This window comes from Symphalangus syndactylus, chromosome 11 (genome assembly GCF_028878055.3).
Source record: "Symphalangus syndactylus isolate Jambi chromosome 11, NHGRI_mSymSyn1-v2.1_pri, whole genome shotgun sequence".
Classification (NCBI taxonomy): Eukaryota; Metazoa; Chordata; class Mammalia; order Primates; family Hylobatidae; genus Symphalangus; species Symphalangus syndactylus.
The window spans coordinates 24,843,650-24,948,613 of NC_072433.2; the positions used below are offsets into that span (position 1 = coordinate 24,843,650).

Genomic DNA, 104,964 nt, shown 5'->3' on the forward strand with positions numbered 1-104,964 from the left:
CTCTACTAAAAAATACAAAAAAATTAGCCGGGCGTGGTGGCGGGCGCCTGTAGTCCCAGCTACTCAGAGAGGCTGAGGCAGGAGAATGGCGTGAACCCGGGAGGCGGAGCTTGCAGTGAGCCGAGATTGCGCCACTGCACTCCAGCCTGGGCGACAGAGCGAGACTCCGTCTCAAAAAAAAAAAAAAAAAAAAAAAAAAAAAAAAAAAAAAATCTATATTTCAATATGAAAATACTCAGGTACTCAACGCTGGCAGACATAATGAAGCAGACAGATGCTTCCATCTGCTTACAGTGAAGTATGGCTAAGAAAAACAATATTCAGGCTGGGCGCAGTGGCTCACACCTGTAATCCCAGGACTTTGGGAGGCCGAGGCGGGCAGATCACAAGGTCAGGAGTTTGAGACCAACCTGTCCGATATGGTGAAGCCCCGTCTCTACTAAACATACAAAAATTAGCCAGGCGTGGTGGCAGATGCCTGTAGCCTGTAGTCCCAGCTACCCGGGAGGCTAAGGCAGGAGAATCGCTCGAAGCTGGGAGGCGGAGGTTGCAGTGAGCCGAGATCACACCACTGCACTCCAGCCTGGGCGACAGAGCGAGACTCCATCGCAAAACAAACAAACAAAACCGAAGTACAGACGTATACACGCATATATATCCATTGTGAATGTAAAGCTACAATGTTGCTATGGGTAATATGATTTTTTTTTTTTTTTTTTAGTGAACTTAGTAAAGTTCCCAGTAAAAGTTGGATCTTTGTTGTTTTCATGGTTGATGCATTCCTTGAAAATTCAGGGTCTATCAAAACCATGCCCTCCGCCAAACTGTTTTTATATGTAAAACAGAAGGGATTTGAGATTCAGATAATCGGAAACAGGTTTTCACCTACATAAATCTGCTGGGACATTGAAAAACCATGTTGTCTGAAAGTCATGCTGCAGACACAGGACAATGTTTTTGAGGGCAGGACCTTTATTTTTATCTTTTGAGATGGGGTCTCGCTCTGTCGCCTAGGCTGGAGTTCAACGGCGTGATCTCGGCTCACTGCAACCTCTGCCTCCCAGGCTCAAACAAGTATCTGGCCTCAGCCCCCCGAGTAGCTGGGATTACTGGAGTGCCCCAGCATGCCCGGCTAATTTTTGTATTTTTTGTGGAGACAGGGTTTCGCTCTCTTGGCTAGGCTGGTCTTGAGCTCCTCACCTCAAGTGACCTGCCCACCTGGGCCTCCCAGAGTGCTGGGATTACAGGCGTGAGCCACCGCGCTCGGCCCAAAGGACAAACTTCTTAATGGTCCGGTCCTTGGGGGGGGAATAAGCTGCGCATAGCTATTACCCTTTTTGGCATGACTCTTGTTTCTTCTTTTCTTTGTCATTTTGGAATGCAGGACCTAAGAGGGAAAAACGCTAAAAAATTTTTTTTCGAGATGGAGTCTCTATGTTGCCCAGACTTGTCTCAAACTCCTGGCCTCAAGTGATCCTCCTGCCTCAGCCCTCCGAATAAAATCTTGTGCGTGTGTGTGTGTGAGACAGAATCTCACTGTCACCCGGGCTGAAGTGCAGTGGTGTGATCTTGGCTCACTCCAACTTCTGCCTCCCCTGCTCAAGTGATCCTCCCGCCTCAGCCTCCCAAGTAGCTGAGACTACAGATGCATGCCACCACACCCGGCTAATTTTTGTAGAAATGGCACTTCACCACGTCACCCAGACTAGTCTCAAACTCCTGGGCTCAAGCAATTTGCCACTTCGACCTTCCAAAATACTGAAATTACAGGCGTGAGCCATGGAGTCTGGCCTTAAAAATATTTTTGAATGGGAAATAAATGACCTACAAAATTGCCACCGTGCTCTTTTTATTTTGTGTATTCCTTTCCAGGCTTTGTCATTAGACAATGTTTTCTCCATTGTGTATGGGCACAGGTTCATTTGGGAAATAAAAAATTTTAAAAGTATTTTGAGATGTTAAACATTTAGTGAGAATTGCTTGAACCCGGGAAGTGGAGGTTGCAGTGAGCCAAGATCGTGCCACTGCACTTTAGCCTGGGTAACAGAGCAGAACCTTGTCTCAAAAAATAAAATAAAATAAAAAATAAGGCCGGGTGAGGTGGCTCACGCCTGTAATCCCAGCACTTTGGGAGGCCGAGGCAGGCGGATCACGAGCTCAGGAGATGGAGACCATCCTGGCTAATACGGTGAAACCCGTCTCTACTAAAAATACCATAAATAAATAAATAAATAAATAAATAAGCTGGGTGTGGTGGCGGGTGCCTATAGTCCCAGCTACTTGGGAGGCTGAGGCAGGAGAATGGCGTGAACCCAGGAGGCGGAGCTCGCAGGGAGCAGCGATCACACCACTGCACTCCAGCCTGGGCAACAGAGCTAGACTCCGTCTCAAAAAAAAAAAAAAAAAAAAGGCAGATGCAAAAGGATGATTAAAGGAGTCTACATACATGGAAAGTAGAACAGAGATTAGGAGGGGATGGGGAGAGGCAGGAATGGAGAGTTATTGCCCAATAGATACAAAATTTATTTGGAATGATGAAAAAGTTCTAACACCGGAGCTGATGGTTATACAATATTTTGAATGCACTTAATACCACTGAATTGTACACTTAAAAACAGTTGAAATAAACGGGTACAGAGTTTGTCTGGGATGATGAAAAAGTTCTGAAGATAGTGGTGATGGTTGCAACACAATTTGAATATACTTAATGTCATTGAACTGTATACTTAAAAATGGCTACAATGAGGCCAACATGGTGGCTCACTCCTGTAATCTCAGTACTTTAGGAGGCCAAGGAGGGCAGATCACTTGAGCCCAGGAGTTCAAGACCAGCCTGTGCATCATAGCGAGATCCCCGTCTCTACAAAACAATTTAAAAAATTAGCTGGGTGTAGCGGTGCAACACCTGTAGTCCCAGCTACTAGGGAGGCTGAGAGGGGAGGATCATTTGTGACTGGGAGATTGAGGCTGCAGTGAGCCGTCATTGTGCCACTGCACTCCAGCCTGGGTGACAGAATAAGACCCTGTCTCAAAATTTAACAAAAGGGCTAAAATCATAAATTTTATGTTGTATTTTACCACAATAAAAAGTTACCCAAAGAAAAAAGTCATACCCCTTCAACAGAGAAAAGTTTTAGGCTTACACCAGGGTTTCTTAACAGTGGCTGACATTTTATGCTGGCTAATTCTTTGTTGTGAGGAACTGTCCTGTGCAGGGATGTTTAGCAGCATCCCTGGCCTTGATGTGATGACAGGACCACCTCCCCAGGTACTCCAGAAATTGCAAAATGTCACATGGAGGAGGGGGCCACATTCTTCCCCAGCAGAGAACCACTGGCCTGTACTCTCTTGCTGGCCCGAAGAACATCATTTGAAGCTTTGCTCTGTCCCGTCCTTCAGCTCAGCCCACACAGTCTCCCGTGAACATAGGAATTTTATTGGTTTCATCACATGCCACATGGATGGATACTGTTCAAATAAAGTTACCGTGTGAATGTAGTTTCTCCCATGTTGCGTCCAGTAGAATAATAGAAACTTCTGGAGAAGTCACTTCAGCATGAAGTTTTTAAAAATTTTTTTTATTTTTTTGAGATGGAGTCTCCTCCGTCACCTAGGCTGAAGTGCAGTGGTGCAATCTCGGCTCACTGCAACCTCTGCCTCCTGAGTTCAAGTGATTCTCATGCCTCAGCCTCCCAAGTAGCTGGGACTACAGGTGCGCGCCACCATGCCCAGCTAATTTTTGTGTTTTTGTGGAGACGGGGTTTCACTATGTTGCCCAAGCTGGTCTCAAACTCCTGAGCTCAAGTGATCTACCCGCCTCAGCCTCTCGAAGTGCTGAGATTACAGGCGTGAGCCACCACACCCGGACTCTTTCTCCATGTTTTGACTGAGGCCATCTCCATGCATCTTTTCTCTTGCCTGGAAATGTGGTGGAATCAAATAAAACAAATTCGACAATGGTTTAACAAAATTCTTTAATAAAATTTATAAAAATGCATCTTTGAGAATACTCTTCTCAGCTTGAATTGTTTTCCTTTTCCACCCCCAAAGAAAATACACAATTATCAGCACCCACACACGTATACACTCAAAACTACAGTGACATTCTCTATACAGAACTATATTCGATATAGCTTGAACTGCCGAAAAATCAAGACAATTCCAAAAAGTGATTGCAGGGTTGATTTTTTTCTCCAAAACACTTGAGAAACAGCGAAGCTATTTCAACAAAAGTCTTTTCTTTGATTGTCAAAAGTTGAAATTCACATTTAAATAAAAAGAGATCCAAATCAAGATCCTCTCTACCCCCTACCCTTCAACTAACCCCCTTTAGGGCCACATTTTCTTCTTGCTCCTAAGAAAAAAATTTGGAATTTTGAATATTCCCAGTTTTCTATGCACATCTGCAATTGGGCAAATATGTTCAGCTCAGCCAGCATTTTCTGTAGACATCATCAAAAGCAGGCACTTGGGGATTCTGGGCTTTGGGTACAAACCACGGATCCTGTGTCAGAAACACATGTTGAGACTCCTCCATTCCTTCCAGAATTTTCAGAGATGAGGTAGACCCACCTCAATCATCCTCAGCATCAGTTTGCTAAATTGCCAGGCTCAATGATAAGCTCTCCTGCCATCTCCAAGCCCACTTTTCATAGTTCGCTCTGTCTTTGGCTGCAGCACTTTAGGCACTATTCTAAGTCCTGGAGTATATCACTCTTGCTTCAGAGCTAAATAAACATTAACGAACACACTTACTCAGAACAAGTCACTGGATAGATGCCCATTGCAAGTTACGTACTCAGGAGATGAAAGAGGGAAGCCATTAAAGGTCTTCAGAGTAGACAATACCTAGTCAAGATGTGGCCAGACGAAGACACGAGCTTCTTACCCTAAAAGGGCCCAATAATTTCTGCATCAGAGAACTCCTGTCTTGGGAAAAGCAACTGAATTCAGGAGTGAGAGTAGATATTAAAACATGGAGGCTGGGCACAGCAGCTCATGCCCGCAATCCCAGCACTTTAGGGGACCAAGGCAGGAGGATTGCTTGAGGCCAGGAGTTTAAGACCCGCATGGGCAACATAGCAAGACCCCATCTGTACAAAAAAATAAAAAGGAGGCTGGTGGGAGAATTGCTTGAGCCCCAGAGTTTGAGGTTACAGTGAGCTATGATCACATCACTGCATCCCAGGCCTGGGTGATGGAGCGAAACTGTCTCCTAAAAAATGGCAGGGAGTTAGGGAGCTGGGCAGGTGCAGTGGCTCATGCCTGTAATCCCAATACTCTGGGAGGCCAAGATGGGAGGATCACTTGAGCCCAGGAGTTTAAGACCAGCCTGGGTCACATAGGGAGACCCCGTCTCAAATATTTAAAAAATTAGTCATGCATAGTGGTGCATGCCTGTGGTCCCAGCTACTTGGGAGGCTGAGGTGCAAGGATTGCTTGAGCCTGGGAGGACAAGGCTGCAGTGAGCTGTGATTGCACCACTGCACTCCAGCCTGGCCGATAGAGTGAGACCCTGTCTTAAAAAAAAAAAAAAAAAAAAAGGCAGAGGTACACACCAGTGTAGCGATGACCATGAGCACACAAATCTTTTTTTAAAAATTATATACACAAAACAACAGAACTAGAGTATAGCTGACTTCTCCCCTTCTTTTTAAAAGTGAGACAAAATTCCTTAAGACAATCTGCAAGGTGCTGGGTGAACCTTCTGATGCTGAAGTTGTTCTTCTGGAATATTAAAATTTGGATATCTTTTGGACATCACCACCATGTAAAGAGTGATGGGAAAAAAAAAAAAAAACTTCAAGAAGTAAGTCAAAACTTTTCTAACACACACTGATTAGAGCTATAAAGTGGAAAGAATATAAAGCTATACTAACTGCATCACTGACCAGTCTCTTTTTTTCCCAGAACTCATCTCAAGGGAAGGGAGCTGAAAAACTACCAGCAACATGATTTCTGCATTTCCCAGCACACGAGTCTAGGGCCCGCCTCTCTCAAGTCCCCTAGTCGTCCTCGCCGCCTCCGTACATGTCGGCCAGCTTCTTGAAGCGATTGCCCCATTCGTTCAAGTAGTCATAGTCCTGGTCTTTGTCTGACTCTGAGGAGTTCAAGGAGCTCAGACTAGCAGCTTCGGAACCACTTCCTTCATAGTCAAACACGAGCAGAGAATCATAAGGTGGGGCTGTGGGGTCAGTATCAGCCGCCTTCAGATTCTAAAGAAGAAAGGGGACAGAAGGATCTTTTAGTGAAAGGAAGGGCACACCTGTCATCTGGGACAAGAACTCCAGCAATATGTAAGGTATGACAATGCACCCAGACTGTGGCACACCACGGAGCAGTGAACACCAACAACATACATTTATACACACTGTCATGGAAAGATGCAGACGCACAGGATATGTTGTTGATGGAAAGAGAAAGTAAAATGGTAAGTTATATGTAGGCAGGAGAGATGCAAGCACCAACCAGTCAGGATGGAGTCCCCACAAATCAGAGTGGGGCTGCCACACCACCAGCTGGGATGGGCAGAGCTGGAAACTCTGCATACTGGTGCACGCAGGCTGCATTTCCACCCAAAAAGGCCTGGAAGGATGAAAGCCAAATGCTTAACAGTCAAATCTGGGGAGTAGGGGTGTGGGAACTAAGGAAGGACTTGTATTTTTTTTCTTTTTCTTTTTTTTGGAGACAGAGTTTCACTCTTGTCACCCAGGCTGGAGTGCAATGGCATGATTTTGGCTCACTGCAACATCTGCCTCCCAGGTTCAAGCGATTCTCCTGCCTGAGCCTCCCAAGTAGCTGGGTCTACAGGCATGTGCCACCATGCCTGGCTAATTTTTGTATTTTTAGTAAAAACGGGGTTTCACCATGTTGGCCAGGCTGGTCTCCAACTCCTGACCTCAGGTGATCCACCCGCCTCGGCCTCCCAAAGTGCTGGGATTACAGGCGTGAGCCACTGCGCCCGGCCTTTTCTTTATATATTTTCATTTTATGAAATAAATAAAGTATATTTATTTTAAGATGGAGTCTCAGAGTCTTGCTCTGTCACCAAGGCTAGAGTGCAATGGCATGATCTCGGCTCACTGCAACCTCCACCTCCCGGGTTCAAGTGATTCTCCTGCCTCAGCCTCCTGAGTAGCTGGGATTACAGGTGTGTACCTCCACACCATAATTTATATTTTTAAAATAGCAAGCACACTTAAAAAAAAACTTTTAGGTTTGGGAGTACATGTGAAGGTTTGTTATATAGGTAACAAATGGTAAACTCATGTCATGGGGGTTTGTCGTACAGATTATTTCACCACCCAGGTATTTAGCCCAGTAACCAATAGTTATCTTTTCTGCTCCTCTCCCTCCTCCCTTCCTCCTCCCTCAAGCAGACCCCAGTGTCTGTTGTTCTCTTCTTTGTGTCCATGAGTTCTCATCATTCAGCTCCCACATATGAGAACACGTGGTATTTGGTTTTCTGTTCCTGCATTAGTTTGCTAAGGATAATGAACTCCAGCTCCACCCATGATCTTGCTCCTGCAAAAGACATGATCTTGTTCTTTTTTAGCATACTATTTTTATAGTTTAAATAAAAACTGCAAATACAAGTGATGACTTGCAAATGAGCGTGAATGGAGGAAAGGCCTGAATCCAGATGTATCTAAAAGGGGTCTGTAGCCAGGAGCGGTGGCTCACACCCATAATCCCAGTACTTTGGTAGGCCAAGGCAGGCAGATTACCTGAGGTCAGGAGTTTCAGACCAGACTGGCCAATATGATGAAACCCCATCTGTACTAAAAATACAAAAATTAGCTGGGCGTGGTAGTGGCACCTGTAATCCCAGCTACTTGGGAGGCTGAGGCAGGAGAATCGCTTGAATCTGGGAGGCAGAGGTTGCAGTGAGCCAAGATCATGCCACTGCACTCCAGCCTGGGCGACAAGAGTGAAACTGTCTCAAAAAATGAAAATAAAAATAAATAAATAAAAGGCGTGGTTAAACTGGTTTCTTCCTGTTTCTTGTTTTTTCCAGTGGCTAAAATGAATGTGGCTTGGTCACTTCTAACACTGCAGTGCCTCACAGTCCTCAGTGACAGCTCCCATAGAAAGCTAAAGCAGGCCAGGCACGGTGGCTCATGCCTGTAATCCCAGCACTTTGGGAGGCCAAGGCAGGCAGATCACCTGAAGTCAGGAGATCGAGGCCATCTGGTTGACATGGTGAAACCCTGTCTCTACTAAAAATACAAAAAAAAAAAAAATAGCCGGGCTTGGTGGCAGGCGCCTGTAGTTCCAGCTACTTGGGAGGCTGAGGCAGGAGAATGGTGTGAACCCAGGAGGCGGAGCTTGCAGTGAGCCGAGATTGCGCCACTGCACTCCAGCCTGGGCGAGAGAGCGAGACTCTGTCTCAAAAAAAGAGAAAGCTAAAGCAAACACACCTCACTGTGAAGACTCACTGAGGGCCACTGGACCATCAGACAAGCCCAGAAAATCATTCCAGTAACCAAGCAAGTTACTAGAGAACATAACTTAAGGAAACAGATCGTGCCAGACTATTTCTTTATTGGATTCTTTTTCATCTTATCCTAAGCTAATTAATTTAATGCCTTGTTATTCTCCCTTGCAGACAAGCACAACCTTCTGATAGTTCTGGCCAATAACTGGTTGGACAACTCCCTTGTTGAATAAGAAGACAGTTTGCTAGAAGAAAGACTTTTGCCCTCTGCTTTGTTCTTCATACTTTTTCCTGACTGGAATACAGACTTAAGATCTGGAAGTGTGGCAGCCATCTTGTGATCATGAGACAACAAGCCTGAGAAGAAGGGTCTACATGCTAAGATGATGGAGTAGAAACATGGAACAGCCTCATGCACCAGTCTAGACTGCTCACCCCAACTTTCTATTTGTACAAGGTAAATCTACTCCCATCTGTTTCAGCATCTTGTATTTAGAGCTGAATGCATTTCTGACATATACAATACAGATTCTATTTTTCTAATCCTCAGGTAGGCTTGTCATGTACATTTATCATTATATCCCAACCAGCAGTGGGAGGCAGGGAAGTAAATTCCATTAGTGAAACTAAAATGAAATTTACTTAGAATCTTCCTAGTTTCATTTCTAGATCTACTAAATCCTTTCAGGCAATTCTTGGTTTTTGCCACATGGACTTTGCAATTTGAAGCATGATTAGATCCAAAATTCAGATGAGACACAGATTAAGAAAAACAGGCTGCCAGGTGCAGTGGCTCACACCTGTAATCCCAGCACTTTGGGAGGCTGAGGCGGGTGGATCACCTGAGGTCAAGAGTTAGAGACCAGCCCAACCAACATGGAGAAATCCTGTCTCTACTAAAAATACAAAATTAGCCGAGTGTGGTGGCGCATGCCTGTAATCCCAGCTACTTGGGAGGCTGAGGCAGGAGAATCGCTTGAACCCAGGCAGGGGGTGTGGTGAGCAAAGATTGCGCCATTGCACTCCAGCCTGGGCAACAAGAGTGAAACTTCATCTCAAAAAAAAAAAAAAGGAAAACAGGGCTCAGGGCTCAGCCAAGCTGAAAACATAGTAAAGGAAAGAATCTAAAGATTCTCTTTCTCATTTTTGACACAACTCCTCCTGAGCTTAGAGATGAGCCATGGTTTGGCTTTCCACATGGATTACTTACTTCATCAATAAAATTTCCAATTTCATCGGGATTGGCAGGGCGGGGAAGGTACCGGGGGACACTCATGAGGGTTGGTGCAACATCGTTACGAGTCACTTCAGGCCGAGCGTCCAGGCCCCTGTGCAACTGGCTCAAGTCAAAGTCCTTTGGAGAAAAAGGTTGAAGTATAATGAAGAGTAAGAAAGAAACAGTCATATATACAGGGCTATGTTCAGTTTATAGATTACGGTTGGATGATGCCTTCACTGCCAACTGTATGATCTTTACCAGTTTAATGCAAAATGACAGTTTTCAAGCTAAAAGTCTCCCAAATAGTACTGGAAAAAAACATAGCCCAAAGGATCGTGTGTAGCATGTGTGGATCCAGATATAGGCTGTGTGCCTTATTAATTTTCATAGGACATGATGATTAGATCACTGTTTGGCAAATATTCACTCCCTCCCAACCCCAGCTTGTGAGAAGAGTATACATCCATCGATTTGGGGCTTTGTTTTGTGACTTGCTTAGCCAATGGGACAGTAACATGTGACACAGGCAAAGGTCTGAAAGGCACCAGCTTCTAGTACAAAGATGAGACTTGCATGGAACAGACCTGGACACAATTTGCAGGTTAGAGCCATTCAGCTAAACTCTGCCTAAATCTGCTGAGCCCCAGCCATCCTACAGATTCTCATGAGCTTAGATGAGACCAGCAGTTGCCCCAGCTACCCCACAGTACATGAGAAAGACACGCATGTTGTGTGCCGCTGAGATTCTGGGATTGGTTGCTCTATTGCTCACTGATACAATACATCTGGTATCCCCCAACTAGACTTACAAGTCCCTGAAATCTAGGACAATATTTTTCTCTGTACACCCACCTCCCTATGTTGTATGGAGCTCGGTAAACTGTGCCTCACTCTGTGGCCTCAGTCAAAAGCAGTACTCTGTAATAGACCCCCATGGTTCCCTTACTATAATAAGTAGACTCTCCAAGACACTGAACAGTTCCCTGGACAACTCCAGGGTAAGATGTTAAGATCATCTCCAAAATCAGGAAATACAGAGGGACTAAAGGTATAACAATGACAAAAAGGAGTTTGGTCTAGCTAAAAACTCAAGAGAAACAAAGGAGACCAGTTGTTCTCTGTCAAAGAGAATCTGGCTGAAGTTCATGTCCAGAGAATGGCAATGAGGAGTGCAGGCTCTGAGACAGACCATTTGGCTCTATCGCTTCCTAGCTGTGTGACCTTAGCCAAGTTACTGAGCTTCTCTGTGCCTCAGCTCGCTCATTGAGGTGCAGAACAATATGCGATCAATAAATGTTAGCTGTGTTGGTGATGATGTGATGATGATGATGATGGTCAATGACAATGTCTACTTTCTTGGGTAAGGCCTTAAAAAGATAATATCCAAAGTGATTCAGAGCTGTTTCAAATGCCTACCTCTTACTAATCATTGCTTCTTCCAAATAAGGAGATCACCATGAGCTACCAAGGTTTTAAAAACCCACCTGGTCCTCTTCTCCGCCTCCTTCTTCATCATAGTAATAAACGTTGTCCCGGGTGTCATCCTCTGGGGGCAGTAAGGGCTCTTTGACCACCGCTCTCCTCCGAAGAAACAGCAAGAGCAGCAGAATCAGAACTGGGGTGGTGGGGGAGAGAGAGCAAGTGTTGAGATAAAGATAAAGAAGGCCAGAAGCAGCAGCTATCACAGAGCACCCCTCATACCAGACAGAGGACAGTTAGACAGCCACTAGCTGCCTTCAATACACTTATGTCAATCCATGTGACACTCACATCTCTGAAGTTGGTGTGTACAGTACAACATAGTAGACAGTGATATGTGAATTCAAGCATGGTCCTTAACTTTCAGATGGGTTTTAAACTCAATCACTGTCATTTTCCCAAATCTGGGGGAAAATGTTCCAGGCAGAGGAAACAGTAAGGGCAGAGGTCCTGAGGCAAGAGCATGTTTGGTGTGACAGAGGGAAGGTGAGGAGGCCAGCATGGCTGCAGCGGAGTGCATGAGGGGAAGAGGCATGCAGAAGAGCTCAGAGGAGCAAGCAGGGCGGGAGGGACATATGGGCCACTGCAAGGACTTTGGCTTTGATTCTGAGTTGGAGCCATTGAAGGTTTGTGAGCAGGGCTCCTAGGTTAGCCCAAATGTGACTGATACATAATCAGCTATGGGGAGTGGGACAGAGACTATAAAATTGCCTGGTATGTTCTTATTTTCTCTTAAGATAGAATCATGTAAGCAAACTTTAAAATCTAACTTCCAATGCTTAACACAAGGGTTACATTTGATCTTGGGATTATTTCTAGGATATATACAATTAACATCTAACTTAAAAAAAATTCTCTAAAGCAGCCAGAAAGAAGCCACTTAACTTAAAATATATGTGTATTATTCACTATGAATGAAAAAAAAGATTCCATGTGTTTTCTATCTATGGGTGCCCAAGTACCTATATACTGTACCCTATGAAGCATAATCTTTATTTATTTATTATTATCATTATTTTGAGACAGAGTCTCACTCTGTTGCTCAGGCTGGAGTGTAGTGGCGCAATCTCAGCTCACTGCAACCACCACCTCCTGGGTTCAAGTGATTCTCCTGCCTCAGCCTTCCAAGTAGGCGGGAGTACAAGCGCCTGCCACCATGCCCAGCTAATTTTTGTATTCTTAGTAGAGACAGGGTTTCACTGTGTTGCCCAGGCTGGTCTCAAACTCCTGACCTCAAGTGATCCACCCACCTGGGCCTCCCAAAGTGCTGAGATTACAGGCGTGAGCCACCATGCCCGGCCGAAGCATAATCTTTAAACAGGAGGTTGCATAAACTTAGGGAAAAGATTTCTCAGATGTACCTCAACTACCTATTTCTGAAATCAGAAAAATGCCAGAAACCTTATCAAGATAAACAACATAACTTCCTTGTCCATGATTCATCAACAAGAACACTGAATTGGCTGCACAGGGAGACAGCACTGAACAAGACTATAGGAGCTACACAGTCCCCATCCGTGCAGAGCAAGAGGCAGTTTACCGTTTCCAAAAAGACGCCTCTTATCAGCTGTGCCAGAAGCCCAGTATCTGCAGGCTCTGAGAAAAAGCCTGGCACAGAGCAAGCAATCAAAGATTGGCGGAAAACATGAAAAGCTTCAGATCTCCTGGTGTCTCTCTAAGTAACTTTTTTTAATAGAGATGGAGTCTTGCTATGTTGCCCAGGCTGATCTTGAAACCTAGGCTCAAGCAATCCTGCCACCTCAGCCTCCCAAAGTGTTGGGATTATAGACATGAGCCACCGCGCCCAGTCTCTAGCACATTTTTGCCCTTAAGAAACAAGAAATTGGCTGGTGGAGTGGCTCACACCTGTAATCCCAGCACTTTGGGAGGCCAAGGTGGGAGGATCACTTGAGCTCAAGAGTTTGAGACCAGTGTGAGTAACATAGTGAGAACCCATCTCTAATAAAGAAAGAAAAAATAATCATAGAAGTTAAAAATACAAGAAATTGAACATCTGAATTCTGGCATTGCCTGTTTTAAATGTTGTTCTACGTGGGAATCCCCACCCCCAGTGTCTAAAAAAATACATACCCATAGCAAATTTAGATAATCCTATTTTTAAAAAATATTTCGAGTATAACTACAATCTTTAAGATTCCCTGGCTAGGCGCAGTGGCTCATGCCTATAATCCCAACACTTTGGGAGGCCAAGGCGGGAGGACTGGTTGAGACCAGAAGTTTGAGACCAGCCTGGGCAACATGAGGAAACACTGTTTCTACAAAAAAATATTAAAAAATTAGCTGGGTGTGGTGGCTCATGCCTGTGGTCCCAGCCACCCAGGGGGCTGAGGTGGGAGGATCACCTGAGCCCCTGAAGTTAAGGCTGCAGTGAGCTGAGATCACTCCACTGCACTCCAGCCGGGCCCACAGAACGAGACCTTGCCTCAAAAAAAAAAAAAAAAAAAAGAAAAAGAGAAAAGAGAAAAGAAAAAAAAAAGATTTCTTTAGAATGAAAGTACCAGTCAGTAACCACTATACCAAAAGCAGGCCAGGCCACTGAAATGTAATTTGACTAGCAAGTGGGCAGGCAGGGCTTGTGTTACCCTGCCCAAGGCAATGATGAATTAACCTAATCTCATGGCTCAATAAAGCCATGTAAAGGCTGGCAGGATGAAAGTCCGGAAGGCTTGCCCAGTTCTCATTAGCACTATCCTTTTCTTCAACTTTAGGAGGACACCAGGAAGGGGCAGAAGCAAATGGGATGCCCAGCAGACATTTCTGGAAGGTTGAAAGGAACCCTCTCCTGGAGTCCACTGAGGCAGCAGCAGCAGGATCAATGGCACCCATGCTCAATCTAAATTGAAAACCCTAGATTTGGTCCCACTGCTCCCTCCAAAATTCTTTTTCCATTCCCACCAGCTTGGCCTGGTCTCTGCCCTCCTAGGAGTCTCCTCAAGCCTCTGCTGTGCTTTGCTAGGAGGGGAACCTTCCTGAATACCCATCTGCCTGTTGGAATTCTACCAGCCCCTGTGGCCTAACCACTTACATCTTCCACAAAACTGTCCTTGAGATTCAATTAACGGCCTTTTCTGACTACACTGACTACAAAGGCATTCATGAGCTGGACCACCCCTTGCAGTCACTAATTATATATGATCTTTAAACATTTCTTTAAAAAAATTTTTTTAATAAAAAATATATTTTTTATTTTTATTTTGTAGAGACAGAGTCTTGCTTTGTTGCCCAGGCTGGTGTCAAACTCCTGACTTCAAGCAATCCTCCCACCCTGGTCTCCCAAAGAGTGAGCCACCATACCAGGACAAAGGTTTCTAATTGACTTGCTCTCATTTGCTTTGAGAATCATTCGCTTGCTCTTCTATCATTCATATATTTAAAGCCCTACCAGAGTTCTGATGTAGTGCACTCCTCCATATGGATACTTTGTCTTTTGATGCACATAGTCTGTTTTCATAGCTAATTTATTCCTTTAATAGATTCAGTATTTTCTCCCTGTGTGTAAATGATAAAAGTATTTACCTTGACCATAACAGCACCTGTGTCACCCCTAGGGCTCACTCCAGGTGGGCTCCAATGGAAACAGGTTTAAGGACTCTGGCAGAAACTGCCAATTTTCCTCAGCATCCTTTTTCTCCTTTATCCTTTTAGTCATTGACACTCACTGCTCACCCTACACTCCACCCCTACCCCATGCCAATTTTCAATTGTAAGTAGAAGCTTCCAGGCTCCCTTGCAGCTAGATGTGGCTGTGTTTGGGCCAATGGTATATAAGTGGAGGTGATATATGCAACTTCCAGTCGTTTGGCCTCCACTTCCTCTCTTATCCCCTTCCCCCATCTAGGATGGAATGTAGAGGTTGTGGTGAGCTGGCTAGCTTAGACCACGCTGATGAGGGCAGCCCCCAAGGTCTTGCTACTCTGCCTATGGTCTAAGGAACTGCAACATCAGTACCCCCTGGGAGCTGGTTAGAAATGTAGAATCTGGCCGGGTGCGGTGGCTCAAGCCTGTAATCCCAGCACTTTGGGAGGCTGAGGCGGGTGGATCACCTGAGGTCAGGAGTGCAAGACCAGCCTCACCAACATGGAGAAACCCTGTCTCTACTAAAAATACAAAATTAGCTGGGTGTGGTGGCACATGCCCATAGTCCCAGCTACTCAAGAGGCTGAGGCGGGAGAATCGCTTGAACCCGTTAGGTGGAGGTTGCAGTGAGCTGAGATCACACCATTGCACTCCAGCCTCAGCAACAAGAGCGAAACTCCGTCTCAAAAAAAAAAAAAAAAAAAAAAAAAAGAAATGCAGAATCTGTGGCCCTATGCCAGACCTCCTGGATCAGATTTCCCAGTTTAAAAAGAGGCCCAGATGATTTGTATGCACTCAAGCTTGGGATGCACTGTCTTGAAGGATGAAAAGAAACAAGGCAGAAGAAACCTGGGTCCCCTGTTGACTTCGTGGCCTTCCCACCTTAGACCATTTACCTCTGAAATGTTGAGTAAGAGACAAACTTCTATTTTATGGAGGCCAGCATAACTTGGGAGTCTCTTTCCTGTATCAGCTAACCTATATCCTTACTAAGAACAAAAATCATTTCCAGGAAATAAACCTCCTCCATTTTTTTAAGTCAAAGGCTGAGTCATTTGCCAGCTGGACTTACTTAGCAAAGCAAGAATTCCTCCAAGAATCCCCAGAATGGCAGGAATTTGCAATCCTGCTTCGATAGGCTGTGCCTTTCTACAGACGCCGGCAGCCCCTTCACAGTCACACACGCTGACCTCTAAGGTGGTCACTTGGTCTTTATTCTGGTTATCCATGAGCTTGAGGTTGATTTTGTAGTCACCCACCTCTAAGGCCACCTTTGGCTTCAAAATGATAGATTCTTGGGCTGGAGAAAGCAATAAAAAGAAATGATGAGACCAGGGGAGGAAAATAAAAAGCGCATTCCAGAATAAAATTGCTAGTGAACTAAAGACACTTGCAAGCCGAGTGAAGAGAGCAGAGCTGCTTGGGTTTTATTTAGGTATGTACTTTTTTTTTTTTCTTTAAAAAGCTTTATTTCCAGCCGGGCGCGGTGGCTCATGCTTGTAATCCCAGCACTTTGGGAGGCCGAGGCGGGTGGATCACGAGGTCAGGAGATCGAGACCACGATGAAACCCCGTCCCTACTAAAAATACAAAAAATTAGCCGGGCGTGGTGGTGGGCGCCTGTAGTCCCAGCTACTCGGAGAGGCTGAGGCAGGAGAATGGCGTGAACCCGGGAGGTGGAGCTTGCAGTGAGCCGAGATTGCGCCACTGCACTCCAGCCTGGGCGACAGAGCGAGACTCCGTCTCAAAAAATAAAAAATAAAAAAAAATAAATAAATAAATAAATAAATAAAATAAAAAGCTTTATTTCCATTTGGTCTAAGCATTTGGTCTAAGGCTCAGGAGAGGGCTCTAGAGTTGGTTAAAAAAAGCTGCCTAGTGCCCAGAGGGAGAGGCTCAGGCAGAGCAGGGCTCTTCAGATGTCACTGGGTTTGGTAGGCTCCTGTGTGCCTGAGGGTGAACCTTTTTGCCCAGCCCGGCCTGGAGGCCGGCCAGCCTGTGAAGGTTGGTCAGGTGGTCACCTATCTTCTTGATGAGTTTCACTTTTTCATCTAGGAAGCGGCTCTCCAGGAAGTCACAGATATGGGGGTCTGTGCAGGTGGAACCCAAGGCATGAAGATCCAAAAGGGCCTGGTTCAGGTCCTTCTCCAGGGCCAGAGTGACTTCCATCGCACCCAGGGTTTTACCCCATTCATCTTGACACGGCTTCTGGATGTCCTGGAAGACAGTGCGGCCGCCACACTGGTTTTGCATTTTCAAGGGACAGTCAGTGCACTTGTGCTTCTCCTTGGCCAATTTGTGGAAGAAGTGGTGCACACCTTCCAGATCCACATCATCACGGTGGAAATAGAAGCCCAGAGAGAAGTAGGTGTAGGAAGCCCATAGATGCAAACTGACTAGGCAGTTGACAGCTGCCTCCACCTGAGTAGAATAGTTCTGATGAATCTGGGAGCTCACGATTGGTTGGCAAGAAGGAGCTAACCACAAAAATGGTGTTGTTTGGTCCCAGGAGCAGGAGGTAGCAGAGAAGATGGTCCTGGAGGTTGCAAGTGGAGAGGGGAGTGGAGGGTGGCTAGAGGCTGGGAGAGGGAACCCTGCTTGGGTTTTAGATTACTGGGTAGCATGCTACAAAGTTAGATACCAGGAAAGGAAAAAGACCTTTGGAGCAAGGCCTCAAAGACAGAAGGGACAGGAAGCAAGTATCAATGGAAAGGATGACATCTAGAAGTTGAGAAGGGAAATTGAAAGGTGGGGATCTGGGGGAAGAGAAGCATGGCAGTTGGAGCAAAGTTGCCAAAATAAAACTCAGGTACCCACTTGGGTCGTTGTACTGAATGGTCCAGTTGGCACTCGCCCCATGTGTTAGTTCTGCTGTGAAGGGAGATGTATTGGGAGGAAGGTCTGCATCAATGATGTTTATGACCTGAGGCTTTGGATTCCTCTCACAGAAGAATATAGTTCGAGGTTCTGGTATGGGGGCATTGTCATTCACATCAGACAGGATCAGCAGAAGTGTCCCTGTTCCAGTAGCAACTGGAGAACCTAAGAGAAAATACACAGGAAATACAGCAGCTTGGCAACAGTAATGAATCCCCATTGCCTTCCACCAGACCAAGTCTAGATCTTGTCCTGGCTCTTCAGTGGTCCCTCACCAGGCCCCACTCCACCTGCAGAACCTCCTGTCCCACCAATCCCAAAGGACCTCCACTCCCAGGTGGGCAGGTCTCTGGCCATTTTACACAGACAGCTTATTCCCACCTTGCTAACAATTATTCAAGTTATTCCTCACACCAAGAACACGCTCCTCCTTCTTCACAGATCGTCATTCATTCACTGAATTTTAACTACTCCAAGAAGTCCTGTTGCCTGCCTGTTGCTTCCCTAGTTCTCCTTTTTCTGCACTTTCTGCCATTTGAGGTCATTAACAAAGCATTGAGTCTTTTTATTTATTTTAATTTTAAGCCTGACTAGAAGCTTCAAATCAAAGGGGATGAGTTGGCTCTTTTGAAGTCTCTGCAAATTGGTTTTCAAAATAGATTGGGGACTTCATATACACTTTTTTTTTTTTTTTTGAGGCAGGGTCTCACTCTGTCACCCAGACTGGAATTCACTGGAATTCAGTGGCATGAACACAGTTCACTGCAGCCTCTACCTCCCGGGCTTAATCTCCCACCTCTGCCTCCCTAGTAGCTGAGACTACAGGCGCATGCCACCATGCTTGGCTAGTTTTAAAATTTTTTTTGTAGAGAGGGGGTCTTATCATGTTGCCCAGGCTGGTCTTGAACTCTTGGGCTCAAGTGATCCTCCCATCTTAGCCTCTGAAAGTGTTGAGATTATAGGTGTGAGCCACTGCTCCCAGCCCATCCACACTTCTGTTTGCATTTCTTTTACATCTTGACACAACACCAAGCATATGGTGGTAGGAAAAATTGGTACCCAGGGAACCATCGTCAATATTAGTATACGATACGGATACAAAACAACAGAGGAATCCATCTCAAACCCATAAATAGATACGTCTAGATGGCATGACTGTAAATTTTTAAAACTTTTTTTCTCATGTAAATTTTCTTTTTTAACAATGAGCACATGTCATTTAAAATTAACTTAAGGAGGCCAAGCATGGTAACTCATGCCTGTAATCCCAGCATTTTGAGATTATGGGCAGTATGTTGCCCAGGCTAGTCTTGAACTCCTGGCCTCAATCCATCTCCTACCTCAGACCCCCAAAGTGTTGGGATTACAGGTGTGAGCCTAGCACCCAGCCTATAAATGTATTTAAATACACAGAAACAGTCTGGAAGGACCCACACCTAACTGATTTAACACCTAACTAATTTCACCCACATGGGTATTAACATTTTTCAGATAAAGGAATTGAGGGACATAAAAATTAAACAGCAGGCAAGGCGCGGTGGCTCATGCCTGTAATCCCAGCACTTTGGGAGGCCAAGGTGGGCAGATCACAAGGTCAGGAGTTCAAGGCCAGCTTGGCCAATATGGTGAAACCCCACCTCTACTAAAAATACAAAAAATTAGCTGGGCATGGTGGCGCACACCTGTAATACCAGCTACTTGGGAGGCTGAGGCAGGAGAATTGCTTGAACATGGGAGGCGGAAGTTGCAGTGAGCCAAGATTGCGCCACTGCACTCCAGCCTGGGTGACAGAGCAAGACTCTGTCTCAAAAAAAAAAAAAAAAAAAAAAAAATTAAACAGCAAATCCAAGGTCACATCACACATCAGTATTAAGCTTTGGAACTGGATTGTAAACCATCATTATCTGGTTTCCTTAGGGAAGGCATAAAGAGTGAGTAGTGAAAAGTAAGTTCTGTTTGACCAAAATTACTTGAAAAAAAATTTTTTTTGGAGACAGAGTCTTGCTCTGTTGCCCAGGATGGAGAGCAGTGGAGCAATCTTGGCTCACTACAGCCTTCACCTCTCAGACTCAAGCAATCCTACCACCTCAGCCTTCTGAGTAGCTGGGACTACAGGTGCTCACCAACACACCCAGCTAATTTATGTACTTTTTGTAGAGACAGGGTTTTGCAATGTTGCCCAGGCTGGTCTCGAACTCCTGGGCTCAAGTGATCCTCCCACCTCAGCCTCTTAAAGTGCTGGGATTATAGGTGTGAGTCACCGTGCCCAGCCCACTTGAATTTTTGATAATAAGAATGCCTTTGTTTAGAATAAAACAGAAATCTTTTGCAGCAACATGGATGAAACTGGAGGCCATTGTCTCAAGTGAAACAAATCAGACATATAAGGAGAAATACTGCATGTTCTCACTTAGAAGTCAGAGTTCAATAATGTGTACACATGGATGTAGATTGTGGAATGATAGACGATGGCAGCTGGGAAGGGTCCGAGAGGTGGGAGGGGGTAGATGATGAACAATTACTTAATGGATACAATGCATGGTATTTGGGTGATGGATACCCTAAAAGCCCTGACTTTACCACGACACATCTATGCATGTAACAAACTTACCCTTGTACTCCATACATTTATACAAATCAATCCAACAAACAAAAAGGATAAAAGAAAAAGAATGAACTCTTGCCTCCAAAAGAAGGGAGGGGCAAGGAAGTGAACTAGCTAGGAGGTCGAGGCAGCAAAGGCCCAGATGAGGCCCCCTTACCGTTGTCTGTAGCTATGATGAGGGCTGTGTACGTGCTGTTCTTCACGTGCTCAAAATTCTCCCTGTCCAGCTCAGCCCGAGTGGAAATGGCACCAGTGTCCGGATTAATCTCCAGCCAGTTGGCAGTGTCTCTCCAAATCCGATACCTAAACAGGCACAAGCTCTGGCTTTTAGAATAGGACCAGCAAAAAACATGTAGCTGAAAACGGCTTAAGTGCTTCTTCAGTTATATCGTTACTTCCAATGTTTTTATTTTGAAAACCAACGACAGGCCAGTCGTGGTGGCTCACGCCTGTAATCCCAACACTTTGGGAGGCCGAGGTGGGCAGATCACCTGACATCAGGAGTTCGAGACCAGCCTGGTCAACATGGCGAAACCCTGTCTCTACTAAAAATACAAAAATTAGCTGGGTGTGGTGGCACATGCCTGTAATCCCAGCTACTGGGGAGGCTGAGGCAGGAGAATCATCTGAACCCAGGAGGTGGAGGTTGCAGTGAGCCGAGATTGCACCATTACACTCCAGCCTGGGCAACAAAAGTGAAACTCTGTCTTAAAAAAAAAAAAAAAAAGAAAACCAATGATACAACAGACAAGTTACTAAAATAGTATGATGACCATCCATGGACTCTTCACCTCGGTTTACTCATTGTTAATACTTTGCTATATCTGCTCTGTCTATATCAACACACACCTACATAATTTCCTGTTCTGCTGAACCATTTGCAAATAAATTGCAGAAGTCATTCATGTTCCTTTACTTATAAATATGTCAATGTGTTATCTCCTAAGAACAAAGGCATTCTGTTATATAACCCCAATTTGATTTTTTTTTTTTTTTTTTTTGAGATGGAGTCTCGCTCTGTCGCCCAGGCTGGAGTGCAGTGACTCGATCTCAGCGCACCGCAACCTCAGCTTTTTGTGTTCAAGTGATTCTCGTGCCACAGCCTCCCAAGTAGCTGGGATTACAGGTGTGCACCACCATGCCCGGCTAATTTCTTGTGTTTTTAGTGGAGGCAGGGGTTTCACCATGTTGGCCAGATTGGTCTCGAACACCTGGCCTCAAAGTGATCCACCTGCCTAGGCCTCCCAAAGTTTTGGGATTACAGGCATAAGTCACTGTGCCCAGCCCAAAATGAGAGTATTTTAAAGCAAGTGTTGTAGTTGGTTGGCATGTGAGTTTTCAGCATCTGTGTGATTTACATTATAGAGGTACCTTCAAGTTTGAAAGGAGAATACTGATGGTAAGCTACTTAGAACACAATGCTACGGGATGGGTGTGGTGGCTCATGCCTGTAATCTCGGCACTTTGGGAGGCAGGCAGATCACTGGAGGTCAGAAGTTCGAGACCAGCCTGGTCAACATGGTGAAGCCTCGTCTCTACTAAAAATACAAAAATTAGCCGGGCGTGGTGGCAGGCACCTGTAATCCTGGCTACATGGAAGGCTGAGGCATGAAAATTGCTGGAACGGAGACAGAGGCTGCAGTAGGCAGAGATCACGCCACTGCACGCTAGCCTGGGCAACAAAGTGATACTCCAAACTCAAAAAAACACAATATTATGTATGCAAAGTAAAATTGCATTTCTACCATACTACAAGAGCTCAAAGAGAGGCAGCACATCAGACCAAGAATGGCTGTCTGTAAAGGGAAGGGAACAGGTGAAAGGAGCACAGATAAAGGGAATAAAAAGTAAATTAAGAGAATGGTCTTGTACAGACAAATGACAAAATGCCATGAAGTACATATTACTGATTTATATATAAAACGATATAAAATAACCAGTTGCTGCAAGTCAGTTGAAAAATCCTCACACTTACGTTATTTTCTGTTCCATAAATGTGTCTGGCTCCCGGGCAGTGTAGGATGTGATTTCCTGGCCCACGCCAAAGTCCTCGGACACTTCCACTCTCTTTTCAGGAGGCACAAAGATGGGGGCTTCATTCACATCCAGCACATCCACGGTGACGGTGGCTGTGGAGGTGGTGAGAGAGACCTCAAAAGGCACCACATTCGTCACTGCTACGTGTAGAATGTACTGCTGCTTGGCCTCAAAATCCAAGCCCTAGAGAGCAGAAACAATGAAGTTAAAAACAAAACGAAACATTTTATGTTAGTAAAAATAAAATTAAATCCTTAACTTGCTTTTGGTAATATATTAGGTTGGTGCAAAAGTAACTGTGGTTTCTGCCATGACTTTCAATGGCAGAAACCACAATTACTTACCATGGCTTCTCAAATCTGCTCACCTACTCAAGAGGAAGTCAAAGGTCTGGGGCTATTCTAGGGATCCAGTCACTTCAACAAGCAATTCACTCAAATTCTTAGTTTTCAAGTTTCTTTCCTTACTTTATTTTTTTCTGAGACAGCATTTTTGCTCTTGTCACCCAGGCTGGAGTACAATGGTTCACTGCAACCTCCGCCTCCCAGGTTCAAGCAATTCTCCTGCCTCAGCCTCCCTAGTAGCTGGGATTACAGGAGCCCACCATCACACCTGGCTAATTTTTTGTATTTTTAGTAGAGACGATGTTCACCATGTTGGCCAGGCTGGTCTCAAACTCCTGACCTCAGGTGATCCACCCGCCTTGGCCTCCCAAAGTGTTGGGATTACAGGCGTGAGCCACTGCACCTGGCCGCTTTTTTTTTTTTTTTTTTTTTAAAGAGATGGAGTCTCGTTCTATTGCCCAGGTTGGAGTACAGTGGCATGATCATAGCTGAGTGCAGCTTCAACCCCCTGGGCTCAAGTGATTCTCCCACCTCAGCCACCCAAGTAGTTGGGCCCACCGCCATGCACTACTGCGCTTGGCTAGTTTCCAAGTTTCTAGGACATTTTTCAAAAACAACCATATCTGCCCCACTTCTAAAATAAACCAGCACAAGAGCAGAGACCAGTAAATCATTTTCCCTCTCATTGCAAAATGGAAAGAGCTAAGGGAAGGAGAATGTTTCTGGGAAAGAGCCTATTAAAGCAGATAGTACTTCTTTTTCAATTTCAGGATCCTGTGTAAGAGCTTCTTGATTTCTTTCTTTTTTTTTTTTCTTTTTCAGACAGAGTCTCACTCTGTTGCCAGGGCCAGAGTGCAGTGGCGCGATCTTGGCTCACTACAACCTCTGTCTTCCGGGCTCAAGTGATTCTCCTGCTTCAGCCTCCCAAGCAGCCGGGATTACAAGTGTGCACCACCATGCCTGGTTAATTTTTGTATTTTTGGTAGAGACAGGGTTTCACCATGTTGGCCAGGCTGATCCCAAACTCCTGACCTCAGGTGATCTGCCCGCCTCGGCCTCCCAAAGTGCTGGGATTACAGGCATGAGCCACCATGAGCCATCAAGAAGCCTTAGCTTCTTGATTTCTTTTTTTTGAGACGAAGTCTCACTCTGTTGCCAGGCTGGAGTGCAGTGGCATGATCACGGCTCACTGCAACCTCCGTCTCCCAGGTTCAAGCGATTCTTCTGCCTCAGCCTCCCTAGTAGCTGGGACTATAGGTGCGTGCCACCATGCCCAGCTAATTTTTGTATTTTTAGTAGAGATGGGGTTTCACCATGTTGGTCAGGATGGTCTTCATCTTTTGACCTTGTGATCTGCCCACCTTGGCCTCCCAAAGTGCTAGGATTACAGGCGTGAGCCACCGCGCCCGGCCTCCTTTTCCCCGCCCATCCCCCGAGACTGAGTCTTGCTCTGTCACCCAGAGCTGGAGTGCAGTGGCACGATCTTGGCTCACTGCAACCTCCACCTCCCAGGTTCAAGCAATTCTCCTGCCTCAGTCTCCCTAGTAGCTGAGATTACAGGCACATGCCACCATGCCCGGCTAATTTTTGTATTTTTAGCAGAGACTCAAACTCCTGACCTCATGATCCGCCTGCCTGGGCGTCCCAAAGTGCTGGGATTACAGGCGTGAGCCACCACACCCAGCCCAGTTTCTTGATTTCTTACATGAGCAGGAAGAGCCACTGCAAACCCCACATGGTCCACTAGAATCTGGGAAAGTCACCCTGTCCCCTTGCCAAAGCCAATTTACTTCTAAGAAGGTACCAGGGGACAAGGGCATGAACAGCTGCGAGGATGCCAGTTTCTGCATCTTGCCAGGTACCATACAAACCTTTGCTGTTTTCAAAATGCCATCGTTGTTCGCTGGATTTGTGGTGACGACAAATTGTCCATCATTATCATTCAATATGGTGTATACAGCCTCCCACGCTGGGGTATTGGGGGCATCAGCATCAGTCACTTTCAGTGTGGTGATTACGACATTAGCCTCGTTCTCAGGCACCTGACCCTTGTACTGCAGAGCAAAGAGACATGTCATTTACAAAGTACCAAGACTGCTAGCAAAGCTGAGTCTCAGGGCGCTAAATGAATCCTCTTTTTTTGTTGTTTTTTTTGAGACAGGATCTCACTGTCACCAGGCTGGAGTGTATTGGAGCGATCATGGCTCACTGTAGCCTCAACCTCCTGGGCTCAAGCAATCCTCCCACCTCAGCCTCCAGAGTAGCTGGGACCACAGGCATGTGCCACCACACCTGGCTAACTGAAAGCAAGCTTCAAGGAGAAGATGTGACAAGGAGAGGCCAGGCAATGGGCACACTGGGGTGCAATGCTACAATCTCAGCTCACTGCAGCCTCCGCCTCCTGGGTTCAAGCAACTCTCATGCCTCAGACGCCCGAGTAGCTGGGATTACAAGCATGCACCACCATGCCCGGCTAATTTTTGTATTTTTAGTGGAGACAGGGTTTCGCCACATTGGCCAGGCTGGTCTCAAACTCCATTCTCAAGGGATCCACCAGCCTTGGCCTCCCAACTTGCTAGATTACAGCTGTGAGCCACCACGCCTGGCCATTATACAGGATGATTTAAACTTCCCCTACTTGGTTCTCAATACCTTCCCCTTGAACGCATGTAACATCCTTGGCGTTCGATAATTCTCATAAGATGTCTTCCTAGCTATACTAGAAACACCATGAGAATGGAATCTCTTTGTGTGTGATGGTCTCTCCAGTGTCTAACACAGTGCCTAATATAAACTTAGAAAATATTTGTTCAATAAAGAAATGAAACCCGGTAATATTTGCTATAAAAATGTACCATATAAGGCTACTATGAAATCAGTAGGTGCTTTTTGCAACTTCGCAATCTTGCGCCAATTGGCCCTAGGCCAAGGGTGGAAAAAAGATGCCAAAAGACAACTGCCATCTCAAGATGCTTGCTTTTAAGTTTAAAGTTAACATTCGCTAGTCTGGAGAGAGTTTTCAAAGACTTCGCCCATGAGCAGTGGTGAAATTTAGTTCATGAACAACAAAAGACCTTTCTTTGGAAACCCTCTAAGGAGTTATAGAATTACCGTGGTGGGATTGAAGATGGGAGGGTTATCGTTGGTGTCAGTGACTGTGATCACAGCTGTTGCTGTTGTGCTTAACCCATCACCTTGAAGGTCAGCAGCTTGAACCACCAGGGTATACGTAGGGAAACTCTGCAGAGAGATCGACACAACCAAGTCAGGACCAGGAACACTAGCCACCTTTGGCCTAGCCCAGCCCAACACATGGAACCAGAATATTTAACCATCTGCTTCATGCCAGCCTGCCTGTCTTCTACACATGGAACCTCTGGGCAGAAGCTTAGATGCAAAGCTCAGACCATCACTGTATTAACTGACAACTGGCCTAGCAGGATTTTGCTTTGTCCACGGGATTGGGCTAATACACATTTGTCCTCCACACCCTCTGGATCCTCCTGACCCCTGACCTCTCGGTCCAGCCCAGTGGTGACCACACTGATGACTCCTGTGTTCTTGTTAATGGTGAACATATTTTTGTCAGGCAGCTCAGGATCTTGGCTGAGGATGGTGTAAGCGATGGCGGCATTGTAAGTGTTCACATCATCGTCTGCGTCTGTGGCTGTGACCTCCATCACAGAGGTCCCTGGAAGAGTTCAAGGAGAGGACGGTTTAGACAAGCTGTACTTTGGGACCGGGTCAATACTGCTTAATCCAATTCTGCCCTGAGGGATAAAGGAGGGGACATGGGGGTGGTACCATGTCAGAGTTCCCTAATTCCTAGAATTCTTACCAAAGTGCTAGGGGAGGAAGAAAGCTCAAACTTTCTAAGTTTGAACAAACTATCAACTTATTATCCAGGTATAAATACACAAATGGTAATAAAGAAAAGAAAGGGAACGATTACCACAAAAGTCAGGGTGTGGTTATCTTTTTTTTTTTTTTTTTTTTGAGATGAGAGTTTTGCTCCTGTTGCCCAGGCTGAAATGCAATGGCGCAAACTCAGCTCACCGCAATCTCTGCCTCCCAGGTTCAAGCGATTCTCCTGCCTCAGCCTCCCAAGTATCTGGGATTATAGGCATGCATCGCCACGCCCAGCTAATTTTGTATTTTTAGTAGAGACAGGGTTTCTCCATGTTGGTCAGGCTGGTCTCGAACTCTTGACCTCAAGTGATTTGCCCACCTTGGCCTCCCCAAGTGCTGGGATTACAGGTGTGAGCCACCGCGCCCAGCCTAGGATGTGGTTATCTTTATGGAGGAGAGAAAAGAATGTGACCAAGAGGGATTGTTTAGGGCTTTAAGGTACTGGCAAAGATCTGTTCCTTAATTAGGAAGGTTGTTCTTAGCCACGTATAGTAGCTCATGCCTATAATCTTAGCAGCTTGTGAGGCTGAGGTGGGAGGATTGCTTGGGGCCAGGAGTTTGAAAGTAGCCTGGACAACAAAGCAAGACCCGGTCCCTAAAAAAAAAAAAAATTTTTTTTTTTTTTTTTTGAGACAGAGTCTGGATCTGTCACCCAGGCTGGAGTGCAGTGGTGTGATCTCAGCTCACTGCAACCTCTGCCTCCCGGGTTCAAGCAATTCTCCTGCCTCAGCCTACCAAGTAGCTGGGATTACAGGCACCCACCACCACGCCCGGCTAATTTTTTTGTATTTTTAGTAGAGACGAGGTTTCACCATGTTGGTCAGGCTGGTCTTGAACTCCTGACCACAGGTGACCCACCCGCCTTGGCCTCCCAAAGTGCTGGGATTATAGGCATGAGCCACCATGCCCAGCCTAAAAAAAAAATTTTAATAATAAAAAAGGGAAGATTGTTCTTAAACTCTCCCTATTTTATATGTTTCCACAGGTAGACTGTTATACACAAGCATATAACACAACAATGGCTTGCCAAGAAGTTCTGTCCATAGGAAGGATCAGCTTTAGTTACACAACCTTTGGGGTTGGACAACACTTTGGGGTCCAAAGAACCTAAGAGTCTCTCTGGGTATTCAGATTCTCATTAGTGGATATACCTGGAAGAGCACCTTCCATGACAGACCCCTTAAAGACCTCCTGGGTGAATTCGGGCTTGTTGTCATTCTGATCGGTCACCGTGATCACAATCTCCATTGGGTCCTCAACTGCATTCCCGTTGGATGACACAGCATGAGAGAAGAGCTGAAACAACCAAGTGAGGGTGACCTGAGTTCTGATGAGGAAGAAAATGTGGGAGAAGGGGCCCGGCCAGAGCACAGTGCTCTCCCCCGGCTGCCACACCTTCCCACGCTCTGAGACCCCCAGTGGGTGACTTTTCTCACACATGTGCTGCTGCTGCTTTAGTGAGATCATAACAAGGTAAGACCCATGGGCTGGAGAACACCCCCACTGGCTCAGACCTCCCATTTCCCACATGAGGACCAGGGCATCAGACCTAGAGACACAGGTGGGGGCCTGAAAAACTCTTATTCCATGCCGGGTGAAACTTGCTCTGGTCCTTCTAGTCTAGCATTTCCCCCAGATATTTCTGAATTTGGTATCAATATATGACTTCCTGGCCAGGCATGGTGATTCACGTAATCTCAGCACTTTGGGAGGCCAAGGTGGGCAGATTGCTTGAGCTCAAGATTTCAAGACCAACCTGGGCAACATTAGCAAGATCTTGTTTCTACAAAAAATACAAAAATTAGCTGGGTGTGGTGGCCTGAGCCTTTAGTCTCAGCTACTCAGGCAGATGAGGTGGGAGTGTCGCTTGGGCCCAGAAGGTCCAGGCTGCAGTGAGCTATGATTGTACCACTACACTCCAGCCTGAGTGACACAGGTAGACCCTGTCTCAAAAAAACAAATATCCAAAACAAAAAAACAAAAAAAATGACCTCTTGGAGGCCGGGCGCGGTGGCTTACTCCTGTAATCTCAGCACTTTGGGAGGCCAAGTAGTGTGAATCGCTTGAGTTCAGGAGTTTGAGACCACTCTGGTCAACATGGTAAAACCCCATGTCTACTAAAAACACAAAAAAATTAGCTGGGCGTGATGGCAGCTGCCTATAATCCAGCTACTCGGGAGGCTGAAGCAGGAGAATCACTTGAACCCGGGAAGTGGAGGTTGTGGTAAGCTGAGATCACATCATTGCATTCCAGCCTGGGTGACAGAGCGAAACTCTATCTCAAAAAAAAAAAAAAAAGACCTCTTGGTTTTCCTAAGCTTGCTGCTCCCAAGCCCAAGAAATGAGTTTTGCTCCCTTATATCATCACTGTCCTATTCCTTTAGGTCAGGGACTTCCAGCCCCAAGAACAGGTTGACATCTTGGGTCTAAATTTGTCCTGGTTGTATGAGGATGCATGGGGATTCTCCTTCCTTTCTTCCTGACAAGGAGAAAAATTAACAACCCCAAACTGTCCCACCGTCTCCCGTCATTTCTCCTTAGCAACAGGTCAAGAGGTGTCAAGTTAAGCTCCTCATGTGTTCAGAGCCTCTGATCTGGGGATCCAGTATGGGTTGACCAAAAAATCCCAGGTGGATGTTACCCCAGTGTCAACAAGCTTCTAAGAGATACTTACAGTGTATGTGGCAATGTGTTCTCTATCCAGAGGCTCTGTCACCTTCAGCCATCCTGTTTCTCTTTCAATAATAAAGACACCAACAGGGGGTGTGTCAGCTCCTTGGCCAGTGATGCTGTAGAAAACCTTGCCTTCTTTGTCTTTGTTGGATTTGATCTGAAGACAAAATGAAAGAAAAAGAATTAGTAAAGAAGGATCCCAACATTGGGTCTTTTCCCTTTCACTCCTTGGTACTTCTCTGCCAAATCCCTCCCAGAAAAATAGAGAACTTCTTTCTCTACCTGAACCAGGTTTTTAGGAAATGGGCCTTTTTCATTTTCTGGGCAGCTGATGGGAGGAATAACCCAGTCTCTCTTCTGTCTTCTGAGGCCAGGAGAGGAGTTGGGAAATGTGAGCAATTCTGCTTGGATTCCAGAAACAGAGGCCTAAAAGGAAAGAAGATGAGGAACAAGATGAGACAATTCAGGATGGATACTACGGGTCTAACAGTCCAACCTAGCCAGACAGTGTCCCCAGCCTTCCGTGGGCAGTGTACAGTTTGAATTTAATGACACATTCTCTTATCAATGACAAATTATATATATCCACCAAAATGACCAGTCAAAACAAAAACCAATGAGCCCCTTCGCTATATCGTAAAGACTGCATTCTCTTTTTATCTTTCTTAGTGTCCAGAGCTCAAATAATCATCATGCATACACAAGTATTGGTTTCAGGGTTTGATATTATAATTTACAAGTTGTTTCAAGCCTTCATAATCTCATTTTATTTTTATTTTTTTGAGACAAGATCTGGCTCTATCACTGAGGCTGGGGTACAGTGGCAAGATCTTGTCTCACTGCAACCTCTGCCTCCCAGGCTCAAGCCATCCCTTCCATCTCAGCCTCCTGAGTAGCTGGGGACTACAGGTGTGCACCACCATGCCTTACTAATTTTTGTATCTTTAGTAGACGTAGGGTTTTGCCATGTTACCCAGGCTGGTCTCGAACTTGTGAGCTTAAGCAATTTGGCCTCCCAAAATGCTGGGATTACAGGTATGAGCCACCACACCCAGCCCACAATGTAATTTTTAATAGCAACATTATACTCTGATGATTTAATATCAGAGCTTACTCAACAACTGAATATTTGGGTTTTCGATTTCTTTTCTTTTTTCAAATAGAGACAGGGTCTTGCTCTGTCACCCAGGCTGGAGTGCAGTGAAGTGATCAAAGCTCACTGCAGCCTTGAACTCCTGAGCTCAGGTGAGCCTCTGACCTCAGCCTACCAAGTAGCTGGAACTACAGGCATGCACCACCACGTGCACCTAATTTTTTAAATTTTTTTAATTTTTGTAGAGGCAGGGTCTTGCCATCTTGCCCAGACTAGTGTTGAACTCCTGGGCTCAAGTGATTCTCCTGCTTTGGCTTCCCTATTTGCTGGGATTACAGATGTGAGTCACTGCACCAAGCCTCTTTTATGTTTTTCTTGGGGACATAGGTCCTCAAAGTGGAGTTATCCCAAAACAAGTAGATTTTGAGAACTGGTACTAAGAACTACTTTGTGATCAATATAAATCTCTTCATCTCACTGTATCATTATATCTATATGGTTTCCATTTGTTCTAATAGAAGCTGTTGGGATAGAAGCCAAAAACACCCTTTGAGACTTGTATTGAACAGTTTTCATATGCAATAAAGATAACTTTATGCACATGCAGGGAAATAAGAGAGTTGAAAATGGAAGGAAAATATTTGCCAAATTGTTTAAGTGTTTTAAAGTGATTACTGGTAACACAGCAAAGTTTCCAAGGGAAAATTCTATCTCTCACCCTCCACATAAAAACTCACAGTCACTGATCATTGCTTGCCAAGTTTGAGTTCAGCTCTATTTTCTGGCTTTAAGATTGAAGATGCACCAGATACATGTGAGACATGACCAGGTATCATCACAGAACCCTTCCTCAAAGCTGCACACTGGCCACATGTGCACACATGCGTACATACCTACGCTCTCTGCCCTCTACATCCGGTGTTTGTCTCCTAGAGAGGCAGCCCAGCCTGCGCCAAGGGCAGGCTCTGGAGCTAGACTGCCTGGCTTTGAATCCTTATGATGGTACCTCCTTGCCCCAGGAAGATATTACTTAATTTCTCTGTACTACAGCTTCCTAATGTCTGAAATGGGGATAATATTAGAACCTATCTCATATAATTCTTGGAAGGATTAAATGAGATGCTGGTATTGCACATTTAAAGTACTGTGAACAGTGCCTGAAACATAGTAAGTGCTCAATAAAGGTAATGATGGAGATGATGGTTGGACTGGTTGGAAAACACTGAGTTATGGTTTTATTGAGATTTGACCCCAGCACACGAACAAAATAAAAAACTGACCATCAACACTGTATCCTGGGCCAGGCATGGTGGCTCACACCTGCAATCCCAGCACTTTGGGAGGCTAAGGCGGGCAGATCACTTGAGGTCAGGAGTTTGGGATCAGCTTGGCCAGCGTACCAAAACCCCACCTCTACTAAAAGTACAAAAATTAGCCAGGCATGGTGGCGCACATGAGGTCCCAACTACTTGGGAGGCTGAGGCATGAGAACCACTTGAACCCGGGAGGCAGAGGTTGCAGTGAGCTGAGATCATGCCACTGCACTCCAGCCTGGATGACAGAGAGAGATTCTGCCTCAAAAATAAATAAATAAATACACAAAAATTAGCCAGGCATGGTGGCATGTGCCTGTAATTCAAGCTACTCAGGAGGCTGAGGCAAGAAAATAGCTTGAATCTGGGAAGCGGAAGTTGTAGTGAGCTGAGATTGTGTCACTGCACTCCAACCTGGGAAACAGAGCGAGACTCTGTCTCAAAAACAAAAACAAAAACCAATTCCAGAAAAACCACTGTATCCTAAGGCTTACAACAGCCATCTTGGCCAGGCGTGGTGGCTCATGCCTGTAATCCCAGCAGGCTTTTTCCTTTGGGAGGCCGAGGCAGGTGGATCACCTGAGGTGAGCTCGAGACCAGCCTGGCCGACATGGTGAAATCCCGTCTCTACTAATATTACAAAAATTAGCCGGGTGTGGTGGCGCACACCTGTAATCCCAGCTACTGGAGGGGCTGAGGCAGAAGAATTGCTTGAACCCAGGAGGTGGAGGTTGCAGTGACCTGAGATTGTGCCATTGCACTCTAGCCTGGGTGACAAGAGTGAAACTCTGTTTCAAAAAAAAAAAAACAAACAAACAAAACAACAACAAAAACTGGCCACCTTGCACAGCCATGGTGAGCACATGGGCACTGATGGATGAATGCAAACCCAGTTATCATCACATTGAAAGGAAAGGAACATGCATGCCTTGCTGACATCAGGACTATGGAATATTTTCAGAGAATGAATAAAGATGAACACTGTGCTGGCAAAACATCACACTAACATTTTCATGCGTGAAATGAAAGAGAGTCATGCCTGAAAACACTGCACATGGAACTGATCCCTCAGAAAAATAGGATACCGGGGGGGGGGGTGCGGTGGCTCACGCCTGTAATCCCAGCACTTTGGGAGGCCGAGGCAGGTGGATTGCTTGAGGTCAGGAGTTCGAGACCAGCCTGGCCAACATGGTAAAACCCTGTCTCTACTAAAATCACAAACGGAAGGGAAGGGGAAGGGGAAGAAAAGAAAAGTAAAAATAAAAAAGAAAAGAAAGGAAAGATGCCAGACTGAGAAAACTCACCCAAATAACATAAAAGAACTAGAGACTAAGATCTATTCTTATACAAATTGAGAGATTTTGAGCCTGTGCAACAAGGTGAGACCCTATCTCTACAAAAAAAAAAAAAAAAAAATTAGCCGGGCATCATGGTGCACCCTGTGTCCCAGCTACATGGAAGATTGAGGCAGGAGGATTACTTGAGCCTGGGAGGTCAAGGCTGCAGTGAGTTGTGTTCCCGCCACTGCACTCCAGCCTGGGTGACAGAGCAAACTCTGTCTCCAAAAAAAAAAAAAGATTTTGTTACCTGGATATGTTGTTTCTTAAAAAAGTTAAAAATTAATAAATATATAATGAAAGCGAGGTAAGACTGCCATCTAATTACAGTACCACCTGGTTCCAGAAGGATCCTTTGAACTATAGAGACAAACCAAGGTGAATCTCAAACCAGCTGAGGCATAATCTGCTACCTACCACCCAATATCCACTCTTTGTTTCTGATTGAAAACAAAATAAAAACCTATCTCTCCAATATATATCTCAATTTTGTAATTCTGGAATATACATTCCAGAAATGTATTCATATAAAAGACTACATTCCCTACATTGCACGTGCAGCCTGATGTGCTCATGAGGCTAAGTTGTGGCCAGTGTTTCTCAAGTGTTGCTTGTGGAGAATTCCACAAAGGTTGGGCTGGGCGCGGTGGCTCACGCCTGTAATCCCAGCGCTTTGGGAGGCTGAGGCGGGTGGATCACAAGGTCAGGAGTTCAAGACCAGCCTGGCCAAGATGGTGAAACCTCGTCTCTACTAAAAATACAAAAAAATAAGCTGGGCTTGGTGGTGGGCACCTGTAATCCCAGCCACTCAGGAGGCTGAGGCAGAGAATTGCTTGAACCCGGGAGGCGGAGGTTGCAGTGAGCCAAGATCGCGCCACTGCACTCCAGCCTGGGTGACAGAGCGAGACTTGTCTCAAAAAAAAAAAAAAAAAAAGAATTCCACAAAGGTTTCTTAAAAGGCAGACAAGGCCGGGCGCGGTGGCTCACACCTGTAATCCCAGCACTTCGGGAGGCCGAGGCAGGCAGATCACGAGGTCAGGAGATCGAGATCATCCTGGCCAACACGGTGAAACCCTGTTTCTACTAAAAATACAAAAAATAAGCCGGGCATGGCGGCGGGTGCCTGTAGTCCCAGCTACTCAGGAGGCTGAGGCAGGAGAATAGCGTGAACCTGGGAGGTGGAGCTTGCAGTGAGCTGAAATCGCGCTACTGCACTCCAGCCTGGGTGACAGAGCGAGACTCCATCTCAAAAAAAAAAAAAAAAAAAAAGGCAGACAGATAACTAAGTAATGAATTTTTATGCTACTCCTTTCTCCTTCTTATTGCTTAGAATAAAGACATGATTAAAAAAATAAAAAAAGACATGATGACAAGCTCCAGCCACCATCTGGGATCATGAGGTCTCCTTGAGGATGAAGTCATGTGCTGAGGATGACAGAGCAAAAAGGAAAGGGGGAACCTGGGCTCTTGATGACTATCAAGTCTCCATACTGGGCACAGCTTACCCTAGGGCTTCCTTAACTTGAAGAATAAACCACGACATAAACCACGACAACTGGGAGATTTATATAACATGTACTTGAACCTAATCCTGATACAGCAGACATGGAGGCAGAGACAAAGTTCAAGAGATGTGAAAGAAAAGTTGAAGACCCAAGCTCAAAACTGTCCCTGCAGCCAGGCGCAGTGGCTCAAACCTATAATCCCAGCACTTTGGGAGGCTGAGGTGGGCAGATCACTTGAGGTCAGGAGTTCGAGACCAGCCTGGCCAACATGGTGAAACCCATCTCTACTAAAAATACAAAAATTAGCCAGGCATGGTGGCGGGTGCCTGTAATCCCAGCTACTTGAGAGACTGAGGCAGAAGAATTGTTTGAACCCGGGAGGCAGAAGTTGCCATGAGCCAAAATTGCACCACTGCCCTCCAGCCTGGGAGACAGAGCAAGACTCTGTCTCTAAAAAAATAAAACTGTCTCTGGATCATAAGAGGCTTCCACACACAGCTGCCTGGCAAGGATTCACTGTGCTGAATTTTTTTCACATGAATGATGGCATCCCTTGGAGACTGAGTCAAGGAGCTATGTTAATATAGTCCTATAGTATTAGATTCCTCATTTTTCTGGTCTAATTACACCAGGGAGAAAAATCAGATCAGGAAGACCATTAAGTTCCAAGAGTATCAAGAGTCTTCAGGGAGAAAAGAAGATGTTACTGGCCCTGGCACTTACAACACATTCCACACTTCCAAAGCAGTAAGCAGGACACAACCAGAATATCCCCCAGAGAGACATTTCGGTAGGAAGCACCACGGGAGCACTTGAGAAACTGGCTTCGAGTAACAACCCCTAGAAACATTCCTGCTAAGAACCTAGGCAGACATCCATCCATCCTTCCATTCATGGCCAATTCATCTGTTTGTCTGTTCCTGGTATGGGCCGGACCTAAGGCCAGGCACTGCAAATACAATGGGAAAGGGTCTTGTGGAGGTTATAGTCTAATGGGGTAAGAGCTGCCCACTGGTTCTTCTCCTTCTTTGCCAAGACTCTTCTTACTGGAAGCACAAAAAGCAAAATGATCAGAGAACCCACACTCGGCCAGGCATGGTGGCTCACTCCTGTAATCCCAGCACTTTGGGAGGCCAAGGCAGACAGATCAATTGAGGTCAGGAATTCGAGACCAGCCTTGCCAACATGGTGAAACCCTGCCTCTACTAAAAATACAAAAATTAGCCGGGTGTGGTGGTGGATGCCTGTAATCCCAGCTACTCAGGAAGTTGAGGCAGGAGAATCACTTGAACTGGGAAGGTGGAGGTTGCTGTTGGTCACGCCACTGCACTCCAGCCTGGGCCATGGAGTGAGACTATGTCTTAAAAAAAAAAAAAGAGAGAGAGAGAGAGAAGAAGAATCCAGTTTTCATTCAGTCTTCTTCCCCCAGGAGGGGAGTGGTAAAGACAGCTAACAATGACTAAATATGCCTTGAGTATTTTTAGCATTTCACACGTATTAATTCCATCCTCACTATTGTCTCCATTTTACAGATGAGGAAGCTCAAGCATAGAGAGGTGGTGTAACTCCTCCAACATTAACCAAGTAGCAAATGGCACAGCTGAGACTCAGTCCCAGACGGTGTCCAGGCCTTTACCACTCTTGCACACTACCTGATCCCCACACCCCAAAAACTCCAGCAAGAATCATTCAGTTAGACCAAGAGCCCTCAACTCAGGCTGATTTGTCCCCCCAGAGGCCATGGGCAACATGTGGAGATACTTTGGGTTGTCACAACTGGTGGAAGTGCTACTGGTGTCTAACCAGTTAAGGCCAGGGATACTTGCTAAACATCCTACATAGTGCACAGGACAACCCCTACAACTCAAAATCATCCAGCCCAAAATGTCAATGGTACCAAGGCTGAGAAACCTGGATTAGACAGTGCACTAAAACAACAGCGAACTTCTCAGAAAAATGCCAACATACCTGATGGGGCGGGGGGCGATGGTGGTGCCCCACTGTATTCAGCGTGACTTTGGTGGAAAACTTTCTGTAGGTGGAGTCCCAGGCGTAGACCAAGAAATGGATCTGTGGGTTATGAAACTGTAAAGGCCTTTTGACTGTAATCACACCATCTGTGCCCACTTTGAATCGGGTGTCGAGGGAAAAATAGGCTGTCCTTTGTCGACCGGTGCAATCTTCAAAACTCACTGCAGGGCAGAAATCACAGAGATTAGGAAATTGGACAGATGAAAGACAAGAGCATTCCTTCTCCAAAGAGCGAACTTGTGGGAAGCCTCCCGCAAAACCAAACACAACCAAAACAAACCACAATCCGGTGACAGAACAACAAAGCCATCACCATAACGTTAGTTTTTCACAATTACAGGATGACTTCCTTGTGCTCTGATTTCTTTCTCATCTTCTTGTCAATTGAAAATATTATCTTGTCTAGAAAGTAACTTCTCGGCTGGGTGTGGGGGCTCATGTCTGTAATCCCAGCACTTTGGGAGGCTGAGGTGGGTGGGTCACTTGAGGTCAGGAGCTTGAGACCAGCCTGGTCCAGCATGGTGAAACCCCATCTCTACTAAAAATACAAAAATTAGCCAGGCGTGATGGTAGGTGCCTGTAATCGCAGCTACTCGGGAGGCTGAGGCAGGAGAATCGCTTGAACCTGGGAGGCGAAGGTTGCAGTGAGCCAAGGTCGCACCACTGCACTCCTGCCTGGGCAACAGAGGGAGACTCAAAAAAGATGAAAGTAATTTCTCTTTTTCAATAACAACAAAAAAAGGAGGCTGCTCTGTCCATTGGCCCTTGCCAGTCAGCAGGAGAACAGATCACTAAAATAACTGGGACTGAAGACCTATGTTCCCAGAAGTTAGTGCCTAAGGTACAGCGAGAAGCCATTTACATTTAAATAAGCCATTTACATTTAGAACAACAGTGGCAGATAATGAGAGAGCCAGCAAGCAGTAATGGTTAAGAGTAGACTCTGGACCAAACTGCCTGGTTTAAGTCCCAGCTCTGCCACTTATGAGCTCTGTGACTTCAGGCAAGTTACTTAACCTCTCTGTGCCTCAGTCTACCTATCTGCAGAATGGTGGCAACAATAGTAACTATCTACTACGATTGTTTTAAGGTACATAGACAGCACCTTGCACATAACAAGCATTATATTAGTTTGTTAAATACAAATTTTAAAACAAATATGGCTTTGATTAATCATTGATTCAGCCCCCATGAGTATTCCACAAAAGTCACTGATAAGTCAATAGTTACTGACTGCTGATTACATGAATATCTTCTGAGGAACCAAGAGGTGTTACCTACTTGCAGCCTAGGGCACAGAGGAGAAACTGATCAATTGATCACTGTCAGAGAGATGGTGAAGGTTTCACAGGAAAGTCTTTAACCTGACCATGCAGGGTAGCAAGACAAATGCAAAAGACAGAAAAGGACTACTTGGGTGGAGAATGTTATGACCAGTGGCTTAGAGACAAAACTACTTAAAGCTCTATAGCTATTAAAGTATTAAAACTTTAAAAAGTATTAATATCGTTCAGGCACAGTGGCTTATGCCTGTAATTCCAGCACTTTGGGAGGTTGAGGCAGGTGGATTATTTGAGCCTAAGAACTTGAGACCAGCCTGAGCTACATAAGGAGACCCCATCTCTACAAAAAAAAAATAAAATAAAATTAGCTGGTCGTGGTGGTGCACACCTGTGGTTCCAGCTACTTGAGAAGATGAGATGGGAGGATCACTTGAGCCCAGGAAATTGAGGCTGCAGTGAGCCATGATTACACCACTGCGCTCCAGCCTGGGCAACAGAGTGAGACCCTGTCTCAAAAAAAAAAAAAAAAGTCTGGGCACAGTGGCTCATGCCTGTAACCCCAGCATTTTGAGAGGCCAAGGTGGGCAGATCACTTGAGGTCAGGAGTTTGAGACCAGCCTGGCCAACATGACGAAACCCTGTCTCTACTAAAAATACAAAAAAAATTAGCCAGGCGTAGTGGCGGGCGCCTGTAATTCCAGCCACTTGGGAGGCTGAGGCAGGAGAATCTCTTGAACCTGGAAGGTGGAGGTTGCAGTGAGCTGAGATTGCGCCACTGCACTGCAGCCTGGGCAACAGAGCGACACTCCATCTCAAAAAATAAATAAAAGTAATCAAAACTTTAAAAAGTATTAATACCCTAAAACTGGAGAAGCTGTGGTTGAAGCATCTACACTATACATTAGAATCTCAAAGGACTCATTCAAATAGGTAACCATCAAGCTATATGCCAGACACTGTTGGACTGTGAGGACAAAATCGTGATGAAGATAGTTAAGGTTTCTGCTCTCATTGAGCTTACACTACTGAGGAAGAGATGGACAAAGACAGAAACTTAAAATTTCAGGCAGTGGTAAGTAATAGGTAGAAAGAAATTAAAATAAAAGAGGGTGATATAAGAGTGGCAGAGGAGAAGGGAGTTTGCTGAAGATGTAACATCTATTGCATGGTGAGGGCAGGCCTTTCTGAGGTAGGACCATCTGAGCTGGGACCTGAAGGAGCCAGCCTTGCAGAAGCCTGGCTCAAAGAAGCTTCCAGGCAGAGGGGAACAGCCGATAAGACCATTCATTCTAGGAAACTCTCAGCTTGGCCTGTTTTCCTCCCTTTCAAATAATTGTCCGATGGAATTTCTATTTCATCCAAGTGCTCTTTTATAAAAATTCCTGCCGTCCTATCTTACAAGGCTAGACATGAGGATCAGGTTTCTGCCAGAAAGCCCTGAAGCCATCCCTGACGCCTGGGCAGCAGTTCTCATTTCTTCCACCAGGGGCCACCCTTGCAAACATTTCTGAAGCCAACAGCCCTGCCCTTGCCAGAGAAAAATAAGACCACGTTTGGGGGTGAGAGGGGAAGTACCAGATTTTCTCCATTTTGAAGATGACACTGAGGCTCACAGAGGTTAAGAAATTTACCTGACATCCTGTAACTATTAAATGGCAGAGCTGAGACAGGCCCTTAACATGGGTTAGTCTCATGGTTGGCTCTTCCTCTCTCTGGAGAGACCCTATTAAGGCCTTGGTTGTTTTTTTTTAAATAATATTTTTCGTAGAGATGGGGTCTTGTTATGTTGCCCAGGCTGGTCTTGAACTCCTGGACTCAACCAGTCTTCCTGCCTCGGCCTCCCAAAGTGCTAGGATGACAGGCGTTGAGCCAGTGTGCCCGGCCAACCTTTTTTTTTTTTTTTAATTATTATTATTATTTTTTGAGACAGAGTATCGCTCTGTTGCCAGGCTGGAGTGCAGTGGCACGATCTTGGCTCACTGAAACCTCCGCCTCCTGGGTTCAAGCAATTCTCCTGCCTCAGCCTCCCGAGTAGCTGGGATTACAGGCATGTGCCACAACACCTGGCTAATTTTTGTAGTTTTTGTAGAAACAGGGTTTCACCATGTTGTCCAGGCTGGTCTCAAACTCCTGACCTCAGGTGATCCACCCACTTCGGCCTCCCAAAGTGCTGGGATTACATGAATGAGCCACCACACCCGGCCCCAACCTTGGTTATTTTTAAAAGGAAGATTATGCCTCCAAGCTAGGATCCCAAGACTGAGATCAGAGGCTACCCCATGCAATAGCTGGGAGTCTGCTACCTGGCAAATAAACTGAGCAACCAAACCAGGAAGAGTTCATTCATAGGAAGGGAGCTGTGTCATTCAAAGAGTCGCCCACCTGACCCTCCCTCCCAGTTTGTTAAAAAAAAAAAAAAAAAATCACCACCATGCCCCAACCCCTACCTTCTCAGCCCTTAGACTGGGTCTACAACTCACTTCCGCAACTTGAAGGGAAGGATGTGGTGAGCAGGGGGAGCCGTAATAAATGACGGGAAGACACAGACAAGGAAAAGGGGCTGGACCCAGGGTCTGCGACTGGATTATAAACCCAGATTCTGCCATGTTCTGGCTGGGTGGCTTTAGCAAATTGCTAAACCTCTATGGGCCTTGGCCTTCTCTACTATAACATAAAGGTTATCACCACTGTTTGAGCCTACCTCTAGGGTTTTGTGAAGACCAAGACAGTGAATGAGATGACATTTTTTAAGTTAAAAAGCAATGAAAGTAGAAGAGATGACTATTATTTCTGTGTATTTGGGTAGACAAGTGTTTGTTAACTGAACAGCTGAGCCATAAGATGATGAAAGAATCAAGAAGGAATGCCAAGTCCTTAAAGGATGGGCAGATACCATCCTTTTAAGTCTAAAATAGGAATTTCTTTTCAAACTAGCAAAACCAGATGCTCTTCAAAAAGTCCTCCCCCACCCCCAGCAGAAGTAATGGGGCAACTAGGTCATCTTTAGGGGCTTGTCATGTAAACAGGGAATGAGGGCTGCACTGAATTCCTTTCTCCAGCCTTCCCAAATTTAGGCAGTGAAAGTTGAGACAAGCATGATTGGACTTGCCAAGGGTGGCAGCCTGAAAAAATGAAAATGGTTTTGCAAATAACTTGATCCAAGGCACTTAACCTGCTTTGGGGCACCTCATCTTAATGGTGGTTAAGCCCTACCCTTTGAGAAGTGAGAGTATGACGGGGAGCCCCAACCTGAATTCCAGGTGCTCATAAGACTCATTATCTCCCCATGCAACCTGATCCCCTGGGCTGATTATAGGAAATTATAGGAAAGATTGAAAGGTTCTCCAGCTCCAGGAAGGCTCTGGGAAGCTCATTGTCACGCTGGCAAGGGCTGGGTTGTCTCTGAGCCTGGCAAGTGGGAGGAAAGAAGAATGGCAAAATGTTGAAACTAGAGGATCAGTATACGGGGACTGGGTATATTTCGACATGCCCATAATAAAAAGCTAACAAAAATAAAGCTAACAAGGGTCTAAGTGTTCTTTAACCCAGCATGCCCACCTTTCATAAACTTATTTGGTCACTTGTTGTAAAACTAAATCCCAACAAAAGAAGCTAAGACCCCATTCCCCACTACTGGCCATCTCTATGTGGGAAAATCTTTTTTTTTTTTTTTTTTTGAGACGGAGTATCACTCTGTTACGCAGGCTGGAGTGCAATGGTGTAATCTCAGCTCACTGCAACCTCTGCCTCCCAGATTCAAGTAATTCTGCTTCAGCCTCCTGAGTAGCCGGGATTACAGGTGCCCACCACCACGCCCAGCTAATTTTTGTATTTTTAGTACAGACAAGGTTTCACCATGTTGGCCAGGCTGGTCTCGAACTCCTGACCTCAAGTGATCCGCCTGCCTCTGCCTCCCAAAGTGCTGGGATTATAGGTGTGAGCCACTGTGCCCAGCTGGGAAAGTCTTTTCACTACAACAATATCATCACCATCATCAAAAACTGCAGCCTCAACTAAGCTTCAACTAGCTTTTGTGAACTATTTTATTCACATTTTATTTAATTTTATTTGTGTGCTTTTGAGACAGGTCTCTGTCACCTAGGGTGGAATGCAGTGGTGCAAACATTGCTCACTGCAGCCTTGGCTTTCTGGGCTCAAGCAATCCTCCTGCTTCAGCCTCCTGAGTAGCTGGGGCTACAGGTACATGCCACCATGCCTGGCTAATTTTATTTTTTGTAGAGATGGGGTCTGACTATGTTGCCCAGGCCGGTCTCAAACTCCTGGGCTCAAGCAATCTTCCCACTTTGGCCTCCCAAAGTGCTGGGATTACAGAAGTGAATCACTGCGCCCAGCCTCATTTTAATTTTTTGAGAAAAGGTTTTACTCTGTCACCCAGGCTAAAGTGCAGTGGCACAAACGCTAGCTCACCGCAGCCTCAGCTTCCTGGGCTCAAACCATCCTCCCACCTCATCCTCCAGACTAGCTGAGACTACAGGTGTACTCCACCGCAGCTAATTTTTAATGATTGTTTGTAGGGACAGGGTCTCGCTATCATGCCCAGCCTGGCCTTGAACATCTGGCCTCGAACTTCTGGCCTCAGGTGATCCACCTGCCTCAGCCTCCCAAAGTTCTGGGATTACAGGCATGAGCCACCATGCTTGGCCTATTTTATTAGTATTTTAAACGTGTAGAATATTAATGTGCCATGCTCTATTTTAAGCATGTGCTGCCACACCCAGCTAATTTTTGTATTTTTTGTATTTCAGCAAAAAATGTAATTTTATGTTTACAAGACTAGATGGGGTTTTGCCATGTTGCCCAGGCTGGTCTTGAATTCCTGGCCCCAAGCAATCCACCGATCTCAGCCTCCCAAAGTGCTGGGATTACAGATACAAGTATTGTGCCTGGCCAGGAGGCAGTTTGAAAACAACAACAACATATTTTCTTTACATATCCTTGTATTACTTTGCCTGTTACAATTAGAATGAATTCCTCTTTTTTTTAATGACAAAAACTAGTAAGAATGACTTTTAAAAAGTGTTTTTAACACCCTGTGACCACTGCATGCTGTTATTAAACCTACCGTGCCCCACTTTCTAGCCTACTGGGCAAAAGTAGCTTTCAAGAGAGGACCCCAAGAGAGATGACTGATGTTCAAATACAAATGAAACCCAAGTTCATGATAAGCTTTTGGTCCCGGGCAGGCTCTGAGCACTCAGCAACATTCCTTGCTTGAAATTGCCATCATGCCACACGGAACAGTCCCACTTTGACGATCCCGTTTCTTCTCCCACGCCCGCCTGGTCCCATAACTGGAATGTGAGTGGGTAGAAACAAGACAGTCTCAAAAGCCTCTATATTATTTTCAGAAGATGTTGGGATTTAAGGACAGGGGCCAGCTATGAAAGGCAGCAAACCATAGTTGAGTTATTTGGTAACCAGTGGGATAACCTAGTGTCTTAGACGCAACTAGTTGGAAGCAGTGTTTTGTCCACACTGCACACAAAGGGGCACATTGTGGATTGCCTCCCTCTCATCAGAACACATTTCCCACAGCAAACACCAAAGAATACCGCATTTAGCAATTTTTTTTTTTTAAGACAGAGTCTCGCACTGTCACCTGGGCTGGAGTGCAATGGCAGGATCTCAACTCACTGCAACCTCTGCCTCCCGGGTTCAAGCCATTCTCCTGCCTCAGCCTCCTGAGTAGCTGGGATTACAGGTGCCTGCCACCATGCCCAGCTAATTTTTTGTATTTTTAGTAGAGACGGGGTTTCACTATGTTGGCCAGGATAACCTCGAACTCCTGACCTAGTGATCCGCCTTCCTCAGCCTCCCAAAGTGCTGGGATTAGCCACCGCACCCGGCCTGCATTTAGCTTTATTCAAAGACCATTTGAATTTGAGAGCTCAGTCTCAGTTATGCATAAAAACTGGAGGACAAGATCAGAGAACTGGCTGGGCATGGTGGCTCATGCCTGTAATCCCAGCACTTTGGGAGGCCGAGGCAGGTGGATCACCTGAGGTCAGGAGTTCAAGACCAGCCTGGTCAACATGGTGAAACCCCGTCTCTACTAAAAATACAAAAAATTAGCCAGCGTGGTGGTGGGCGCCTGTAATCCCAGCTACTCGGGAGGCCGGGACAGGAGAATTGCTCGAACACAGGAGGCAGAAGTTGCAGTGAGCAGAGATTGCACCATTGCACTCCAGTGTAGGTGACAGAGCAAAAAAGACTCCATCTCAAAAAAAAAAAAAAGGCTGGGTGCGGTGGCTCACGCCTGTAATCCCAGCACTTTGGGAGGCCAAGGCAGGTGGATCACGAGGTCAGGAGATGGAGACCATCATGGCTAACATGGTAAAACCCCGTCTCTACTAAAAAATACAAAAAAAATTAGCCGGGCATGGTGGCACGTGCCTGTAGTCCCAGCTACTCGGGAGGCTGAGGCAGGAGAATGGTGTGAACCCGGGAGGCGGAGCTTGCAGTGAGCCAAGATCGCGCCACTGCACTCCAGCCTGGGCGACTGAGCGAGACTCTGTCTCAAAAAAAAAAAAAAAAAAAAAAAAAAAGCCCGGCATGTTGGTGCACCTGTAGTTCTAGATATTAGGGAGGCTGAGGCAGAAGGGTTGCTTGAGCCCAGGAGTTGGAGGCTGCAGTCTGCTATGATTGTACCACCACACTCCACCCTAGGTGACAAAGCAAGACCCCATCTCTAAAATTATAGTAATAAAAATTTAAATAACAAATTTTTAAAAATAAAAATGCAAAGGAAAGAACAATCAGGCCTCCAGTTTGTCCATACTTAGGGCATGTTGAAAAGGACATTCAAGTTCCACCAAGAACACTGACTCTCACTTGATAAGTCTCTAATGTTGTGTGTCCCTTTGCTACTAAGAACTATGGACAAGGCCAGGTATGGTGGCTCATGCCTATAACCCAACACTTTGGGAGGCAGAGGCAAGAGGACTGCTTGTGTCCAGGAGTTTGAGACCACCCTCGGCAATATAGCAAGACCGTGTCTCTACAAAAAACTCAAAAAGTTGGGCCGGGCGCGGTGGCTCAAGCCTGTAATCCCAGCACTTTGGGAGGCCGAGGCGGGTGGATCACGAGGTCAGGAGATCGAGACCATCCTGGCTAACACAGTGAAACTCCGTCTCTACTAAAAAATACAAAAAATTAGCCGGGCGTGTTGGCGGGCGCCTGTGGTCCCAGCTACTCGGGAGGCTGAGGCAGGAGAATGGCGTGAACCCAGGAGGTGGAGGTTGTGGTGAGCCGAGATCGCGCCACTGCACTCCAGCCTGGGGGACAGAGAAAGACTCCGTCTCAAAAAAAAAAAAAAAAAAAAAAAACTCAAAAAGTCAAAAATTAGCTAGGAGCCGTGGTGTGTGTCTGTAGTCCCAGCTACTTGGGAGGCTGAGACAAGAGGCTTGCTTGAGCCCAGGAGGTCGAGGCTGCAGTGAGCTGTGATGGTACCACTACACTCAGCCTGGGCAACAGAGTGAGACCTTGTATCAAAAAACAAAAACAAAACTATGGACAACAACAACAATCTATATCCTTATTAGATAAAGCAGTCCTGTGTGGTAGGGATTTTAGCACCCCCCCCCTTTTTTTTTTTTTTTTTTGAGACAGAGTCTTGCTCTGTTGCCCACACTGGAGTGCAATTGTGCAATCTCAGTTCACTGCAACTTCTGCCTCCCAGGTTCAAGGGATTCTGCTGCCTCAGCCTCCTGCCTCCCGGGTTCAAGGGATTCTCCTGCCTCAGGCTCCCAAGTAGCTGGGATTACAGGCGTGTGCCACCACGCCCAGCTAATTTTGTATTTTTTCACTTGAGATGAGGTTTCACCATCTTGGTCAGGTGGGTCCTAAACTCCTGGCCTCAAGTGATCCATCCACCTTGGCCTCCCCAAGTGCTGGGATTACAGGTGTGAGCCACTGTGCCTGGCCAGCATCCCTTTCTTATAAATGGGGAAACAGAGAAAGAACTTAACCAAGTTCCATACTATGAAGTGATGGAAGCTGTGGTCTGATGCTACTTAGCTGCCAGGACTCACCAGGCAGCCTGTCTGTTAGTACTAATGAGCCATTCACAAGCCTGCTAGCTGAATGGATACTGAGGAGTTAGTTCTCACAAAAGAATAGGACAGTTGGAGAGTAACTTGAATAACGGCAAAAGCATCATTATACACACTCCCTCTCTTCTTGGATGAAAACTGAGCCTTGGAAATCCAGTTCCAGGCCTCAGAGAAAGCTAAGGATATTCCAACAGCCACACAGAGGAGGAAGTGTTATACTTCAGTTTCAAAAAGGTCTCGCTGTATGTTACCACTTTGCATAAGCTGAAATAAGTCAAAGTTCCTCTAAACTGCCAACGTCAACCGCAACATTTTTCCAGGGAAGATAAGCAGGTTGGAGTATCACGTTGCACAAGCATGACTCTTAACGTGCCCACAACATCCATGCAATGTGCTCTCAGGGCGGCAGCTGAGGCTTCCCCACCCCTGTTGACAGGCGACCTCCATGGGTTCCCAGGGACTGGAAGTGTATTTGCATGAAGCTTATCAAGTTCCTTCTAACGTCCCCCAAACATATGTGCCCAGAACAAATTATATATCGTCTCTGCCTTCACTGAGCTACAATGTCAACAATGAACGCTGCCTGGATGGCAAGCAGGGAGCAAAGTCCCCTTGGCTTCTGTCCCCATCAAAGCAGACGGGGGTGAATAGAGAAAACAGTGACATTGAAGATTAAGGAAAAGTTAGCCCAGGACCCTTTACCCTTTACTTTCTGAAGTGGGAGAAACAAGGCTAAAGGTGTAAGCCATCACCCTTGACCTTTTCCCTTTGTTTAAGATTACTCAAGTGACTTGGTCACACTGGCAACGGGTGTCTTTTTGCTTTCCCAACCATGGTTGTGCTTGGACAAATGCTGTTTCCTTCTCTGACAGCAAACACCATGGGTGTTGATCAGAACCAGCCCGGGGGGAAGGGTCATGAATGGTGCTTCTGGAATTGATTAAAAGTCAGTGTCGCAGGGCGTGCTGGCTCACGCCTATAATCTCAGCACTTTGGGAGGCTGAGGTGGGTGGAACACTTGAGGTCAGGAGTTCAAGACCAGCCTGGTCCACATGGTGAACTGTCTCTACTAAAAATACAAAAATTAGCCAGGCATGGTGGCACATGCCTGTAATCCCAGCTACTCGGGAGGCTGAGGCAGGAGAATTGCTTGAACCCGGGAGGTGGAGGTTACAGTGAGTCGCGATTGCGCCACTGCCCTCCAGCCTGGGCGACAGAGCAAGACTCCGTCCCCCAAAAAAAAAAGTCAGTGTTTAGGCCGGGTGTGGTGGCTCATGCCTGTAATCACAGCACTATGGGAGGCCGAGGCAGGTGGATCACCTGAGGTCAGGAATTTGAGACCAGCCTGACCAACATGGTGAAACCCAATCTCTACAAAAATTCAAAACTTAGCTGGGCATGGTGGTGGGTGCCTGTAATCCCAGCTGCTCGGGAGACTGAGGCAGGAGAATTGCTTCAACATGGGAGATGGAGGTTGCAGTGAGCTGAGATCACGCCACTGCACTCCAGCCTGGGCAACAGAGAGAGACTCCATCTCAAAAAAATAAGCAAACAAAATACAAAAGGTAGACGTCCCCACCTCCTTTGAGGGATTGCTTCAAAGATTCTTCCTCCAGTAAATCTTTAGCGAGCCCTTACTCTCTTTGTCAAGCATCATCCTAAGGCCTGAGAAATACAGCAATGGACAAAGCAAAGTCCCTGACCTCATGGGGCTTTCATTTCAATGTCAAAGAGATAATTAACAAGTAAATCAATAAGTAATCATGGTGGCTCATGCCTGTAACCCCAGCACTTTAGGAGGCTGAGGTGAGAGGATCACTTGAGGCCAGGAATTCAAGACTAGCCTGAACAACATGGCAAGACCCCATCTCTACAAAAAAATTAAAGACTAGCTGGGTGTGGTGGTGCGTGTCTGTAGTCCCAGCTACTTAGGAGGCTGAGGTAGGAGGATCACCTGAGCCCAGGAGGTCGAGGCTGCAGTGAGCTGTGACTGTGCCACTGGACTCCAGCCTGGGCGACAGATTGAGAAGCTATAAAAAAAAAAAAAGAAAAAGAAAGAAAGAAAGAAAGAGAGAGAGAGAGAGAGAGAGAAAGAAAGAAAGAAAGAAAGAAAGAAAGAAAGAAAGAAAGAAAGAAAGAAAGAAAGAAAACGAAAAAAAGTATCAGGAATGAAAAGTGTAATAGAGAAATATAAGCAGGTAAGGAATTTCCAAGGGCTTTATGCGAGAGGCAGGACAACTCACTAAATAAAAGACATTAGGGAATATTAGGGCATATTAGGGAATAAAGGGAAGTGAAAGAGACTGCCCCACCTTTGAGCTGTGTGCTGAAGTAAGGGAGAGAGCAGGCGGCAGTGCGGGGGAACAGTTCCGAGGTCTACTCAAAGCCTGCACACCTACTGTGTACATGCCTCCTGCATGGGAGGCAGCCTGTTCTAGTACTGAAGATCCAGCCACAATCACAACAGATAACCACTCCTGCCCACCCGGGGCCAACATTCAAGTGGAATTAACATGATTTTAGCACAGGCCTGTGAGAAAGGTTAGCTCTTGCTCCTGACGGCCAGATTGCCTCCCCATACCCCATACCCTTCTTGACAACAAGGCCAGAAGAGAACTTAGTTTTAAATCACTTTTCTTTCCAGGCCTCTCCCAGAGAGGACAGAAACAGCCAGTGTGCCCATTAACAGCCTCACCCAGTTTCATCTCAATATTCCTGCCTGGATTGGGATCTGCTGCCTTGACTGGAGAAGCTGGGGTTGCTTCTCTGCTCAAGTCAAAACCGACTGCTTGGTTGCAGTTTTCCAGAGTCAACACCAACTGGCAAGGAATCTCATCTCAATTTGTTTTAAAGAAGAGGGGAGAGAAACAACTCATCTCCATTCTAGCAAGGAGTTGACAGTGACATTAGGCCTCCTGCAGAGGCGGAGGCTGGAGGGGGACTGCTTCCCCACCTGTCTTAGGGAGGGAAATGCGTTTGATTTTCTCAAAAAAAAAAATAAGGAGAATGGGGAGGCCCTCTTGGTTCCACAGCAAATTGGAGGGGATTTCTTGTCCCAGCTGTGGCTGCATGCGTAACACACAGCCTGTCTGCCGAAACAGAGGCCATAACTTATCATTTTCGTGGACTGCAACCCAGGAAACATTCCTGTGGTCAGGTTGGGCAACTCTAGGAACTGTTTGCTTACTGATTAAAAAAATCATCACATTTTCTTTTTTTTTTTTTTTTTTTTTTTTTTTTTTTTTTTTTTGAGACGGAGTCTGGCTCTGTCGCCCAGGCTGGAGTGCAGTGGCGCAATCTAGGCTCACTGCAAGCTCCGCCTCCCGGGTTCACGCCATTCTCCTGCCTCAGCCTCTCCGAGTAGCTGGGACTACAGGCATGTGCCACCACGCCCGGCTAATTTTTTTTGTGTATTTTTAGTAGAGACGGGGTTTCACCGTGGTCTCGATCTCCGGACCTCGTGATCCGCCCGCCTCGGCCTCCCAAAGTGCTGGGATTACAAGCATGAGCCACCGCGCCCGGCTAATCATCACATTTTCTTCCTCCTTTTTCTTTCTGTTGGATTCCCTGAGGTTAGGGAGACCCCAAGTACTGAATTCCAAAGCTACTAAATCCCTCCTCCCTTCTCCCCCTGATGCCCCATGCAGGAAAGGGCAGCTAATAGGCCTGAGATGGTGGGAGAACAAGTCCTGGGCCTCATAGACAGTGGTAAGGCTTAGATTCCCACTGGTGAAATAAAGCATGCACCAAAATGCCTCCTAACATCATTTCCATCCAGGGTCTAACGTGCTGCAAAAGAGACTTTCCTGGGTTGTTTTTTTTTTTTTTTTGAGATGGAGTTTTGCTCTTGTTGCCCAGGCTGGAGTGCAATGGCGTGATCTCGGCTCACGGCAACCTCTGCCTCCCGGGTTCAAGTGATTCTCCTGCCTCAGCCTCCCGAGTAGATGGGATTACAGGTATGTACCACCATGCCCGGCTAATTTTGTATTTTTAGAGACGGGGTTTCTCCATGTTGGTCAGGCTGGTCTCAAACTCCCAACATAATGTGATCCGCCCGCCTCAGCCTCCCAAAGTGCTGGGATTACAAACCTGAGCCACCGGGCCCAGCCTCCTGGGGCACTTTTTAAAAATACTCAGCCAGGGCCCCTGCCTCAGACTAACTGAATCCAGATGTCCAGGGCTGGAGCAGTAGCAACTAAGGAGTGAGGGATTTCTTCTGGAAGTGATGAAAATGTTGTGAAATTGATTGTGGTGACGCTTGCTTAAGTCTGTGACTATAAGGGAAACTGTTAAATTCTACACTTTAAAGGGTATAATATATGCTATGGGGATTATGTTTCGATAAAGCTGTTACAAAAAAAAAAAAGATGAGCCAATCGCACAAGTATTCATAAGCCCATCTGTGCAGAGAGACCACTGCTAACATCTGATATGTGTCCTTCAGATCCTGGTCTACATCCCTTTCCTAATTCATTTACTCCCTTGTCCTGCGTCCCTTTACATCCTGTTCTCCAAAATTAGGTTCTGGACATTATTCTATTTTTAAACACCTGGCCAGGTGCAGTGGCTCACACCTATAATCCCAGCACTTTGGGGAGGCTGAAGTGGGTGGATCGCTTGAGTCCAAGTCCAGTCAAGACCAGCCTGGGCAACACGGGGAAAGCCTGTCTCTACAAAAAATACAAAAAAATTAGCTGGGCATGGTGGCATGCACCTGGAGTCCCCATTACTTGGGAGGGCTGAGGTAGGAGGATCACTTGAGCTGGTGACATTGAGGCTGCAGAGAATCATGTTTGGGCCACTGCACTCCAGCTTGGGTGACAAAGTGAGAATGGATCTTTCTGTCCAACTTTCATTCATTCATTCATTGATTCATTCATTCATTTTTTGAGACAGTCTTGCTCTGTCACCCAGGCTGGAGTGCAGTGGCATGACCTCATCTCACTACAACCTCCGCCTCCTGGGTTCAAGTGATTCTCCTGCCTCAGCCTCCCGAATAGCTGGGATTACAGGTGCCCGCCACCATACCCGGCTAATTTTGTTTTGTTTTGTTTCGTTTTTAGTAGAGACAGGGTTTCTCCATTTTGGTCAGGCTGGTCTTGAACTCCTGACCTTGTGATCCACCCGTCTCGGCCTCCAAAAGTGTTGAGATTACAGGCGTGAGCCACCATACCCAGCCCCAACTTTCTTATTATTTCGCATTTACCCATTTAAAAAAAGACTTATATATAGTCAATCTATAAAGTAATTAGGATGGGTAAAATATGGTATAGCTACTCAGCAACAAAAAGGATCAAACATCACAAAACGCAGTAGCATAGATGAACCTTAAAAGCATTACACTGAGTGAAAGAAGCTATTCACCAAAGTACACAGCTCATATGAAAAATCTAGAAAACTAGAGACAAAAAGCAGATCAAGGGTTGTCTGGAGCTGAGTTAGGCTTGACTACCAATAGGCCCAAGGGAACTTGGGAGGTGGTGGAAGTATTCTAAAACTGGGTTGTGATGACAGCTGAACAGCTGTGTACCTTTATAAAAATTATCTAACTGTACACTTACAGTGGGTAGATTATGTGGTATGTAAATTAAATCTCAGTGAACCAGTAAGAAATATATAGCTATTAGGGTCTCTTGAGGAATACCCCATGAGTCAAAGTCCTATGGTTCAAAAATGAAAGAATCCAGGCACCCAAAAATGCCAAAGTTATGAAAAAGTGCAGAGAAGAGAAGCCATAAACAATTCTTAATTAACAGTAGGCTGGGTGCAGTGGCTCACACCTGTAATCCCAGCACTTTGGGAGGCCAAGGTGAGCGAATCACTTGAGGTCAGGAGTTTAAGATAGGCCTGGCCAACATGGTGAAACCTCATCTCTACTAAAAATACAAAAAATTAGCTGGGCATGGTGGCACACGCCTATAATCCCAGCTATTCAAGAGGCTGAGGCAGGAGAATTGCTTGAACCCAGGAGGCGGAGGTTGCGGTGAGCCAAGATCGCACCATTGTACTCCAGCCTGGGCAATAAGAGTGAAACTCCGTCTCAAAAAAAAAAAAAAAAAAAAAATTAGCCAGGCGTGGTGGTGGGTGCATATAATCCCAGCTACTTGGGAGGCTGAAGTGGAAGAATTGCTTGAACCCGGGAGGCAGAGGTTGCAATGAGCTGAGATCGCACCATTGCACTCCAGCCTGGATGACAAAGCAAGACTCTGTCTCCAAAAAAAAAACAAAAAACCAAAAAACCAAAAAAAAACATAGGCTGGGCATGGTGGTTCATACCTGTAATCCCAATACTTTGGGAGGCCAAGGTGGGAATATCCTGAGGCCAGGAGTTTGAGACCAGCCTGGGCAACATAATAGGATCCCATCTCTATTAAAAAAAAAAAAAAAAAAAATCAACAACTAAAAAACAAAAAATCTTTCTGAGAGTAAATATTCACTATGACAGTCATTACGTGTGGGCACTGTGAACTTCACATTGACTCCTATGTTGCTGTGAGGCAGGTAGGGGTTTTTAACCCCCTTAATGCTGAAGAGCAACTGAGGCAAAAAGCTTAAGTCATTTGCTCAAGGTCAGGGCCTTGTCAAGGTCACAGAGCAGGTCAGCCTCTGAAGGAACATTCGCCCCAGAACCAGCCAGCACCAAAGCTTCTGTTCTTCAGCACTAGGCTTGCGGAGGGAGAGAAATTCCAGGGTAGTTAACAGCAATGTGGGATGGGTAAAAGTAACCACAGATTTATTCTCTATAAAAAACACAACCCAGATATAAACATGCATCAATCTAGGGCCACATTTTCCAAGCACTGGCCGACACCAAAATGTGCTGAATCTGGCTGTGAAAACACAGGAAAGCCGTTGTGGAATTCAGAACCTTTGAATCATTCAATAAGTCAAGAACAAGATCTAGAAACCTTCTACAAAGAATGAATATGAGGCTTGCACTACTTTCAAATGTGGGCTGTGCTGGAAAAGCTTGGACCCTCTGCGTCTGACCTTTGGAACAAAACTCATACAGCCCAAGAGAACAGCTGGGAGCCAACGCTGCGAAGTGAGGCATTTCCCACAGTCTCCAGGTCACATGCGCTTGCAGATGACTGTACAACAAGTGCTCACTTGTCCAATAGAGCTCACAAGAGGGTGCCTTTTCTCTTTTAATGGATGCTAACATCATTTTTCATTATCAAGAACAAATAAGCATTGATGGGAAAGGCAGCTGCTTCCAAGAGCATTTGCTGAATCTACTCTGACTGCCTGGAAAGGTAACTGCTCAGACTATGTGTGTGCCTTGGCTCAGGCTCCTGAGAAATGAAGCCTACAACCCATGCTGCATCCTTCTGAATACCAAAAAAAAAAAAAAAAAGAAAGCAGAAAGATCTCAGACTGGGAGGCTCACTTCAAGAATCCCAAGTAGGGTCAGGTGCAGCGGCTCACCCCTGTAATCCCTGCACTTTGGGAGGCCAAGGCATGTGGATCGCCAGAGGTCAGGGGTTCAAGACCATCCTGGCCATCATGGTGAAACCCCATCTCTAATAAAAATGCAAAAATAAGCCAGGCATGGTGGTGGGTGCCTGTAATCCCAGCTACTTGGGAGGCTGAGGCAGGAGAATCGCTTGAACTCAGGACGCAGAGGTTGCAGTGAGCCGATATCACATCACTGCACTCCAGCCTGGGTGACAAAGCAAGACTCTGTATCAAATTTGAAAAAAAAAAAAAAAAAAAAAAAGAATTCCAAGTAGGCAAAAATAATAAGAAAAGAGCATGAAGAAGAGTGACCCACAGGTGCCAGAATCCGACTCCGGCATACACTGGAGAACAGCCACAGGTCACTCACAAGATGCTATGATACTGTTGCTACCACCACAAGGAGGTGGGGCACCTGTTCCAGCAGTGGTTCTCCAGCCTTTTATTTTCCTGGTTGCTGCTCTTGCAGAGAGGCTCCGTGGGCCGTTTACCTGGACTGTTTCCATTTTCCAATGTGAAACTGGAAAGCTTGCACACAAAAATGAGGTATGTAAAAGGTTATTCACTAAGGCATTGTTTGTGCTAGCAAAACATGGGCGACAGCCCAAATAGCTATCAATAGAGGATTAGTTAAATAAATTATGGAATTTCCTTATAGTGAAATACTATGAACCTATTAAAAAAAAAAATAAAGCTCTTTATGCTCTGCAGGGGAATGATCATCAAGACACATTATTGTTTGTTGATAAAAGCAAGTGCAAAGCAGCACTATCTTTTGTGTAACTAAAAAGAAGGGGATAAGAAATAAGTTTATGCCTGTAATCCCAACATTTTGGAAGGCTGAGGCAGGAGGATCACTTGAACCCAGGAGTTTGAGTCTGCAGTGAGCCATGACTGCACAACAGCACTCCAGCCTCGGCCACAGAACAAGACTCTGTCTTGGTCAGGCATGGTGGCTCACGCCTATAATCCCAGCACTTTGGGAAGCTGAGGTGGGTGGATCACTTGAGGTCAGGAGTTGGAGACCAGCCTGGCCAACATGGTAAAACTGCGTCTCTACTAAAAATACAAAACTTAGCTGGGCATAGTAGTGCGTGCCCGTAGTCTCAGCTTCTTGGGAGGCTGAGGCAGGAGAATTGCTTAATTCTGGGAGGCAGAGGTTACAGTGAGCTGAGATCACGCCACTGTACTCCAGCCTGGGCAACAGAGCAAGACTCCATCTCAAAGAAAAAAAAGAACAAGACTCTGTCTCAAAGAATATATGTTCATATTTGTTTATAGTTATATATAGAACTTTAAAAGACACTAACAAGTGAGATTTTAGGTATGGGGGAGGCACCTTATTAGACCAAAGGGGGATAGGGTGGGAGTAGAACTTTTCATTGTATACTTTTTAGATTATTTGATTTTTTTTAATGGTGTCCATGTGAACATATGACCTATTCATAAAGTTAAAAATAATCCCTTCTTGCAATCACAGTGCAACAGGCATGAGGGTGAAAGTCATCTGCTAAAATGACAGAACAGGAGGGTAGGAGGGGCCCACTCCCGCCTCACCCTCCTGAGTAACTGGGATTAGAGACAGGAAGCACTGGACCTGGGAACTTAAGCTGTTAAAAAAAAAAAAGAATGGAATTGGAGATTAGTATTCTAAGTAAAGTAACTCAGGAATGGAAAACCAAATATTATATGTTCTCACTCATAAGTGGGAGCTAAGCTATGAGGATGCAAAGGCATAAAAAGATACAATGGACTTTGGGGACTTTGGGGGAAAGGGTGAGAAGGCGGTGAGGGATAAAAGACTACACAGTGTACACAGGTACAGTGTACACTGCTCCGATCATGGGTGCACCAAAATCTCAGAAATCACCACTAAAGAACTTGCTCACATAACCAACACCACCTGCCCCCCAAAAACCTATTTAAATAATTAAAAAGTTAAAAAAAGCACACACACACACACACATGCAAAAGATCAAGAAAAAAAGTAGGGGACCACATGTAAACTGCTTACAATTTACTCTACAGAAGGAAAAGTTACATTTTTACAAACACTCAGAGGACTTAGGGAGTAAGTTGTTGGCCTGTCAGAAGGCTCCTTGCACCCACTCCCAGGGGACCGCCACCCCTCTGAGAATCTTAGCAACGTAGGATGCAGGAGACAAGAGGGAGGGGTCCATGTAGGCGGTGGAAAGGAGGATGACCCACACATGATGGGAGAGGGAAGGGGGTGCTGCCGGCGGATGCTGGTCAGCTGGTCTAGCAAAAAAAATGCTGATGTCAGTTGACCAGAGTCAGACGACCAGATTATCTCTGGAGAGTGTCAGGCAAGCCCCTTGCATTTTTTCTGGGTTCGTTTTATCATCTGTAATGCACAGAGGTGGAAGTGTATCAGCAAAGATGTGGGGCTCAAAGGTCTTGGACATCATGGCAAGTAGGAACCAGTATGGCTTTTTAAGAGAACATTCTGATCATGTTCATAGATTTTACATGCATAACTCCTTTCTTTCAGCAAAGCCCATTTTTAGGACTTCATCTCACAGAGGGACTCACACATTGCATGAAGGCAGATATACAGAGGGCCAATGCAAGCTTGTTTATGGTGGCAAAAGATAGACACATCATTGACAGAGGGCTGGATAAATCAATGATGAGCATCCACTCAATGGAAAATGATGCAAAAATTAAAAACCATGAGGGGCCGGGCACGGTGGCTCACGCCTAAATCCCAGCACTTTGGGAGGCCGAGGTGGGTAGATCGCTTGAGGTCAGGAGTTCAGGACCAGCCTGGCCAACATGATGAAACCCTATCTCTACTAAAAATACAAAAATTAGCCAGGCATGGTGGTAGGTGCCTGTAGTCCCAGCTACAAGGGAGGCTGAGGCATGAGAATTGCTTGAACCCGGGAGGTGGGGGTTGCAGTGAGTCCAGATCATGCCACTACACTCCAGCCTGGGTGACAGAGTGAGACTCTGTCTCAAAAAAAATAAATAAAATAAAAAGAATGAGGGAACTGTTTTAAAAAGTATCAAGTAAGTGTATATGTAATAATATGGGAAGAATCTGTCTTTAAAGAGCACAGAACTAAATGGGATAGGGAATAGGCTTAAAATATCTTCAGAAGGAAACAAGAAATCGGCAACACTGCTTGTCTTAGATGAACTGCTGACAGGCAGATGCTTTTAGGCTCTTAGGTATCATTTAAATTGGCTTGTGTTTGTTTTCCTATGTTCACATATACAAACTTTTTTTTTCTTTTGAGATACTCTGTCGCCCAGGCTGGAGTGCAGTGGCGCAATCTCAGCTCACTGCAACCTCCACCTCCTGGGTTCAAGCGATTCTCGTGCCTCAGCCTCCCAAGTAGCTGGGATTACAGGCGTGAGCCACCATGCCTGGCTAATTTTTGTATTTTTAGTAGAGACGGGGTTTCGCCATGTTACCCAGGCTGGTCTCAAACTCCTGAGCTCAGGATATCTGTCTGCCTCAGCCTCCCAAAGTGCTGGGATTACAGGCGTGAGCCACTGCTCCTGGCCCATTTTCTTTTCTTTAATGAAAGGATTGAACCAAAGGAGGGATGGGTGTTCAGTTGACCGTAATGTCAATAGGCAACATGTGATGTGGCTTCCAAAACCAGATTTCAGTTGCGTTTTCAGAAATTAGACACTCAGGATATGGGAGACTATATAGTCCTTCTCTGATTCTATTTGTGGTTTGATAAGTACATTCTCAGGGTTGCAATCTAATGATTTCAATGATAAGTGTTTTTTTTTCCAAGAGTCATGCTCTAAGAGGGACACTGACCCATGGAGCTGGTCCAGGGGCAGAGGGGCAAGGATGGGAAGGAGCCCTGTGTGGGGTGAGGGGCAGGAAACAGACTCATTGTCAACATTTCTAGGGCTGATTCCTTTGTGAAGGATCGGTCACAGTGGCACCAGAGGGTAAGATGTGGGCCAGCAGAGAGAAGAAAGAACAAGATAATCTGACCCTACAAAGAACTAGGCTGTAGCCTCCTGAACACCCCTCTCAAAGGGCTTTACCAGGTGCTGCCTCATAGAGCACTAACGGTCAGTGCTTAGGCCTGGAGTCTAGATAGATGTGGACTTGAATGCAAACTGTGCCTCTGACTAGCTGTGTTAACTTCAGGAAAGTTCATTAACGCTTGAGTCTTAGTTTCCTCTTCAACTACAGAGTGGCCCCCACCTGTCACAGTTGGTGGGAACATTTGAAGAATTTGTGGTAAGCTGCTGCTCCTGTTCTGCCACAGATGGCTTTTGCAGAACTGGAAACTTCTGCAACTGCCTCTGAGGTCACCCTAAGGAGAGGCAGTGCCCCCAAGGTGGGTGTGCAGGTTCCAGGACAGGGCAACATCCCCAGGGCCTTCCCTGTAGGGTCAAATCCTGAGAGTGTGGACTGCCTCCCTGTGGCCCCCATCCATGCCCTCAGGATTGGCCACTCCTGCCTTTGGGTGTGGTGGTCCCTTGCCTGTGGGGGGTGCCTGGGGAGCCAGAAGGAAGCCCTGAACCTGAGAAAGTCAATCTTTCTCCACCCCTGTTGATCAAAGGTTTGATACCATGGGGAACAGCAGCTGCCCACACCAATCACTCCCTTCTCAGGCCATCTGGAAACATCTCTGTGGCCATGAAAGGAGTTTCCTGGGCTGCTGTTTTGCTTTTCTGACCCCCTCCTTGAGGCCTTAGCAGTGAGTGCCTAGGACTTGAGCCAAGGTTTGGGCTAGTGAAAGGCGTCAAGGAAGGCGTGGGCCCCCTGGAACTGTGGGTTAAGATATAGGCACCTGTGGGAGGCTCTGTGGCCTTCAACAGTCTCTCAAAGGGTCTCAGATCCCAAAAGGATTAAAGATCTACTGAGGGGGCCAGGCATGATTGCTCAGGCCTGTAATCCCAGCAGTTTGGGAGGCTAAGGCAGGAAGATCACCTGAGTCCAGGAGTTTGAGATCAGCCTGGGCAACATAGTGAGACCCCGTCTCTACAAAAAATTAAAAAATTGGCCGGGCATGGTGGTGCCTGCCTGTTATCCCCACACTTTGGGAGGCCAAGGCAGATGGATTGCTTGAGCTCAGGAGTTCTACACCAACCTGGGCAACATGGAAAGACCCCATCTCTAAAAAAAGAAAAAATTAGCCAGGTGTGGTGGCATGCTCCTGTAGTCCCAATTACTGGGCAGGCTGAGGTGGGGTTAACTGCTTGAGCCCAGGAGGTCAAGGCTGCAACTAGCCGTGATCACATCATTGCACTCCAGCCCGGATGACAGAGTGAGACCCTGACTCTAAAAAAGAAGGAAAAAGTAAAAGACATACTGAGGGGTTAAAATGAGTGCTGTGGGTGTGTGGAGGAGGGTGGAGAAGGAAGCGGAGGCAACTGAGGCCGCAATGCCTAACTGTTTCCAATACCCCCATCCCCAACTCAAACCCTCTGACCTGTAGATAAATAATGTCAGGCCTCCTGTGTGAGTGCTTTGAGTGCTGCGAATTACAAAATACAAAGCACAGCTGAGGAGTGGGGACAGGGTGGTCAAAAGGTGAGAGGAGAACGTGGAGACAGAACGGCTTTGTCAGCCGACGCTTTTTTCCCCACAGACCCAATTCATCTCTGGACTCCTGGACCATTGCAGTAGCTCCTTAATCTTCCCAATTCTGGCCCAGGTTGCTATGGCCTCTTCTCTACACAGTAGCCCCAGTGAGCTTGCTACAACCTCGGTCAGGCCATGACAAGCCTCTGCTCTATGCAGAGCCCTTCAGAGACTCACTTCTCCCAGAATAAAAGCCCAGCTCTCTATAGTGAGGCCTCAGCTACTTCTGACTTTGTCACCAACTACCCTCATGTCACTTGCTCTGCTCAGCCAACACCCTGGAAGTAACTGTGGGCATGAAATCACGAGAATGAGGTGCAGTCCTAGCCAGCTTTGAAGATGCATGAAGTTATGGAGTGCCACTCCTGGTTCATCAGCACTGTTCTCCTGGGGTTGACTCCAAGGTCCTTTTGCCAAAAACATACAACAAGGTAGTAAACGCTGTAGAGAAAACAATAAAACAAGCGCTGGGCATGGTGGCTCATGCCTGTAATCCCAAGCACTTTGAGAGTTCGACATGGGTAGATCACTTGAAGTCAGCCCGGCCAACATGGCGAAACCCTATCTCTACTAAAAATACAAAAATTAGCCAGGCGTGGTGGTGCACACCTGTAATCCCAGCTACTTGAGAGGCTGAGGCAGGAGAATCACTTGAACCCAGGAGGTGGAGGTTGCAGAGAGCCGAAATCACACCATTGCACTCCAGCCTGGGTGACAAAGGGAGACTCTGTCTCAAAATAAATAAATAAATAATAATAAAATAAAATAAACAGGGAGGATAAGGAGGGAGTGCTGGAGGCAGTGGGGTGCCATGTCAAAGGCAATGAAGGTGACTTACAGCAAAGGCAGTTTTAGCTGAGACCTAAGACTTGCTGGAAGGGAGGGAAGGAGGGAGGAAGGGAGCCACTCGGTCCCCTTTGGAAGGACATTTCAGGCAGAGGGAAAAGCAAACACAACTTGGTTGGAAGCCAGTCCAGGGTGGTGGCTGAGTACAGCGAGTGACACAAGGGTAGTCAGTGGCAAAGTCAGACGTAGCTGGAGCCTCAGTGTAGAGAGCCGGGCTTTTATTCTGGGAGAAGCAAGGAGTGTCTTGGAGTTTTTTATCTGTAGATCAGAGGGTTTGAGTTGGGGGTGGGGGGATTGGAAACAGCAGACATTGTGGCCTCAGCTGCCTCCCTTTCATTCTCCAGCCTCTCTCCAACACCCCCAGCACTCGTCTGTTGCCAGGCTGGAGTGCAGTGGTGCGATCTTGGCTCACTGCAACCTCCGCCTCCCAGGTTCAAGCAATTCTCCTCAGCCTCCCGAGTAGCTGGGACTACCTACAGGCACGTGCCACCATGCCCAACTAAGTTTTGTATTTTTAGTAGAGACGAGGTTTCGCCATGTTGGCCAGGACAGTCTCGATCTCTTGACCTTGTGATCTGCCTGCCTTGGCCTCCCAAAGTGCTGGGATTACAGGTGTGAGCCATCATGCCCGGCCAACCCCTCAGTTATTGACCTTATCAGAAGCACCATGCAGAATTCCAGTTAATCTTCATGACAGCCTAGAAGGTGGGTACTGTGTTACTCCCATTTCATAGGTGAATAAAGCAATACTCACAGTGGTAAGGGATTTGCCCAAGGCCACGTAACTATAACAGCACACAGCAGAGCTGGGAATTGAACTCAGGCCTGCCGGACCCCAAAGCCCATCACCTTAACTTTCACCTAGCCCTGCCTCCCTGGAGGATGTGCCTCTTTGCCCCTCTGTGCAGGGAGTAAAGAGGTAGAAAGAGGCAAAGTCACCAAAGGAGGGCGGCGGCTTACAGATGGGAGCAGTTTTCCCAGGACAAGCCACTGGGGCATCTCAGTCAAGCCCGCACTGCAGGTGGAAGGCTAAAAGTGCTGATGAGGCACGTGGTGTTGATGTCTGACCAGGCCCATTTAAAGCAGGCCTTCGGGGATTTCAGCAGCACAACTGGCTCTGCGCGCTGTAAATAAGTTGACTCAACACCTTGGCAGGTGATAGGGCTGTTTGGCCCCGGCAAAACCTGAAAGGCCACCTGGCTGTTCCCAAAGGCCTTAATTTGCTTAAATAATGGCAAAACCTCTGGTGTGAATTCCCAGAGAACTTCCTGCCTTCTGACATGAGAGGGCACACACCAAGGGAGCCAGGAAGAGAAAAACCTCTTTCCCCCTTAATCAATTCCATAGGAAAACTGCTTATTAACTAAATCAGGAGGCAGAGGCTTGCCGTTCATACCAGCGTTAAATACTCTTTCCCTTCTCATTGTGAATGCACCATTTCTGCTGACAGGGCAGGAGTTCAGACCAGTCAGGCTACTGCTTTCTCTTTTAAACACCCTTTTAAGCCATTAGCTTAGGCTCATCTGGAAAACCTGCCTGCCTGCCTGCCTTTTGATTACACACACAATATATTCAGCTTATCTCAGGTGTCCATTTCCTTCAGCAGGTAGGGAGCTGTGGTTTCCCAGAAGCATTTCTGTTTCTGGGAAGGCTGCAAACCAGCACTGCACTCCAGCTTGGGTGACAGAGTCAGACCCCCCATCTCAAAAAAAAAAAAAAAGAAAAAAAAGAAACGTTACCTTTTCTAGAACACTACCACCCCACAAACACTGCTTTTGAAGGCAGTCTTGGCTAAAGCCTTCGGTGGCAGAGATAATATCAGCAGCTAACGCTCTATAGCACAGTGTGCCAGGCTTATATTAGTCATTTATTTTCATAATAATAGTATGAATTAGGTACTATTATTGCCTCCATTTGACAGATGAGAAAACTGAGGCATATGGGGGTCGAGTAACTTGCCCAAGGTCACATAACTTACAAGTTACTGGTGTGAACCTGGAATTCGAGCGAGCACAGGCCATCTGGCCCCAGAGCCCGTGGCTCTTGACCACTATGCTTTCATGAAGGGTTTTCTGCCTATGAGGCTTGAGAAAGACTGGAAGAAGCACGATGCCAACACACCTGAACACAATGAACCCGGGGGGGACTGTGGCTTTCTCTATCTGAACCAGTTCATGATATGAGGCTTAGAGGCACCAATGTTGCATTTGGAACAGCAACAAACAAGCTTGGGACTGCACGGTGGTTACAAGTAACAAGTCTAAAGTCAGCCACACCAAGATTGAGGTTTCAGCTCCACCACTCAGACATACTTGAGGTTAAGTCACTTACCCTCTCTAAGCCTTAGTTTCCTCTCTGTAAGATGGGCCGAATGGCAATCTCTAAATAGCAGGACTATTGTGAGAACTACATGAGAAGGTATATAATGTAAAGTGACCAGCCTAATCTGACAAGCCTGTTGGATTTTACGCATGGGCAGTTTTGCTGAAAACTGTGCATAACTCAAAACATGCTCAGCTTTCCTTTAAAAGTAGATGTGATGCACTCCCATTCTTTAAAAGCTGCAATATAAAATGGGACTTTATGCCAGGTGCAGGAACTCATGCCTATAATCCCAGCACTTTGAAAGCCAAGGTGGGAGGATTGCTTGAGCCCAGGAACTCAAGACCAGCCTGGGCAATACAGTGAGGCCCCTGTCTCTACAAAACATACTATTTAAAAAAAATTTTTTAATGGGATTTTACTAAGTAAAATATTATAATGCAGTTTCAAGTCTGAATGATTCAAATCTGCTGAATGTCAGGTACTGTCCATAGCTAATATTGGACTCCTGCTGTGCACCAGGCATGCCACTCAGCACTTTAATCCACTGTTCATGTTCAGGAAATGTTGGTCATTATTAAAAATAGTAAAAGTATATGGACTATGTTTGTTACCTGCTACTACATTAAAAGAAATCTAAAATAGGCCTGGTGCAGTGGCTCACACCTGTAATCCCAACACTTTGGGAGGCCAAGGTGGGTGGATCACTTGAAGTCAGGAGTTTGAGACCAGCCTGGTCAAGATGGCGAAACCCCATCTCTACTAAAAATACAAAACTTAGTCAGGCATGGTGGTGCGTGCCTACAGTCCCAGCTAGCTACTTGGGAGGCTGAGGCACAAGAGTCGCCTAAACCCGGGGGTGGGAGGTGGAGGGTGCAGTAAGCCAAGATTGCACCACTGCACTCCAGTCTGGGTGATAAAGCGAGACTCTGTCTCACCAAAATAAAAATAAAAAAAAAGAAATCTAAAATAGCCATATTTGAGGACTTTTGACAATCTTCCCTCCTAACTTTCCTCCTTTTGGGTGGATGGGGGAGACCTGTGGAAGACAGGGGAAACGTAAACGGGGACATTTTGCTAAACATCTGAGTGACAGCTTTGGAAAACGATCACACCTAAGTTTACACTGTCTTGACCTTGATGTCTAATTCCAGGGTCTATCAAATCATAACCTGTTGTTTCTTTGGAAAGCAACATGCTGATACCATCAGCTTTATCTTAGACGCTTCAGATGTAGAAATGCCAGCTATGCTTTATTATAGGGGAAGAAAATGTCTTTTTAAATTACAAACTTGAGTCCCATGTGTGGCTAGTGTGTGCATGCATATAGCTTACATGAAACCTATATGCTTTTAAACACAAAAACAGAAATACGTAACTGCTCCTGGAATCCAACTGATGCTTCAAATTCTATCTCCAAAGTGGGAGAACAAAAAGGGGGCCTTAGACACATCAAAGGCAAGAACACCACCTTCTCTTCTCATGTTCCCTTCTGGGTACACAAGGACCTTGGGAGGTGATGTTTGAAATGACTTGCATGTGAGAGTTTGTAATAAATACAAGACATTCTTGGGATGGTTGGGGATATTTGCCATCAGAGTGAATGTTAGATGATACTATACGTTTTCTTAGTTGTGATAATGGCATTGTGGTTCAGGAGATGCAGACTAGAGTATTTAGGGGTGAAACATGCCTGCAGCATACTTTCAAATGGCTCATAAAGTGCGTGCTCGGACGCACACGCTTAAGAGGCACACACAGAGAAGGCAAATATGACAATGTTAATTGTAAAATGAGGGTGTTTTTTTTTTGTTTGTTTGTTTTTTTGAGACAGGGCCTTGCCCTATCACCCAGGCTGGAGTGCAATGGTAATCATAGCTCATTGCACCCTGGACCTCCCAGGCTCAAGCAATCCTCCCACCTCAGCCTTCTGAGTAGCTGGGACCACAGGTGCCCACCACCATGCTTGGCTTCATTGTACTATTTCTCAACTTTTATGTACTTAAGTTTCCATAATTAGAAGTTTTGGGGATGGGGAGGGGCTTCTATAATGAGAACTAACCAAACTAACCGTGTGGATTTACTGCAGATAAAATTAAGACTGAGATTCACCCAGTATGGACTGACACAACCACACCAATGGTTGAAATATTGAAAAGTCCCATCAGTTGGTGAGTAGCCTTTGCTCTGAGCCTCCTGGGGTCCATCCCAGTGCCCACCCTCCAGCTGCTGCCCAGGGCCCCAGCACTTCTTGAGCACTGAACACCAGGCATCCACTTTCATTGCAAAGGGTCCAGGCTGTACTGGTCATCAAACTTTACTTATTTATTTATTTATGACAGGGTATTGCTCTGCACCCAGGATGGAGTGCACCATGTTGAATGCAAACGGTCCAGGCTGTACTGGTCATCATCAAGCTTATTTATTTATTTGAGACAGGGTCTTGCTGTGTCGCCCAGGCTGGAATGCAGTGGTGCGATCTTGGCTCACTGCAAGCTCTGCCTCCCGGGTTCAAGCAATTATCCTATCTCGGCCTCCTGAGCAGCTGGGATTAAAGGCGCCCACCGCCACGCCCAGCTAATTTTTGTATTATTGATAGAGATGGGGTTTCACCATGTTGGCCAGGCTCAAACTCCTGACCTCAAGTAGTCTGCCCAACTCGGCCTCCCAAAGTGCTAGGATTACAGGCATGAGCGACCGCACCCAGCCATCATCAAACATTTTAAAACTGTGCTTCTGTCCATTCACGGTGGCTAATGCCTGTAATTCCAGCACTTTAGGAGGCTGACGCAGGAGGATTGCTTGAGGCCAGGAATTCAAGACCAGCCTGGGCAACATAGCAAGACCCTGTCTCTACAAAAAATTTAAAATTAGCCGGATGTGGTGGCATGTGCCTGTAGTGTCAGCTACTTGGGAGGCTGAGGTGGGAAGATCGCTTGAGGCTGGGAAGTTGAGCTGCAGTGAGCTATGACTGCACCACTGCACTCTAGCCTAGGTGACAGAACATGGCCCTGTCTTAAAAATAAATAAATCATTATTCTTGCATATTCTTAACTACTGGCCATACTCCACCAATCTCTCCTCTTGGTCATATTTGTCCACATAACTTGTTTCTCATGGATATAAACAGGAAGAGACCTGTGGCACACAGGTTAAGTGCTCAGGCTGAACTGAGTTTAAATCTTGGCTCTGCCACCTCCCATCTGTGGGACCCTGGACTAGTCACTTTACCTCTCAGAGCCTCAGTTTACTTTACTGCAAATTGGAGATAATACAGTCAGTTCTTCAATAATCCTTGTTTTGAAAATGCAAATGTGTTTCAATCTGAATGATGTATTAGGAAATAACTTGAGCAGGCTGGGTGCACTGGCTCATGCCTGTAATCCCAGAACTTTGGGAGGCCAGGGCGGGCAGATCACCTGAGGTCAGGAGTTCAAGACCAGCCTGACCAACATGGCAAAACCCCGTCTCTACTAAAAATACAAAAAAATTAGCTGGGAGTGGTGGTGCACACCTGTAATCCCAGCTACTGGGGAGGCTGAGGCAGGAGAATCACTTGAACCCGGGAGGCAGAAGTTGCAGTGAGCCAAGATTGTGCCACTGCATTCCAGCCTGGGTGACAGAGCAAGACTCCATCTCAACAAAAAAAAAAAAAAAAAAAAAGGAAAATAACTTGAGCATAACTCAATGTCAAGGTTGCTCACATGTGCAATTTTGTCTCCAACCAACACTAGGTGAATGCAGAAGACTCTATCCAGCTGAAGCACAGGAACGCACAAAACACCCACCTTCTCCAGCTGCCACAGTTCACGTGTTACAAACCTTACCCATCCACACCTGGTGTTACAACTTCCATCTCATTTCAGACAATTCTCCTTCCACCACTTATAATAACAAGCCACAACCCTTTAGAGACCCATTTCCACAAGCAAAATTCTTTTTGTCTAATGTATTATGATGAAGTTCCTGAGTGCTGAGCTCCTAAACCCATTTTCCCATAAGCCTGGTGGTTTTTGTTTTTGTTTTTTGAGACTGGGTCTCACTCTGTTGCCCAGGCTGGAATCCAGTGGCACAATCATGGCTCACTGCAGCATTGACCTCCCAGGCTCAAGCGATCCTCCCACCTCAGCCTTCCAGGTAGCTGGGACTACCAGGTAATTTTTTTGTACTTTTTGTATTTTTTGTTAGGATGGGGTCTCACTCTGTTGCCCAGGCTGGTCCTGAACACCTGGGCACAAGCAATCCACCTGCCTCGGCCTCCCAAAGTACTGGGATTACAGGCTTGAGCCACCGTGCCCAGCCTGTCTAGTGTGTTTAATGGGCGATTTGACATAGTGTGGTGATTTTTAGGAAGACCTACGTCACAGGGTATGGAGTGAAGTATATATAAGATCGGCATACAGTGGGGGTTAGCCCAGAGCCAGGCCAGTTGTAAGTGGTCCATAGATGTCAGCTGTGACTGTTCTCGCTCTGAATGTAGACAAGCCCGGTGCATAAAAGATGCCCAGTGAACATTTATTGAATTTTCCTTGACGGGTCTATGGCTTATTAATCTTAGTGAACTAATTAAAGAGACATCTATCTCTCCCATATGTTGGAGAGGGACAAACCATAAATTAGAGAGGAAGCTTCCAAGTTCTAACGAAGCCCCGCCCTTCCATGCATGGCATGAAGAAGATAAGAAAGGCAGTGTCCCTGTCTGCTAGGCCTGCCCGATTAGGTGGTAAGCAAGGCAAGGACATAAGCGTTGGCCATTGTGTGGCAACATGGGGCCAATTTTGAGATAAGGAGCCTAGACCCTGAGTCCTTAAGTCAGGGTCCCAGTATAGCATTAAGTGGTTGAGAGCCCCAGGTCAGAGGTCAGACGACCCAAGTTCAAGCCCCAGATCCACTTATCAACTAAGCCACCTCGGGCACGTGATTTCACCTCTCCTGCCTCAATTTCCTCGTATGCAAAACAGAAATAGTGATGGTCTGTATTTCCTAAGGGGATAGGATGATTCAACAAGTTAATCCATGTAAAGCCCTTTAGCACTGTCAGACACAGAATAAAAGCTCAATGGGCCAGGCACGGTGGCCCATGCCTGTAATCCCAGCACTTTAGGAGGCAGAGGCAAGAGGCCAGGAATTTGAGATCAGGCTGGGCAACATAGTGAGATCTCTTTACAAAAAAAACATTTTTTTTTTTTTTTTTTTTGAGATGGAGTCTCGCTCTGTTGCCAGGCTGGAGTGCAGTGGCGTGATCTCGGCTCACTGCAACCTCCACCTCCTGGGTTCAAGAGATTCTCCTGCCTTAGTCTCCAGAGTAGCTGGGACTACAGGTGCGTGCTACCACACCTAGCTAATTTTTGTATTTTTAGTAGAGACGGGGTTTCACCATGTTGGCCAGGATGGTCTCGATCTCTTGACCTTGTGATCCACCCGCCTCCACCTCCCAAAGTGCTGGGATTACAGGTGTGAGCCACTGCGCCCGGCTACAAAAAAACTTTTTTAAATTAACCAGGTGTGGTGGCACATGCCTATGGTCCCAGCTACTCGGAAGGCTCAGGTGGGAGGATTGCTTGAGCCTAGGAGTTCCAGGCTACAGCGAGCTGTGATCTGCACTGCACTCCAGCTTGGGTGACAAAGTGAGACTCTGTCTTAAAAAGAAAAAAAAAAGGGCTCAATACACATTAGCTGCTATTCTGGGATTCTGGGGCTGAAAAAGAAGATCAGAGCCTGTGCAGGAAAGTGTAGGTGTGAGTAGCAGCCAGGGAAGGTCTGAGTTGCCTGGGACTACAAGGCAGAACAGCTAGGAGCTAACTTCCACCAACCACCCGCCCAGAACCCTTTCTCCTACACCAGCCCGCGCTTAGCCGTGTCCATGGAAGAAATGAGAATCAGCTCTGTCTCCTGCACATCATTTCCAAAAGATGGGAGAGCCTCCTCCGCTGGCAGGGAAAGGAATTCACCTGACGCAGGAGTTGGCTGCACAGTCTGGTTTGCATCACTTCGTCTCGGTGGAAGCTGATGGAGGCAGAGGCACTTATCTGTCCTCCAGAAGATAAGGTCTAAAAAAACTAGAGACCAGCTCTAGCCTCTGCCTTCCCCTCCCAGCTTATCTCCCGCCTGTGAGCCCATCTATCCACCAGGCCCTGCCACACTAGGCCTCTTGCCCACTCCACACACCGCGCTCCTTCCTGTCTCAGGCTGTCAGCCCTTGCTATTCCTCTCCTTGGAATTCTCTTCCTACTGCTCTCTTCATGGTGTCCTCCTTTCTACCACTAGGTACCACACAAACATCCTCCTGCCTGACCCACTCCTCAGCTAAAGGGACCCTGCACCACTACCCCAGGCACTCCCTACCCCGTTTCACTGCTTTACATCCTTCTAGAATGTGCTGCCCTCTGAAATCCTTATTTATTGCCACGTTCCCTGAAGGCGCAAGGCTGGTGCCTGGCCCACAGCAGACTCTGAATGAATCTGGATGTCAACTGGCTGGTACCCACCTGAAGGCAGAGGCGGAGTCATTCATCTGTCCATGAACATCCCCTAAGGGCCCTCTATGTGCTGGGGACTGAGCTTTGGGCTCCGGGAGTGGGGATGGGACACAAGAGACCCAAATCTTTACCTCTGAGGTCCTTCCAGGCACAGGAAAAGATGTAGTCAGAGGGGGGACTAGCCAGGCGGTGTCTTGTGGAAGACAGGCCCAGTCAGGAAGGTGATAGTTTTAGGACCGGAGGCAGAGCTCCCCGGAGCACACACCTGGTGGTGGCAGAGAGGGCTAGGCCAGGTGGCCCCAAAAGCCCTTCCAACTTTATGATTCTGAGGCAAAGGTGAAGAAAGCAACATAATAGTAGCCAAGAAAAGACCCGTAATTGACAGGGAGGAAAGGTCTCCAGATAGACTCGGGCCTGAAAACAACCAGGGGCATGACAGCAACCATCAGAGGCTACCATTTTCTTTAAAAAAAAAAAAAAGACCAGCTGCAGTGGCTCACGCCTGTAATCCCAACACTTTGGGAGGCCGAGGTGGGTGGATAATGACGAGGTCAGGAGATCAAGACCATCCTGGCTAACACGGTGAAACCCCATCTCTACTAAGAATACAAAAAAAATTAGCCAGGCGTGGTGGCACGCACCTGTAGTCCCCAGCATGAGCCACCACGCCCAGCCCCAGCTAATGTTTTTATCTTTTGTAGAGATGGGGTCTCCCTATGTTGCCGGGGCTGGTCTTGAACTCCTGGACTCCAGCGATACTCCCACCTTGGCCTCCCAAACTGCTGGGATTATAGGTGTGAACCACCACTACCAGCCATGGATAAAATGTCTTAATTATGAAATTACATTTGCAGGTTGGGCACAGTGGCTCATGCCTATAATCCCTGCACTGTGGGAGACTGAAGCGGGAGGATCTCTTGATCCCAGGAGCTCAACACCAGCCTGGGCAACATAGTGAGACCCTGTCTCAATTAAAAAAAGAAAAAAAAAAAAAAAAGAAATTGCATTTGCAGAAGGTTTTCTATGAACACCTGATAGGCCATGGTGCAATTTAGAGGCATCTTACCATGTGCTGCCTCGAAGGAATCAGAAAGCAGCCAATAGACATTGAAGTAGGAAGAGCAAGAGCATGATTTTGAAAAAACGTATGTACATAAATCTAACTGTATGAAACATTTCCATAGGCATATTTTAGTAGTTATTGATATAGATGTATTTGTAATAAGAGAAATAGCTGTGTGGAGTCATTCATTCATTTAAATATCTGAGGACCTCCTCTATGCTGGGCAGAATTCTGAGCCCAAGCCCTAGAAGTACAGCAATGAACAAAACAGACCCACCCTCAAGGAGCTCATATTCAAAGAGAGGGAGACAAGCAGACCATGAAATTGAATACTAATTAGTGCCATGGAAAAAAGGCAGGGTAGGCGGTACAGTGACAAGGGTATAGATGTGAGCTATTATCCAAGACACACTCTGCTGAGAACTGGGGCAGTTTGAGCAGAGACTGGAAAGAGATAAAGCAAGAGTGGCATGAGGATGCCTGGGGGAAGGGTGCTTTGGGCACAGGGAACAGCAGGCACAATGGCCCTGAGGCAGGAGAGTGTTGGATAACAATTTACTTTAGTAAAATGCCATTACTGATTCTTGCGTTTATATTACAACATATAAGATAATAATAGAGACCTTACTTCTAGGAGGATGTATACAAAAATGTTCCCCGGTGGTGATATCTAGATAGTGACTTTACACACAATTTAAATATTTTTGTTCCTTTTATTAAGGGATGGTATCTCCCTATGGAGGCTGGACTTCAACACTTGGGCTCAACTGATCCTCTCACCTCAGCCTCCAGAACACCTGGGACTATAGGCATGTACCACTGCACCCGGCTTTTTTCTTTTAGCTATCTATATTTTCCAATGTTTTTCCCACAACAAACATGTATTAGCTGCAAAATAATGACAAATACCAATGGAAAGTCCAAGGTAGTAAGAGCTGTTGCCAAAATCACATGAAGGTAAGAGCCCTGTGGAGAAGCTGGATCCTCTCTAAGGCACAGGTTTATGCTTAACTCATAGAAACCTAATTATGCAACTGATCTTATTTTCCTCTTTGCTTTGACTGGTAGGAAGCTCACAGTCAAATTTGTGGTCTGCTTTTAGCAGGGATCTAGGTCTGTGGCAAACACATCACTATCCAACCTTCTTCCTATACTCATCTTTTTTTAAAAATTGTAAGCCGGGCACAGTGGCTCACGCCTGTAATCCCAGCACTTCGGGAGGCCGAGGCGGGCAGATCACCTGAGATCAGGAGTTCGAGACCAGCCTGATCAACATGGAGAAACCAGCCGGGCGCGGTGGCTCAAGCTTGTAATCCCAGCACTTTGGGAGGCCAAGGCGGGCGGATCACGAGGTCAGGAGATCGAGACCATGGTGAAACCCCGTCTCTACTAAAAAAATACAAAAAAATTAGCCGGGCGTGGTGGCAGGCGCCTGTAGTCCCAGCTACTCGGAGAGGCTGAGGCAGGAGAATGGCGTGAACCCGGGAGGCGGAGTTTGCAGTGAGCCGAGATTGCGCCACTGCACTCCAGCCTGGGCGACCGGGCAAGACTCCGTCTCAAAAAACAAACAAACAAACAAACAAAAAAACCATGGAGAAACCTCATCTCTACTAAAAATACAAAATTAGCTGGGTGTGGTGACGCATGCCTGTAATCCCAGCTACTTGGGAGGCTGGGGCACTTGAACCCAGGAGGCGGAGGTTGCAGTGAGCCAAAATCACGCCATTGCACTCCAGCCTGGGCAACAACAGCGAAACTCCATCTCAAAAAAAAAAAAAAAAAAAAAAATGTAATTAAAATATTTTATAACATATTTTTAGAGATGGGGGTCTCTCTATGTTGCCCCAGCTGGTGTGGAATACTTAGGCTCAAGTGATCCTCCTGCTCTCCTGCTTCAGCCTCCCAAGTAACTGGCAATACAAGTGCACACTACCACACATGGCTCTCCTCTTATCTTTTATTCTTATTTCTCCTTTGCCCATTTCCTTAACCCTATCTGAGAAATACATATAGCTATTATGTGATTATGCATCTGGGTGCCCCAAACCTCAAAATTCTTTGTTGGAGAGGTAGGAATGAACAAAGCAAATACAAAAACAAACGAACAACAATAACAACAAAAGACCGAGATATAGACAAGAGATTCTTAATGAAGTCTTGAAAAAGAAATGTTATTTTGGGAAGTCTTGTTACTATAAGAAAGAGAATCCCCATCTCTGGGGAATCCCAACTTTCTCATTATTGAAACTTAATGGTCTAGGCCGGGCACGGTGGCTCAGGCCTATAATCCCAGCACTTTGGGAGGCCGAGGCGGGTGGATTACCTGAGGTCAGGAGTTCAAGACCAGCCTGGCCAACATGGTGAAACCCCGTCTCTACTAAAATTACAAAAAAAAGTAGCCGGGCATGGTGGCACACCCCTGTAATCCCAGCTAGTCGGGAGGCTGAGGCAGCAGAATTGCTTGAGCCCGGGAGGCAGAGGTTGCAGTGAGTCGAGATCGTGCCACTGCACTCTAGCCTGGCCGACACAGCGAGACTCTGTCTCAAAAAAAAAAAAAAAAAAAAAGGAAACTTAATGGTCTAAAATGGAGTAGGGATGGTCTGGTTTATCGTGTTCTATTATGAAAATAAAATGATCCTAAAACTTTCTAAGTGGCAGATCTCCCTGTCACAGTAGACCACAGCTAAATGAACCTCTCTGGGTCTCAGCTCCCTTATCCAAAAACGGGGTCTAGGCCGGGTGCAGTGGCTCACACCTGTAATCCCAGCAATTTGGGAGGCTGAGACAGGCGGATCACTTGAGGTCAGGAGTTCGAGACTAGCCTGGCCAATGTGGTGAAACCCCATCTCTACTAAAAATACAAAAATTAGCCGGGCATGATGGTGGGCACCTGTAACCCCAGCTACTTGGGAGGCTAAGGCAGGAGGATTGCTTGAACCCAGGAGGCAGAGGTTGTAGTGAGCCGAGATCACACCACCGCACTCCAGCCTGGACAACAGAGTGAGACTGTCTCAAAAAAAAAAAAAAAAAGGAAAAACAAAAATGGGGTCTAGAACTTACTACTCCCACAGAATAACTGGGAGAATTATATGTTACTATACAAATGCTCAGGGCAATGCCCCACATATAGTAAGGCTATGTCAGTGTTAACAATAATAGCAATTATGTTTACCCATTATCAGTAATAACTAATAGTATTTCTGAGTGCATACATGACATTCTATATTGTTCATCTCATTTAATCTCCCCCAAAACCTTATGAAGTAGGTTCTACTAATGCCATTTTACAGAGGGAAAACATTGACCGGAAGACAAGATGCCCTTGAAAGAAATCCTGCTACTGGTCCCCTGGATTTTGGGAGAGCCTGGGCCAGTTTTCTCAAGAAAGGGAAGCAGTGCATCCAGCAGTTAGGGACAAGTTGTGAATCTTTGCCCTGCCAATAAATAGTCAAGGGGATGTCTCAGAGCCGCAGTGTCTTCATCCATAAAATGGGATAATATAAATTTTTTTTTTTTTTTTTTTGTAAACAGAATCTCGCTCTGTCGCCCAGGCTGGAGCACAGTGGCGTGATCTCAGCTCACTGCAACCTCTGCCTCCCGGGTTCAAGCAATTCTCCTGCTTCAGCCTCCCAAGTAGCTAGGACTACAGGCGCGCACCACCACACTCGGCTAATTTTCTGTATTTTTAGTAGAGAAGGGGTTTCACCATGTTGGCCAGGCTGGTCTCAAACTCCTGACCTCATGATTCACCTGCCTCGGCCTCCCAAAGTGCTGGGATTACAGACGTGAGCCACTGTGCCTGGCTGATATAAAAGTATAGTAGGGTTGGTGTGAAACACTAAACGATCTCACATATGTAAAACTAAATGCATACCAGTAAGTGAAGGGTTCTCAATCAATAAATAACTGAAGGGTCTTCAATTATTTGACACATAGGAGAAGATTAACTAAAAACAAGGCACAAGATAGAAAGAGAAACTAGATCCAACTGTGACAGAGAAATTTCCCATGAGAGGAAAACAAAGCTTTTAAAAAGTGTTAAATATCTGAAAGTCATGACATGTCTAGAAATACTTAAAGAAAAAAAAAAAGGAGACAGGTCACCTGTCTTGAGGCAAACAAGCAAAGACAACTCAGACGCCCTCAGGTTCATGATTAATTGCCCTACGATTTGGGGATTTCATTTAGAATCAAATAACTAAAATCCCTTACATACCTGCTGGATCTGTTACCAAACTCCAGATGGATTAATCATAGACCAAATCCCCTCCACCTTTCCAAAAAAATTAAAAAGCAGCCAGGCTCAGTGGCTCACGCCTGTAATCCCAGCACTTTGGGAGGCCGAGGCGGGCGGATCACGAGGTCAGGAGATCGAGACCATCCTGGCCAACATGGAGAAACCCCGTCTCTACTAAAAATACAAAAATTAGCCGGGTGTGGTGGCAGTTGCCTGTAGTCCCAGCTACTCAGGAGGCAGGCAAATCGCTTGAGCCCAGGAGGCAGAGGTTGCAGTGAGCCGAGATCACGCCACTCTACCTGGCGACAGAGCGAGACTCCATCTCGAAAAATAAAAAATAAAAAAAAAAAAGCAATTTAATTCCCCATTCACAGCAAGGAAAGTCCCCAAAATTCTTAGTTGGCCCAACCTAAAAGTGAAACTGCAGCTGCCTTATCTCCATGCTAGATCTGTTTTCTGCTCAGCTTGAGTTTCATGCTGTCTTCTCTGAGACAGCAGGAGGGTTTGGTGATGCATTTTAATATTGGGCTGGGCAAGTCAGAAATAAGGGAGATGGGTTTGCAGACTCATAAAAGTGATGCCTCTTTCCAAAACCATGTAAATTAACTTGTCAAATCATCCACTAGTCTGTATTATCCAGTCTACCCTCCCTGCACTAGGAGCCTAGATGGCTGAGATCTTGGATACAGCAGGTGCCCAATGACTACCTGAATAGAAGAGTGAATGATGGTTGAACAGATGAACAGACAGACAGAAGGAAGGGGCCCCCTGGCCACCTAAGGTCTCCTCTCCAAATACACTGGAATCCCTCCGCCACCAATGAGTTGCTGGTGCTTGTTACACACCTTGCATATTTTGCTTGCTTTGCTTCTCCAAGAACACACAGGGAGTTTGCAGGCCTCAACTTCATTTCCCTTCACCTCTGTCTTCACAGACCCTGAGATTGACTCTATGTTATTTTGTTTTATTTTGAGATGGAGTCTCACTCTATCGCCCAGGCTGGAGTGCAGTGGCACGATCTCAGTTCGCTGCAGCCTCTGCCTCCCAGTTCACGCGATTCTCCTGTCTCAGCCTCCAAAGCAGCTTGGACTACAGGCGCACAGCACCACACCTGGCTAATTTTTGTATTTTTAGTAGAGACAGGGTTTCGCCATGTAGGCCAGGCTAGTCTCAAACTCCTGACTTCAGGTGATCCACCTGCCTTGGCCTCCCAAAGTGCTGGGATTACAGGCGTGAGCCACCACGCCTGGCCGGCTCCCGTTTTAGACTGGTAATTCCACTCAGAGTTAGCCTTAAATGTCATCTGGGATGACTCCTAAGAGAAATCTGATGAAAGATGTGGACATGATCCACATCTGTGAACTGATCACACACACATACCTTTGTCTACAACTTCGGGTGGCTTCATAGCCCATCCCCCACCAAACCCAACCAATAATCATCTTTTTTAACAAGTAAACAAAAAAAGCATCAAATCTCGAATCTCTTGACTCGAAACCTCTGGGAGGGAAAGCCCCTCACAGTCTCCACTTTTAAGCTCTCCATGTGACTGCCACCACCCCCCAAGCTCTGGCCCAGGTTTGGAAACCTGCTCTCGCCCAGCTTGTCCTTGTAGTGGGATCCAGGGACCACGAGTTCCAGCACAGAATGGGCTTATTTTAAAATGCAGATTCCTGGACTCACCCCAGACTTAAACATCAGAATCTCTAGGGGTGCAGTCTGCACTTGTAGTTAGTTTTGCAGGCGGTTTTGAAGCACATTAAAGACAGAACTGTTTCCTCAGACTTCACAGGGTTAAAATGTCAGACAGGCCAAAGGCCTGTAAACAACTGCTAATGAATTAATCAGCATTTCAAATGATGGAACTGATAACGATAACCACTTACCCAGAAGTGGGGGAGGAGGGCCGAGGGAAGGAGAGCCCTCCGCAAATTTCTTCTTCCCTCCCCGACTTCCAGGTCCCATAGTCGACTTCCAGTTCCCTTGCCCCTCTCACTCTGGGAGGTCCTCACCTTTCCTCAACTGCCTCAGCAGTTGCCTCTGCCAAGCTGGCTGTTCCTCTCTCTAAACCTCAGTCTCTTCATCTGTAAAGTGGGGAGGAGGCTAGGGGCCAATGGGCTGTGGCCATAAGGGAATTTGAGGTGTAAACCCACTCCCAAGACTCCTGTCCCATTTTCCCAGCTGAAATTGGACTTCTTCCCCCAGCACCCCCACCAGGCATTCTCCGGGATCTGCAGGCTGTGTTCGTTTCTCCCCTCCTGTCTCCAACTATAATGTGAATTCCACACATTGTAGGGAGTGGGGATTTTCTTCTGGCACAGGGTTGGCTCAAGAGCCAAGAGTGAGTTGGAGTTTTGGGCTCAGTGCCTGGCTGGTACTAAGCACGCAAAACAGGAATAGCTGCCACCATAATTTCTCCTCAATATAAAAAGCAGGGGAATTGAACGCTTTAAATTAATCTACTTTTTACAATTGATTTATCTTCAGGAAGCAAATAGCCTTGCTGAGGGGAAGAGAGGAATCAAACTTTTTAAAGGTCCCTTATTGTTTAAAAAGATGGCCAGAGACATCCATCTAAGCTCAGCTGGTTTGGGGCTTTTTTTTTTTTTTTTGAGACGGAGTCTTGCTCTGTCGCCGAGGCTGGAGTGTAGTGGTGCTCACTCTTGGCTCACTCCAACCTCCGCCTCCCGGGTTCAAGCGATTCTCCTGCCTCAGCCTCCCGAGTAGCTGGGATTATAGGTGCCCACCACCACGCCTGGCTAATTTTTACATTTTTAGTAGAGACTGCGTTTCTACTGGCCTGTTGGCCAGGCTGGTCTCAAACTCCTGACCTCAGGTGATCCTCCGGCCTTGGCATCCCAAAGTGCTGAGAATACAAGCATGATCCACCATGCCCGGCCTGTGTTTTTGTTTTGTTTTTGAGAGGAGCAAAATGTGATTGAAAGTTTTAGGAATCTGGCTTCCTTCTCTCCATTATAATGCACTCCCGCACTGCAAAAGTCCCCAAAAGATGGAGATAAGTCACCTCCATTGGGGGTTGGGGGGTAACCCTGCAGCCTAATCCTCCCACAGCAAAGAGCCCCTCATCAAACTACTCACTGAGTGGCAACTACATGCCAGGCTTAATGCTGGGGGCTGTGAATACTTCCCAAGTACCCAGCCTGGTGGGGGAGCATAAAAGAACCCAGGGGATCCCAATTGGCAAAGGGAAGGGGTGGGACGTATCCTGACACAGGCCTTGGGGATGAGGATCAGAGAAGGCTTCGTAGAGGTAGAAACAAAGAAGATGGCCCTGAGAGAGAAACGAGCCAGGCAAGGAACACTGGGAGGTGTCCCCAGCGGAGGGGTCAGAATATGCCAGAGCCGGCAGCACCATTGGAAATGGGAGTCCACGGCCCCACCCTGGGCCAAGTGGAGCAGAAGCCCAGGAGAGGCCCAGGCCTCTGTGCTCAGCTCAGAACCTGAGCAAGCAGGCCAGTGCCCATGCTACTAACCACCAGGCTCCACTGCCCAGAATGGAGAGGGGAGGCAGAACTGGCAGGAGAAGGCAGCCGGTGGATCTGGGCTAAAGGACCAGAGGAGTCCCGAGTGAAAGACAAAGTCCTGGTGATGGGTACCAGGCCCTCCACATGCTGCCACCCCCTCTGCCCTTCTGTCAGCCCCTGCCCCTTGATCACTGACCTTGCCCTTCTGCTCAGCATCAGGGATGTGTCTTTGCTGTTCCCTCCATCTAGAACACCTTTCCCTCCGTCTAGAACACCCTTCCCTACCTAGTCACATGGCCTGATCCTTCACCTCTCTTGGGTCTTTGCTCAAATGCCCCCTTCAGTGAGGCCTTCTCAGATCACCCTAGTGCTTCCCAGCAATGCTCCAAGTCATCTTTCCAACACAGCTGTCTCCACTCAGCACTCTAAATATTTTACACATTGATTATGTTTATTGCCTGCTCCCCGCAATACCTGAGAATACAAATTCCATGAGGGGGGACATTCGTATGTGTCTGGGTCTCTGTGTCCCCCATTCAGAACAGTGCTTGGCACATAACAGCCCCTCCATCATTACTGAACAAACGAATGGAGGATGGACACATGGATGGATAGGATGGGTGAGATGGGCACCTAGAAGCAAGCTTGAGGAGAAGGGGATTTGGGATAAACATCTGAGGGCAGGGGAGAGGGTATGGGACAGCCCAGTGGGGCTGCCCCAGGCCTGATGTATCAGCCTGGACCACTCAGGCCTCTCCAAGGGCTGCCCTAGGCAGAGAGAGGGCAGAGGACCTGCTGCCTAGGTTCTCCAAGTTCTCCCAGCTTGCTAGCCCTCAGGCCAACAGGGCCCCACCCAACCAGCCACACTATTGTCCTTCTGCAGTCCTGCCAGGCTCTGTTGGGCCCTGTCTGCCTCAAAGGCCCTGTAGCAAGAACCAGCAAGGGAGTTTTCTCACAGCCCCTACCCTTCTGTGTGACTCGAGGACCGGAAGTTCAGTTTCACTTGACCTATCTGAGTCACCATCCAAATATACCATCTGCCATATTCGTGTCTCCCGGTCTCTGCACAGGAGGTCCTGCCCCCACCCCTCTAGGCTTGGGGCATCCCCCTCTCAGCCAGCACCAGAGGCTGAGACTCTCCCCGTATTCCTGCTCACGTACCACCCCACATCCCAGACTCCCCCTGGCCTCCCCACTCTGGGGAAGCTCCACCAGCTGACCCAGCCCACACAGTCCCACCCCACCTGGATTCTAAATGAGCCCATTGTCTGATGACTTGGAATCCCAGTGTTTTCTATCACCCCTGGGTCAGCTCCGAACTCCTGGAGACAAGGCTGGTAACTGACACAGAGCACACAGAAGGCACTCACACCGTGCAGAGGAGAACTAAACCTCAAGGTGTGTGTGGTGGTCTGTGATATTATTAATAAAGACACCTTGCCCAGATTAAAGAGAAAGAATGGGGGAGAAATATTCTCCAAGGCCTGTTATAAATTAGGAGGGGCAAAATTCTCCAAGCCCTGTTATAAAGGAGGGGCAGGAGACGGTTATACTTTACAAGACAATTCACATTCCCATCTTTGGAAAACTAGAATTTAAAATACTTTACAAGGGCTGGGCGTGGTGGCTCACGCCTGTAATCCCAGCACTTTGGGAGGCTGAGGGTGGTGGATCATTGGGTCAGGAGATTGAGACCATCCTGGCTAACACGGTGAAACCCCGTCTCTACTAAAAATGCAAAAAAAAAAAAAAAAATTAGCTGCATGTGGTTGTGGGCACCTGTAGTCCCAGCTACTCAGGAGGCTGAGGCAGGAGAATGGCATGAACCCGGGAGGCAGACCTTGCAGTGAGCCGAGAGCGCACCATTGCACTCCAGCCTGGGGGACAAGAGCAAGACTTCATCTCAAAAAAAAAAAAAAAAAATTAAAATAAATAAATAAATATATAGAATACTTTACAAGACAATTCACATTCCCATTTATGGAAAACGAGAATTTAGAAAACCCAGCCGGGCACAGTGGTAAAGGGGATTTTAGGGGCTACATGGGTAGACCTTGGCATGAGGCTCCTTTCTAGGCCAAAGTGATGGATCTAGAATGGGAATATTCTTTGAAATACAGCCGCTGAGCACAGGAGGGATAAAAGCCAGCCAGGGCGGGACACACACCTTTTCCTTCCCAGCTCCCCTAGCTGTGGAACTCTAGGTAAGTGAATGGTCTCTAGAAGCTTCTGTTTATGATTTGAAAATGGAATTGTCAGGCCAGGCGTGGTGGCTCACGCCTATAATCCTAGCACTTTGGGAAGCCAAGGCGGATCACCCGAGGTGAGGAGTTTGACACCAGCCTGGCCAAAATGGTGAAACCCTGTCTCCACTAAAAAACACAAAAATTAGCTGGGCATGGTGGTACACGCCTGTAATCCCAGCTACTTGGGAGGCTAAGGCAGAAGAATCGCTTGAACTCGGGAGGCAGAGGTTGCAGTGAGCCAAGATTGCGCCATTACACTCCAGCCCCGGTGACAGAGCAAGATTCCATCTCAACCAAACAAGAAAAAAAAAAAGAAAAGAAAATGGAATTGCCATAGTACCTAACTCTAAGGTTGATGCAAGGATTAAAAAAACAAGATCATACACGAACAGTTGAGTACTCAATCAATAAATGAATGCAATGACTATTGTGGTTATTGTATAACAACACTGTTATTATTGGTAGAGATGGGGGTCTTGTTATGTTGCCCAGGCTGGTCTCAAACTCTTGGGCTCAAGCAATTCTCCTGCCTTGGCCTCCCAAAGTGTTGTGATAACAGGCATGAGCCACTGTGCGCCCTGTAATCCCAGCACTTGTCGGAGGCTGAGGCAGGAGGATCGCCCGAGCCCAGGAGTTTGAGACCAACCTGGAAAACACAGTGAGACCTTGTATTTTTAAAAATAAATTAATTAAATGTAATAAGCTGGGCACGGTGGCTCACACCTGTAATCCCAACACTTTGAGAGGGCTAAGGGGGCAGATCACCTGAGGTCAGGAGTTTGAGACCTGCCTGACCAACATGGTGAAAACCCGTCTCTACTAAAAATAGAAAAAATTAGTCAGTCATGGTGGCAGGTGCCTGTAACCCCAGCTACTCAGAAGGCTGAGGCAGGAGAATTGCTTGAACCCGGGAGGTGGAGGTTGCAGTGAGCCGAGATGGCAGCAGTCTGGGCAACAGAGCAAGACTCCGTCTCAAAAAAAAAAAAAAAAAATTTGCACTTAAATGGGTGTTGGGTCAAAGGAGTGTCTTATCCTTTAGGAGGTCAAGAGCAAAGTGACAAAGCAGTGTCACTCTTCCTCATACTCAATCCTCTGTGGCTCCTTTGACATTTACACTCCTCCCCCCATGTTTTTTCCCTCCCTTGACACAAGTCTAAAGCAGAAACATCTAATGAGAAAAACTAATTTGTTTTTTTAAAGATCGATTCTTGAGACATTGCCCAGGCTAGAGAGCAGTAACTATTCACGGGCACAATCAGCATGCACTGCAGCCTCGAAACTCCCAGGCTCAAGTGATCCTCCTGCTTCAACCTCCCAAGTAACTAGGACTACAGATGTGTACCACGGAGCCCAGCCAATAAAAACTAAATGAAGAGTGATTGCTACGTACTAGGCACTGGAAGCACTTCCCACATGCTAACTCATTGAATCCTCATTGCAATCCTTTGTGGTAGGAGCTATGCTTATCCCCTTTGTACAGGTGAGGGGCCTGAGGCACAGAAAGATTAAGAAACTGGCCCTAGGGAATTCCCATTTGGGTCTCTCCCTCTCTCTCTCAAAAAATAAAGAAATAAGGCCGGGCGCGGTGGCTCACGCTTGTAATCCCAGCACTTTGGGAGGCGGGCGGATCACGAGGTCAGGAGATCAAGACCACGATGAAACCCCGTCTCTACTGAAAAAAAAAAAAAAACCACAAAAAATTAGCCGGGCTTGGTGGCGGGCGCCTGTAGTCCCAGCTACTTGGAGAGGCTGAGGCAGGAGAATGGCGTGAACCCGGGAGGCGGAGCTTGCAGTGAGCCGAGATTGCGCCACTGCACTCCAGCCTGGGCGACAGAGCGAGACTCCGTCTCAAAAAAATTAATTAAATAAATAAATAAATAAATAAATAAATAAATAAATAAATAGAAGCCTGCCCTAGGCAAAATGGGGTGGGGTTGGGGTAGAGGAGAGGGATGCAAAAAAATTTGAAAAAAAAAGAAAGAAACTTGCAGGCCAGTGCAGCAACTCACGCCCGTCATCCCAGCACTTTGGGAGGCCGAGGTGGGCAGATGACTTGAGCTCAGGAGTTCAAAACCAGCCTGGGCAACATGGCAAAACCTCGTCTCTACAAAAAATACACAAAAAAATTAGCCTGGAGTGGTGGCATGCACCTGTAGTCCCAGCTACTTGGGAGGCTGAGGTGGGAGGATGGGGATGACTTGAGCCCAGGAGGCAGAGGTTACAGTGAGCCAAAATTGTACCACTCCACTCCAGCCTGGGTGACAGAGCAAGGCCCTGTCTAGAAAAAAAGAAAAGAAAAGAAAAGAAAAGAAAAGAAAAGAAAAGAAAAGAAAGAAGGAAGGAAGGAAGGAGAGAGAGAAAGAGAGAGAAAGAAAAAGAAAGAAAGAAAGAGAGAGAGAAAGAAAAAGAGAAAGAAATTTGCCCAAAATCACAGGACAAGTAAGGGTCCAATTGGGATTGGAATCCAGACAGTCCTGCTGCATTCCACCCTCCCAGTTCATCTTCTCTAAGAGAGGCTCATAGGCTAAAAGAGAAATAAATGCTGAAGAGTCAAATCTCTGTCGAAACCAGAAATGAAACCTCACATCTGGCAAGTAAAATGTGATTTCCTAGGTTCAACAGCTTCCCAGGTATTTAAACACTCCCATGGTGGAGGTGAGAGGATTAGCAGAAAGAAGAATGAAAAATCATAACCAAATTACAAAGCCCAAAGAAAAATAAGTACAACTTACACGAAGTTTCAAAACCAAAAACTCAGCTGGGCGCCGTGGCTCACACTTGCAATCCCAGCACTTTGGGAGGCCAAGGTGGGCGGATCACTTGAGGTCAGGACCAGCCTGGCCAACATGGTGAAACCCTGTCTCTACTAAAAATACAAAAATTAGCCGGGCATGGTGCCGCTGGCCTATAATCCCAGCTACTCGGGAGGCTGAGGAAGGAGAATCGCTTGAATCCGGGAGGTGGAGGTTGCAGTGAGCTGAGACTCCAACACTGCGCTCCAGCCTGGGTGACAGAGCAAGACTCTGTCTCAAAACAAAACAAAACAAAAAAATCAAAGACTCAAAATACAGCTCTGAAACATCCAAAAACCTCAAGGAGTAGAAGAGGGCTTTGTTTTGTTTTGTTTTTTGTTTTTGAGAGAGCGTCTCGCTCTGTCACCCAAGCTGGAGTGCAGTGGTGCAAAACACAGCTCACTGCAGCCTTAACCTCCTGGACTCAAGGGATCTGCCTGCCTCAGCCTCCCATGAAGCTGGGATCACAGGCACATGCCACCATGTCTGGGTAATTGTTTTTGTATATAGAGACAGGGTTTCACTTTGTTGCCCAATCTAGTGTCCAACTTCAGGGCTCAAGCAATCCTCCCACTTCGGCCTCCCAAAGTGCTGGATTACAGGCGTAAACTATCGCACTCGGCCTCTTTTTAAATGCAGACTTGAGACAAGAAGACAAAAGTTGCAAGAAATACAACCACAAATTCTATTTTCTCCAGAAAGTTTAGTCATGATTACAAGCCTGGGAGTTAGGTGGTAATGAAACCAGCCACATGAACGTCACCAAGCAGCTGTCATTTCTCCAAAACCTCTTAGCATGAAGCTAAGAGAGAAGAGATCTAGGGCTAGTATCTCCTGGGACTTATGAGTAAGAGCCGGCACCTAGAGTACCTGTCACTATAGAGGGTGATGTCACCGCTGATTCAGCCTGATATTGAAAAACCTCACCAGGAGAGGCCTCTCAATGTCGGTGACTCAGGGCCCCACCCCACCTGTTCATAAAGTAAGTGCCCAGGTGTTTGTCTCACTGCTTATTCAAGGGATGATGTTTTCCAACAGGAAAGCCACAACTCTCCCCACCAACAAGTTGGTCATCTTGTTCCCTTTTTCAAACACTCCCACACAGTTGTGGTGAAGAATTTGTTGGGGAGGAAGTCTCGTACTGAAGGCGAGCTTCCAAAGTAAGTACCAGGTCCTAGGAACACTCGTATACATGCACACACACAAAAAATCTGCCCAAGAGGTCACGATGCCTGTTTAGGAAAATCTCATCCCTCCACAGTAAGAATCTTTAGAAAACTCGGCTAGGCGCAGTGGCTCATTCATGCCTGTAATCCTAATCCCAGCACTTTGGGAGGCCGAGGAGGGCTTATCACCTAAGGTCAGGAGTTGGAGACCAGCCTGGCCAACATGGTGAAACACCATCTCTACTAAAAATACAAAAAGTAGCCAGGTGTGGTGGCGCATGCCTGTAATCCCAGCTACACGGGAGGCTGACGTGGGAAAATCACTTGAACCCAGGAGGCAGAGGTTGTAATGAGCCGAGATCAGGCTACTGCACTCTAGCCTGGGCAACAAGAGCAAGACTCTGTCTCAAAAAAAAAAAAAAAAAAAAAATTTTAGAAAACTCCACTAGAGCAATATTCCTCTTGGGCAATGTGCCAAGGGGTTGGGGGTGGCTTGCAATGAGCATTATTTCCTGGTTTGAATCTGATACCCTTTAAAGGAGATGTTCCTAAAGTGGCAGGTCAAAAGAGAAAGATAAATAAATAAAAAATAAAGGAGATGTGAAAATGAGCCCTCAGGATTCCTTCTCTAGAAAATGCCTGGCCTGGCCAGGCATGGTGGCTCAGACCTGTAATCCTAGCACTTTGGGAGGCCAAGACGGGGGTATTGCTTAAGCTCAGGAGTTCAAGACTAGCCTGGGCAACATAACAAGACCCTGTCTCTCTTTTTATTTTAACAAAAAAATTAAAAATTAAAAGCAAAATGCCTGACTAGAGAACAGTCTTTTTCAATGACATGAATATAGACTTGAATGAAGTCCAGTCCCCTCAAGATACAGTCCAATTCTTTTTTTTTTTTTTTTTTTTTTTTTTTTTGAGACAGAGTTTTGCCCTGTCACCCAGGCTGGAGTGCAGTGGTGCCATCATGGCTAAACCTCCCAGACAGCTTCAACCTCCCAGGCTCAAGTGATCCTCTCACCCCAGCCTCCCAAGTAGCTGGGACTACAGGCATATGCCACTACACCCAGCTAATTTTTGGATTTTTTGTAGAGGTGGGGTTCTATCATGCCCAGGCTGGTCTTGAACTCCTGGGCTCAAGAGATCTACCTGCCTTGGCTTGGGATTACAGTCATAAACCACCACGCCCAGCTGACACAGTCCAATTCTAACATCTATTGAGCACCTCACTTCTTTTTTACACAAATGTCATCCTTCTTAGTGATGACTGCCCCTAAATTTCTCCACCCCAATGCATAGTTTTCATCATCCTTCCTGCTGAGTTTTATTCTTTCTTCCATACATCACCATCTACCTGTCCCCTCCAATTAGAAGAGAAATTCCATGAGGACAGGGGTTTTTCTCTGTTTGGGCCCCGCTGTATCCCCAATGCCTAGCAGAGGGCTTGGCAGGTGCTCAGCATAAATTCATTAAGTGAACGGACAGGCAAATGCCTCTGTCACCTGAGACCTTCAGAGAAGGAATGATCCATCCCTTTCACCTGGCTGCTCACAGACTGTCATGTGAGTTGCCTTTTCCTGCCATAAAGAGCACAGACTTTGGAGTCCAACAGCCACCAGACATACGGCCAGGCTCTCCCACTTCCTGTGTGCATGACACACCTGTGTGCATGAGGGTTACAGGAGATGGCACACAGGAAAAGTTCAACATACAGAAAGCACCGCTCAATACACTGTTACTTATGATCCCAATAGAGAATACAACAACAAATACTTTTTTTTTCTTGAGACAGTGTCTCACTCCGTCTCCCAGGCTGGAGTGCAGGGATGCAATCATAGCTCACTGCAGCCTTGACCTCTGTGGTCTCAGGTGATCCTCCCACTTTAGCCTCCCGGGTAGCTGGGACTACCAGCTCATGCCACCAGGCCTGGCTAATTTTTAAAAACCTTTTGTAGAGACAGGGTTTGCCTATGTTGCCCAGGCTGGTCTCAAACCCCTGGGCTCAAGGGATCCTCCCACCTCAACATTCCAACGTGCTGGGATTACAGGCATGAGCCACTGTGCCCTGCCAAATAATTTTTTTTTTTTGAGACAGAATCTCGCTCTGTCACCCAGGCTGGAGTGCAATGGCTCACTTGGCTCACTGCAAGCTCCACCTCCCGGGTTCAAGCCATTCTCCTGCCTCTACCTCCCAAGTAGCTAGGACTATAGGCGCCTGCCACTACGCTTGGCTAATTTTTTTTTTGTATTTTTAGTAGAGACGGGGTTTCACCATGTTAGCCAGGATGGTCTCGATCTGCTGACCTCATGATCCGCCTGCCTTGGCCTCCCAAAGTGCTGGGATTACAGGCATGAGCCACCATGTCCTGCCACTGCCAAATAATTCTTTTTTAAGTATGTCTCAAATATTGCGTGGGACATACTTATACTAAATATTAGCCATCATTTATCTGAACGTCAAATGTAACTGAGAGTCCTGTATTGTTATTTGCTAAATCTAGCCACACTACCCATTAAGCAGTTACCCTCCTGAAGGCAGGGTAGTCTAGGTTACATAAAAGATTTACAAGATGTGCTGGGCACGGTGGCTCACGCCTGTAATCCCAGCACTTTGGGAGGCCGAGGAGGGCAGATCATGAGGTCAGGATATTGAGACCATCCTGGGTAACACGGTGAAACCCCATGTCTACTAAAAATACAAAAATTAGCCAGGCATGTTGGCTAAAAATTAGCTACTCGGGAGGCTGAGGCAGGAGAATCGCTTGAACCTGGGAGGCGGAGGTTGCAGTGAGCCAAGATCGCACCACTGCACTCTAGCCTGGGCAACAGAGCAAGACTCCGTCTCAAGAAAAAAAGAAAAAAAAAAAGATTTCCAAGATGTCGCCCTACAGTACTCTCTCATGAATATTTATTGATCAGATGGATTTTGAAGCCATGAGATTTTTATCTCGGCCGAGATCTGATTAAGCAGGCCTTGCTTTCTTCTTTTTTTTTTTTTTTTTGTTTTTGAGACCGAGTCTCTCTCTGTCGCCCAGGCTGGAGTGCAGTGACGCTATCTCAGCTTACTGCAACCTCCGCCTCCCGGGTTCAAGGGATTTTTGTGCCTCGGCCTCCTGAAGTGCTGGGATTACAGGCATGAGCCACCACACCTGGCTGGCCTTGCATTTTTGTCTTTGAGCTTTTTGCATCTCTCATCAAGCTCTTTCCAGGCTCCTCTGCATTGCCAAAAACTGGAAGAACGGACACCGGTTCTTGAACAATTCATGGGTCTGAAGGATGCTGGAGATACCCAGGGGGAAGGTGTTGGCTGTATCTGAGAGCTTTGCTCAAGGAAGGTGTTACCCACACAATACGAAACCAAACAGATGGCTCTGGCGGGCTCAGATATCCGCCTAGATTTTGATCTGGTGCTTCTTTACACTCAGAAGTGTGGGACAGAAATGGCTCATCTGACCTTTAGACTCCAGACTGCAAGCTGTTTTGTGACAAGACAATTAGGTAAGGTTACATCAGGGGTGTGAAGAGCTCAGAGAAACTGGGGAGTGCCAACCAGAGGCACACGCCCTGAGAATACCCCTCCTCCCTTCTCTGTGGCTAATACATAAAGCCCTGTCTTTAAAAAAAGAAAAAACCACTACAGTGAAATATCCTCTAGAAAGAGAGATCTGTTTAGACCTGTCTGTATTAAATACACTCTGAAACCTCTAATTCATTCATTCCTTCTGATACTTACTGAGCCCTTATTATGTACCAAGCACTATTCTAGCTGCAATTCAGCCCAAGTACAAAACAAAAGGCATTAAAAATAAAAAAATTTAAAAATTAAAGACATTAAAAGCCTCCTGAGGCTTTTGTTCTAGTGGGAGGAGACAGACAGTGAACAGGAGAAATAAGTGAAATACATAGCATGTTAGACAGTGAAAAGTACTAGAAGAAAATTAAATAAAAGAGGTGGGGAGGGCTGAGGGCAGGGTTTACTATCATAAACAGGGGGTCCAGGTCAGGTGTGGTGGCTCACGCCTGTAATCGCAGCACTTTGGGAGGCTGAGGCGTGTGGATCACCTGAGGTCAGGAGTTCAAGACCAGCCTGGCCAACATGGTGAAACCCAGTCTCTACTAAAGATACAAAAATTAGCCAGGCGTGGTGGCACATGCCTGTAATCCCAGCTACTTGGGAGGCTGAGACAGGAGAACTGCTTGAACCCAGGAGGCGGAGGTTGCAGTGAGCCGAGATCAAGCCACTGCACTCCAGCCTGGGTGACAGAGTTGAAACTCCAACTCAAAAAAAATAAATAAAAATACAAAAATTGGCCAGGTGTGAGGTCAGACACCTATAATCCCAGCTACTCTGGAGGCTGAGGTTGCAGTGAGCCGAGGTCAAACCACTGCACTCCAGCCTGGGTGACAGAGCAAGACTCCGTCTCAAAAAACAAATAAATTGGGCCAGGCACGGTGGCTCATCCCTATAATCCCAGCACTTTGGGAGGCCGAGGCAGGTGGATCACCTGAGGTTAGGTGTTCGAGACCAGTCTGGCCAACATGGTAAAACCCTGTCTCTATTAAAAATACAAAAATTAGCCAGGCGTGGTGGCAGGCGCCCGTAATCCCAGCTACTCAGGAGGCTGAGGCAGGACAACTGCTTGAACCCAGGAGGCAGAGGTTGTAGTGAGCCAAGATCGCGCCACTGCACTCCAGACTGGGTGACAGAGTGAGACTCCGTCTCTAAATAAATAAATAAATAAGGGGTTCAAGAGAGGCCTCCCTGAGGGTGGGAGTGACATTTAAGCAAAGGCTTGTAGTCTTTTCAGGACAGAAAGGAGTGAGCTGTGCAGATGTTATGGGAATGGTCACAGCCAGTGCAAAGGCCCTGAGGTAGAAGAGTGTGTAGTATGTTCTAAGTATAACCAGGAAACAAAGTTGTTGGGCAAAGTGAGCACACAGAAGAGTGGGAGGAGATGAGGACCCCAGGTACATGAGTCAAAGGACAGACCAGTGAAGCCTCAGAAGGCATAGAAAGGACTTAGGCACTTATTTTGTTTGAAATGGGGAACCATGGGTAATTTTGAGCAGGAGTGATATTTTCTAACTTAATTTTAAAAACCATCAACTCTGACTGATGGATGGAGAAAAGACTGGCTTGGAGGAAGGGGAAGGAATAAGTGGGGAGACCAGGAAGGAAGCTGCTGTGACAATGAAGGTGAAGACATGCTGAAACTTCCCTTTTGGGAATAGAGAAACAGCTGGGCGTCATGCCTGTAAATCCAGCACTTTGGGAGGCCAAGGTGGGAAGATCCCTTGAGCCCAGGAGTTCCAGACCATTCTGGGCAATATAGTGAGATTTTTTTTCTAAAGAAAATTTTAAAAATTAGCCAGGTATGGTGGCATGTGTCTGTATCCCAGCTACTTAGGAGGCTGAGGTGGGAGGATTGCTTGAGCCCGGGAGGTCAAGGCTGAAGTGAGCCAAGATGGCTCCACTATACTCTAGCCTGAGCGACAGAGAGAGACCCTGTCTTTAAAAAAAAAAAAAAAGGCCGGGCACGGTGGCTCACGCTTGTAATCCCAGCACTTTGGGAGGCCGAGGCGGGCAGATCATGAGGTCAGGAGATCGAGACCACGGTGAAACCCCGTCTCTACTAAAAATACAAAAAATTAGCCGGGCGTGGTGGCGGGCGCCTGTAGTCCCAGCTACTCAGAGAGGCTGAGGCAGGAGAATGGCATGAACCCGGGAGGCGGAGTTTGCAGTGAGCCGAGATTGTGCCACTGCACTCCAGCCTGGGTGACAGAGCAAGACTCCGTCTCAAAAAAAAAAAAAAAAAAGCAAAGGAGAAAGAAGGTGTACAGGCGTGCCTGAATGCCAAACCACAGAATCAGGTGCTCTTCTTCTTCTTCTTGAACTTGCCCAGGTCAAATAAATTTGAAAGGCTTTTGGCTTGTTACAAGCTCTCCTAATTACAAAGCCAGCTAATTATTATCTAGAACTTGGCCAATTATCCCACGGGGTCCTGAGCTGGCCACCGTTTAAGATCTTGCTCATGTGGAACAGGTTCAACCCTTCTAGGCAGGCCCCATTAGGTCCCAGTAGTAACTTTCCCTCTTTCGCAGCAGCAAGAGCCATGCCCCAGATGCCTGCCTGGCCAAGCACCTTGAGTAGGTCTCATTTGGTACAAGAGTTTCTTTAGGGAGGTTTCCCTGTCCCTACACTCCCAAGTCTTGAAGGCCAATATAAGTGGATTTTCTGGGACCCAGAGAGTTGAAAGAGACCGAAAGGAAGAGAAGTGCTGTTCAGCTAGCATTTATTTGGAAGTGAAGGTCAAGAGGGAAACTGGCTGAAACTGCCCATAAGAAAAAGACAAAAGAGGCCTTCCAAAGGCAAAAAAAAGAAAAAAAAAAAAAGCTGAATTCTAGCATCACAATCAAAATTAGTGAGAGGCAGGCCAGGCCTGGTCGCTCACACCTGTAATCCCAGCACTTCGAGAGGCCAAGATGGGAGGACTGCGTGAGCCCAGGAGTTCAAATCACTGCACTCCAGCCTGGGCAGCAGAGCAAGACTCTGTTTCTTAACAAACAAACAAACAAAAAAAATCATAAAATAAATAAAATAAGTGAGATGAAAAAGGTACAATGACAGCTTCTCCAAAGGGAAGAAGGGAATTCGTTTCCTTTAGAAAGATGAATCAAGTCCCACTGGAGATGCTGAGTTTGGCAACAGTGTAGTAGAGGGAACTGGATGAGAGACCTGGTTTTGGAAGGAGAAAGGCCTGGCCTGCAGCCCCAGCACTGCCATTACCTGGTGGGGTGACTTGGGGGCAAGCAGTGCAACCTCTGAGCCTGATTCCTCTTCCACAGTAGAGGATGATGAAAGTTCCCACCTTGGACCACAGGGAGGATTAACTGTCAAGTCTGCAAGGTCACTGGCAGGACCCACTCTCTAACCCTGTGCAAATAGACACAAATAGTTGTCTTTCATCTGCTGGCCACCTTCAAGTAAACACTCTCCAAACAAACACCTTCTATCATTTAATCTTCCAGCTTGTGAGGTCTCTGAAAACTCTGTATCTGTTGACACAAGATTAAGGAAAAAAGACCACTATCCTATACAAATCCTTCTTTTTTTTTTTTTTTTTTTTTTTGAGACGGAGTCTCGCTCTATCGCCCAGGCTGGAGTGCAGTGGCGCAATCTCGGCTCACTGCAAGCTCCGCCTCCCGGGTTCACGCCATTCTCCTGCCTCAGCCTCTCCGAGTAGCTGGGACTATAGGCGCCCGCCACCACGCCCGGCTAATTTTTTGTATTTTTTAGTAGAGACGGGGTTTCACCGTGGTCTCGATCTCCTGACCTCGTGATCCGCCCGCCTCAGCCTCCCAAAGTGCTGGGATTACAAGCGTGAGCCACCGCGCCCGGCCTACAAATCCTTCTTTAAACTGGTACTTCACATTACTCCAAGCACAGAGCTGACACTACCAAATACCCCTTTGAAAATTCCACCCCTGCGTCCTTCAGACACTCAAACTCAACATATTCCTCACCAAGAACTAATTTTCCTCCCCTGAATTGTTCCTTTTTCTCCTGTTTCCAGATTGGTCCAAAGGAACATTCTAGAATCTGCTGGCATTACTTCTTGTTTAGAACCACTTAGGTGCTGGAAACCTTCCCCCAAATCAAAACTGTCTTATTGGTAGGGTGCGGTGGTTCATGCCTGTAATCCCAGCACTTTGGGAGGCCGAGGCAAGTGGATCACCTGAGGTCAGGAGTTCAAGACCAGCCTGGCCAACATGATGAAATCCCATCTCTACTAAAAGCACAAAGATTAGCCAGTCATGGTTGCAGGCACCTGTACTCAGCTACTCAGGAGGGTGAGGCAGGAGAATCGCTTGAACCCAGGAGGCGGAGGTTGCAGTGAGCCAAGATTGCACCATTGCACTCCAGCCTGGGTGACAAGAGCGAGACTCCGGCTCAAAACAAAAACAAAAACTGTTTTATCCTCAGACAGGCAGGGACATAACACCTCTCCCAACCTCTTGCTCAAAACCTCCATTGGGACAGTGGGAACCGACTATCTCTAGACGCTGATGTGCAAATGGATCACAGTCTTTGTGGAAGGCAATATCTGCCAAAATTACAAATGCACATACCTGGGCCCACCAGGCTCACCCGTGGAAATTCATCTTCCAGATACACCACAATGTGTAGAAAAAAATGTATATTTTTAAATGTATACATTTTTAAATGTATATTTAAAAATTAAACATTTTTTTTTTTTTTTTTTTTTGAGACGGAGTCTTGCTCTTTTGCCCAGGCTGGAGTGCAGTGGCGCAATCTCGGCTCACTGCAAGCTCCGCGTCCCAGGTTCACGCCATTCTCCTGCCTCAGCCTCTCCGAGTAGCTGGGACTACAGGCGCCCGCCACCACGCCCGGCTAATTTTCTGTATTTTTTAGTAGAGACGGAGTTTCACCGTGGTCTCGATCTCCTGACCTTGTGATCCGCCCGCCTCGGCCTCCCAAAGTGCTGGGATTACAAGCGTGAGCCACCGCGCCCGGCCTAAAATTAAACATTTTTAAAAAGGCCGGACACAGTGGCTCACGCCTCTAATCCCAGCACTTTGGGAGGTCGAGGCCAGTGGATCACCTGAGGTCAAGAGATAAGCCTGATGAACATGGAGAAACTCTGTCTCCACTAAAGAAACAAAGTTAGCCAGGTGTGGTGGTGCATGCCTGTAATCCTAGCTACTCGGGAGGCTGAAGCAGGATAATCACTTGAACCCGGGAAGCAGAGGTTGCGGTGAGCCGAGATCATGCCATTGCACTCCAGCCTGGGCAACGAGAGCGAAACTCCGCCTCAAAAAATAACAAAAAAAAAAAAATTTAAAAAAATTTTTTTTGGCCCGGCGTGGTGGCTCACGCTTGTAATTCCAGCACTTTAGGAGGCCGAGGTGGGCGGATCACGAGGTCAGAAGATCAAGACCACAGTGAAACCCCGTCTCCACTAAAAATACAAAAAAATTAGCCGGGCGTGGTGGCGGGCGCCTGTAGTCCCAGCTACTCGGAGAGGCTGAGGCAGGAGAATGGCGTGAACCCGGGAGGCGGAGCTTGCAGTGAGCCGAGATTGCGCCACTGCACTCCAGCCTGGGCGACAAAGCGAGACTCCGTCTCAAAAAAAAAAAAAAAATTTGTTTTTAATTAAAAATAAATAAAAATAGGCTGGGCACGGTGGCTCACGCCTGTAATACCAGCACTTTGGGAGGCCGAGGCAGGTGGATTGCTTGAGCCCAGGAGTTTGAGACCAGCCTGGCCAACATGGTGAAACCCCGTCTCTACTAAAAATACAAAAATTAGCCAGGTGTGGTGGCATGTGTCTGTAGTCTCAGCTACTCGAGAGACTGTGGTATGAGAATCACTTGAACCAGGGAGGCGGAGACTGAGCAAGCTGAGATTGCGCCTCTGCACTCCAGCCTGGACAATAGAGCAAGACTCAGTCTAAGGAAGATGTGTATGGAGAGAGAGAGAGAGAACATACAGATATATTGTTGGGAGAAAAACAAGGTACAGAGCAGTGCTATCGTATGCTATGCTTTGTGTAAAAGGATCATATGTTAGGAATTTACACTGGCATAAAGAAACAAGACTATGCTTGTATTTCCATAAGGAAACACTGAAAAGGATACACAAGAGACTAATGAAATCGGTTCCCTGTGCCCTGGGGAAGAACTGGGTGAAGCGTGGATTGGGGTGGGAAGGAGACTTCACTGTCTGCCATATAGACATATATACAAGCTTTTTCATCTATATATGAAGATGTATATTTATTTTTATTCATTTTTTTTTTGTGAGACGGAGTCTCGCTCTGTCGCCCAGGCTGGAGTGCAGTGGCGCAATCTCGGCTCACTGCAAGCTCCGCCTCCCGGGTTCACGCCATTCTCCTGCCTCAGCCTCTCCGAGTAGCTGGGACTACAGGTGCCCGCCACCACGCCCGGCTAATTTTTTGTATTTTTTAGTAGAGACGGGGTTTCACTGTGGTCTCGATCTCCTGACCTCGTGATCCGCCCGCCTCGGCCTCACAAAGTGCTGGGATTACAAGCGTGAGCCACCGCGCCCGGCCAAAGATGTATATTTAAACTTATTTTTTAACCGAGTGAATAATTTGCCTACGAAAAGCCCAGAAAGAGAAAACCCTCCACGACCCACGGCCCAAGGCCCAGAGGTAACCTGGCCCAGCTGCCTCTGCAGCCTCATCCTGGGACCCTCTCCTCCCTCCTCCTTCTGTGTCCAGGAAGGCACAGCTCCAGCCTTCTGCCTCCATGACCCTGCCACACCTTTGGGCACCCTACTTCCTCCTCCTGGAGTGCCCTTTCTTTCCTTGCATGGAAGACACCCTCTTACTCATCAAGGCCCAGCAGGTGAAACTGACCACTCCTGGCATCCTCTGAACACATTCTCACTCCAGTGGCATTCTTGGAGCCTACTGGAATTACCCGCTGAGAGGTCTCGAACTCCTGACCTCGTGATCTGCCCGCCTCAGCCTCCCAAAGTGCAGATTACAGGCGTAAGCCACCATGCCCAGCCTGAGGAGCTTTTAAAAATGTCAAGTTCAAGGCTGGGTGCAGTGGCTCATGCCTGCAATCCCAGCACTTTGGGAGGTTGAGGCAGGCAGATTACCTGTGGTCAGGAGTTTGAGACCAGCCTGGCAAACATGGTGAAACCCTGTCTCTACAAAAATAAAAAAAAATTAGCTAGGCATAGTGGTGCATGCCTGTAATCCCAGCTACTTGGGAGGCTGAGGCACAAGAATTGCTTGAACCCAGGAGGCGGACGTTGCAGTGAGCTGAGATCGTGTCATTGCACTCCAGCCTGGGTGACAGAGCAAGACTTCATCTCAAAAAATAAATAAATAAGTAAATGTCAAATTCAGATCTCCACCCTCGGAGATTGGCTCTCAGTGAATCTGCAAGAGGGCCAGTCTGCATGAAGTGCCCCAGGTGATTTGATTTTTAGCCACAAGGATCTCAGGGGCTGGGACAGAGCATTTTTGGCAGTGGGAGAACAGACAGGTATTCTTAGGCATGTGCATCATGAAATATATATATATACACACATATATGTGTATATATATACATATATATGTGTATATATATACACATATATATGTATATATATACACATATATATGTGTATATATATATATTTCATGATATACATATATATAATTTTTTTTTTTTTTGAGACAGGATCTCTATCAGCTGGAGTGCCGTGGTGCAATCATGGCTTACTGCAGCCTCGACCTCCCGGGCTTCAAGCAATCCCCCCACCTCAGCCTCCTGAGTGGTTGGGACTACATGCACATGCCACCATTCCCAGCAAATTTATGTATTTTTTTGATGCTAGGACCACAGGTGCACGCCACCATACATGGCTAAGTTTTTTTTTTAATCTTTGTAGAGATGGGGGTCTCACCATGTTGCCCTGGCTGGTCTCAAACTCCTGGGCTTAAGTAATCCTGCGGCCTTGGGCTCCCAAAGCACTGGGATTATAGGTGTGAGCCACAGCATCTATCTGGCCTGAAATACTTTTAAAAGCCAAGCAGAAGCTGACAAGTTCAAGATCATCCTGACTCCCCCGGCCCTAGCTGCGCCTTGCCCCACTCCTCCCACCCCAGTTCTACACAACCTCCATGAGCAGGTCCCCTTTCCTAAGCCACAACAAACCCGTTCCAGGCCACCCTGAGCACCCTGCACAGTGGCAAGCAAGAAAACTCCAGTTTCTTCCTAACAAAGGCACTAGGCTTAGTCACTGTTTGCAGTGCACTGTTTGCTTAACACAGAAGCAGGCAGGGTGAAGAAACTGGTTTGGCTGGTTTGCTGGGTGAGAGGGAGCGCAGGGGATCTTTTGAACCAAAGGTAAAACATGGGAGACTTTCAAACAGACAGCACTAAGTCCTCCTGGGGCTCTAATATTTCATATTCACTGAACGCTTGACATACCATCCTATGATGTCTCCGTGCTATTATGCTCATTTTACAGAGAGGGAAACTAAGTCCTTGGCTGACATCCCTAGGCTGGGAAGGGACACTGTCTGGATTGAAATCTAGGCAGTCTGATTCAAGAACCTTCTGAATTTGGGGAAGATGCCACCCAAATCTTGGGCAGAAGTGGAGGATTGGAGGCAGGTAAGAGGAAGGAAGGAGGAAGATGAAAAGTGCAGAAAGGGAGGAGGCCTAAACCCCACCCCCCAAAGAGTAACAAGAACAAGCTGGGACACTGCGATCCCTGGCCTAGGGAAACTTACATTAACAAAGAGGAAGAGAGAGAGAAAGGGAGAGAGATGGCTAGAGATGGAGCTAGAAAGAGTGAGCATGCACCACAGATTTCTTTTTATTTGACCAAAGGCGGAAAACACTTAAAAATGACTATATGCCCTCCCATTTCCAGATTCAGGTTTGAGGTCTCCCTCCCTGCGCTCCATAGCTGTTCAGAGGGAAGCTATGAACACAGTATCCCCAGCACACACAGAGCATGATGGAAGGTTCTAACCGATCAAATTATTCCCTGCCCATTTACAATCAACCTTAAGGGCTGGACCAAGTCCATAGAGTTTGAGAGGGAAAAACATTGGCCAAGATAGTGATTTATTCATGTGTTCATTCATTTGCTCAAAATAACATTGAGAGTTTACTGTGTCCCTAAGACATATCAACCACTGTTGAAATTATTCTCTCTGCTTTCTCTCTTTACATTCCTGCCCATTGGCATGTATGTTCCGTCCAGTCTGCCGCAACTTCAGGGTCTAGCCTGGTGCTAACACAAAATAGGCACTCACTTTTGTGAACTAAATGAATGTGCATACTTAATTCTCATAATAGATCAATAAGTATTACCACCCCATTTTACAGGTGGGGAAACTGAGGCTCATAGAAGTAAAGTGACTTATTCAAAGTCAAATAGCTAGTGGCTAAAATTCAAACCTGGATTCCCGTACTTCCTCACTGAAGGATCCTAAACAGCCACAGCTGAACGATTTCATTCTCCTTTTTGAAAGCCTGTGCACTCAAAGGAGATAGAGCTGAGGCAGGATAGAAACCCAGGAAGGGGCCCGGCTCGATGGCTCATGCCTGTAATCCCAGCACTTTGGGAGGCTGAAGCAGGCAGACCATTTTGAGCTCAGGAGTTCAAGACCAGCCTGACACCATGGTGAAACCCCAAATCTACTAAAAATACAAAAATTAGCCAGGCGTGCTTGTGCATGCCTATAATCCCAGCTACTCAGGAGGCTGAGGCTGGAGAATCACTTGAACATGGGAGGCAGGGGTTGCAGTGAGCTGAGATCCTACCTCTCTACACTCCAGCCTGAGCAACAGAGTGACACTCCGTCTCAAAAAAAAAGAAAGAAACCCAGCAAAGATTGGATTGGGGCAGGTGCCTCTCGGGGATTTTAGGGTTTGGGCAGCTTCTGGGAGATATGAGAGCTTCAGCCTCTGGTGTATCTGGGGCTACCTTGGAAGGGAATGTGTAACAGACACAAGGCGAGCATTTTGGAAGAAAAGCCTCACCCAATAAAAAGCCCTGGAGAGCAAATAGGGATTTCCATAACCACCTGGCAGAGAGGGGCAGGCAGGGCCCCACTGGGAGGAAGCAGCAGCCAGCCTTCCTTACATGGCCTTACCCGGCCCAAGACTTTCCACCTCCGCACCTCCAGAGACACAAAGGCAAGGCCAAGAGGGCGGTCCACTGGTCTCCTTTCCCAGTAAGCTCAGATCAACCTTTGTCACAGACATGAGTAATTGGGGAAGTGACTTTTATGAGTTTGAGGGGTAGGGGGTGGGGATCTGATGATGTAAGGTGATCCCAAAGCTGGTTTCTGGGTTTGCTTTTTAAAAGTCTAATTGTATTAGGGAGGCTGCATACTGTTTTCTGAACCTTTCAGCACATCCTTCAGAAAGGAGGGGAAATGGCCGGGCACGGTGGCTCATGCCTGTAATCCCAGCACTTTGGGAGGCCAAGGTGGGCGGATCACCTGAGGCCAGGAGTTTGCCCAGCCTGGGCAACAAGAGCAAAACTCCAGATTGTAGACCAGCCTAGCCAACATGGTGAAACCCTGTCTCTACTAAAAATACAAAAATTAGCCAGGCATGGAGGCGCACACCTGTAGTCCCAGCTACTCAGCAGGCTAAGGCAGGAGAATCGCTGGAACCCGGGAGGCGGAGGTTGCAGTGAGCCTAGATCATGTCACTCCACTCCAGTCTGGGCAACAGAGTAAGACTCCATCTCAAAAAAAAAAAAAAAAAAAAAAAAAGGAGGGGAAATGGATGTATTTAATCCACAAAGGTGGGGTGCCTGTGAACTAGGTCAACCCCTCAAGCAGCCAAACCTCAACACTGAAATATAGGCCCTGTGTTTCCAAGGCCAGATTGCAGAGCATGCAAAGGAAGAAAACAATCACTGGGAAAGCCTGCCAGCTTTTCTTTTTTCCGCACCTGAGTCAACTTACAGCTGTGGTTACTAGGCTAATACTTCAAAGATCCCAAGCTGTCTAACAGCCTGTGTTTCTCAAACCGGTGTGTGCTATGAAGAAGGAAAATAAGCAGCAACTCTAAAGGACTGGTTTATTAGCCAGGCATGGTGGCTCACACATGTAATCCCAACACTTTGGGAGGCCGAGGCAGGCGGATCACCTGAGGTCAGGAGTTCGAGACCAGCCTGACCAATATGATGAACTCCTATCTCTACTAAAAATACAAAGGCATGGTGGCATGTGCCTGTAATCCCAGCTGCTCGGGAGGCTGGGACAGGAGAATCGCTTGAACTGAGGAGGCAGAGTTTGCAGTGAGCCGAAATCGCACCTCTGCACTCCAGGCTGGGCAGCAAGAGCAAAACTCCATCTCAAAAAAAAAACTGGTTTATTACAGTTGAGTTTTTTTTTTTTTTAAACGGTCTTCATTCTAGAAGCTGGAGAGAAACCAATGGAATAAATACAAGGTTGAGATCATGGGGTCAACCATGGCATGGGGCAGAGGAATGACCCTAGCAAACACTCCAAAGTCCCCTGAGTTAAGACCCTACAGCTACCTGTGCACAAAAAGTGACAGGTTTCAAGTTTCAAAATTCCCATGGAGTAAATTCTCCATGAAGCCAATGTCTAAACCTGGTGCCAATGTTACATCCATCCCTTCACTTCCCTGCACTGTGCAAAGAGAGCCAGGCCACATCCCAAGTCCTAGCAGCCTTTTAAAATCACAAGCCAGTTCCTCAGATCGAACTTGTGATTTTACCAGAAGGGCACTTCCATCCTGGGGCGATTCCACATTGGACTGGTACAAGGAGACCCCACAGTCCAAAAAAGCCAAAACAAATATTAAGTGTCAGGAAATCTGTTGTGTGGGGGTGGGGGTCTGTGAACATAAAGGGAACTGAAACCAACCACACCAGAGGCCTGCGGATTCTGTGTGGAGGCTGCCTCTTCCCACTAAACCACCAGCCCCAGGGTCCCCCGCCACCTTCCCCCTGGTCTGACCCATCTCCATCATCACCATCCCCTCTCAGAGGTCCCACCCTATCAGCACCTCCATTCTCAGCTTACTTCACATTGGACACTAATTCCCCAAACACCTTTTTTCTTTGTTTTTGTTTTTTCAGGTTATTGAGGTGAAAAACAAGGAGAAAAAGAGAAAAGACCAACTGTGGATCCTTCAGATTACAGAATTGCTTTATGCCTCAGTTTCCTCACTTGCAAAGTAGGAAGAATAACAGTGCCCACCCTCCTAATGTTCTAGTGAAGACTAAATGAGGTAAAATATGTGAAGCACTTGCCCCAGAGTCTGAGGCAAAAGTGAATACGTGTCACTATTAATTATTAACATATTAGTGTTAATATGTAATAATATTGGTCAGACACAGGAGCTTAGAAGGGAGAAGTAAAAACCAGACCAACCCACTCTTGGTGCTAGCAAATATCTTGGTGCAGGAAAACAAAGTCACCAGCCTTAGCACGGGGACACCCCAGACGCACGCTCAGATACAAGCTTGTTTCTAGCCCCTGCCTTGCTCTCCAAGACTGGATCAAGTCTGCCTCCCCGGAGAAGCCACTCCTCAATGCCCACTGACATCAAAATATCCAGTCCCCAGCACTCTGGGAGGCCAAGGTGGGTGAATCACTTGAGCCCAGGAGTTAGAGATAACTTCTGATCCAATAGAAAGCTCTAGAGCACCCAGAGCAAATATACTTCATCAGTCGAGCTGTAGTTTGTCTGTAAAAAACCTCGAACGACTTCCAAAGTTCAAAAAAAATGTAAAGACAACAGCATGATTGCTAAAGATTCATGTGGTCAAAGACTGGAAGAATGACACAGTGGAGTTGTTCCCTCAGGGGAATTGTGGGTGATTTCTCTTAAAAAAAAAAAAAAATGGGCCGGGCGCGGTGGCTCAAGCCTGTAATCCCAGCACTTTGGGAGGCCGAGGCGGGCGGATCACGAGGTCAGGAGATCGAGACCATCCTGGCTAACACAGTGAAACCCCATCTCTACTAAAAATACAAAAAATTAGCCGGACGTGTTGGCAGGCGCCTGTAGTCCCAGCTACTCGGGAGGCTGAGGCAGGAGAATGGCATGAACCCGGGAGGCGGAGCTTGCAGTGAGCCGAGATCGCGCCATTGCACTCCCGCCTGGGAGACAGAGCAAGACTCCGTCTCAAAAAAAAAAAAAAAAAAAAAAAAAAAAATGCCTTTTATTGTGATACCCAATCAACTAAAATCATGAGAGAGGAGAAAGTGGTTTGATATAAAGTAAGCACTTGGGATTCAGTGAAACCAGAAGAGAAACTAGCCCCTTCCCTTGCTCCCTGGACAACAGTCAAGTGGAACAAAGCAAACTCTAGATTATCACAACGATAAGGCCTAGAAGTACATTGGGTGTATGCATTTTCATCCTGAGTCAGAACTACCCTGCTTTTTTAAAAAAAGATCATTATTCCTGGCCAGGCGTGCTGGCTCATGCCTGTAATCCCAGCACCTTGGGAGATCGAGGCAGGTGGGTCACGTGAGGTCAGGAGTTCGAGACCAGCCTGGCCAACATGGTGAAACCCCTTCTCTACTAAAAATACAAAAAATTAGCTGGGCATGGTGGTGGGCACCTGTAATCCCAGCTACTCAGGAGGCTGAGGCAGGAGAATCACTTAAACCTGGGAGCCAGAGGTGGCAGTGAGCCGAGATCACGCTGTTATACTCCAGCCTGGGCAACAAGAGTAAAACTCCATCTCAAAAAAAAAAAAAAAAAAAAATTCATTATTCCCTGGGGGAAACAGTACCTGTATCAAGATGTTTTGGTCCAGGCACAATGTCTCAGGCCTGCAATCCCAGCACTTTGGGAGGCTGAGACAGAAGGATCCTTTGAGCCCAAGAGTTCGACACCAGCGTGGGCAACATGGAAAGACTCTTGTCTCTAAAAAAATTTTATTTTATTTTTATTTATTTTTTGAGATGGAGTCTTGCTCTATCACCCAGGCTGGAGTGCGGTAGCACTATCTCAGCTCACTGCAACCTCCGCCTCCTGGGTTCAAACAATTCTTCTACCTCAGCCGCCTGAGTAGCCAGGATTACAGGCACACGCCACCGTGCTCGGCTAATTTTTGTATTTTTATTTAGTAGAGATGGGGTTTCACCATGTTGGCCAGGCTGGTCTCGAACTCCTGACCTTGTGATCCACCCGCCTCCGCCTCCCAAAGTGCTGGGATTACAGGCGTTAGCCACTGCGCCCAGCCTAAAAAAAATGTTAAAATTATCCAGGTGTGGTGGCACATGCCTGTGATAACCAGCTACTAGGGAGGCTGAGGTGGGAGGGATCACTTGAGCCCAGAGGATGGAGGCTGCAGTAAGCTATGATTATGCCACTGCACTCCAGCTTGGACAACAGAGCAAGAACCTGTCTTTAAAAAAAAAAAAAAAAAAAAAAAAAAGCTTTAATATCTATAAACAAAAGCCACAGCCCAGTAACCAAGAGAGGGCTGCTCTTCAGTCATCCCAGAGATGGTGCTTAATGGGGCCTGGGAGTCAGATCCGAGTTCAGATTATCTGCTCTGCTGACCCTGAGCAAGTAGACATCACCTTCAGCCTCGGTTTGCTCAACTGTAAAACGGGAATATTCCTGCCAGGCCTTCCCACCCACCAGGTTTTTGCAGTCTGAAATGAGAGACTGTCTCTTCAGTGCTGAGGGCAATAAGAGAAATACGAAGGCTTCTAGTAAGTACCCTCAACCTCCGCTTCTTTATAACATAGTTAACAACCACGCAGGGCTACCCCCTCCACCAGTGTTCAGTCGTAAACGTTTGGATCCCCAAATCTGCGTAAATTCCAAGGGGTGTCGTTTGAGCCAAGGAGGGAGCTTGCCCATTCCAACCCAGGGGTGCGGGAGTGCAATTTCTCGGCCCCTTTCCAACCCCTCCCTGCTCCGCCCAGGGACACCGGCAGCGCACCCTCACCTCTGCCCAGGACGCGGCCTCTCTCCAGGTGGCGCCGGGGCACCGTGAACGTGTAGCTCTCGGCGTCAAAGCCGGGGTGGCAGGGCTCCGGCTCCTGGCAGAGCCAAGAGGAGACCTGGGGTGGGGGAAAGGTAGATGGAACCGGGTGACTCGGAGGGTTCCCTCCTGTTCACCGAAACCAACAGCGCCGCCCCTCCCTCGCTCCCGGCGTCTGGATTGGGGGAGGACCCCAGCCCGCAGCCCCGGGACGGGCGGGCAGCGACGTCACCCTCCCCCACCCCGAAACCTACGGCCGCCGAGCCCCCAGGAACTCCCGGGAGGGGGCCGCCGAGTCACCCCCTCGAGACCTAGCCCACCGTTCCTTTCAGTCTCCTTTCTCATTTTATTGGAGATGTCTTTATTCTCCCCGACCCCACTTTCCTTAGACCGGGAATGCACCACTCCTCAGAGCGAGGGGCGCTCCCACCTCCTCCGACCCCACTTTCTTATCCCCGGGACCCCCACTCCTATTTACGACCTTTCTTGGCATGGCAGGTGCCTTTATTTCTACGGATGCCCCTCTCCTTCCCTCGAGAATCGTCCCCACGACTCCTGGTTCCCCCTCGACTTGCACCGGGGCTCCCCTTCTCCACACTCCACCCCCTACACCCCGCTTCACACCCCCACCGCCCGCCCGAGCCCACCCTGCGGACTCCGCGGCCAGACGCCCGCGCCTCGGTCTGCGCTGGAGGGGGCAGCAAAGCCGTGCTCGCCCCTCACCACCTACGCCCCACTCCCATCACTGCGGGGTCCGGAGCGCACGAGGCTTCCAGGCCGCTCCGCTCCTCGGGACCCAAACTTTCTTGGAAGAAGGGAAGCGGTGACGACGGGAGAGGAAAGGGCGCAGGGCTGGGGCGCGGGGCTGGGGCGCGGAGCGTGCGGCCCGAATGCGTCCCTCGCAAGTCAGGGGATCCGAGGTACCTGCAGCAGCAGCAGCAGCGCCGAGAGGCTGCGGCTCCAAGGACCCATGGCTGGCCGGGGACGCCGAGCGAGGGCAGGGGCCGGGTGCGGTCGGGTCGGGCCGGGCTGGACCGGGCTGGAGTCTGAACTGACTTCCGCAAACTCACAGGTGCAGTTCCGACGCCACTGAGAGGGGGGTGCGCGGCTGCCGCCAGGTGAGCCCCGGAGGCACCGCCCCCCCGTACCGCTGATTGGGTGAGGGTTCACCTGCCGGCCACAGCCAATCAGCAGCGCGGACCCCTCCCCAGGGCGGAGCTGACGGCCCGCCCACCCGGCCTCGCACAGACCCGGTGACCCTCTAGCCTGGAGTTGCTAGGGTCTAGGTGGGTTATGGGACCTGCACGGTTCTGATTCCACTGGATTCGAATCCCAGCCCCGCCGGTGGCTCACTAAGACCTGGGATCAGAAAGGGCTTTTACACTTGGCTGAGTTCTTTTGTTTTTTGGGGTTTTTTGTTTGTTTTGGAGACGGGGTCTCACTCTTTCACCCAAGCTGGAGTGCAGTGGTGGATCACAGCTCACTGCAGCCTCGCACTCCTGGGCTCAAGCGGTCCTCTGGCCCCAGTCTCTCTAGTAGCTGGGAGTACCGGTGCACACCACCACGCCAGGCTAATTTTTTTTTCTTTTGTCTTTTTGTAGAGAGACGAGTCGGGGCGGATAGGGGCAGTGGGGGCACTGTGTCTCCCTGTATTGCCCAGCCTGGTCTCGAACTCCTGGGCTGAAGCGATCCTCCTGCCTTGGCTTCCCAAAGTGCTGGGATTACAGGTGTGAGCCATGAGCCACTCAGCTAGCAGCCTAATTTTTTGTTTGTTTGTTTTGTTTGTATTTTTTGAGACGGAGTCTCGCTCTGTCTTGCCCAGGCTGGAGTGCAGTGGCACGATCTCGGCTCACTGCAACCTCCACCTGCCAGGTTCAAGAGACTCTCCTGTCTCAGCCTATTGAGTAGCTGGGGACTACAGGCGTGTGCCACCACACCGGCTAATTTTGTATTTTTAGTACAGACAGGGTTTCACCATGTTGGCCAGGCTGGTCTGGAACTCCTGACCTCAGGTGATCCACCCTCTTCAGCCTCCTGAAGTATTGGGATTACAGGCGTGAGCCACTGCACTCTGCCTGGAGCGGCCTAATTTTTTAAAAAATTTTTCTAGAGAGGGGATCTCACTATGTTGCCGAGGCTGATCTCAAATTTCTGACCTCAGGTGATCCTCCTGCCTCAGCTCCTTTATTGAGTTCTTGTTTTTTAATCTAGTCTTTTTTAACTGTAGAGCTTCACGGGTCAGTGAGTCAGCAAATTGATTCCCTAGGTCAGGACCACCTCCCAAAGCCTCAGTTTCTCCACCCTCCTAATGGGAATAATGATCAGAAATGTCTCCCTGTGCTGTTGTGAGACTCCCATACAATTAAAATGACAAATGTTTCTTGAGCCATAAATGCTCTGTACAGAAGTGAGGGGTAAAAATAGTAACAATAGGGCCAGGCGTGGTGGCTCACGCCTGTAATCCCAGCACTTTGGGAGGCCGAGGCAGGCAGATCACGAGGTCAGGAGATCGAGACCATCCTGGCTAACACAGTGAAACCCCGTCTCTACTAAAAATACAAAAAATTAGCTGGGCGTGGTGGCAGGCGCCTGTAGTCCCAGCTACTTAGGAGGCTGAGGCAGGAGAATGGCATGAACCTGGGAGGTGGAGCTTGCAGTGAGCCGAGATCACGCCACTGTACTCCAGCCTGAGCGACAGAGTGAGACTCCATCTCAAAAAAAAAAAAAATAGTAACAATAGGTGCTGGGCATTGAAGATTACTGTGCCAGTCTCTGTGCTAAGCATTTGACACTGACCAGCTCTTTTTTTTTTTTTGAGACGGAGTCCTGCTCTGTCGCCCAGGCTGGAATACAATGGTGTGATCTTGGCTCACTGCAACCTCCGCCTCTTGGGTTCAAGCAGTTCTCCTCTGTCAGCCTCCTGAGTAGCTGGGATTACAGGCATGCGCCACCACGACTGGCTAATTTTTGTATTTTTAGTAGA

General features: G+C 47.0%; 2 protein-coding genes across 3 annotated transcripts; both read right to left on the reverse strand.

Moving 5' to 3' along the window:
• Positions 1-3,955: 3,955 nt before the first annotated feature.
• Positions 3,956-103,102, reverse strand: CDH1 (cadherin 1). 2 transcript variants are annotated; one of them, XM_055298419.2, is made up of 16 exons: positions 102,906-103,102; positions 101,946-102,060; positions 36,393-36,616; positions 29,459-29,602; positions 29,178-29,333; positions 27,655-27,799; positions 26,110-26,285; positions 25,706-25,834; positions 24,466-24,648; positions 22,189-22,433; positions 20,371-20,516; positions 17,549-17,773; positions 15,805-16,032; positions 11,141-11,271; positions 9,648-9,791; positions 3,956-6,215 (listed from the first exon to the last, which is right to left on the reverse strand). In XM_055298419.2, the coding sequence occupies exons 1-16, from the start codon at positions 102,951-102,953 to the stop codon at positions 6,006-6,008; spliced, it is 2,649 nt and encodes an 882-aa protein (XP_055154394.1). In that variant the 5' UTR covers positions 102,954-103,102; the 3' UTR covers positions 3,956-6,005. The 2 variants fall into 2 exon arrangements, with proteins under 2 accessions (XP_055154394.1, XP_055154396.1); XM_055298421.2 differs by lacking the exon at positions 24,466-24,648.
• LOC129457616 (ferritin light chain-like) lies at positions 16,628-17,341 on the reverse strand (the record flags this gene model as incomplete). Its single annotated transcript, XM_055233017.2, has 1 exon — positions 16,628-17,341. A coding segment is annotated over one exon (714 nt), but the record flags the coding sequence as incomplete, so codon positions are not given.
• Positions 103,103-104,964: the final 1,862 nt, after the last annotated feature.

Bases quoted from the DNA above. Each gene is read 5' to 3' on its own strand.
- CDH1 (XM_055298419.2), bottom strand. From the start codon at position 102,953: ATGGGTCCTTGGAGCCGCAGCCTCTCGGCGCTGCTGCTGCTGCTGCAG. The intron at 36,617-101,945 runs GTGAGGGTGCGC...TCTGCCCTGCAG, and splicing joins AGGCCGCGTCCTGGGCAGAG to TGAGTTTTGAAGATTGCACC. The intron at 17,774-20,370 runs GTAAGGGGGCCT...ATTTTCTCTTAG, and splicing joins CATCATAGCTACAGACAACG to GTTCTCCAGTTGCTACTGGA.